At 34.6% G+C, this 144,179-nt stretch overlaps 4 protein-coding genes, 2 long non-coding RNA genes, 2 other non-coding genes and 6 pseudogenes across 10 annotated transcripts in view; 9 read left to right on the plus strand and 5 right to left on the minus strand.

Moving 5' to 3' along the window:
* The window catches only part of LOC132268518 (7-deoxyloganetic acid glucosyltransferase-like), a 1,558-nt gene extending 661 nt beyond the window's left edge, over positions 1 to 897 (plus strand). The window contains exon 2 of the mRNA XM_059769353.1: positions 1 to 897. This exon is cut by the window's left edge and continues 35 nt beyond it. Within this exon, the coding sequence (XP_059625336.1) occupies positions 1 to 894 (894 nt within the window). The 3' untranslated portion in view covers positions 895 to 897.
* A 19,568-nt stretch (positions 898 to 20,465) lies between these two features.
* On the plus strand, positions 20,466 to 21,089 carry LOC132268519 (uncharacterized). The gene is made up of 2 exons (XR_009469305.1): positions 20,466 to 20,741; positions 20,866 to 21,089. It is a non-coding gene; the product is annotated as an uncharacterized LOC132268519 (long non-coding RNA).
* Positions 21,090 to 23,196: 2,107 nt separating this feature from the next.
* Positions 23,197 to 25,104, plus strand: LOC132270869 (uncharacterized). The gene is made up of 5 exons (XM_059772076.1): positions 23,197 to 23,515; positions 23,651 to 23,747; positions 24,508 to 24,574; positions 24,683 to 24,741; positions 24,903 to 25,104. Exons 1-5 carry the CDS (start codon positions 23,396 to 23,398, stop codon positions 25,076 to 25,078), a joined length of 519 nt encoding a protein of 172 aa, XP_059628059.1. The 5' UTR covers positions 23,197 to 23,395; the 3' UTR covers positions 25,079 to 25,104.
* A 34-nt stretch (positions 25,105 to 25,138) lies between these two features.
* On the minus strand, positions 25,139 to 25,210 carry TRNAD-GUC (transfer RNA aspartic acid (anticodon GUC)). The gene has a single exon. It is a non-coding gene; the product is annotated as a tRNA-Asp (tRNA).
* A 1,591-nt stretch (positions 25,211 to 26,801) lies between these two features.
* TRNAP-AGG (transfer RNA proline (anticodon AGG)) lies at positions 26,802 to 26,873 on the plus strand. The gene has a single exon. It is a non-coding gene; the product is annotated as a tRNA-Pro (tRNA).
* An 8,778-nt stretch (positions 26,874 to 35,651) lies between these two features.
* Positions 35,652 to 38,197, plus strand: LOC132270871 (uncharacterized). Of its 2 annotated transcripts, none has more exons than XM_059772077.1 (5): positions 35,652 to 36,223; positions 36,310 to 36,609; positions 36,701 to 37,016; positions 37,426 to 37,527; positions 37,653 to 38,197. In XM_059772077.1, the coding sequence occupies exons 1-5, from the start codon at positions 35,696 to 35,698 to the stop codon at positions 37,760 to 37,762; spliced, it is 1,356 nt and encodes a 451-aa protein (XP_059628060.1). In that variant the 5' UTR covers positions 35,652 to 35,695; the 3' UTR covers positions 37,763 to 38,197. The 2 variants fall into 2 exon arrangements, with proteins under 2 accessions (XP_059628060.1, XP_059628061.1); XM_059772078.1 differs by having other exon boundaries at positions 35,654 to 36,223; positions 37,429 to 37,527.
* Positions 38,198 to 46,364: 8,167 nt separating this feature from the next.
* On the plus strand, positions 46,365 to 48,888 carry LOC132270873 (UDP-glycosyltransferase 76B1-like; annotated as a pseudogene).
* Positions 48,889 to 61,994, minus strand: LOC132270875 (cucumisin-like; annotated as a pseudogene).
* LOC132270876 (uncharacterized) lies at positions 51,892 to 53,401 on the plus strand. Its single transcript, XR_009469594.1, has 2 exons — positions 51,892 to 52,261; positions 53,225 to 53,401. It is a non-coding gene; the product is annotated as an uncharacterized LOC132270876 (long non-coding RNA).
* On the plus strand, positions 57,904 to 59,637 carry LOC132269886 (UDP-glycosyltransferase 76F1-like; annotated as a pseudogene).
* Positions 61,995 to 62,224: 230 nt separating the features above from the next.
* LOC132270874 (UDP-glycosyltransferase 76B1-like) lies at positions 62,225 to 64,738 on the plus strand (annotated as a pseudogene).
* Positions 64,739 to 64,767: 29 nt separating this feature from the next.
* LOC132269887 (cucumisin-like) lies at positions 64,768 to 70,154 on the minus strand (annotated as a pseudogene).
* Positions 70,155 to 81,149: 10,995 nt separating this feature from the next.
* LOC132270872 (cucumisin-like) lies at positions 81,150 to 84,930 on the minus strand. 2 transcript variants are annotated; one of them, XM_059772081.1, is made up of 10 exons: positions 84,802 to 84,930; positions 84,369 to 84,457; positions 83,857 to 83,948; positions 83,496 to 83,742; positions 82,852 to 83,374; positions 82,617 to 82,717; positions 82,315 to 82,539; positions 82,135 to 82,246; positions 81,850 to 82,063; positions 81,150 to 81,758 (listed from the first exon to the last, which is right to left on the minus strand). In XM_059772081.1, the coding sequence occupies exons 1-10, from the start codon at positions 84,898 to 84,900 to the stop codon at positions 81,232 to 81,234; spliced, it is 2,229 nt and encodes a 742-aa protein (XP_059628064.1). In that variant the 5' UTR covers positions 84,901 to 84,930; the 3' UTR covers positions 81,150 to 81,231. The 2 variants fall into 2 exon arrangements, with proteins under 2 accessions (XP_059628064.1, XP_059628062.1); XM_059772079.1 differs by lacking the exons at positions 83,857 to 83,948; positions 84,369 to 84,457; positions 84,802 to 84,930 and having other exon boundaries at positions 82,135 to 82,243; positions 83,496 to 83,735.
* Positions 84,931 to 140,162: 55,232 nt separating this feature from the next.
* The window catches only part of LOC132269888 (cucumisin-like), a 4,817-nt pseudogene continuing 800 nt past the window's right edge, over positions 140,163 to 144,179 (minus strand).

The following is a 144,179-nucleotide window of genomic DNA, read 5'->3' on the forward strand; positions in this document are numbered from 1 at the left end:
GGCATGGAAGGTTTTCTCCGGCGTCGTGATCTCCCGAGCTTCTGCCGTGCCGGTGACGTCTCTATCCCTGTTGTACAACTCATCTTGGCAGAGGATCGACAACTCCCAAAAGCCCACGGACTCATACTCAACACGTTCGAAGAAATAGAAGGACCCATACTCTCGCACATTCGTTCTCTGTGTCCAAACCTCTACTCTATCGGACCAGTCCATGAACTCCTCAAGATCAGACTCGCCGAAGAAATAACGTCGCTACCCGCGTCCTCCAACGGTCTGTGGGAAGAAGACGGTGGCTGCATGACATGGCTCGACGCTCAACCGTTGAGATCAGTGATCTTTGTCAGCTTTGGGAGTCTCGCCGTCACCAGTGCGGCCGACCTCATGGAGTTTTGGCACGGTCTGATGAACAGTGGAAAGCAGTTCTTGTGGGTCATACGTGATAACGGCGTCGCCGGAGAAGATGGTGATCGTCAGATTCCGGCGGAGTTCTCCGAATGTAAGAAGGAGAAAGGATATATAGCCAGGTGGGCCCCGCAGGAGGAGGTGCTGGCCCACCCGGCGGTTGGTAGTTTTCTGACCCACAGTGGATGGAACTCGACGTTGGAGAGTATAGTCGCCGGAGTGCCGATGCTTTGCTGGCCGTACTTTGTAGACCAGCAAGTCAACAGTACGTTCGTCAGCGAGGTGTGGAAGATTGTTTTGGACATGAAAGATTTGTGTGATAGGGTCGTGATTGAGAAGATGGTCAACGATCTGATGGACGTGGGGAGGGATGAGTTGGCGAGCTCCGGGGAAAATATGGCAATGTTGGCCAAGAGAAGTGTTAGTGAAGGTGGGTCATCGTTGTGTAATTTGAACCGTTTGATTGAGGACATCAGATCGATCAGTGTTTGATCATGATGATGTTGAAAATTGGAATTGAGTGTTTCGATGCGTCAATGTGTGCGCGCCATTTCCATAATGTGAGTTTTCGTCCTTTTGGACTATTTTGGCTTGAATAATTGAAATTAAACAAAAAGTCAGGTATTTGTTGACAAGAAAATAAATTTAAGAGAAAAAATCGGCTCCAAGCACCTCTCACTGGAGGCTGTCTTTGGAGGGGTAAATTGATGACATGGCCTTTTTAGTAAAAAGAGTATTTACTTTAGCAAGTGTATATACGTACAAGAATTTATACAAAATGAAATTTAAACTCCATCCAAAACATAAAAGTGATTTCTCCCCAAAATTTTATTCTATATCATTTTAATATTTCATTATTTCCCTCTAGATCTCTCTCTCTGAAATTGAAGTCTCTCTGATCCGGCCAAAGACCAAGTTTCGTAAATTACGATAACAACCTCATCAAACAAGCAAAACATTGTCCCTTTTTCAAAGAAGCTCCGATTTAAAGTAGAAGCACCATACATTTCGGCGAGAACCAGAATTCCACCATAGATTCCGGCGAGAAGCAGAGTTCCACCATACATTTCGACGCAAAGTATAAGTCCACCATATATTCCAGCAAGAAGCAAAAGGCCACCATACATTATGTCGAAGTCCACCATACGATATTTGTAATTTTATTTGTTTATCTACATTTTCCTAAATTTGGTATGTTAAATTGCAGAGTCTGTGGTTTTATTTATCTTATAAATGTTTATTTGTGATTTAGAAATATTTGTAATTTTGTTATTTTTCTTATTTATTACTATATACCTTGTTATATTTTTTGTTTCTATATGGTGATCGTGATCTGTTATTGTGTGTCTCGTATCTTTTGTGGAAATCTTTTTTATTTTTTGTTGAATGGGTAAGCTCTTTTGTGGGTATCTTTGTCAAACCAAATTAAGTATATTTTTTTTTGAATGGGTAAGCTCTTTTGTGGGTATCTTTGTCAAACCAAATTAAGTAATGAATTTGGTGTATTTGAATTGAAATCCCTTCTCTTTTACTATATATATTACAGTATTATTTTTTATCCAAAATAGATTGATTAATTAATTACATTAGCTTTCATATCTGTCTAATTTATTTTACACATTCCTTGTCCTCGTATTGTACTATTCTTTTAAGGGTTTTAGGAATTGAGAGATAATATGTTTTTCAATGGAGTTTTAGAATGATATAATAATATAAAACATGTTAAATTTATGGATTAATTTCTTTCTTTTCAATCTTTTTACCTACACAACTAAACATATTTTACAAATAGTAACAGAAATTAAACGTAATATGTTTCAAAATTAAATTATACGTAACATTTTAACTTACTTGTAACATGTATCATATATTATTTTTATGTGACTTGAATCAATAAAAACATGAAATAAATTGAAAGCAAATTATAAACAAATTTTTAAATAGTTTCAATATACGGATTAATTTTTTCTTTCTAAGTTAAACAACAGAATTCGAGTGTTCTTCATGAGTATGCGAATTAATTTCTTTCTTCCAAATATTTGCACCTACACAAATAAATATATTTTACAAATAACACCAGCAACTAAATGTAATATGTTTCAAACCTAAATTATACGTAACATCTTAACTTACTTGTAACATGTATCATATATTATTTTAATGTGACTTATATCAATAAAAACATGAATTAAATTCAATATCAAACAAATATGTTTTAGAATGACATAACAATGTTAAACATGTTAAATTTATAGATTAATTTCTTTCTTTCCAATCTTTGCACCTACACAAATAAACATATTTTACGAATAACATTAGAAATTAAACGTAATATATTTCAAACCTAAATTATGTGTAACATTTTAACTTACTTGTAACATGTATCATACATTATTTTTATGTGATTTGAATCAATAACAAACGTACATGAAATAAATTGAAAGCAAATTATAAACAATTTTTTAAAATAATTTTAATATACGGAGTAATATTTTCTTTCTGGGTTGAATAATAAAATTCGAGTGTTCTTCATGAGTGTGTGGATTAATTTCTTTCTTCCAAATATTGACACCTATACAAATAAACATATTTTACAAATAACATTATGAATTAAATGTAATATGTTTCAAACCTAAATTATATGTAACATCTTAATTTACTTATAACATGTATCATATATTATTTTTGCGTGACTTGTATCAATAAAAATATGAATTAAAGTCAACATCAAACAAATATATTTTAGAATGATATATAATTCATTAATTTAAATATGTCATTCTAAAACATATTTGTTTGATATTGAATTTAATTTAAATTTTTATTGATACAAGTCACATAAAAATAATATATGATACATGTTACAAGTAATTTAAGATGCTACATATATTTTAGGTTTGAAACATATTACGTTAAATTAATGACGTTATTTGTAAAATATGTTTATTTGTGTAGGTACAAAGATTTGGAAGAAAGAAATTAATCCATAAACTTAACATATTTTACGTTGTTATGTCATTCTAAAACATATTTGTTTGATTTTGAATTTAATTCATATTTTTACTGATACAAGTTGCATAAAAATAATATATATAATACATGTTACAAGTAAGTTAAGATGTTAAATATAATTTAGGTTTGAAACATACTATGTTTAATTTCTGATATTATTCGTAAAAATATGTTTATTTGTGTAGGTGCAAAAATTTGGAAGAAAGAAATTAAACCATAAACTTAACATGTTTTACGTTGTTATGTCATTCTAAAACATATTTGTTTGATGTTGAATTTACTTCGATTTTTTATTGATACAAGTCACATAAAAATAATATATGATACATGTTACAAGTAAGTTAAGATGTTACATATAATTTAGGTTTTAGATATGTTATGTTAAATTAATGATGTTATTTATAAAATATGTTTATTTGTGTAGGTGCAAAAATTTTGAAGAAAAAAATTAATTCATAAATTTAATATGTTTTACGCTGTTATGTTATTCTAAAACATATTAGTTTGATCTTCAATTTAATTCATGTTTTTATTGATTCAAATTACATAAAAATAATATATGATACATATTACAAGTAAGTTAAAATGTTACATATAATTTAGGTTAGAAATATGTTACGTTTAATTTCTGATGTTATTCGTAAAATATGTTTATTTATATAGGTGCAAAGATTGGGAAGAAAGAAATTAATTCATAAATTTAACATGTTTTACATTGTTATGTCATTCTAAAATATATTTGTTTAATATTGAATTTAATTCATGTTTTTATTGATACAAGTCACATAAAAACATGTATCAGTATATTTATAGATAAAAGAGAAGAAAAAAAAAACACTATTGGAAACCATTAAAAACAAATAATATATATATTTATTACCATTAAAAACAGATAATATACCATTAAAAACGTGATTAGAAATCATTAAAAACAGATAATATATTTATTACCATTAAAAACAGATAATATACCATTAAAAACGTAATATATATAGTTTTCTCTCGCTAGATTTTCTCCCTAATTATATATATTATCTATTTCATAATCTTTTTTATTTGAAAAAAAAAAAAAAAAAAAAAAAAAAAAAAAAAAAAAAAGATGAATTGAGTCGCAAAATTGGAAACAGATGATGCAAGATCGGAGTTTCCGGCACCGACGATGTTTCCGGCAAAATCAAATGAATCCCAGAAGAAGAAGAAGGTTGAGATCTGGAAGGTTGAGATCGATATTGGCCTTGGCCTTGGTGCCGCGAAACTCACGCACCACCGCATCATAAAAGAGGAAGTTGTGCTCCTTTGAATCCACGATGAACTCTATCTCTACATCCACCATGGTTGGACCTCTGTGCGTGAGAGGTTTGAGATCTCCTTTTTAGTCTTTAATTTTGAAAAGAGAAGAAGTAAAAAAGTTTATTTGGTAAGTAAATATTGATTTGGGTCCCATGTATAACTTTTGTATATCGTATTTGTATATAGTAAGTATGAATTCTGTCTGGAGTATTCATACATGGTAAAAGAAAGTAGGTTTGAAAAGTCAGTGCTGAGTTGGCACTTCATCATCAGTGACAAGGCAATGACTGGGCAAGCTAAGCTGACTTGGCTTCATCCTAGCCATTGGATCCTCCATGGACAGCCTCCAGTGAGAGGTGCCATGGAGAGGATTTTTGCCCTAAATTTAATCCATCACATTAATTGCACATATGAAAACAAGAAATGAAAATAGAGAAAAAGTTGGGAAGAGTTAATAAATTTATAAATCAAATTTTTTTTTTTTTTTTTTTTTGGTTAATTTGTTGATGACAAGTGACCCTAAGAATACCTTAATAAAATAATAATATAATTCTTGTTATGTATAAACAAATCAAAAAATTTCCAAATTCCCTTCTATCAGTGATCTATTTAAATAAGGGTTACTTGATATTTTATTTTATTTTTCAAAGTATAAAGGGCCTAATTGCAAATTTCATTATAAATAAAAAATAAAATAAAATAAAATCACATAGTACAATATTTGTACTCGTAAGTCGTAACCAAATAGATTTACAAGAAGATAAGGGTAGAAGGAGATAAGATCGTAATTCCCCTCACACTACCTCTTCCCCACTCTCTCATTCCCGAGGCGTCTCTCTGCCGGTCGTTCTTCTCTGATCTGTTCACTTTTTTTCTTCTTCTATGATGTCTCTCGCTGGTGGCGTATGTTCTTCTGATCTTGACAATAGATCTGTAAATTTAGTTGTATATCTTGAATCTTCTCTATATACTTTAAATTGAATATATTATATAGTATCTTTGTTAAACTAAAAAATAAAAATAAAAATTCTATGAGCCGTACTGGAGTGTGTCGCCAGCAAGAAATTATTGTATGAACCAAATGCACCATCTCATTTGGCTGAGTTAGTAGAATACAACAATTAATTCTAGACACGTGTAATATAAAAATTATTTTTATATTCAACTTGCCACATCAACCTTTTTTTTTTTTTTTTCAAGACAAGAAAGAAAATGTCATTGAGTCAAAGAAAAAACACATTACAACTGATGACAGTCCACAAAGGTGGCTTCTTGAATCACTCTGGGAATAGCAAGATCAAACATTATATTACTTTTCTCTTTCAAACCCATATGACTCAATACATGAGTTACTGAATTAGCTTTTCTACCAACCCACTTCAAAGAAATGCTTTGAAACTTGGAAAGCAAAAAGCTAATATCGTCCCAAATAGCAGCTACGCAACTCTGATGACTCTTTGAATCAAGAAGAACTTTGTAATCAACTTCAACAATTAAATCAGTAAACCCCCCTCTAAACTCCATTTGATAGCCTTTCGAGCCGTTGCAGCTTCGACCATTAGAGCAAAAGTCATGTGTGGCAAGGAACAGATGGCAGCTTTGACAATGCACCCATCAGAATCGTGAACAACAAATCCACCTGCAGCTTCACCGGAATGAGCCAAAAAAGAAGCATCAAAATTCAACTTATGAACACCATTGGGTGGAGGTTGCCATGCCTCTATTCGAATAACTCCCGGACTGCTACAATGCATGGATTAATCATCCATAACTTGTTTAAATTCATCCCATTGCTTCAAAGCCAGAGAAAGAACTTCTTGCTCTGTCATGACAGAGTCTGCATAAATAAAAGCATTTCTAGCCTTCCACAAATACCAAACAATGTATGCAATTAAACTTAACGTATCTATCTGCAAGGAAGAATGTTGAAGCCCGACAACGACATTTGAAAACCATGAAGACCATGTAGGACTAGATACCTATTCAACCAACATCCTCAAAGGACTTAAGCGCCACACTTTTTGAGCAAAAGGGCAAAACAACAATAGATGATTAACACTTTCAATGTCAAGCCCACATCTTTTGCAATACTCATCCTCTACTAAATGTCTGCCTTTTAGATTGGAAAAGACATGAATATGGCCATGGCAAGAAGCCCATAAAAAATGCAAAAAAATTTCCTTTGCACGAATAGTCCAAAGGCTTTTCCATACCTGATACGAAACATCTTGATCAGGAGGAGGAACAACATGGAAATGATGATTGGGAGTACCTTCCTTAAGGTGTAACTCTATATAAGAGGCTGATTTGACAGATAAAGAACCATTGCTAGCAAAAGCCCATATTTTTTTTATCCGAACTAGCAAATTCACTAATAGGAATTCTTTGAATAAACATGCAATCATCAACACCAAAAAATTGATGTAATAGAGAACAGTTCCAACTCTTGGTATGGTGATCAATAAGATCAGAAACCAGTTGAAGATCACAGCCTACAGGACAAGGAGTTTGAACTTTGAAATCCATTGAGTCTAGAATCCAAGGGTCGTTCCAAATATTAATGCTTCCACCATTACCCACATTCCACCGAAAACCTTTTAGAAGGATGTCTTTGCTTGAATAAATACTATGCCATGCCCACGAAGCCCCTCTCTTAAGACGAGACTGCATAAAGGATGAATCGGGAAAATATTTAGCTTTGAACACCTTTGAAAACAAGGAATCTTCTTCCACTTCCAACCTTCACCCCTGTTTAGCCAAAAGAGCCAAATTAAAGCTTTCTAAGTCTCGAAATCCAAGGCTACCCGCTGCTTTGTTTTTACACAAAACGTCCCATTTGGTCCAGCAAACACCTTTGTGATCATTGGATCCTGACCACCAAAATTGAATAAGTTTGCTTCATAATTTTTGACAAAAACCCAAAGGAATTTTGAAGCAACTCATAGTGAAGGTTGGAATGGCTTGGAGAACAGCCTTAAGAAGAACTGTGTTCCCCCCAGTTGAAAGAAAAGAATACCTCCAACCTTGAATCTTAGCTTCTATTTTATCTTCAAGAAACTAAAACATTTCCCGTTTAGATCGCCCTATTTCAGGTGGAAGGCCCAAATACTTATTATGGGTGTTTGCCAAGGAAATTCCCAAAATTCTACCCAATTCGTCCTTCTTAGTCCTCGTGACATTGGTACTACATGTAATTGAAGATTTATCGAAATTCACCTGTTAGCCAGTCAATTTGCCATAAAGATGAAGAATTTGCTTTATTTGTCATACCTCACAGACCCTTGCCTTGCTAAAAAGTAACGAATCATTAGCAAAAAGCATGTAGGTAAGCGCAGGGGCTATTCGACCAACTTGAACACCAGAGAGGGTGCCAGTCAATGATGCGTGGTATAATAATTTGGATAGACCCTCGGTGCAAAGAAGGAAAAGATATGGTGAGAGTGGATCACCCTATGGTGTGAATTGTCGGCTAGGGATTCCATTCAACACTACTGAATAAGAAACACTAGTAATACATTCCATAACCACTTTCACCCATTGGCCGGCAAAACCCAATTTGAGTATCACCCACTCCAAATATTCCCATTCCACCCTATCATATGCCTTAGCCATATCCAATTTGACGACGAGATATTTGTTGGTTCTCCCCCGCTGATGTTTAAGATAATGTAACACTTTATGGGCGACTAAAATATTGTCGGTAATCAATCTACCTGGAACAAAAGCACTCTGCTCTTGACTAATAATTAATGACATTAATGGTTTCAACCGATTAGCCAAGACCTTAGTAAAGATTTTAAGAATAACAATACAGAGAGAGATTGGACGAAATTGAGAGATTTTTGTTGGTACCTTTACTTTCGGAATGAGAACAATATTGGTCGCATTAAGGCTCTTAAGAAGCTGACCACTGTGAAGAAAATCATTAAATGCTTGAAGAATGTCAAGTTTGATGACGGACCAGCAGCTCTGAAAGAAAATGAGGCTGAGATCATCGGCACTTGGTGCTTTAAAAGCCCCCATCTCTATAACAGTTTGATATAATTCAACCTTTGTAGCATCCCACAACAAACACTCATTCATTTGATCTATAATTTTGTTTTGCCAAAGATCCCAAAAAGACCCATGCACAACAACTCTATCCGAAATGAAAAGATTTTAAAAATATCTCTCAGTAATAGTTTGAATTTGTGTTTCATTAGTGCACCAAGTCCCATTTTCATCTTCCAATCCCCCGATAGCATTCCGACGACGACGTTTTAAGGTAGACGATGTTTTAAGTTTCTCTCCCGTAGAAGTTTCCTATTTGTTCAGGTTTGGGGAGCAGCTGGTCTCCATTTTGTGCATTTCTGTGCTCTACCTTCTAGTTTGGCTTTGCTTGTTCTCCTGTTGGGGCTTGTGCTGTGATTGTTGATGTTCACCTTGTTTATTCAGTGCATTGATTGAGGCTAGTAGATTTTTCTCCATTTCTGGGTTGGTGTTTGGGTGACTCTTGTTATGCATTTGTTTCTCTTCGTTGATTCGTGGTTTTTGTTGGATTTGGGTGATCTGTTTTGGTTCTGGGGTCGGTCTTTGTTGTTTTCCGATTTGCTTTGGCTATTTTTGTCCTTGGATTGGTTTGATTTGAGATTAGATGGTGTCCACCGAGTGGTTTCGGCGCTGATCTTCGTCCCGGCATTGTTGGTTCGACGGCGTGGTTTCTGTGGTTTTCCGATGGGGCTATGTGGTGGCTTGTGGTTCATTTGTTTTGTTTGGTTGTGTAGTCCTTTTCGTCTTTCAAGTTTTGTGGACTGGGCCTTTCATTGGTTGGCCTATCAGGGTCTGAGCTTAGGCACTTGTAAGCCCCACTCGAGTTTAGGTTGCTTTTAGTTGGTCCAGGTTATTTTTGCTCTTTAATTTTGGTGGCCATTGTTGTTCTATTTATTTCAATATCCGCTTCTGATCTGGTGTCGTCTCTCAGCTTCTCATAAAGATATTAAGTTGGAATTGTTAGGGAGTGGGAAATCCTCTCACCACTCATCAATTAAAAAAATTGGTGATACAACATTCTCCTAATGTGTTTATTTAACTTGAGACCAAAAATTATGGTGTTCGTATAGAGCGGATATGCCGACAATTGGGGTATCAACACATGCTGTTTCAAGACCCAGTCGGTACTGCTGGTGGTATTACGGTGTATTGGGATTGAGAGACTACTCTTTAAATTTTGGATGTTAAAGACTTTCAAATCACCTGTACAGTTAAGGGGACCTCAGTTGATGAAGATTGGTGTTTTTCTGGGGTCTATGCTTCTATGGACGATAGGCAACGTATGGAGTAGTGGCGATACTTACACCAACTTCAATCACGGCTTCCGCAAGGATGGGTTCTCTTAGGTGATTTTAATGACTTATTGTACCTAGAGGAGAAATTTGGGGGGCGAAGGAAACAAGGTTGGCAACTACGAGCGTTTCGAGACTTGGTGGAGAAATGTCATCTTGTTGACTTGGGCTACTCTGGTTATCCTTTCACCTGGTGTAATCAGCAGGATGGTCATGCCAACGTTTGTGAAAGATTGGACAGAGATTTAGCGACTCATGAGTGGAGCACTCACTTTACTTATGCCTCTGTTACCCATATCAATGTTTTCGGCTCTGATCATTCGGCTATTATGTTGTCTTTAACTCAGCAAAGGGTCTCCAAAGGCAGATGTTTTCGATTTGATGCTCGGTGGTTGACATCTGAGGAGTGTGCAAAAATTGTGGCAGATTCATGGCAAACAAGTTGTCGAGGTACGCTTCAATTTCAACTAAAAAATAAGATTACTACCTGTCGACAATCACTCAAGAATTGGAGTCAACGTTCACAGTGGAATTCACAGTTCAAGATTCGAGAACTCAAGACTAGATTGAAGCAGATGAAGGAGCAATCAGGTCATTTTAATTCGGTTCAGTATCATAATATAGAGAAGGATTTAGGTGAGGCTTGGAAGGCCAAGGACTTGCCATATCAACTTTGTAACATCTTATTCACACAACTTTAGTTTCCCTCCTCTCTCTCTCTCTAAAACAATGGCTTCTTCAGAGATGGTGCTTCACAATGAGCGCAAATAGGGTGAAGAAATGGCGCCAACGAAGAATAAACCAAAGCGAAACATCCCGAAAGCCATCATCTCTGGTGACCCAAGGCAAGTCGACGGCAACAACGAAGAACGGCAGTTTCAGAGAATCGCCGGGAGCGACACGCGCCCACGCGCTCCTGTGAGTAGATCTCACTCACGCCCACGCACTTCTTCTTCAGCATCATCCAGCGTTGGCTGTCCTTGGTGGACTCGTTCTTTTTCAGCATCATCGTTCTTGTTATATTTCTCTCTTTGATTTTTTGTTATTTTTCTCTCTCCAAAATGCTTATTGGGTCTCGGAGAGTATGTTTGGAATTCATCGGGAAATGACATGAAAACAGCTTGCCACCGGTGATGGAGAGTCCCATTTGGGGATGTTGTGATCCTCAAGCTCTTCCCACAATGAAATCCCAGATTGCCCTTTTAATTTTAATTTTTTTTTGTATATATTCCTCTCTCTAAAAAAATTTTAATCTGGGTTTGATTATTATGAGTAAGAGTGAGTATGTTTTTCTTAAATTTTCACAATCATCAGTGAGAGTGATGGCAGTGTTTTGGCCTTCAATCAATTGCTGAAGTCCTCTTCTCCTTACATGATTTTAATTTTGTTTTGTAAATTGACAACCCATGTTGTAATATATATATATATATATATATATATATATATATATATATATATATCATAACTACCGCAATTAAAGGCCAGAAATTGACCTCCACCAGCCACCACATGTGCATCCCTTAATTAACACACCATGAAAACCCCAATTAATACCCCATTAAACATCAAGTTGATTTGGGTATGAAAGAGGATCTGCTTCATTTTTTTCGTGAGAATGGTAGGGTGAGATGATGATAGAGAGAGAGAGAGGATGATATTTGAGTGAATGCTACGGTAATAAAAAGTATTTTCTATGTACAGTGCAGAAAGTGGAGAAAGCAAAGAATCCTCAATTTCTCTTTCCTTCATTAAAAAACTATTATGGCTGAAGCACCATCTCTGACGAGGTAGGTTTGGTTGGTCGGTTGATGCGAAATTGTGAAGCAGAGATAAAGAAGCCATCGTTTTAGAGAGAGAAAGATGAAAGAGGCTAAAGTTGTCTGAAGGAAAAGATGTGGCAAAGCTGAAGTGGCAAATTGAATATAAAAATAATCTTTTTATTATAGATGTCTAGAATTAAGTGGTGTAGTCCACCATCTCAGCCAAATGAGATGGTGGACTTGGTTCATACAATAATTTCTCGTCGCCAGCATGTTCAACAGAAAATATATATATATCGGACACCTCTGCAAGGTGTTGGACAAGCGTTCGGGACTCGGATAAGTATGTCCAACACGAGTACAACACACTTTTGCATGCATTCCTAAATGCAACGAGCCCATCCGGAAAATAATTGGACCATGCATAGGTTGCAAAGAAAGTTTCCTTATGTTGGTGATTCTCATTAAAGTTTCCTTATGTTGGTGATTCTCATTACTAACAATTATTTCTGCATTCATTCATTGCAGCATGGACTAGTGTTAATACCCCATCAGTTCCAATTTAAGTGTTGCTTATGGGGAGTAGTAATTTTTAAGGGACATGTGGGATATGCATTATCTTCTTGAAAAGTTACCAACTTGCCCTTTTAAGTTTTAAATATTCAAATTTGAAATTTTAAACTCAAACAATATATATGAAAAAATGTGAAATATATTATTTGAAAAAAGAAAGTGAAATATTATTTTGGAACAAACAAACAAAAAAAAAAAAGAAAAAAGAATGACACTTATTTAGGAATTTTTTTGGGTGTAACTGAACCCCTATGGTTTGTCCAATCTTCAAAGAGACCCCCCCACGTTTGTAAAAAATCAGTCAAACAAAGAAATGAATGAAATGACTAAATTGTCTTTTTGTCATTTTCCTATATATACTTGACCAAACAGTCAATCTCTTAAATCAAACATGTTTTATAACTCTTGGTTAGCTTTATCTCTTGAACCAAATAGTCAATCTTTCTCATCCCTCATATCTCAATAGCAAAGTTAGGGCTACAAAAAACTGGGTTTAGCTCGCCGGAAAGCTCATTGTCGACAAGTACCTCCATCACAACTATATCTTTGCGTCACCGATACGGTTCATCTTCGCTGTTGATTTGTAATGGCCGAGACAATCTGTGATACCCCGGATTTCAGGATACGAGTTGGCCAGGCCCACGCCCGAATACCCGAGAATATCAAAAACAAATCGATAATAATCGAACACAGAATATAAAATAGATGAATAAGAATAAAAAAATTCGGAAAGAAACTAAAATAATAATCCATTAATTGAAACCTCAGAATAAAATTTAATTAAATAATAACTTTTTTTGATACAATTAATCCTCCAAAGTACAGCTCAAGAATCCAAACTATGTGGACCCCTAAAAAATCCCAACTGAACAAATGATAGCAATAACTGTCTACATCAAAAAACTGAATCATAAAGGAACTCCAATGCAGACAATCCAGAAGAGTGAAGTACACTGATCCCTGCTCAGCATGAACAATCCCTTCTCCTGAAGAACACCTGAAAAATAATGGTGGGTTAGGACCATAAACAAGTTCTACTCTACTACAATCCAAGCAGAAATCATATACACGTATACATCCTAATCAATCAAACAATAACTAGTAGTCCGTATATATATATATATAGATACACATTAAGGGACTCTCACTAGACTACAAGGCGGTCTCCACTTGACTAGTAGGTAACATGCAAAATGCACCTGAAGTGGGCATGAGTACTTAGACTTAATAGGGTACACCACTAACCATCATAGTATACGCTCCCTAACCATTGATCCTGAGACCCAAGTTCATATCATGGCATCATAATCATATATATAAATAATCCGTCCTATCCAAACATAAATAAATATCCAGTAAAAAAATAATCCTCCATAAATCATTCAACTTGTTCAGTTGACTTAACTCGAATATAAGTAGGACTTAACATTTTTAGTTAATCTATTCCCTTATATAAAATAGATAGGACTTAACTTCTTTGATTAATCCGTCCCTAGAATACCACCGTCCCATACCGGTGCATTTAAACCACACAATCCAATACATGATGCAACAGATAAAACAGTACATCAAGTAAATCCAAAGTTGATGCAATAAGCATAATAAGAATTAAGCATAATAAGGTTAGACCAAATACTTGACCATATTATTCTACCCATGCATGATTAAAATCATATAACATCCATATTAATTGCTAAGTTTTTTTTAAGCAATTAAATTCCTCCCTTCCATCCAATAATTGATGAAGGAAAAAATTAATACATCAATTAAATCCAAAAATCAGCATACCCAACATTAGATAAATACATGACTAAATTATACTGGTAATCCATGATTTAAATTATTTAACATCCATTTAAATTGCTAGAATAATTTTCAACAATTAAAACATCCACTAACAAAATGTAAATTTAATTAAAATTTCATATTATTCAAATCATTAGCACTTTAATATAGATTATGCACTGTGGGTATTTAACATGTCCATCATAGTCATTTACGACCCTTAAAGTGACCTACACAGCCCTGAAATACCCCAAAACCAAAAACAATAGCCAAAACCCACGTACAGTGAAGTCCCAGAAGTATAAGTAAAGCCGCCTCTACTTTGAGTAAAGCCGCCTCTACTCAGAGTAGAGCCGCCTCTACTCCGGTTATCCTCCGTCTTCTTCGTCTCCGGCGACTTTCTGACATCCCGATTGCCCCTGTTAAGGTCCCAACAAAGTCTCATACAGTTCCAAATAATTATTTGATTATATTATGCATCTTAAACACCAATTAAAACAAGTTCTCATGTAATAAAATTCAAGATTTAGCAAGAACACAAAATAATACATAACTCAATTTTAATCCAAGTCAAGCATGCATATAAGGTTAATTTATTATCTGATTAACCCCTGGAATTAACTAGGCATGTATAGAACACAGACCTAAGGGAAAGAGTAAGAATAAGAACTTGTCTTTAGGTTTCGGATTGAAACCTTAACCTCTTCTTCCTAGCTTTTTCGACGATTCTTGGCTGCTGTCGAAACCTTCTACTGCTCTGGTTCTAACCCCCGAACAGTCCTCAACCTTCCTCCTTGGTCCGGCCTAAATCTTTGGCCAAAACCCTCTCTCTTGTCTCTCGTCTTCTCTCATCTCTGTTACTTCTCTTTCTCTATGCATAATACAACTCACGTAATAAACCTAGCCTCCTCCTCTACAGACTTAAATATATATATATATAGGCAATATGATTTAACCCTAATCATATATGTAATACAAGTCTGTAATAAGAAAAAGAAAATAAAATAAACTAAAAGTAATAATACATGTATATTTATATGTCTGCACATAATATATATATATACAACTATCCCTATACGGGTAAATACATGTACCCATAACAAGTGTTATCCAAGTAGTCCATGCGACTCATTGGATTGGTCCATTACTACTATCCAAACAATAAAATAAAAAATAAAACACAAATAATACACACAGTACATATCAAGCAAATAACTCATTTAAGCATACAATGAATTTAAACAAATAACACAATTAATACATAAACAAATAATTTAACTAACACATAAACAAATAATGTAATTAACACATACACAAATAACCAACTAATCACTTAAACAATTAAAAAAAAATTTAATTAAAACAAATAAGTAAATATCTTGACTATCCTTTTAAAATTAGGGGTATTATATAATCCATCATTAAAGAACACATTTGAGCCCTCTTGAGCCATTGCACCGAACCTTGAAATATTTTTTTTTTCTTTTTTATTTTTTTTGACTAAAACACAAATTGTGAGGCATTTGCTGCTGCTATTGATTTATTATTATTGTTTTTTTCCCCAGAAATTAAGCAGGCTATTGGTTGTCATACAACAAGTAATTCTCTTTTCTTCCACCAAATCCCTCACTGTACATCAAAGAAGGAAAGACACACAAATGCCTTCAGGCTATGACAAACTACATCCCAGTAATGTACAATGGTAATTAGCATAAATGAGTCATTCAAGGAAAAAGTGACAATTGTAATTTGTACTCTCTTAACAGGGAAAATATCAAACCTTTGCCAATTCGTACACCATTTCAACAAGACCAAACTTGAGATGTTAAGACAATTTTTTCAATCTAAACGCATGTAAAAAAAAAAAATGAATACATCAAATATGTGTGAAAATGTTAAGACAATTTTTTCAGACACACACACAAATACGCACACAGAGCATAAGCTTTAAGTCACTAGTTCAAAGAGAATGAAAGAAAATAATATAATAATGATAATAGATATGCACATCTGCTGCTTGTATTCTTCATCGACGACGTCTTCGATCCGTCGCCAATCAAAATCCTTGAGGGGAGAAGAACTTGCCTTGGGCTGTGGTGATTACAGTCGCGAATCAATTGCGACTTGGCTTTAGAGAAAGCTACCCGGAGAGAGGCGATAAGGGTCCGAGAGAGAGTTTAGCGAGAGAAATGGGTTTGCGGAAAGACAAAGTTTAGAGAGAGAAATGGGTTTGCAGAGAGAGAAAATGAGAGTTTAGAGAGAGAAATGGTTTGAACAGAGGGAGAGTGTTTGGTTAGATAGATAGTATGTAGCCAAACATGATTATTGGAGGGTAATTTGGGCATTAAAATTTATTTTTTTGCTAATGTCGGTAAAAAGTGTCTCTGACCAGCTTTAACTGTTGTGTGTCAGAAAAAGTAAAGGGTCTGACTAAATTTTTACAAATGTAGGGAGTCTCCTTGAAGATTGGACAAATCACATGGGGTGTAACTAAAGTTAACCCTTTTTTTTTTTTCTTTTTTTTTTGTATCATTCCAATTTTATCAAATTCGTTCCAAAAAATTTACTTGTCATGTTTTTTTTTGGTTTTTCAACCGATGTTGCTTTAAGCCTTTGACTACATGATCCTGAGAAACTATTAATTTGTCTAGACTCCTGAATTATATTATTATGCCAATCACAATTTAATAAGCAATAACTTAATATGTCAATTTCATTTAATTTTTTTCTACTATATGTTAATTTGTTATTGGTTGGACCATTTAATAAGGGTAATTTACACGGACCTCTACTATGGTTTGCTATAATTACACGAACCTCTTTTGTGGTTTGGAAATTTACTCGGACCTCCCCTAAAAATAAAAATATCTTACACGGACCTCCCTACTATTAGAGTCAATATTAGTCATGGACGAAATGTGCTGACATTATGTACAAAATTTATTAAAATCCCTATAATACCCATGTCCCTACCATATATATATATATATATAAACCTTGAAGCATTGTGATTCATCTACCTAAACAGCTGAAAATCTTCAGTTAGCGATGAATCGACCAGAGAAGCATTGTTATTCATCTATCTAAATAGCCGGAGAAGCTTTATTCGTGAAAAACAAGTGAGACCCAAAAGTTGCAGCAACCAAATCATAGAAACTCGCATCTACAGAACCGGCGAAGATACAAACCTTCGGACTAACCTAACGAAAACCCATTTTGACCAAAGTTGCGTTAAAAACAATTGATTCCTCTATTGATTCTGGAGAAGCCCATACCAAATTACGGTGTGTATATCACTGTTTATCCACTCTCGTTCCTTCGTTCTTCAACGTCGTTTGCTCCACCTCGTCTCGATCTTTTATGAAATTAGCCAGTTTCGAGCAATGATGTTGAAATTCAAGAAATAGAAATTCAAGTTTCAATTTAGGGATTGGGTATGTACTGTAACTCACTGGATTAGGGTCTTCAATAACGTTCCAGTGATTAATCTGGACTAAAATTCACCGGTCGGTTGGTCATTGTTCTAAACCTTTTCCGATTTGGGTCTCTGAAATTCTCAAGTGAGGATTGTCTCTTTTAGCAGCGACCCTTATATCTTAGATTATGCCTGTCGTTACCTTGTTCTCCTTCAAGTTTCCCGCGACGACCTGGTATCTCCCATAGACGGCGACCTAATGGTCGGTGTCCTCATTAGCTTTCTGGGTTGCTACTATAGCAAATATAACGCCTCTGCTATGTTTATCGTCCACAAAACTTGTAAATCTAGCCACCCCGCCATCAACCGGACCCAAGCCCAATTAGACCACATCATCAATGCCTTTGATGACTTCAAACAACACGACGGATGCGCCTTCATTCAGCCTCTCACCGCCATCTCCACCATGGACATTTGTAATACATATTATAATTTAGGTATATATATATATATATATATATATATATATATATATTATAGATGGATACTTTAGTAATTTACTATAACAATATAAGGGCATTTAAGTAAATTAGACAGGTCCGTTAGTGCATTTAACGGCCCGTCACAAGGAAAGGAGGTCCGTGTAGGTTAGTTTCATTTTTTTGGGAAGTTCATATAAATTTTCAAATTACATGAGAGGTCCGTATAATTATTACAAAACATAGAAGAGGTTCGTATAAATTACTCCATTTAATGATTATCATTTCTTACATGACCACCAATAATTTATATGATAAAACCTTCCTTGTTTGCATTTTTGGGTTGGGCTTCTCCTTGGGTTTTGCTCTTGTGGGCTTGTTGCCAGTTTCTGACCTGGTTTGGTCCAAGGCCCTATTTGTATTCTTCTTTTATTAATATATATTTGTTTAATCCTTCGAGAGAAAAAAAAAATATATCTTAAAATAAAAGATGAAGGTAATAGTATTTTTATTTATTATTAATTTGCATCATATCAAATACTTATTTATAAAATTACTCATTTTCAAATATCACTATCATTTATTTGATTTAAACTTCATAAAATCTTATCACAATATAACTTTGAGAAGAAAAAAAAAACAAAGGTTAACTCTCGTCATCTTGTGTTTGTTGATTTGATTAAAAGAAAAAATTGAGGCTCCATTTGTTTTGATGTAATATATATTTTAAAAAATATTTTTATTTTTTATTTTTTCTGTGTTTGGTTATCATAAAATATTTACGAAATATACTCCCTCCGTCCCAAAATAAGTGTCATACTTTTCTTTTTTTATCTGTCCCAAAATAATAGTCCACTTTCCCTTTCAAACAATATATTTCACTTTTTTCTATATATGTCATTTGAGTTTCAAATTTCAAAATTTAATATTCAAAACTTAAAAGGGTAAGTTAGTTATTTTTCAGACAGACAATGCATATCCCACGTGTCCCTTTAAAAATTACTACTCTCCGTAAGTGACACTTAAATTGGGACGGAGCGAGTATTAAAATTTAACAAAAATAACTTACTCATAAATTTTTGACAAATTATTTTACACGCTCGATAGATTTAAGATCAATTACAACCACCTGCACCTTTGTCAAAAAAAATAAAATAATTAAAAAATTACCTCAAAACAAATTTGTATGAGATGCACTAGAAATGGTATGAGATCAAAACTAGAGAAAATATTTTTAATTGTCAATTGGACGTCACTATCAAATGTGCATATTTTAATACGGCTGTTGTCGTGGTCAAGACTTTCGCTGCATTGGCCTTAATAGGCGACTAATTTAAAGTGTAAACATCAACTAATTATAGCTGGCCTTCCAGAATAATGGCTAAGAAGCGTAAATAGAGAGATAGAGCACCCAAATTTCAAATACTAGATTTTTTAGCTTTTTCATCAATGGTTTACAGTCGTGTTATCATTCGTGATCGTGGTGTAACAAATTTAAACGAATATCAATATAAACCGGTAAAATTCATCAATTTATGCAAATATATAATGGTATTGAACCCTTAAAAAATAGTTACAACTAATACAGGAAACAACTATTTATTAATGAGGTGTGCTAGCGATTGTCAACCATATGTGGCATTCAATAATTGGGTAAAAATCAATTATAACATTAATTTTCAACCAATCAGACTAAGTGTGACACTGAGAATATAAATATAATTAGAGATGTTGTGATGGTTGATGTTAGTCTAGTCAAAATTTTCAAGTGAAACTAAATCCAAAACTATACTAAATTTAACATAAATTTAAAAATCCAAAGCTAATTAGCCAATAATTGCAGTTATTAGTTTTGTATATCATGATTGGGCTTACCCCGTGTTAGGCCGCTTATTGGGCTTTGTTTTCCCTTTATTTGGGTTGTTTTCGGCCAATTGGCCCACCTTATGTAATTATCTTTAAATTTATATCATTTGCTTAAAATTCTAAAAAAAAAAAACATACATATAAAAAACGAAGCCCTAGATTTGCTATGGCAATAGGCAGGGAGGTTTGAGACAGATAGCCCCTCGCCCAGCTCTAATGAAGAAAATGTCTTCTGTACCCTTTCTCAAACTAGCTAGTTACTAATATAAAATGTGAATCCATCTATGTTTATGAGTTCTAGATTCTATACTACTAATAAATAATTAAATTTCTAGTATTGAATTTTAAAATATGAATATATATTTAAAATATGAATATTTTATTACTTATAACTTCAGTTTGTCTCAATTAAATAAAGGAACAATTCTCGTTGTCCCATCCTAATATTGAGGTGGGACCTACTTCCAAGTTGATTAGTTGGTGCGTCTCGTGGACCCGAAGCAGACTTAATAGAGGTGGAGGAAACGTGGCATGTCAATCACCTATTGCTCTAGAAGCCAGAATCATTCAAATAGAAACAGCCGCACTTGTTCAATTTAAGAACCCAGTTTCATATTCTAAATCTTCTCAAACACTGATGCTAGCTTGGAAACCTTCTTGAGTTCCTTTTATTCTCTTCATATATATATATATAGATATATATTCTGAAAACGGAAAAAAGACATGTCCAAGCGTTTTGAGCTCATTGTCTTGCTCTTGGTGTTTGTTGTCACATCTCAACATGCAATCAGTGTCGAACAACCCATCAGGCCTATAATACTCCAACAATATCCACAAAGTAAGTATTCTAGATCTATCTATATTATGGAATTAAAAGTCTGATTAAACATTAGTTGATTGTGAATTTAAATCAATGATATATATATAAAGTCATTTTGTGATTTGAATTTGATTATATATAGGGTATCCGAAGATTTTTGCTACTCTCGGAATGGTTTGCAAGTGTTGCGATGGTGATAGAGGAGAATGCGAAAGCGCATGGGAAGGGCGTTGCTCTAAGCTCCAATGTCTTCCATGGAAATATGATTGATTCGTATCATACAAAATTTAGAATTTGTACTCTGGCTGTTTATATATATATATATGGATCAATTTTTAATGGTCATGTGTGATATTTTAAAGTGAAGCTGGTCACTTGATGTCTCCTCCAATGCAAATAGAATTTAGTGATTGGTATGTTGTTGCCCTCGACAATGGGATAGAGTTTGGATTACGCTATCTCATATCATATGCATATATGGTGTGCTTCTCTTAAAGCAAGGGTATCAAAATTTCTCTAATAGTGCTATGTTTAGTCGAATTCAAATTCGAATTGGAATTGGAGTTTGAGATTAAAATTTAAATTAAATTTTTTTAAATTATAAATTCAAGACATACTGTTAAACTGAGAGATTTATAGAATATTTATATTTTCTAATACATCCCTCCCAAATTCTTTGAATGGGCGTATCAATTTATGTAAATTATCAAGATAGTAGAAGAAGTTGGGGTTTGTGAGTTTATTTTTATGAAAATTATATATAAAGCAAACCGATAATATTCATATCTTTTAAAACTTTTTACATATCTATTTGTGTCCTATATAAAAATAAAAATAAAAATGGAGAGCAAACAAAAATTAAAAGAATCAATTTGTTTTTAGATTAACGATTTCACAGACACCCTTTCTTAGATTTTCATATGTAATTTCTCTAGCCTCCTCTTTGAGGATAAAAAAAGTATATTATTGAGCCAGAAGCTCTTTGGGAATCCATATTAGTTGATTTATATATATATGTATATTTTTTTCTCTTGATCAAATATTTAAGGTGTATAGTTACAGTAATTAATAAAATAGGACGTAACAAAGAAGTGAGGTTGGTCCACCAACCGAAATTCTAAAGGTATGGCACCCATTGTCAACTGAATTTAAGACCTATATTTCTAGTGCAAATCAGACTTTGTCAACTATCCTTTAGGACCTATATTTATTGAAAACACTCTTTTAATTTATGGCAGTTGCTTAAATTTTTGGAAAAAAAACCTATCCTTTAAGACCTAACAAACTTTGAAACGTGAAAACTACATGGCAAGTTGGCTTGATAAGGATTCTGATTCTAGACCCCTTACTTGAGTTGAGAAATTAATTGGTTGATAAACAAGTTATATAAAAACTTTATCATTTTGGTTATGTAATAGTGACGAGAAATTTTGATTTGGGCAAATTAATTTTGAAAATTGGATTAGTCAATTATAATATAATTTTCCTTGTAATAGCATTCTTTAGCTATGAGGAAATAAAATCCAAAATATGAGAAAAAGTACCACCAAAATAAGTAGAGATATTTATCAAAATCTATGGTGGGTTCACTTTTCAAAAAATTGTAATTTTTTGAAAATTCAGTTATAACACTTTTTTGAAAACTCAATTATATAAATGTTTATTTTCAAATAACTATAAAATACTGATGTCTGATAATAATTTTCTGTTCTCTAAATTTTTTAAAACTATTTTCAGAATTACAAATCAAACAAACATTTCAATTTTTTGAAAATTGTTTTCTAAAATCTCAATTATGAAAAAAAAAAATCTGTTTTCATATAATTGTTTTTTATAACTCTCTTAAAACAATTTTTTTTTTTCTAAATTTTTTAAAACTATTTTTAAAATTACAAACCAAGTAAATCCATACATTTTTTTAGCTAACAAATTCTTTGCAAGAGGATAAAGAGTTAAATTCTCCTTTGAGAGAACAAGAATTTTAATTTATTTATCGATCACCTGGTCTCTCTTTCTCTGTTTTCGGAATCAACCAGCGGGAAAGAACAACAGCTGGCTGTTAATATCTAGGACGTTGATTGCTTTGCAATGGCATGGTACGTATCTTCTTCTCTGATTTTCCTTTCTTTTCTTTTTGTATGAGAGGAATGTATAACTAAAGTTTTTGTCTGGCGATTCAGATAAGACCATATCCGAATAAGCTCAAGTGGGATTGAGATCGAGACAACTTTATCCATCTATCTTCATGTTCAAGTGGGACAATTAAAATATATATATATATATATCCATGTGGGCTCCAAGATACTCATGCATGAATCAAAGATTAGAAATAGGTACAACGAAAAGGATGTTAATATCCATTGTGGATACTAGTGGTATCAAATATTTTTAACATGTCCACTTGCCTTCAACTCACGATGAACCTATTATGTCTCTAGAGATAGAAAGTGAATACATAGAGTCGTAGAGAGAGAGTGTGTGTGTGTGATATGTAGGATGGATGCCAGGTTAGATTTCTTTGGGTCCTATAAATAGCAGTCACACTTCCATTTTCTTCATATCCTACCAACTTCACAGGGTCTCTGTGTTCTTTAGCCCTTACTCCGTTCTTAGTCTGTTTGGGTGGTTCGTTAATTGGCTGACAAATTAAGAAAGCAAAGTAAGTGACAGTTATGGAGAACACAAATCGAGTGGTTGGTTCATCTTCGTCCTTTACTTTGGATCTCTTTGGTCCCAAGGAGCCTTCATCGTCCTCTGAACTATTTGGCTCTGTTTTTGGACCGCCATCCATGGTATTTTCATCCTACAATATTTAATATTTGTGCTCTATGAAATTTTTGTACTTATCTGTTTTTTTCTTTTCTCAAAAAAAGTCATGGTTAGTAGTATCATAGTTCAGTTTTCTCGATTTTTTTTTTCTTTTTAAGGGGGCAGGGAAGCACTCCTCACATGCTGGAATTGTGGAACCATTGAGGAAACAGGACCTCGGAATCCAATATGGCAATGCAAAACATGGAACTCCAGGTTTGAGAACATTTCCTCTAGCAACTTGTCATCCCTATACTCTATACCTTTCGGGGGAAAAAAATGAAAAAAAAAAAAAAAAAAAAATTCATAACCAAGATTAAACTTTAACATAGAGAATGATTCGCCGAATCGTCTAATGAGCGACGTAATGACCGATACGCTACCCTTTTTCAAGTTTTATTCATGAATCATATCAGTCAGTTTATATTGGCTTTGTCCGAGTCCGTTATACCGCGACCATAACCGATACTGCAAACCATGCATAGAGTCCTGGACTATTTCTTATATCAAATTAACAATTTCCTTGTCCCTATTTTTGGAACCATTTTAAGAGGTTCCATGAATTTTAACTTTTTTTTTTTCTTAGAAGAGAATGTATAGGATGTTTTGAATTCACGAGCCAATTCTTGTGCAAAATTGTAGAATCATAACTTCTGCTTTTGCTAGTGTTATAAGACCTGTATTCGCCATTTTTAGGTAATATTACTGAAAAAAGCAAGGGTGAAAGCATTGCAAAACAAGACAGGAGGTCAATATATCATAATGATACAGTAGATTCATGCTATTTTAGTTCATCAATCTACTATGGTGGCCAAGAAACTTACTACCCAAATGGTCACAACACTGGTTCTCAACATATTGCGAGTATATATAGCCCTTGTTCATTAATTAACTTATACATATTTATTGGTTTTGATTAAATCAGAGATAATATAGGCCCTGTTTCTGATGTTGTAATGTTTGCTAACTTGATCAGTTCAGGAGAGAAGATTATCCAAATGGAAGCAATTTGAACGACGCCTCGAGAGGAGATTGGTGGCAGGGTATGATTGTTGTGGACTTGCATAAAAAAAATTAAAAATAAAAAAATAAAAAATAAAAACCCATATTTCTGATAACTTCAACCATATAATTAATTTCTGTTTTTGCAGGATCTCTCTACTACTAAGCCCTTGCCTCTGTCATGCAAATTATACATCCACTCATCATGGTAATTTAGTGTATTTTCTTTTTTTTTCTTCCTTTTTTTTTTTAAATAATAATAATAATAATAATAACTTTGGGATCTTATATTTTCACTTTAACTGTTGGGTTTGAAATGTTATAAATTCAGATAATTTCAATGTTAATTGTTGAATATATGTGGTGCAGGGATGGTAATGCTACAATCTACTTTTGGATTTTGGAGCAAAAAGATGGTTACTATATTAAAGCTGAAAACAGCCAAGATTTTGCTGTATCTTTCATTTTTAAAAAATTTTGAACTCTGCAAGTGTATCTGGGCAAAGTCTTCTGTAGTGTCATCACTCTGCAGGAAAAAGAAATAAATAAACAACCTCTATTGGAACTTCTATTTTCCACTGCAGTAAACCAAAAACATAAAAAGGCGCCGTTGCCGGGGATCGAACCCGGGTCACCCGCGTGACAGGCGGGAATACTTACCACTATACTACAACGACTTCACTGTGAGTGGCCACCAATAATAAGAATTGCTAGCATTCAATCATCAAATTTGCTTCCAATACAATTACTAAAAAGATCAGGCTCTTCCAAACCTTAAAATAATACTCTGAATTGCTCAAAAGGACATTGATATAATATTATTTACCATATTCCTTTCAGCATGAAAGCAAGAAATTGTTAGTAGAGTTTGACCTAATTAATATCTATCTTTAAGTTCTTCATCCATGACATTCTTTTAGGGTCTGTTTGGTTAGCTTCAAGTAATCAAAAAAAAAAAAAAATATTTAAATTTTTTGAAAGTTTGGTCGGAGTGAAAGTGAAAGCTTTGGGGAAAGTAGGATTCCCGCATTCTGAAAATTTTCTTCAAAATTTTTCGTCTAGGAAAATTTATTTTCTCACAAAAGTTGTACACTTTATGTATTAGTTTCCTATTATACCATGTTAGTTGCCTCTCTTCTTCTTTTTTTTTTTTTTGTTTTTTTTCCTTGATGCATAACTCTTATTCTTTACTTAATTACATAGACTTTTTTGAAAAGGAGAGTTTCTTTCTTCTGTAAATTAATTTTTTATAAAATCATGTATTACTAATTTAATTGTTTGTCTTTTTTTATTTGTGCATCCAAAATTAATTAATTTTTTCCTTTTATTACTGATTTTTTTTTTTCTTTTTTTTTGAAAGGTCTTAAATAAGTAAAATATTTTTTTCCTATAATTAATAATGACTAAGAGCTATTATTTGTTGATAACAAGAGTGTTAAGTGAAAACTAGTCTATATTATCTTAACACAATTTGTTTCATACCTAACATCAAATATTATCTTGAAATAAATAATTGATGATTATTTAATAGTCTACATAATCAATCTACGACTTTATTTTCTAGTGAGAAAGTTGTAATTAGATATATAGTATCCAGTTATATCATTTACAAATAATTAATAAATAATAAAATTAAAACTAGCATAAAGAGAAAATTAATACTTGAACTTTGATTGTCCATTTTACCAAAAACTTATTTTTCTTACCTTAAAAAATAAAAGATCGGGAATTCAAGTTTACACATAAACAAGTGAATATATAGAAGGAGATAGCAGAAAGCAAAAAAAATTGTATTATGATATCACATACTATTCTATTTCATATTTCACTATTTTCTTACTAAAATAAATAATTAAATATAAATAATATTTATCAAACATAAATTTATTTATTTTTTTACTATTTAAAATTATAAGGGTATTTTCGGGTAGAATCATTTTCTTTTCCTTTTCATGTTATCTAAACTAATAAAATAATATTTTCTTACAACTTTCCTCTTGAAATATTTTTTGTTAATGAAATGCATGATAGAAACTTGATTTTTCTTTCTCTCACTTTCACTTTTTATAAAAAAAAATTGGTCTATCCGAAAAGACCCTTAGGATTCAAAAAAAAAAAAAAAATCTTTTCGGCATGAATGCTGTCAAAAACTGTGCCCTTAAGATGAGCCCGGTTCACATCAATATTTAGAGGTTGACCAGGATCGTTTTAGATGAAACTAGAACAAATGGTAGACTTAAAGAGAAATATTTAAGATGGATCCAAGATGGGCATTTGGTCTAGTGGCATGATTCTCGCTTAGGGTGCGAGAGGTCCCGAGTTCAATTCTCGGAATGCCCCCGCTTTTTGTTATTTTTTTATTTTATAGTGTTTCAAGTTGAATTTACCCATTCTGTTGCATCGTTTACTGGTAAGATTTGTTCAGATGGTTAGGTATTAGGTTTATCTGAGCCTTCAGGTCTCAAATTCTATATTATATGTGCATGTGTGTATATATATATATGAATGTATTGTTCCTAATTGTGAATTATTATTATTTTTGTTGTTGCAGGCAATATGATCTCCTTACTAGTTTTTTCTTGTCCCATATAAGTACAAACTTTAGAATAATAAAATGATCATATTTCTTCTTTATAGTTATAATGTCGAAAGTGATGATGTTCACCACTATACTACAACGACTTCAATGATGATGTTCTTCAATTTTACAAGCTGGTAGATTCAACGACTTGTAAGAATCTATATATGACAAAGGAAGAATCTGAATTTTTCAGTAGAATGGAATTTGATGCTTGGACAAAATAAAGGATAATAATCATATTACTACCATACCTTTTTAATTAGATTGAACATGAATGAAATAGTAATTTTTTCTTTCTAATTTTTGGGGGCAATTTCAAAATTATAAAAATATTATTTAACCCACTATTCTTTCCCTCCCTAACTTTTCATTTCTTGAGGGATAGCATTTGAGGGATAAGAGGATAGTTATCCCCTCTATTCTTTATTTTCTCGCCGTTTTACCTATTCAAACACATTTTTTCTTATCATTTCTTTTCTTTTCTTTTATTTCTTTATCCCTCCAAATTTTCAAATCCAAACAAACCTAAATGTTAGGGTCATTATACTCAAATTAATTTTTTCAGTTAACTAATACTCCTGATTGTAAATATTTGTAATTTATATTGCTACAATCATTAGTTCGCAATGGCTGATTGGAACAGTTTCACCTCATAAAAAAAAACATAAAATAAAAAACATTCTAAGTGAGATCATAAGAGTTTGAGCCTATCTTAGGACTATGATTTACAAACACACATCTCAGTCATCATTTTAAAAAAATTTAACTTCCTGTTACAATTTTATATGATTAATAATTGTTGATTCATTTCAAGTATTAAAATTCTCATTATTTTGTCATGAATATATATGTTGTATAAATTTTATTTTATTTCTAGTTTCTCAAACTCTCTCAAAGAATTGTATGCATGCAAAATTTGATTACTCCCCAAGAAAGAGAAGATAAGGAAAATTAAAGACAAAGTTGTAAGGCCCTTCTCCGGTTGCAAGAACTTGGTTTTGTAAATTATGGGGGCCAAAATCACTTTAATGTAATTTATTCTTTGTAAGATGTAAAGGGTCACAAGATAGTTCAAATTTCAAAATTTTGAAAATTGAAAGGAATATCTCAAAAAGACAAAATTGTAAGTTGTGACTTTATAAAACGATTATAGAGTTGAATCATATGAATGATGCTAAACTCTCGTACAAATAGGGATATAAGTTGGACGGGTTAGTCCAGCCTAACCCGTGATCAGGGATGAATCCAGAAAGTTATGTGAATGGGGGCAATCTTTAACAAGAAGAAATTTTTTGAAATGTGGATTTGTGGGGGCAATGGTTAATTTTTATAAGTATATATTTTAAAATATTTTTTTTACAAGGTGTATAATAAATAATAAAAAAATTCCAATGGGGGCAATTGTTGCCCCCACTGGACTATGAATGCATCCGTCCCAGCCCGTGATCAACCCAAAATCAGGCTAGTCATAAATAAAAATAAAAATAAAAAATAAAAAATCATATGACTAGCCTGATTTGTATATAAAAAAAAATTGTTTAATTTATAAGTATTTTTGTTATGATATTTAACTTTTTAATATTAATTTTGATCGCTTTCTTTGATATATTAATTAGTTTTACACTTCTTACAAATGCTATACAATTTAATTTATTTTTCTTATTTATTATTGATAAAATTATCATTTAGTGTGTAATTTTCATAAATTAGAAACTCAATTTAGAGATTTACAACTTACAAGTACTCCTAAGAATTAGAAAGAAAGACATATAATTATATAAATAATAGGGCAAAGGGCAAAAAACTCTCTAAACTGTTGTTCTTTTGCAAGTAACCCTCCCTGAACTACAAATTACGCCCGAACTATTAATTTGTTACAATTAAAGACAAACTCATTCCAAAAGACTACTTTACCCTTTCTCATTAAAATTTTCATTTCTTGTTAAAAAAAAATTTATTATCTTTTTTGTCTTATCTAAATTTTAGTTATATCATTTACCTTAATTTTATTATTAGTATCAATTTATTATAAATTGGAAATATATAAATAGATTTGTAACTACCATTTTTTAAAATTATTAACTTATTATTAAAACTTTACTATTTATAATAAAACTTAATATACTTAGTTTAAACTCTTTTACTTTGAAAAAATATATTATTTTTCATACAATATATAATATATTCATGAAAATTTAATATATTACTTAAATAAAAATTACCTTATTTTTTATGCAATATATTCATGAAAAATTAATAAATTACTTTAATTATTTTAAAATTTTCTTCTTAAGATTTTTATTTAAACAGTTAATTAAAAAATTTAAAAGTAAATTTATTCAAATTTAATGGAGAATATGTCATCAAATTAATATGAATTTTTTTTTTTATAATTTATTTCAATAAGAAAATTTATATTAAGTGTAATTTAATAAGAAATGACATTATGGTCATTTAATAAAAAAATAGTTAAAGTATTAAAACGTTTGAAATTAAATATGATAGTTCACGAGATATTATGTTCAAAATATAATTTAATGGAATTATTTATAAATTTGAACATAATTTAACGGAAACTCTTGCACTTTCCCGAAATAATACCGTACTTTTTATTATTTATTTATTTATTTTTGTTAAAGTTAATAATAGTGGAAGTTGAAACATAGAAGTGATATGTTTAATTGGCTCAAATTATGGCGGGAAATGTGGGTTTGGGATCCTCGTGGGTAACAGCTGCCAAAAAGAAAATCGACAGTTGAGTTCAAATGTCCAACGATAAGGGAGGAAAAATAAAGGACATCATAAACAACAAAATATATTAATGTTGGAAAACGACAGTTGAGTTTGGTCTCCACCCTTTCGGCGGGAAAATGAAAGGTTTCCGCGGGAATGCAAATCAAAAGCATTCTCACTGCTATTCTCTGTGGATTGATAGGGAGAAGACTTTAAAATAAGGCCAATGCAAGAAATTTCTTCACACCCAAGCCGGCAAAACGTCACCACCATTATTTCTCTATCGTCATGCACCATGTCTCTCTCTCACACTTAAATTTTTTAGGATAAAGTACATTAACACCTCCTGAGATTTGAGGAAAGGATAAGTAGAGAAAAGTTAATCTGTTTTTGGACAATGACACTCCTTCAAGTTTGAAAAATGGACAAAGAGACCCTGAAGATGATGAATTGACCTTATTACCCTTTCAAATAAAATTAACATTTTAATTAACTTAAATACCCTTTGATTGAACCCAAACCCAAACCCGAACCCGCCTTATACAGTTCACCAGAGGAGAGAGAAGGGAGATCAGATGGATGGTGGTTGTGGCTGCGGTTGTAGTGGTGGGTGTAGAGAGAGGGGGAAAAGAGGGGCGGCCTTAGTTGAAGAGATGAGGTGAAGAGGAAAGAGAGGAAGAAGATAGGAGAGAGATTGTGGTGATGGCTGTGACAGTGGGGGTGGCGGCGGCGATGACTAAGACAGTGGCAGCGAAACCCAGAAGCATCGGCGAAAGAAATTACCGGCGAAACCCAAAAGCATCTATATGTGTATATACACACACTGCATATACTGCCACTGCCATCAAAATCACCCCTCCGCCGTCGCCAACATCACACCTTAAACTCCGCCACCGCCGCCACATCATCACACCTCAGCCGTCGGGGTTCACCCTTCACGCTTATCATCATCACACCTTCACGGGCTCCTTCTTCAGCGATGTTTTTTCGAAGCTTACCATCTGTCGCTGGGGTTCACCACCTCCTTCATGAAACCCTTGTAAGTTACAGACGAGGTTGTGGTGCTCACCATCTGCCGCCGGTGCTAACCACCTCAATTTCTCGGCCTTAGAAACCGACCGAAGCCACCTTGCTAACCCTTGCTCCGGCTTCACCTCCTACTAACAACGGCCACATCTACAAGCTTTCTCTCACATACAGAGCTCACAGCAACCCTTATCGGCGGCGAAACCACCGATTTCATCCTCATCTGCCCACATCATCCAGATCTAAAGATGACGGAACCAATTGTAGAGTCAAGCCAAACGCCCCTCCTTCAGCAATCACTCCATACTCAAAGCTTCGCTCTACACTCAAACATCAACTCTCTGCCGCCGTCAAGAATCAAAGACACCGGCGTAGGGAATATGTCTCTGTTAATCCTTGATTTGTCCGCTTCACGTCAAAAACTTGCGGCGGCGGCTGAGGAGTTATTTGAGGGGTTCTTGGAGGATGAAGGTGTCGGTGAAAGGAGTAACCAACATGTGAACGAAGGAGATGGTAAACCACTCGTCGGCCGGTGGTTGGAAGGTGTGGAAGTGGTGTCATGGCCGGGTCTGGGTTTGATAGGTTTACAATATACATATAGATATATAAATATATATATATATATATATATATGTATGTATTGGTGTAATAAATGTATAAGGGTAAAAGAGTCATTTAAAAGTTTTGATATTTTATAATTTAAATTAATAAAATATTAAAGGGCAATCTTGACTTTTTACAAAATTTAAGGAGCTGTTTGGATAAAGTTTTTGACCAGGGGGTGTGATTGTCCAAAAATAGGCTAACTTGTATCTACTTGTCCTTATGCCAAACCTCAGGGGGTGTTTGTGTACTTTACCCAATTTTTTAATTGACAATATTGTTATGAAAAGTTTTAATTATAGTAAAAGTTTCAACCCGTCATTTTAAAATGTTTTACTAATATTTTTAATTATTAAAAAATATAACAGACATTGATATGCTCTATCAGACTTCAAGTAAAAAAAATAAAATAAAAGAGATTTTCTCGTGATATTCATTCTAAAATATTATGAGTATGCATGTGGCATGCAATTTTTTTTTTTTTTTCCTCTTAGTTCGATTAATTAATAAGACATTTGAAGTACTTTTCTTAAATTGCTTGCATAGTTGTATCCGCATGTATTCAAAATTTGTAAATTATTCAACAATTCAAAATGAATTACGGCTGGTAATGTTGATATTTCATTATACAAAACATAAGATTATCTTTCCAAAATTCCATTACATTAAAGATGCAATTGATGGTTGGTGAGTTGATGAAGTCATGTGTTTGGCAACAAATTTTTGGATTTGCTTAGTTTGTTACTCAAAAAAAAAAAAATTAATAATAGTAGTTTTCACTTTTTAGAGGATTGAAAATTAAAAAATTATATAAGAACTTTGCTTTGGTTCACTTTTTAGAAAATTCAATTATAAAAATGTGTCTAATTTTTTTTGAAAAAATATTCTTAATTTTTTTTTTTTTTTGGTTTTGGGAGCGACAAGCCAAAGGAGGCCTTTCTTTTTTATTTTGAATGCGGACGGCGGTGCCAAAGTTCAAATTAAAGAAATTATACTATTGTAGAGAATCATGAATAAATATACTGTTTATGTTCTTTCTGTCCAGTTAAAATAGCTTTAATGGCAGTAAAACATTCAGAGTGACTTTGGAAATTTGAAATCCCATTAACTTCGAATTTCTGGATTTAATAACTAAGCTATAATACTTCTAAGTGGATAAAGAATACGTAATCTAATTTATCTAAACATGCAACAATTAATGTAAACTGTAGGAAATAAAAAAACACAAAGGGAAGTAAATGCTTGAAAATGAAATCTATTTGTGTATTTTGAGAGAACTATTTGATTCTCCAAGTCTTCTATATATATCTATATATATTTATAAAGACAATTCATTTTCTGCCACAATTTCTTCCTATCAGTTTTCTTTCATAACTCCCTTGACTCAAAAAAATTTTTATAATTTTTTTGGCAATTATTTTTTACCATAACTTGTTCTATGAAAATTAAACCAACATAGTTATCACAGGGATAAATTATTATATGATGAGAATTTTCGCCTAATTACAAAATAACTACTATCAAAAGAGAGTAATTTTGAGTATGAGAATGAAATAATCGTGACGGTGACGGTGACGGTTGAGGAATAATAAAGGTTGATAAGAAAGTGTATACATATAAAAATATATATTTATATATAAAAAATGACTAATTATAGAGGAATTAAAAAAAACTATTGTCAAATAATGAAAGGCATTATTTTATTTATTTATTTGTTGGTACGTACACGTTTTTATCAGTTTGTTTCCAATTTTTTTTTTAATTATAAAATATAAATATTCGAGGCCTTAATGATAGAAATATTAATAGATATAAACAAGGGTGAAATTTAATTCGTGTATAAAGTATGACTAGCCTTAGCAATGACTTCAATTGATTGAGAAGTGACACAACTACCATATAGCTAAACAGTTGAAGATTGCCATAAGAGAAAGGGACTAAAATAAACCCAATTGGATGTCCTTATCCATTCATATGTAAATCTATTATTATCTACTTACATTAAAAATAAAAAAAGTCATATATATAAATAATATATGTATATAAAATATCTCCAGTGTCTATAAAAGGTAAGATTTTTTTTTTTTTTTTCCTTATCTCGAGTACATATCTTTTTAATGTCGAAGTTACTTATAGACTCACTATCCGAAAGGAAGAAAAAAAAAAACAAAAAAACAAAAAAAACACCTTATACACATAGGGATAACCGTCAATATTATACTTATCTCTAAAATGATGATCATTATTAGATATTATTATTATTATTGTAGTGTGTGTATATATATATATATATATATATATATATATATATTTGTCCGTCAAACAAGAAGGTGGGAATTGGGAAACTTAAACACGGACATATTTATTTGGAAAAAACTCACATTATGCCAATTAAGTTTGGCATGCATTTGTTTTAGTTCTTTCGTACCAAAAAAGCACAATATTATCAATTCGGTGATATGGGTTTTGATTAAAAAAAAAAAATCAAATTTGTTATGTATTATTCTAAACTAATATCAATTAAGCCAAATATGATATTGGCCCAAATTTAAATACCAATATTAAAAAAATAATATCATAACATTACGCAAACACAAAGTAACTTATAATACCCACTATATATATATATATTTTTTTTTTTTGAAAAAATAGTAAATATGTCACTCTCTCTTTATTCTTCAATCTTTATTTGATTAAAAAACTATATTTGATTGATCTGACCTCGCTTTTCCTAGTGTAGACATGTACAAGGAAGAAGGACGTGGTACCAAATTTTAGAAGCTATAAATATGAGTATCAGTTACACACGAAATAAGGATGCATTGCCAAATTTTAGAAGCTATAATAAATATGACCATCAGTTGCATAAAGTCATTACCATATAAATGTATAGGTATTTAAAGCATATCATTGATGCGTTGATTTATACAACCCAAAATAAGCTGCCATAAATGCAGGAAAACAGGTAAACTCTATTATTTTCTCTTGGGATCAGTAGGACTCCGTGCGTCTCAAAGTATTCATGCTCTGCGTGTGTTCTTGTTCAAATTCTTATTGCATACTACTTAATTCTGTCGCTCGCTCTTGCTCTCGAATTCACTTTCACTTTTACTCCTACTTTACGTGAGTTAGATTTTAAATTGAAAATGTTCTTGAGAGAGTTTTTTTAATATCAATACAAAATTACTATTGTATTTAATACATCATTTTATTCATTCCCCATGGGTATTCAATTTTTTTTTTTTGGTCCCATGGGTATTCATTGAACATGTAAGACTTAATTAAGTATATTCATTAAACGAAGGAGTATTCAACTTCTTATTTAATTAAGTATATATTCATTGAACAAGGAGTAATTAAGTATATTCATTAAACGAAGGAGTATTCAACTTCTTATTTAATTAAGTATATATTCATTGAACAAGGAGTCTTGGATTTCTTATTTCGAGTGATTATTTGGTGAGGATGAGTAGATATTTAGGCAAAAGACTTGGACATAATTCATTTAATTGAACATTAATGTAAAAGAGAAGAAAATAGGGAGTCTCACTTTATATACTAACGAAAAGAATTCAATTAAGAAATTCGGTCAAAATTATTGGTTTTTAAATTATTTATCTATGAAATTTAATAGTTGGACAAATCAAATTGGTTTAATGAGAAAAAAACACATTCTTTGAATTGAGACGATGTTAATAGAGTTTTAAGTGAGTCTGTACTCCCGTCATAACACATTCTATATTTGACAGTATTAAATCACAGTCTTAAATTTGAAATTAAATAAAATTTAATACAAAATTTAAACTAAATTTCATATAATTTTAAATTATTGTATCCATTTAATACTTACAAACTTACTATGTATATATATATATTATTGCTCTTTAATTTTTGGATTCTATCAAAATAATGAGTTGTTTTTTGGTCCAAAATAATACTATCTCGGTTCTATATTAATTATCTATTTTAAAAACTCTAACCCGTAATTATATTTTATTTTTGAATTATATAATTTTTATATATTTATATCATATATTAAATGTTTATTTTGATAATTTTGACTAATTTTTTGAAGTGGGCAATTAATATAGGAAATAATGAATTGTTAAATTCTAGTATTTTGTTCAAGATTTTGTGTATTGTGCTAGTGCTTAGATGGCAAAGTGGGGCCATGTAGATGGACAAATGTTTCAAATGATGAGGACCTGTGTTCCAGTTGATGCAGGCTTCAGGTTCATTTGCTTCCTTATTTGAAGCGTCTCGAAGTGTCCTTCAAACCTCAATAAAAAGCAAGCTGTCCTCAACTCTTTCTCTCTCTCCTCCTTTTTTTTTTTTTTTTTTCTCTCTAGGGCCCTCTCCCTGCGAACACATCAAACTCACCTGGTTCCATTATTTAAAATCTTCTCCAAGCAACAACAAACACTCATTAACTCCCCCCCTCTCTTTTCAAATGGCCGATGTTTCTGACAAGAGAGAGTTTAGGCTTCCCTCAGAGTTTCTCAGCAACGAGCACATGTTCATGGAGAAAGAAAACTTCAACAAGCGTGGGCTCAGCTCTGCTTGGTCTAGCTTCTGCTTCCCCACTGAGTTTCCGTACAAATTCGGCTCATCCTCTGTACTCAGCTCTCCGGTGGAGTCGGTGGTCGGTTCAACCGACCCAGAGAGTGACGACGACTACTGGGACTTTCTCCACGGGTTGACTCGCCAGTTGTCTCATTCCACCCTGCAACAAACTCAGAACACGAAGGTATGAAGAATACCATCTATTTTGTTTTGTTTGGATCTGTTAATTTCGTCCAAATGAGTTCTGATTTCGCCTATGTATTGACTCAGAAAACATGGGTTTGCCCTGATTCGCCGCAATCGACACTAGCCGGAATCGGAAGCTGGTCCGGTCCAAGCGCAGTCTCTAGCAACGGAAGCCCAAAGTCACCGCCGACGACGCCTTTCACTGCTCCGATCGAACCTTGGGATCTGATATACGCAGTCGCTGGACAGTTCGCTAGCTTGAAGACGAACGGTGAAGGACCACCCAATGCCAGAGGACTTCTCGGCGACCCACGAGCTCTGATTCCCACAACTGGGTTCTACTCAAATCACTCTCTCACTCCAAATTTCTCAGAGGCCAGTCATGTAAGCTCTATTATTATACAATGTTTCGGTGGTTTGCTCGTTCATGTCCTGTTCTCTCAGATTAATTAGGGTTTTTCTTTGTCAATTGCAGTTTAATAGAGTGAGACAAGACCAAGTGTTGAAGCAACAGTACTCTTCCATTTGGGGAAGACAAGCCAGAGAGGGTTTTTCAAATCACCAAATTTCTGAAAGCAGGGAAGAGAGGCTGTGTGGGGGTTTTCAATCAAGGTGGTCTCCGGTCTGTTTACAACATCAACCCCGCCAAAATGAGCAGCAATTGCAGTGTGGTTCAGGCAAGAGAGGTGTGTTTGTTGGTGGTGGATCTGGTGTGAAGAGGAAGTGTGCTGGCACTGGTGTCTTTTTGCCTCGCAGATATGCTAACCCTTCAAATCCCAGCAAGAACACAGGTATTTTGCTGCTTTATTGGCTGCTAAGAAATCCGGAGAGAAAATGAAAAGCGCTTTTCAAATGAGTGAAATTTAGGCGCAATTTGAGCGATGCGATGTGAGGATTCATGGGTCCCAGATGGTGTGTGAATCCATGATTTGAAATCTTATTCTTGATCCAAAAATCTTTTCAATCAACCCAACAGGAGATTAATTTAGTGGTTTTCACCAACATATTCCACTCTGCGTATGAACTTCTTTTTAGTGATTTGACGTGAGCTTTTCTTTTCTACTTGTGCTTCTCCATTTTCTTTTACTTTTTTGACCAAAAGGGTTATGATTATTTTTTATCTTCCACCCCCAAATCCACTTGTGGTGAAGCATCTGCTTTCTTTTAACTTGCTCTGTTTCTTCCTCTTCCCTGTTTTAGCAGGTTGTTCAAGTGCTCTGCTCCCAGATAGGGTTGTACCCGCTCTGAACAATAATACTCAGCCTCATCCCCACTTCAATACTACTTTTACCTCGGGCTATGGTATGTTAATTTTTAACTACAATGTTTTCTCTGATATGCATTTCATGTATATATACACAAATATGTATGTCTGTGTATACTGTGTGCGCTGCTTATATATGTATATATGGGGTTTTGATTGGCAGATGATTTGAGGGGTCAGAGGAATGCAACATTGACACAGCAGAAGAGAAGTTTAGGGGCAGAAAGGGCAGTGAATCATGAAGTTGTCCTCCCTCAGGAGTGGACCTATTGATCCCGTCTTGTCAGTATCAAAGTTCTCCATGATAAGTGTTGTTTTGTTGGTGGTGATAGAAGCAAAAATAGGAAGGTAGAAGAAGCTGTTGGGATTGACAATTGGTATTTGTTTATTCAGGAAAAGAAATTGATAAAAGGACTGTAGGTAGAAGAAAAATAAGAGCTCCAAAAATGGTTTTTTTAATTTTTAATTTTTATTTTTAATTTAATTTTTTGGAGTTTTAGATTTGGAGGTTTGTTTGGAAGAATGGGCAGCAGTAAAAGGTTGGTGAAGGTGGTTTTTGGTTGTAATAGTAAATAAGTGGATAGTTTAGGGGTGTTTTTGGCAGGGTCATTGGCATATTGTTAGTGAAGTGAAATCCACAACCCTCTTCATGTAATGTTCCATGGCTGTTATAACACTAATAATATGACTAAAGTTATGTTTTTATTAGCACTGGGAATAAAAGCATTTTTTATTTTTATTTGCCAATTTGAATCAAAGTTTGGGGTTATGGTTAATTGAACATATATAAAGTTTTTGTCGTGTGGTGTGTTGAATAGAGATTTGAAGTATGTTGCTGTATGTTTAGTAATGTAAAATTTGTTGTGAGATTTTGGAAAATAAAAATATGAAACTTGTTTAATAAAAAAGTTTGTATTTATTTATTTAGTTAGGGTTCACGCTTTAGAGTGTTTTTGTTGCCATGTGAAAACATGTACTTCTACAGAAAAAAAAAATTATATATATATACTTCCTCTCATTAAAAAATGCTTAATTTCTTTTGGGGAGTAAAACTCTTTAATGGTACTTGCAATTAATGTATTATTTTCTTTTAAAATGATTAAAATATTTTTTTAAGTTTGAATAAATATATTTTTTGGGTTGAACTTAAAAAAAATAAAAATAAAAAGTATATATGGAAAAAAGCATTTGCCTTTTTTTGACTTTTTAAATTGAATTATTTTCTGATGTCCAAAAAAAGAAAAGAAAAAAAGTAGGATTGTTTTTATCGTTACAATACGTTACTAAAAAATAATAATAAAAAAATAAATATTTGCAAAATAAAAACGATTCATAAATAAATCCTTTGTTACTGACAAACCGGTTCACCGTGTATGATTTATAAATTTAAAAAAAAAATAAAAAATGAAGTGATAATAACACCCTTTACCTTCTACTTTCAAGATCCGAGGCACTTTTTTCCGATTGGTGGAAAGGAACATGCTTTGGTTCTCTTTTGACTCATGTTCCTTTATATCTGCCATTTTAAAGGTCAGGTTTATCCAATGGTGTTCGGATGTACATTAATAATACTCACCACAAACATTCATCCAACCATTTTCTTTATAAACTATATTAATGGGTTTCGTGTGCGTCACATGATTGAACGTTATGGACAAGTGGTTCCTTACTCGGGCTCCCGAAGAAGACAGGGCAATTCTACCGGGACTACGAAGGTATTCAATTGTATATTACTGTTCTTGAATACTGGTTAGATACTTTGAAATTCGAAAAAATCGATTGAGGTTTAATAGTTTATCATTAACTATAAATAAAATTCTCTGAAATTAATATTATTTTATTTTAAAAGGAGAAAAAATATTATTAGATTAAGTTTACAACTAAGTGATATCATAAGACAAATGTGATATCATCATTGAGCCATATAGAGGAGGAATAAATATTTGGTGCGCCTGCACAGTGTACCGTTCTGTACAACATGCACCTGCATGTGAATAAAACGAACCCACCGAATACCTTTTCTTAGAGGAAAAGTTATTATATGATTTTGGGTCAATCACCATCATACATATAAACAATTATGTCAAAAATGTATAATTTTTTTTAAAAAATGATTTATACATATAACCTGTACAGTCTCTAAGCATATTTTGGGCCGCATTCCAATCACCCATTTTAGGCCCTTATCTAGCCGCCAATTGCGTTCCTATTGGTTCTATTGTTTGGTTGTGGGCCTAATCCCAATTGATTTGGTTGAGGGTGGGTCCATATCCAACCACGAATTACGTTACTTCGATGAAAAGCGATGGAAACTAACCGCTAATACTAGCTGATGTGTAGAAAGGATCAAATGATAAGCTTATCTAAGGACGTTTCTGCTGCTAGCTGTTTCCCAATTAAAAAGTTATATTTAATTTCAAAAATATCATTATGAAGTTATGAACTATTGGGATCTTAAAGATTTCACAAAAAAGTTTCTTCTAAAAATTTTTCATATTAATCTTGAGACAAATAACACATGCACACCCAATTGCTTTTATGGAGATTTTTATTTATTTATTAATTAATTTTTAATCATTAATAAAAGGGTCAATTGTTAAAAAATAAATTTAAAGTATATTTACAGTACATATCATAATCACACCCATCACGTGTAAAAAAACACAAAGTTTCAATTTGGTGTAAATAGGTCCTCAACAAATTTAAACTATAAATTGACTAAATTACCCTTACTGATTCATTTTATAAAATATATAAAAATAAATAATTTTATAAAATGACCGAAAAAGACACTATTGGAGGACGCCTCTCACAGGCAAAAAACACTTCTAAAGTTTCAATTTGGTGCAAATTGGTCTCTTTGACAAATTTAACCTAATTTGACTAAATTACCCGAACCATTTTATAAAATATATAAAAATAATAATTTTGTAAAATGATAAAAAAAAGACACTATTGGAGGAGACAAACAATCGACAAGTAAAGATAAAATTAGAAAATAAAAATAAAAGTATAAAAGAAAAGTAAAGATAAAAATAGAAAAAAAAAAAAGTGCAAACTAAATAAAGCAAATCTGCTCCAAACTCCGTAAATCATTATACACTGATTAACAGCGTTGGTACGAAAAAAGAAAAAAAAAAATAATAAAAAATAATAAATTGAAATCTCAAAAAATTCAAATTTTTATTTTACAAATTTTCAAAGTTTCAAAAAAATGTTTAGAGATATATATAGATTAAAAAAAAAAAAAAAGAGGTAATGTGCACATAACACCTATATATTATGAAATTAGTAGTATATATACCTTCTTGGGTATTTTCAGAAAAGTAAAAGGACAAAACGAAAAATAGGTATTATAACACTAATTTATATCTCTCAACGGGCCAGTGACCTTGCGGTATTAGCCTCTTACCTTTAAAGGGAGGTCAGGACTTCAAGTATTAGAAGAGACAAGTGTACGTGAGTACCAACTAAAAAAAAAAAAAAAAAAAAAAAAAAAAAAACTAATTTATGTCAAATATCTGATTGAGAAATATTTTTGCATAATGTAAAAAGATTATGAATGTTTTTGCACACTTTTGTAAATATAAAATAAAAGTACTACACTAAATATAATTTAGTGTATTTTCTACACTTGTCCTTAATAAAAAAACCACATTCACACAATGGGACAAATAACACATACACACAATTACTTTATAAAGACTTCTTTTCAAATTGAAATTGAGTAGTGGTGTTCTCTCCCTTCCATTTATTTATTTATTTATTGAATTGATAAATAATATTTCAATAATTTGGATAATCTATGCCACACAGCCTCCACGATGGACTATAAAGTTGATATTGTTTGATTAAGGTCTAAAACTATGAAAATAAAAGACAATTATCAAAGATTAGACTCGACTTATTTAATGGTTCTTAATAATAAAAAATGGTTTTAGAGAGCTATCACCATATCAAATGAATTTTATAACCCATAAGTGTTTTAGTAATCTTAAACTTCAAAAGCCTTTTTATATAATGTTTTTATTTTTTTTATTATAATAAAACACTCACGTATTTACTCTTCTCTGCGAAGACTTAATCCTTTACTTTAAAAGATGGTTAAGTACCACCAAACATTATAATTATTGATAAAAATTCTTTGTTGTTTATTGAGTGGATTCCAACGGCATCTGTTTATAATTTATAAGTGTTATTTTTTTTCCATTGTTATACGGACTAATTCATAAGTTAGTTAACTAAACTTGGCTGCAAGGTTAAGGTCAACAAAAAAGAAATCCATACACCTGTTACAATCTCCATTTAAATTATTTCCGCATATTTTGTCAGTATCTTTATGTTGTTTTTAGCTGCATTAATTGATTAACAAATCTCCATTTAAATTATTTCCGCATATTTTGTCAGTATCTTTATGTTGTTTTTAGCTGCATTAATTGATTAACAAAAGCGTGAGATTTGTTTCTAATCAATTAGTAATCCAATCGTAAAGGCCATCTATTTAATCATTGTTTCTAACACAACCCAGAGCAAAAACACAATAAAGAAATTTAGTACAAGGTGACAACAATATCGTCAGCTAATAAAATGTTAATGCGTATAAGAATGGTATAATTGAATGGTACTTTTTTTACCTTTCAAAATAGAAAGTAATAAAAATAAATTGTGTGTGACAAAATAATAATAACAATAGTAAAATAAAAACAACACAAATGTATATACCTATCTAAGAAATTTGCATGAGAAATGGAAATAAAAATGAACCGCCAATGATTTTTTTCCGTATTTCAAAATATGGTTGACCAACATGTTAACTAATTATAAATTCACTTATTTTGACTTTTTTTACTTCATATTGTATGGTGGATCTCGAAAGATATGAAAGATCTCCCCCAAACGTACATACGACTTTAATCGAATACGGCTTTTCACAACGGAAAGAGTTAAAAGTTATTGGATGTTGTTGGAGATGATGGTTACTAAAAGCCTATCTATAAATATTTTTCTACTGTCTATAAATATTTTAGTAATGAAATTTTTGAAAACCAATTAAAGTCACAGCAAAATACACAATTATAGCTTACTGTACTCAAAGTGCTCATTCTCATAATGACACCCTCATCTAGTTTTAAGATTAGGTGCTAACTCTCAAAATTGACACTACATCTATTTATAGGCTTTATCATCTTTAATATACGGGTAGGATGTATATATTGGAATAAATAGTTGAGATCTACTTTCTAATAACTCAACTAAAATATCTACTGTGTGTAAAATTATTTACTCTTCTAGAATATTATATATGCTCTACTATATAACTTTTCCAACAGTCTATAATCTTGACTGTCAACACCCTATAAATTTTTACACAAATGCAAAAGAATCTAGAACTCAACCTTTCACATAAACCATGGGAGAAGTGGTTGAGGGACGCAACATCTCTTCAAAATAGGCTAATTTCTAAGATGCATGCTCACGGTCTTGGCACTCAGCACCAGTTAGAGCATTAAGCGACTTAAGTGGTTGTCTAAGATCCCAACCAATAAAAGGCCCAATTTTTTTTTTTTTCTTTATGTATTGTTACATCTTTAAATTTTATTTTATTTCTTTATATATTTTTAGATCCCAACTAGTAGAAGAAGCTTCAAAATATTTTTATTTCCTTATATTGTTACCTTTCTAAATTTATTTTATTATATTAGTATCTATATTTCAATTTTTTTCCTTATTAGACCCCAAGTAATAGCAGAATTGAACAGTGACCCCTAGAATAAAACTTGTATTTTCTATCCTTATCTAACCTTTTTTTTTTTTTTGGCCTCCTCTGACCTCTCATTCCAAGTTTTTTTTTCTCCGTCTATATTACATCAGTTGTATTAATTATTTGAGTATCTATTATATATTATAGATTGAGTATATATTCTATATTATAGATTAATTTTTTTTTTTTTGTTTTAATAGGAAAACTTGAATATAAGAATTTAATTAGTAACTTTGCATCTCAGAAAAAGAAGAATGATTTTTTAATAAACATAATTAATTATTATTTGATGTTAATATATTAAATATTAAAAGACCACTTATTTATTTATTTTACCCAAGACCTCAAACGAGCCACCCTGTTTAGTTATCTAACCCCATATGGGGTTTCATTCCAAACGTATGTTTGAGTTTGGTAAGTCTTGAAGAGTTGGGGCTGAGTTCAGACTTGTTTGTATAGCAAACGAGCCAAGTTTGAGCACTAATTTTAAACTCATTTAATAACTGAGCTTATCCCAAACAATGTTAGGCTTGTGAATAATCTCATTTATCAGCCATTTAGAAGTTTTTGATCCAGTCCATAACAAATTTGACCCATTTAAATAATAATACAACAACACAAAGAACATTTATAAAACACATGACGAGTTTTATCTCTGAATGAAAGGCCCAAGAATAAAATGGCCCATATTCATTTTAAAGACCCAACAAAACAAACCCTAAAGTTATTTCATTTCTCTGCAACGATGATGCATCGTGCACTGCCCCATTCTGCCTCTGATATTCCTTTTTGGGTTTTGCTGCCTTTCCACTTCTACTGGAAAAGTGTTACCTTCCAATTCAAGGTAAATTTAAATTGTTCACGTGACACTACTTATATATATATATATATATATATACAGTATTTGGGTAATCCTGTGTCTTTAGGGAGCTGGAGCTTCGTGCTATGTTAAAAGGGTTAAGCTTATGTGGTTCTTTCTGTCTGAAAAATTGAACTAATCAATAAAGCCTTGCCATGTTATTGTCTAAATTAAGGTTGTTTGGCTTTGGAAAAGAAATGAGTTCTGTTTACTAGATCAAGTTTGTTGAGTTTTGCTGAATTTGGGAATGAAACTTACAAACAAATATTTACGACCAAAGTTAGTTTAAGATTAACTTAATTACATCTATCACCACCTTCAAACCTGTCTTTTTTTGCAATATTTGTGAACAGCATTCTTCTTCAATGATTGTAAGTCAATTAATTTCAATAGTAACAAGGGAAAGGAACAAAAAAAAAAAAAAAAAGGAAAAAAGATTGTCAATCATTTTCTTAAAATTATTTGGTTAACTAACTTTAATTACCAAATTTTTATTTTTATTTTTTTATTTGGTTAATTGATAGTTTTTTTGGGAAGGTATTGGTTAACTGATAGTTGATTAGAAACTTTCATGTAGTAGTTTCTAAAGCTGTACCAACACCCTCGCTAGAGTAACATATAAAGTTTTAGGTGGTTGAACAGAAACTTGGCTCTCTGAACAACCAAATATTCTCCCCAAACTGTTATGAAAAACTTTGTGAACAATCAATTCTATACATACAAATATTTACTACTAAAATATCTTAATAACTGATGCCACTGTTGTCCTTCAATGATGAATTAAATTGATTATCATCCATTAATTTCATAACTGTGCTTATAACATCAGTTTATATATGACTTTTGATGTATGTTTTACTTGAGATAATTTACTAAACTGTAAATATATCAGATTCTGGTTTGGGACTCTCTATTTGGCTAAACACAAAGCATTACAACAAACATTATATAGATTGGTCTTAAGTATGTGTTGATGTTTCGCTTGTTACTTTCTTTATTGTTAAAAATTCTCTTCTTATTTCATTTGGCATTCAGCTTCATAGCAGAGAAATACAAGACCATGGTATAGTGGATGTGCGTGCCTAAGGGTCAAAATTAATAAATATTAGTTGTAATTTAAATGTAGGATACACATGACTGAGAATTCAACATATATGGAAAACTTGAATATTAGAAACCTATATGAAATGTAGAATTTTAAAGATTAGAGAGTAGTCAGATTGTATGGGTGTCTTAGTTTGACCCAAAGCTCGGCTGCCAATGCCAATATAAAAGTCTCCACTCTCTCACGAGTCCCGGCGACTGCTTCCATGAGCTCAATTCACTATATTGTAATGGTTGTGTTACATTCAAGAAATGGTTGGGAATGGCCCACCGTACCATTATTTATAGCACTACTTTTGACAGGACATAATTATGTGTTGCTTGTTTGTTTTTTATTTATTTTTAATTTTTTTATATTAATTGATCAGACAAATTTTGAAGCAATGTAGGAAAGGAACACAAACGTTAATTAGGACCTGATAGAAGTTAGACACCGAATGTAGATTCTAGAGTCATTAGTTATCTGATTTCTAATAAATTTCATCGAATGAGTTCTTTATCCTCCATGGATGATCAAATAGGTCACTTCACATGATTTTGCCTCTTTCTAGTGAGTCTCTATAGATTGGTCTGACTAACCATTAAGATCATAATTTAGATGGAACACTGAAACTTTTACACAACAATTGAGGTAATCAACTTAGTAATAATCATTCTGACTCATGGTTTCAATCATGATTTGAGGTGATTCAAATTGGAAAGATGAAATGACTTTTGGAAATGTTTTAACGAAATCCGCGGTGTAAGACAAGATTTAATATGTCGTTTCAGTTCAGGAAAAAATCTTCTTACTCTCCATCGAACAAACCAGGCTTGGGCTCCACAATCCACATCCTGAATCAATAACTAACGCGTTGATGTTAGTTGAATATGATTCACAATTCCACACCACCCACATCCTAAATCAGTAGATAACATTTGATGTTAGTTGAATATGATTGAATAGCTCCAGTCATATTAATTTATTGTTAGTGTTGACATGGACTTAATTGAAGGCTATAAAGTTTTGTAATGATGCGGAGGTTACGAGTTCGAAACAGCAAACCAGCTCTTTACACGTGGAAACAAGACATGCAATGTAGTAAGACTCACGTGGATCCATCTCATCCAGTAGACAGATTAGATACTCATGGACAAATTGTATTTAAAACCATAGGGGAAAACTCTCATCATAGTAGCCAAAACCAAACTTCATGGAAGTCTCAACAGAGCCCCAAATGCAGCAGATGCCTGGCCGCAGATTGCTAGTCTTCCCAGTACCCTTGCAAGGCCACATAAACCCCATGCTTCAGCTAGCAAACATCCTCCACTCCAGAGGTTTCAATATCACTGTAATTCACACCCAATTCAACTCTCCCAACCCTTCCAAATACCCTCACTTCACCTTCCAATCCATTCCTGACAGCTTGCTGGAAACCGAAGCTTTCACGGCAGATGTCATAGCTCTGTTAACACTCCTCAACGTCAACTGCATCACCCCATTTCGCGATTGTTTGGCTCGAATGTTATCTAGTGTTTCAGAAGATCCTATTGCTTGCTTAATCACAGATGCTCTCTGGCACTTCACTCAAGCAGTTGCTGATAGCGTTAAGCTCCCAAGGATTGTGTTACGGACTGGTAATATCTCTTCTTTTATTGCTTTTGCTGCCTATCCACTTCTGAGGGAAAAGGGTTACCTCCCAATTCAAGGTCCATTCTTAACTCTGCTTTTTCTCTACTGTTCCATATGAAATACTTCATTGAGGTCCCACTTGAATTCACCACAGAAAGGGAAGGAAAAAAATTTCTTGAAACTGTTGTGCTTTTTCCTTTTTTCCCTGGCGCTTCCATCTGGATCTTCAATAAAGCAAAGTGAATTTTCCTAAATTTTAACACACCATTTTCTTTTTTTAAACAGTACCATTCAATGTTGGTTTTGTTAAATACAGAAAAAAATTGGATTTTGCCTGTAAATGGTAATCAAAGGAAAAATTAGTATTAAAATTATTTTGTTCAAATGAAAATTGAGAAAAAGATAAATAGTTTTCTTGGATAACCCTTTAACAGATGCCGAAGAGGAGAAGCTAGAAGTGGTATTGCATGTGAATCTGCGTCATCTCTTTTGTCTGCATGCTTCACACTCATCTTTCATATAATAATTGAGTATAGCACCAGCTCCCTCTTCCACCTAACCACAAATTATATTACTTCAAAACAAACTCAGCTGGTCCCATTTTTTGGACAAGTGTGGACCAATTATATAAGCAATCTCTATCATTTCCATAATGAAGATTCCCATCTACCGATTTTCGAAAAAAAAAGATTCCATCTACCAATTGTCAGTTGTCACAAGTATTAAATTAAAACACTTTTTACTTCTTTTTTATTTTTTATTTTTCCATTTATATAGCAGTAAAAACAGTCTTCAAGCTCATGTCTAGTGTGTTAAAGATGAAGTGTTCTTTAATCCTTCAGTGGTGCAAAGATGAGAAGAAGAGTAAATAAAACCCTATTGGTAATATATATATATATGGTAATATATTAACAATATATATATATATATATATATATATATATATATATATATATTGTTGACATTCAAACTCCAATTGATGTTTTATCATGGTTTGTTTTGGAAGATACCGATATGCTTATGCAATATAACTCATTCATCTACTGATCTTCTTTTCAGATTCACAATCAGAAGCACCAGTTCATTTGCTTCCTCCACTCAGAATAAAAGACATTCCGATGATCGACTCACAGAACCCAGAGGATATATATCAGCTAGTGGATTGCATGGTAAAAACAACCAAAGCTTCTTCTGGACTCATTTGGAACTCCTTTGAAGAACTTGAACAACCTGTACTGGTCACACTCCGCCAAACACTTTCTCATCCCAAGCTTCCCAATAGGCCCATTTCATAAGTATTTTCCAGCCTCCTCAAGTAGCTTATTAGTACAAGACCCAAGTTCCATATCTTGGTTAGACACACAAGCGCCCAAGTCGGTTATATATGTGAGCTTTGGAAGTATTGCAATAATTGATGTAACTGAATTCTTGGAGATGGCTTGGGGGCTAGCAAACAGCAGGCAGCCATTCTTGTTGGTGGTTCGACCAGGACTAATACGTGGCTCAGAATGGCTTGAACCACTGCCAAATGGGTTCCTGGAGGCTGTTAGTGGAAGGGGACATATTGTGAAATGGGCTCCCCAACAAGATGTACTGGCTCATCCTGCCACAGGAGGCTTTTGGACTCACAACGGATGGAATTCAACATTAGAGAGCATTTGTGAAGGAGTTCCAATGATTTGTTCCCCTTGTTTGGGTGACCAGCCTGTGAATGCAAGATACGTAAGTCATGTTTGGAGAGTTGGGATACAATTGGAGAATGGGATGGAGAGAGGGGAGGTGGAAAGAGCAATCAGAAAACTAATAGTGGGGAGTGAAGGGGAAGAGATGAGAAACAGAATAATGTGTTTGAAAAAAAATGTAGATCTTTGTCTCAAGAAAGGTGGCTCTTCATACCAATCCTTAGAGAGTTTGGTCAATTACGTGTTGTCATTCTAATCGTATGTTATGACTTGGGGCTTATTCACAAATTTTTTTGATTGAACCTTTGTGCTCTACTACCATTGTATATACTTTGAAGCCAAATGGCTAGCTAGCTGTGAATAAAGGAGGCAATTTCTTCATTTTGATCCAAAACACACCATGCTTCTCTTTTATTTCATTTTGTAGCTAGGAAACATGCTCATACACAAGAGTTTATATATGGTGCAAGCATATATTATTTTCAAGAGGAAGAATGTGCCACAAAAGAAGAATGTGCCACAATGGGGCTCCTCACTTGATGCACACCATCAGACCACACCAATGACCCTGAAATTACTTTATTATCTATAAATGTGGCTGTGACAGTAACCACAAAGGACTGCCCCTGATCTAGTGAGTTAAAAGTAAGGACATTCGGCACAACTTGGATCTGAAGGTGCGTGGGGGCTACCACAGTTGCCCTGTAAGTGGACACCGGTGAACCAACATTTGTGACGGTCCTTTGGTAGACACGGGTGATGGGTTGGTTAGTCTGAGAAGTCAGAGCAAAAGTAGGATAATTTAGATCCCAAACAGTTCAGTGTTGGCCGCAGAGCAACTGCTATTGTCTCCAGTGACAATTTGCAATAACTGAGTGCTATAACCTTGGCCACACAAAAACTTCACATAGTCAAGCTCTCCGGCATCATATACTAAACGAGGTTTTACTGCTTTTAATGGATCAATATGACCTGCCCCGTATGCAAACTCGGCATCAGGATTTGTGACACTTCTCATTGGATGAGTTGCAAAGAACAAAAGAAGCCAACAGGGGCATGTTAGGCTAGTTAGCTACAAATAATATATGTATTCTAATACATAACATTAATAGTCTTCACTAATATTTCCATTCTTTTTGTTTGGGATTGCTTGACAACTTCCCTTAAGAGAAATTAATTGTTATTTAATTACCGGTTGTCATAAGAGCAGATTTAATAGCAGTAGGAGACCATCCAGGATTAAAAGATTTCACATAGGTAGCTACTGCGGTTACATGTGGGCAAGCCATGGATGTGCCGGAGATTATATTGTATGAAACTACTCTTGGGTCTTCCTGAATTCCCGTCACACTGGTGCCCTGTGGCCAAGCAGCAACAATGGACACTCCAGGAGCAGTTAAGTTAGGCTGCACAAGATTGAACAAAGTGTTGCAATTTTAAACCAGAACACACACAAATATATATATATATATATATATCTGTGTGTGTGTGTAACATACCTTGAGAATGTCCCTTGCAATTGGGTTTGGCCCCCTTGATGAAAATGAAGCAACATATGGAGCCAAATGGTCTATAGTCTCGATACTCTTCTTTATAATTGCGGTAGGATTACTGTAGAGTAAGTACGTTTATCCAAGTCATTAAATGTGTTTTGTTTAAAGAAAAAATAGTCTTCAAATCTATGTACCTTGTTGATTTTATGTAATTAAAAACCTGAGTGGCATCGTTCAAGCCCAAGTAGGAGGCAGGCAAAGGGTAAGAATGGGTAGAATCTCCAAAGTCTTCATCGGACGTTGTTATGGTACCGATTGCACCCGCGTGGAATGCTACTGCTCCGTTACTATCTTTTTCACATAGAACGGTTTTGCCACTCACTGAAAGTATGTTCAGCGAGTTTGGGATGTTGCAATACCTGCATTTCATGTCATTTTTAGTGCATTTTCCAATCCTCAAATTGAGAAAATTTGATCAACATTTTTTTTTGTTTCTTACTTGGATTGGTCTCCACTAAAACCGACTTCAGTATTCGGTACATCCCCAGCATAAACTAGAGGGTACGGATAGTCGACTTCAAAAGTGTTTATAGAGACTCCCTACATGTCAAAAGAGTTTATAAAGCACATTTAAAAGGCAAATTCATTAGATGGCATAAATCAAACAGATATCCCTATAATGGGTAGCTGATGAGTTGTGACTCATTCATTATTTCAGAGAGGGTGGTTTTAGGTCAGATTTTTAGTTAAAGGGAGTATTGTGAAATTTTTTTGGAAGTCTGAGTAGGATTGTATGTAATAAATATATTTGCTCACCATATAAACCATATTGTTGCCCAACTGAACCCCTTTCACAAAGTTTCTGTCTATGGTTGCCGCAGTAGAATTGAAATGTTGGTCAAATGAGTCTGCGGTGAAGTACCTGCATTTCATGACCAATTATTATGCGTTTTCCACAATCCACAATCCTCAATTATATATGATTAAGCTAGATTCTCATTATATCATCATTATTATAAATGTTTAATTTTTTTGATATTATATTTTCTCTATTACCGTACCTGGATTTGGATCCATCAAAACCAGTTCGAGTATTGTGTATATCCCCACCATAAACTAGAGGGCACTGATCCTTGAGCTCGAAAGTGATTATAGAGACTTCCTACATGTAAAAAGAGTTTAGAACTACATAACAAGGCGCATTTGAATCGCAGAGGCCAACATAAGGTGAACACACACACACACACACACACATATAAGTAGAGGTGAGATGACAAGCTAGCTTGCTCACCTCCTCATAAGACATGTTGTTGCCCAACTGAACCCGTGTCTCAAACTTTCTATGGTGCTTGCAGCCACTGAGAGAGACCATGGTGAGTAATTTCTGATGCTTTCAGACAAAGGACCTAAATTACCGGCAGAATTGGATGTGAGTATTCCGTTCTTCATAGCATGGAAAGCTCCAATGGCTATGGGATCTTGGAAGTAATTTAAGGGGGGTTTGTCCAGGGAAGGTACTCCAACAGAAATTGATATAATTTCAACTCCATCAGCAATTGCATTATCAACTGCTGCAAGGAGATCCGCATCTGAACACCCATCAGTCCAACATACCTTGTACACAGCAATCCAAGCTGAGGGAACCCCTCCCCTCGCTGTACCTTTGCCCAGCCCTAATAAACTTGCGTCGTTCACTAAGCGCCCAGCTGCTGTAGATGCAACGTGTGTCCCATGACCATTTCTATCTCTTGGTGAACCATAATCTACTTTAGGGATTGGTCCTTCTATAAGGAAGTATTTAGCTCCTATAATTTTACTGCAAAGTATTCAAAATTTTAGTGGCAGATAACACAAGCAATTAATTGTGTGTGTGTGTGTGTGTAATGTTTGTGCCTTTATATATATATGCCCGTGTGTGCGGTGTGTATTAAAAGAAAAAAAAAAAGAAAGAGAAAAAGAAATTAGAAAAAGAGAGGTGGGACCCACGTTCCTTTTAAATGAATTAAGAGACCAAGTTAGTCTCTGTTCTTTTTCTCTCTCTTTCTCCCGACTGTTGCTCTCGGCTCCTTCTCTTTTCCTTTTTTCTTTTTTTTTTTTCACTTCAAGCTTTAACCCTTGATTACTCTCTCAATCCTTGCCGGATTTAGGTGCCGTTTGAGGCAAAACGACGAGTGTGATGAGCTCTACGTTCTAGTACCAGCAATTCCAGTTTTGCTACCTTCCTTGGAGCTCGAATTTGAGGACCCATTTTCTAGGGGGAGGTAGGGGCATCTTAATCCACTCTCTTCTTGTTCCATTGTGAGTTATGCTCTTTTGTTGTGCTAGACATGCTAAATTTGAGAATTAATTGCTTCAATGAGGTGTAAGTGATGTTTAAAAAAAATTCATGTCTTAGGGTTATGACTTGTCTATGTGAAAATCAAGTATAGATGATGGCTTTGTGGTGTTTTTTTGTGAATTACACCTCTTTTATGTGCTAACATGCTTTACTTGGGGATTAATTGTGTTAATGATTATTTTAATGTTGTCTAGAGAAATGTATGTTTATGCACATGTGATGTATTATGTGAAAAACTTGCCTATGTGTTGAGTTTATGTCCACCATGTGTAAACTTGCTGAAAGTGATGTATGAGACCATGCTTAATTGTATTATGCCAAAATTTCACATTGTCATGATATTGAGATTATATGTACATTCTTGGACATGTCATTGGGATGCATGAAATGGGAGAATTTGTCTTGAAATGAAAATGAGAAATTTTTGGGAGATGATAGTTTTTGTGAAATGGTTTTGATAAACCAGGTCGCTGCGGGGTTACCAACGAGCCGGAGGTTAATATAGCCTAGAGGGGACTAGGGAGTCGCCCTAGTGTGGTTGAGCTAGCTAGGCCCCATAATGACGCCTCGGGGTTACCAAGGGTCAGGGACACTAGTCAATCCTCCTCTCGTGTCGCGGCGGGGTTACCAAAGGGCGGGCTGTATTAACGTTTGAAAGTGATGGTTTTGAGAATGAAAATGGGGAGTGTCATTGACATGCATTGCATTGCATTGCATTGTTTATAATTGGAATTGAATTGTATGTTGTATTTGATCCCCTACATTGTATGATCCCTATCTCCCATTGGCCTATGCTTTGCTTGAATTCACAAGGACACAAGATTTGTGTCTTAAGTGTCACCTATTGAGCATATAGCTCACCCTACTATTTATACATTTTTTTCAGGTCTTGGAAAAGAACTGGTGAACGACAACCCACCTCAAGCTTGAGCGATACCAGAAGCTCACTTTTGTGTCTTTTGTATATCTCCCATTATTTTTGCAAAGCACTAAAAGTGTGAAGGTGTATATGTATATTTTGCAAAAACTTTGTCATGTAATGTAATTAAGATATTTGATGATATTTTGGATGTGAATTTGTTAACATGTAAACCTTATTGATGAATGGGGAGAGTAATACTAGTTTGAAGTATTATTGAGATCATTTGATTGTGTATCATCATCTTCTATTGTCGTGAATTCGGAATTTGAGCCATGATAGGTTAAAAAATGAATTTAAACAGGTTACGGTAGGTCCATTTTTAGGGGAGGTTATACCGAATTTTTTGTAAAATTCTTGCCATCAGCTAGGGTCGTTACAGTGTATATATATATATATCCATGCAATCATATAATTTATTGCCGGGGTATGTATGTACTTGTTGCAAATGAAATCTGTTGGCAAGAATTGGCAAGAGCCCCTCCATTTGCTTGGAGGTGGACCAATTCCCGTGCCATCGAAACTATCAGATTTAGGCCAAATCCCAGTGTCAAGCACTCTGATAATGATGTCGCTTTCAACTGGGCTTCTTGGAACTTGTTGTGGGAAGGCCATGAAGTCCCATGACCTTGTTATGTGGAGTTCCATCTTTTCATTAGGGAACACTGACACTACTCCTTCCATGCCTGTAATTTTTTAATTTATAAGTTAAAAGCGGAGTTAATTAAGAGAGGAGGGGGCTGAGGACAAACAAACATATATGGGATATATAACGTAATTAAATGAAAATTATAAATCACCCACTCGCTATTTTCTCCTTCTCTTCCTTCGACAGCTTTGCTACAAACCCATTAAAGCTCCTGTTGTAGCTATAAAGTAAAGATTCTGATGCCCTACTGTTGAATGCCAATCATTAAAGATGTTTGTTAATATAAATTATTTGGGATGTATGTGATTATTGTGCATGTCCTATATGTAAGAAAGATCAATTTAATTAGTTGTTCGTTAGGTACATGTCAAAAACTTGAAATCGAAATGTCAATTCGTAAACGGCTATTTTAATGTAATTATAGGTAATTAACTACATATGAAGTGGATTGAATAATAATTACCCACCTTTCCAATCATCGTTAAAATTTGTTACATAATTTTAAATAAATGTCTCCTCAATTCGCATACTAGCGTATAGTAGCCATCTAGAGGTTCTTGTAAACAGGGAAACCTCTCCCTCAATTGTTTTTGACCTACAGACTTTCTTACTTATCAAAAAGAAAATTTCTAGAGGATAAGTACACCATATTTCTTCATTTTTGACTGCTTCGAAACACGTGTTGTTCAAAAGATGAAATACATAGATGTACTCTCATTGACAAAAGAAATTTGTAAGATCTAATTGACTAACAGAGTTTTTTGTTTGCTGATTGAAGAGGACGGTGATGATACATAAGAGGATTTTAAAAACAAAAAGGAAAATGGAAGAAAAAAAAATATTGACAACCACAATTTGCTTAGCCAGTGCAAGAATAAGAAATTTGCTTCTTTTTTTACTTCGTGTTTAACAATTTGTGCTAGTAGGATTCAATGCAAATGTGACAAGAAATTGCATTAAGCATGTTCAATTTTGTGATTACCACATTACGTGCACCACTCAAGATCATATTATCTACTGCCTTTTCACATGTTAAAATATGGTATATGCTATAAACACATATATACAAGTATATGTAGTGACCTGCCAACAACTTCTTGTAGCATGCTCGTATGAAGGGATGATGCAGAGACATCACCTTTGGGACGGTCACCCATGTACACAATGTATACCTGCAACCACAAATTAAATGATCAATTTTAACTAATTCTGTCAGCATTTATGTTTCTAAAACAATATCAAATAATTAATCTCCATCTGTGTGTGTGCTTATGTTAACACAATATAAGTTCAAATACATATCTATGGTATCATCTTCAAAACCTCACTGTCAGCATCTTGGCCTTATAAAAAGTAAAGCTGCAAGTTGGGCAGGCCGAACTCAACCCGGTCCCAACCCAACCTCAACCCAAAGTCAGGTTGGATTGGGCCAGTCTAATGTCAAAAAATTTGGACTTTGACAGTAACCCAAGTCCAAATGTGTTCGGATTGGACGGGCTAACCCGTTCAACCTTTTTTTTTTTTTTTTTTTTTTTTTTTTTTTTTTTTTTGTTACAAACAAATATGTAACGACCTTAACTGATGCCAAAATTTAAAAAAAATTCGGCATAACCTCCTCTAAAAATGGACCTTCAACAACGTGTCCCAATACACAAAACATATAAAATCATCCAGCATCCCATTCATCCGTTCATTATACCTCAACATAGTTCCTCTCATGGTGGAACATCTACACACCAATTAATCTAAATTATCATAATTACAGTCCCAAAATACAAGATTAATATTTAAAGTCCCTGTCCTACAATGTTACATGATACAATTGCATGGAAACATATACCATAATTCCATTAGTTTCATTTACATCAAACAAAAGATAAGTTCGTTCTTAAGTTACAAGGCCATGAATACTAACTTAGTTACATTTCCATAACTACGAATATACATAGAACGGTCAAAATACAAAATAGCATACAACCTTCTAACAACTTTCAAGCTTGAGGTGGATTGTCGTCCACCAGTTCATTTCCAAGACCTGAAAAAAATAATATAAATAGTAGAGTGAGCATAAAGCTCAGCAGGTGACACTTAAGACACACATCTTGTGTCCTTGTGAATCCAAACAAAGCATAGGCCAATGGGAAATGGAGATCATACAATGTCGGGAAATAATACAGCATAACGATTCAATCTCAAGTATATCCAATGCAATGGTATGAGATGCAATGTATCGACTCATTCCCAGTCACGTTATATTCGGAAGAAAAATCAGCAATTGAGGTTGGAAGACCTATCACTTCTCTTTAAAAAATGGTGTTGTTTTAGAAATGAAGAAAACACATCGTGTATTAACGGCGTCTCCAACTCATTCTCTCTCTACACGCGTCTGAAAACTCCCATTATAATTGTATGGAGGAGGTTTTCATATTCTTTTTGGACTGAAAACTCTATCCCCTAGATCTGCCCTATCACCTTGATTGAGTTTTGCTTTGTAATTGTCTGATTCCTTAAGGTGCTCTTTTTCTCAGGTTATGGAGTGAAAAACCATATACACTTAAATTCACCAAATAAAAAACACACAACCTTATATGCACAATTTTTTTTTTTTTTTTCGAAGCAAGAACTTTATCAACAAAATTCTTATACAAAATTTAAAATACAATTTAAAATACAGACCTTCTCAAGATTTTGCAGGAGAAAGAGAAAAAAAAAAAAAAACTTTAAAAAAGCAAATCAAAATCCTAAAATTCAAGACAAATTTGATAACTTCTAACAAAGGCTTACAAGTAAGGTTGTTGTAATCAAAATCGGGTTCTAAAATCATGCCACAAAAACAAAGAGAGGAAATCCATAAGGGAGCCTCTCTAGATAGAAGAACATTGAGAGAGAGTGTTGGTGACGACAGTGCTAGTAGATGCCATATATTCTTGTGTTCCTAAATCGACATCACTTTCGTAATTTTATTTAATAAACTTATGTGGCATGATATAAACAGTTGATTTGTATAAAACTCCACATGTCCATGTCTTAGTAATTCAACTTAGAATAATGTAGAAAGTTTTTAACTTAGAGGATCCTAATCCTTAATAGCGACCCCAAAAATAAAACTTGTATTTTCTATCCTTATCTAACTTTCTTTTTTAGCCCTCCTCTCATTCCATGTTATAGATTGATTGAAAAAAAAAAAAATCTTTAGGAAAACTTGAATACAAGAATTTAATTAGTAACTTTGATCTAAAAAAAAAAGGAAGGATGATTTTTAAATAAACACAATTAATTATTATTTGATATTAATATATTACATATTAAAAAGGCATTTATTTATTTATTTAACCTCAAACCTCAAACGAGCCAACCCTGTTTGGTTCCCTTGGAGATACTCACAAGGGCGGATCCAAGGGTGGGCGAATTTGGGCTTCAACCTACCCCAAAATAATAATAATAATAACAATAATAATGGTAGCCCAATCCAAAGTTAGCCCACCCCATTCAGAAAGGCTTGATCTGCCCTTGGATACTCATGTCACATGTCCTACATAGGCTACCTTGATTTGGAAGCGTTTTCATAGCACAAAACTCAGTTAAAACTTTTTCCATACTCTATCTAGCCCCATATGGGGCTTCATTCTAAAAACGTGTGTCTGAGCTTGAGAAGTCTTGAAGAGTTCGTGAGTTTGGACTTGTTTGTATAGCAAACGAGTCAAGTTTGAGCACTTATTTTGAGCTCATTTAATAGCCGAGTTCAGCCATTGTTTAGGCTCACAATGTTAGGCTTGTGAATAAACTCATTTATCAGCCAAGTTTTTGATCCAGCCCATAACAATTTTTTGACCCATTGAAATAATAATACAACATAAAGCTCATTTATAAAACACATGATGACTATTATCTCTGAGTGAAAAGCACAAGAAAAAAATGGCCCATATTCCCCCAACTGACAGACCCATTTATGTCAACAAAAAAACAAACCCTAAAGTTATTTCATTTCTCTGCAACGATGATGATGCACTGCCCCATTCTTCCTCTGATATTCCTTTTGGGGTTTTGCTTCCTTTCCACTTTGGAAAAGTGTTACCTCCCAATTCAAGGTAAATTTAAATTGTTCACAATCTATGTGACACTACATATATATATCGTGTGTCCTTGGGGAAGGTTTATGACTGCAATGGCTGGAGCTTCATGCTATGTTAAAGGTTAAGCTTGTGTGGTTCTTTCTGTCTGAAAATTTGAACTAATCAATAAAGCCTTGCCATGTTATTGTCTAAATTAAGGTTGTTTGGCTTTGGAAAAGAAATGAGTTCTGTTTACTGGATCAAGTTTGTTGAGTTATGCTGAACATGGGAATGAATCTTTCAAACAAATATTTACGGCCAAAGGTAGTTTAAGATTAACTTAATTACATCTATCACCACCTTCAAACCTGTCTTTTCTTGCAAAATTTGTTTGTAAAAGCTAATTGTGAACAGCATTCTTCTTCAATGATTGTAAGCCAATTAATTTCAATAGTAACAAGGGAAAGGAACAACCAAAAAAAAAAAAAAACTGATATCTTAATAACATCAGTTCATATATGACTTTTGATGGACTTATCAAAAAATATGACTTTTGATGGATGCTTTATTTGAGATAATTTATTAAACTATAATATATCAGATTCTGGTTTGGACTCTCTATTTGGCTAAACACAAAGCATTACAACATTGTTGAGTCCGTCTTGTGATCTCTCTCTGTTTGCCTTTGTGTGTGGTCAGATTCTCGGTTGGAAGAGCCAGTTCCAGAGCTGCCTCCTCTTCGGGTCAGAGATCTTCCAGTGATCAAGACATTCAACCCTGACTTGCTTTATCAACTAGTAGAAAGCATGGTCAAAGAAACCAAGGCTTCTTTGGGACTCATTTGGAACTCTTTTGAAGAACTCGAACCACCTGCATTGACCACACCACGCGAAGATTTTCCAATCCCAATCTTCCCAATAGGCCCTTTTCACAAATACTTCCAAGCCTTTTCTAGTAGCTTATTAGCACAAGACCAAAGTGCTACATCCTGGCTAGACACTCAAGCACCCAAGTCTGTCATATATGTGAGCTTTGGGAGTATAGCGGCATTGGATGAAAAGGAGTTTTTGGAGATAGCTTGGGGTCTATCAAATAGCAAGCACCCCTTCTTGTGGGTTATTCGACCTGGACTGATCCATGGCTCGGAATGGCTGGAATCATTGCCAAACGGGTTCCTAGAGATGTTGGATGGAAGGGCACATATAGTGAAATGGGCTCCTCAACAGGAAGTGCTGGCACATCCGGCTGTAGGAGCATTTTGGACTCCGTAACAGATGGAATTCAACGTCAGAGAGTATTTGTGAAGGGGTCCCTATGATTTGCCTGCCCTGTTTCAGTGATCAAATGGTGAATGCCAGATATGTAAGCCATGTTTGGAGAGTTGGGGTGCAACTAGAGAATGTGTTTGACAGAGGGAACATTGAGAGGGCCATTCAAAGACTCATGATGGAGAAAGAAGGCGAAGAGATGAGAGAGAGAATTTTAATTTTGAAGGAACAGGTACATTTCTCTCTAAAGAAGGATAGAAGGATGGCTCATCATATGATTTTCTTGAAAGCTTAATTAGTTTAATCATATCATTTTGATACTTAATCCTCTTTACTCAGCAATGTATTACTTATAACACTACTTTTGACAGGACATAATTATGTGTTGCTTGTTTGGTTTTATTATTTTTATATTAACTGATCAGACAAATTTGAAGCAATGTAGGAAAGGAACACAAACATTAATTAGGACCTGACAGGAGTTAGACACTCTGTAGATTCTAGAGTCATTAGTTTTCTGATTTCTAATAAATTTCATCGAATGAGTTTTTTATCCTCTGATCAAATAGGTCATTCACATGATTTTGCCTCTTTCTAGTGAGTCTCTATAGATTGGTCTGAGTAACCGTTAAGATCATAATTTGGATGGAACCCTGAAACTTTTACACGATGGGTGAGGTAATCAACTTAGTAATAATCATTCTGACTCTCATGGTTTCACTCACGTGATTAAAATTCAAAAGGACAAATGACTTTTCGAAATGTTTCAAAGAAATCAGCGGGTGGAAGACAAGATTTAATTTGTCATTTCAGCCCAGGAAAAAATCTTCTTATTCTCCATCGAACAAACCAGGCTTGGCCAGGATCTATACACCATCCACATCCTGAATCAATAATTAACGCCTTCATGTTAGTTGAATACGATTCACAATTCCACACACCATTCACATCTTGAAGCAATAATTAAGGCCTTGATGTTAGTTGAATATGATTCACAATTCCCCACCACCCACATCCCGGGCCGGCCCTGAGATTCCAAATATTTTGAGAGGCCCTAGGCGAACTTTCAAATGTGAGGCTCTTAAGTTTTACACGCGCAAAAAAAAAATTATAAGAGTGCGAAATTTTCATACGATGTTTTCAAATTCTATAACTAATATAATTGTGCGCCTGTGCATTGTGCATAAGACAACTAACTAATAACTATAAATTTGCCACCACCAACAAATAATTGTGTGCCTGTACAGTGCGCATAAGACAACTAACTAATAACTATAAATTTATCACCACCAATAAATAATTGTGCGCATGTGCATTATGCTTAAGACAACTAACTAATAACTATAAATTTTTATCACCACCAATAAATAATTGTGCGCCTATGCAGTTTGCATAAGACAACTAATTAATAACTATAAATCTATCATCACCAATAAATAATTGCGCGCATGTGTAATGTGCACAAGACAGCTAACTAATAACAATAAATCTATCAATTAAAGAGTGCAAAATTTTCACAGGCACAAAATAAAAAATGAAGAGAACAGTTTACTAGAGCAGAAAACTGCAGCTTCTTTTACATTCATTCTTTATATAGCTACTAAAATTTGATGATTACAGATGACAAAAATATGTGGAGATGAGGTGACTATATATATTATAGGACGCTGAACTTGTAGTACTGAAGAAGTAGTGGGACTTTTAGGTTATATGTGGCATCCACTATCATATATAGTATTGTCTTTCACTCTTTGTATTAACTACACTACACTTTGTGTGTTTTTTTTTTTTTTTTGGGAGTCAATTACCCCTTTCTTGATTTCAGGATGAGGAATCAACTTTAGTTGCAGTGATTGATTAATCATTGCTACAGAAGACCTGTGCAAATTAATAGAAAAACCATAAACTTTTGTTTTGTTAAAGCCTGCTCTTGATTTCCATGTGTTTGTACACTCTGATGGCAAGTGCTTTGACAGTATTATTAACTGAAATTCTAGCTGAGCCAACTTCAAATAACATCAATAATGGTGGTATGTATCTTCATATAAAAATAAAATATAAAAAAAACCTTAATATGGCACTTTTAAGTATGAGCATAATTTAGAGATCGAAAAAGTTAATTATTACCTCAAAGGCTCAACCCACTAGAAGGGATCCTTAATTTTCGTAGGATTGAATGTGAAAATGCAAAAAATTATGAGGAAAAGGGGTATGGTTGCTGCTGTTGTGAGATTGGAGTGGAATTAGGGAGAGGGAAAAAAAAAAGTACCTGCCATAGATTATGGACTCGATCGCCATGAAAGACACATGTAGAAAGGCACACATTTATTAACCTACTAAGAGAACCATAATATATTCATTCAGCTTTTGATAACCATCACACACAGTGACACACACACAAAAAACCCTAGTTTGGTAGCTACTTTTCACTATTGGAACAAAGGCAAAGACCCGAATCAAACGAACCAAAGCTAGAACAAATCAAATGATGAGATGAACGAAAGAAAGAAACAGTTATAAAAGGTCGATTCATGCAAAAGGAGAGAGGAGAGAGGAGAGAGAGAGGATGAACATACCTTGTCACCTGCTGCGATAGCGGAGGCTGCGCCCTGCGGAGTGTCGAAGCAGATTGTGTCGTCTGAAACTTGCCTTAACTTTAATTTTTTTTTTTTTTTTCCATCCCCTGGCCTCAAAATTTGACGCCTGTAAAATTTGAGGCCAACCCTGACGTGTCCTAACTTAATTTTTTTTTTTTTACATCCCCTGTGGGCCTCAAAATTTGAGGCCCTCTAAAATTTGAGGCCCAAGGCCTTGGTTGCCTTGGGCCAGGGCCGGCCCTGCCCACATCCTAAATCAATAAATAACATTTGATGTAATGACGCGGAGCATTTTACATGTGGAGGCATGCAAGATTGACGTAGACTGGCATGCAATGTAGTAAGACTCAACGAGGATCGATCTCATCCAGTAGACGAGGTTAGATACTCATAGCTAGACAAGTTCTATTTAAAGCCATAGGGGAAAACTCTCATCATAGTAGCCAAAACTAAACTTCATGGAAGTCTCAACAGAGCCCCAAATGCAGCAGATGGCAGGCCGCAGATTGCTAGTCTTCCCCGTACCCTTGCAAGGCCACATAAACCCCATGCTTCAGCTAGCAAACATCCTCCACTCCAGAGGTTTCAATATCACTGTAATTCACACCCAATTCAACTCTCCCAAACCTTCCAAATACCCTCACTTCACCTTCCAATCCATTCCTGACAGCTTGCTGGAAACCGAAGCTTCCACGGCAGATGTCATAGCTCTGTCAACACTCCTCAACGTCAACTGCATCACCCCATTTCGCGATTGCTTGGCTCGAATGTTATCTAGTGTTTCAGAAGAGCCTATTGCTTGCTTAATCACAGATGCTATCTGGCACTTCACTCAAGCTGTTGCTGATAGCCTTAAGCTCCCAAGGATCGTGTTACGGACTAGTAATATCTGTTCTTTTATTGCTTTTGCTGCCTTTCCACTTCTGAGGGAAAAGGGTTACCTCCCAATTCAAGGTCCATTCTTAACTCTGCTTTTTCTCTACTGTTCCATATGAAACACTTCATTGAGGTCCCACTTGAATTCACCACAGAAAGGGAAGGAAAAAAATTTCTTGAAACTGTTGTGCATTTTCCTTTTTCCCCTGGCTCTTCCATCTATCAAATGGATCTTCAATAAAGCAAAGTGAATTTTCCTAAGTTTTAACACATGATTTTTACTTTTAATTTTTTAAAAACAGTACTATTCAATTTTGGTTTTGTTAAATACAGAAAAAAATGTGTTTTGCCTGTAAATGGTAATCAAAGGAAAAATTAGTATTAAAATTATTTTGTTCAAATGTAAATTGAGAAAAAGATAGAGTTTTCTTGGATAACCCTTAGCAGAAGCCAAAGAGGAGAAGTGGTATTGCATGTGAATCTGCATCATCTCCTTTGCCTACATGCTTCACACTCATCTTTCATATAATAAATGAGTATACCACCAGCTCTCTCTTCCACCTAACGACAAATTATATTACTTCAAAACAAACTCAGCTGTTCCCAAATTTTGGACAAGTGTGAACCGATTAAATAAGCAATCTCTAGCATTTCCATAACGAAGATTCCCATCTACCAATTGTCAGTTGTCACAAATATAAAATTAAAACCCTTTTTACTTCTTTTTTATTTTTGATTTTTACATTTACATAGCAGTAAAAACAGTCTTCAAGCTCATGTCTAGTGTGTTAAAGATGAAGTGTTCTTTAATCCTTAAGTGGTGCAAAGATGAGAAGAAGAGTAAATAAAACCATATTGGTAAAATATGCATTGTTGACATTCAAACTCCTATTGATGTTTTATCATGGTTTGTTTTGGAAGAGACGATATGGTTATGCAATAGAACTCATATTCATCTACTAATCTTCTTTTCAGATTCACAATCAGAAGCACCAGTTCATTTGCTTCCTCCACTTAGAATAAAAGACATTCCGGTGATCGACTCAAAGAAGCCAGAGGATATATATCAGCTAATGGATTGCATGGTAAAAGCAACCAAAGCTTCTTCTGGAGTCATTTGGAACTCCTTTGAAGAACTTGAACAACCTGCACTGGTCACACTCCGCCAACACTTTCTCATCCCAATCTTCCCAATAGGCCCATTTCATAAGTACTTTCCAGCCTCCTCAAGTAGCTTATTAGCAAAAGACCCAAGTTCCATATCTTGGTTAGACACACAAGCACCCAAGTCAGTTATCTATGTGAGCTTTGGGAGTATTGCAATAATTGATGTAACTGAATTCTTGGAGATGGCTTGGGTGCTAGCCAACAGCAGGCAGCCGTTCTTGTGGGTGGTTCGACCAGGACTATACGTGGCTCAGAATGGCTTGAACCACTGCCAAATGGGTTCCTGGAGGCTGTGAGTGGAAGGGGACATATTGTGAAATGGGCTCCCCAACAAGATGTACTGGCTCATCCTGCCACAGGAGGCTTTTGGACTCATAACGGATGGAATTCAACATTAGAGAGCATTTGTGAAGGAGTTCCAATGATTTGTTCCCCTTGTTTTACTGACCAGCTTGTGAATGCAAGATACGTAAGTCATGTTTGGAGAGTTGGGATACAATTGGAGAATGGGATGGAGAGAGGGGAGGTGGAAAGAGCAATCAGAAAACTAATAGTGGAGAGTGAAGGGGAAGAGATGAGAAACCGAATAATGTGTTTGAAGGAAATGGTAGATCTTTGTCTCAAGAAAGGTGGCTCTTCATACCAATCCTTAGAGGGTTTGGTCAATTACATGTCATTCTAATCTTATTTTTTGATTTGGGGCTTATTCACAAATTTTTTGATTGAACCTTTGTGCTTTATTTCGATTGTATGTATATGCTTGGAAGCCAAATGGCTTGCTAGCGAATAAAGGAGGCAATTTCTTCATTTTGATCCAAAACACACCATGCTTCTCTTTTATTTCATTTTGAAGGAAACATGCTCTTACACGAGTTTATATATGGTGCAAACAAATAAATTTTTAAGAGGAAGAATGTGCCACGAAAGAAGAATGTACCACAATGGGGCTCCTCACATGATGCACACCATCTGACCACACCAACGACCCAGAAAGTACATTATTACCCATATATGTGGTTGTAACAGTAACAACAAAGGGCTGCCTTTGACCTAGTGAGTTAAAAGTAAGGACATTCGGCTCAACTTGGATCTCAAGTCCTGCAGGGGCTACCACAGTTGCCATGTAAGTGGACACCGGTGAACCAACATTTGTGACGGTCCTGTGGAAGATGCGGGTGACTGGGTTTTCAGACCGGAAAGATAGAGCAAATGAAGGATAATTTAGATCCCAAACAGTCCCATTGTTGGCTTTGGAGCAGCTGTTATTGTCTCTAGTGACAAGTTTCAATGACTTGGTGCTATAACCTTGCCCACACAAAAATTCTACACAGTCAAGCTCTCCGGCATCATATACTAAACCAGATTTTGCTGCTTTTATAGGATCAATATGACCTGCCCCGTATGCAAACTCAGCATAAGGATTAGTGACACTACTCATTAGACGAGCTGCAAAGAACAAAAGAAGCAACGCCATTAATCTTGAGTAACCTTAAGAGATATTCCAAATTATTTAATTACCTGTTGTCATCAGAGCAGACTTAATTGCCGCAGGGGACCATCCAAGGTTAAGAGATTTCACATATGCAGCTGCTCCGGTAGTATGTGGGCAAGACATGAATGTGACGGAGATTATATTGTATGAAACTACTCTTTTATCTCCCTCTATTCCTATCATAGTGGTAGCCTGTGACCATGCAGCAACAATGTTCACTCCAGGAACAGTTAAGTCAGGCTGCACAAGGAACAAGTGTTGCAATTTAAAACCAGAATATATATATATATATATATATATATATATATATATATATATATATATATATTTGTCTGTATGCATAAGATACCTTGAGAATATCCCTTGTAGTTGGGTTTGGTCCTTTGATGAAAATGAAATCACATATGGAGCCAATTCGTCTATGGTTTTCTTACTCTTTATTATAGATGCAGTTGGCTTCCTGTAGATCGAGTTAGTTTTATCCAAATTGTTAAATACATGTGCTGTGATCAATAAAGTGTCAAAAGAGAAGAAAAAAATTGTCTTGCAATCAATGTACCTAGTTGATTTTATGTACTCCCGAACACCACCGCCATCTCTCAAGTAGGAGGCAGGCAAAGGGAAAGTTCTACCATAACCATTGAAGCCTCCACGGGTCATTATTATACCTTTTGCACCCGCACGGAGTGGTTCTATTCCGTCAGTCATTGAATCATATAGAACTATTGTGCCTTCCACTAAAGTTTGGTCCAATGAGCGTAGGGCATTGCAGTACCTGCATTTCATGATCATTTTTACATGCATTTTCAAATCCTGAATAATATTCTATGACGCAACTACTAACTTTCTGATATTTTCCTTACCTGGAAACAGATCCATCATAACCAGCTCGAGTATTGGGTACGTTCCCGGCATAAACTAGAGGGTACTGATGGTTGAGCTCGAAAGTGTTTATAGAGACTCCCTACATGTAAAAAGAGTTCAGAACTATATCACAAAGCAAATTTGAAGGGCAAGAGATCGAAGAGGACATGTATGCTTGCTCACTTCATAAGATTTGTTGTTGCCCAACTGCACCATTGTGACAAACTTTCTGTCTATGGTGCTAGCAGCCCCTGAGAGTGACCATGGTGAGTAATTTGTGATGCTTTCAGGATCAGGACCCGAATTACCAGCAGAATTGGATGTGAGTATTCCGTTCTTCATAGAATGGAAAGCTCCAATGGCAATGGGATCTTCAAAGTAATCTGATGCAGATGACCCCTCAACTGAAAGTGATATTATATCAACTCCATCAGCAATTGCATCATCAAATGCTGCAAGGATATCCGCGTCTGAACAACCATAAGTCCAAAAAATCTTGTACACAGCAATGCGAGCCAAGGGAACCCCTCCCCGAGCTATACCCATGCCCAAGCCTAATAAGCTTGCACCGCTCACTAAGTGCCCTGCTGCTGTAGATGCAGTGTGTGTCCCATGACCATCTTTATCTCTTGGTGAATGAAATTCTCCTGGAGGTATTGGTCCTTCGCTGTGGTAGTATTTCGCTCCAATAATTTTACTGCAAAACATTCAAAATTTTAATATATGCATTCTTGTACTTAATTTATGGGTATGTAATTGCATTGGTATGTACTTGTTGCAAGTGAAATCTGTTGAGGATTGGCAAGACCCTCCCATTTGGTTGGAATCGGACCATATCCCGCGTCATCGAAACTCTCAGATTCAGGGCAAATCCCAATGTCAAACACTCCGACAATGATGTCGCTTTCAACGTTGACCTGCTTGTAACTCCTTGAGGGAAGCCCATGGAGTCCCATAACTTTGTTGTGTGGAGTTTCTTCTTTTCATTAGGGAACACTGACACTACTCCTTCCATGCCTGAATTATTATTTTTTTAGTTTTAAAGTTAAACAAGAGTTGAAGACATTGAGGACAAACAAATTATGGGAGAGATTAAGCAATTAACTGAAATTACAAATCACCCACCGGCTATTTTCTCCTTCTCTTCCTTTGTCAGCTTTGCTACAAACCCATTAAAGTTCCTCTTTTAGCTATGGAGTAAAGATTCTGATGCCCGCCTACTGATGAATGCATCCAGTTATATATAAATATGTTAGTTAATATAAATTTCAAACTTCTAACAACTTTGATGCATATAAAATTGGGAATACTACACCAACATGGAGTTAGTCATCCTTAATGATCGAGTAGATTATTTTAGAAATTTATTTTTCATTTGGTTGAATTAAGTGGGTGTAACTTGGACGGGCTGACCCAACTCAATCCGAACTCGTCCAAAAAATTTGGAACTTGGAATTTTAAATTAACAAATCGAGCTCAATTCAAGTTAGATTTTATCAAAACCCAAACTTTTCGAGTTATGTTGGATTGAACGCAACCCGAATTCCAAAATTAAACAATTCTACAATTCTTAGTCGTTGAATAATTATGATACAATGACTAATGTCATACACTCAAATCAATACGTTGACGAACCCTAACTTTTTCTCTCCTCATCTTTCTCCTATCTCTAGATCGCCTCCCATTCTTTTCTCTCTTTCCACACCAATTGGTACCAATCTCCGAGCTTCAGTGTAACGCACTGGCTAAAAATAATGGATCCTTTTACTTGATGGACATTTGTGGTTATCATATTTTGTTCCTCCTCCTTTCTCTATCTTTCTCTTCTTTCCATATTGATCTCTTTATCAATCCATCTCAGTTTTTAGATCACTTACCAACTTTTCTCTCCATATGGGTAAGATCTGCTTGTTCTCTATTATGTATGCAAATGTGGTAGATCTGCTTGTTCTCTTTTTTTTCTCTCTCTCTCTCAATCCAAATACGTGAACCTTTAAATTTGGTTTGGTTTCTGATTCTAACACATTCATTAACTAATTTTTGAAAGAAAATATATATATATATATATATATATATATGAATTCACACTTGCGAAGGAAAGGAAAATAAAACAAAGTTTGGTTCTTACATGCACAATCAAAATTCATATCAAAATTGAAAATTGATTAGTACTTGCTCATTCATATTTTTATTTATTAATTATTCTTCATGATTTTAAGTCGAAAATTGGAGAAGCACCCGTTGAAGTTGCAAAAACTGAAGCACCTGTTGAAGTGTCAAATTATTTATTAAAAGTGTTTCAATTTGTTTTTTTGTGTTCCTTATTATGCCTTTATAAGATTTCTATTGTAATACAAAGGAAATGATTTGCTTGATTAAGTGATGTATGGATGTTCTACCTTTGCAATGCTAAAGAAATTCAACCAAGAAAAATGGTAAGTATTAATGAATTGCAAAATAAAATTTTTATTAAAAATTTGATGTTTCCAAACATGGAAAAAAAGAAAATGTGATTTGCATATGTGAGAAAAAAGGTTGACCCATTTAAACCGCCCAACCCGTCTAAAAGAATTGGGTTCGAGTTATGGGAGAGCCCAAATCTAAGTTGACCTTAAGTTGGTCAAACCCAACCCAATTTCGGGTTGAGGTCGGATTGAGATGGGCTGGGATGGGCCTGCCCAACATACACCCTAGAATTAAGTAGGTCGAGGTCAAAAATGTCCAAATGTCCTCTAAAACTCTTATTCAAAAATACTAAATTTTCCTTCTTAAATAAAATAATCCCTTTGCCCTATCAAATTAAGATTCTTGAATTAACATGTTAAATAAAAAAAATAAATCAATCAATCTTTAAATGAAATAATTGAAATATCTAATTAAATTGGAATCAATGGACAAAGCCAACGGCTGATGATGACACAGTTTGGACTTGTATAGATCATATGGTCAGCAAAGATTATTCAACTGACATGGTTTACTCTTACAACTCCAGTAGAACAAGCTCACAGGACCAGACGTACAGATCTACAACTACCCTACACAAACATGCACCCCTAAAATTCTGATTCTTATTTAAGTGATGAAATGTGGTTGATCCTTGGGGTTCTCAACTTCTCATCAGTTGTGTGTTTTTTTTTTTTTTTTTTTTTTTTTTTTTTTTTTTTTTTTTTGTACCTAATAAAATTAGAGGAAACATGCATTACATACAAATGCATAAGTGTCCAAACTAAGCTTACTATTTCGACAACTGGTGAAAAAGACTATGGGAAAAAAAACAGAACAAAGTAGTAAATTTTAATCGATCATCAACAATCATATGTACTTTGAAATTGCAGTTTGACATGTTTTTTTTTTAAAAGGTTGCAGTTTGACATGTTAATATATGGCATATGCTCTAAAAAACATATATAGACAAGCATATGTAGTGACCTGCCAACAACTTCCTGTACCATGCTCTGATGAAGGAATGATGCAGAGATATGACCCTTGGGGCGGTCACCCATGTACACAATGTATACCTGCAACCACAAAATGATCAGTTCTAACTAATTCCATCACCACTCATGTTTCTATTATATGTGTGTGTGTGTGTTGAGCAATGCAGGCTCAAATACATATTTTTGGTACCATCCTCGAAACTAAGACGTACCATAAAACCAATAAGTTGATACGAGGTCTCACTATCAACGTCTTGGTGTTATAAAAAATAATGTTTCTCGATGACGTTTGTTGATAATGCAACTAACAACAAGCCTTGTTCATAGCATAATGATCAAGCCCTAAAAACATTAAAAGCAATATGAAACATAATATAGATATAAACATGCCTTTTGATCTCCGTCGTACGCTCTGGTGCAGCTATTAAGTAGAGCACAAGTGAGGCTGATCAGGATAAGCCATGAACGAGGAGACGTTTGAGTTTGACTAGCCATTGGAGAGGTCTCTCCAGAGCTTTAGCTCTATAGCTGATGTTTCCATGCAACAAACAATTTTTGGTTTATAACAAGAGGAGGTTAAAATAGTAAAATCATGTATAGCATTTTGGAAAAGGGTAGTTTCTCTCCGAGCACCCGGAATCACATGTATCTCAAATTCAAAAGATTTCTAATTCTTGCATATTTGGCAGAGCATTTTTTTTTTCCTGCCTAATTCCACATCAACCACAGTTCAACTTTTTCTAATTTCACACACAAAGTCATCCATACGAGTAGATATTGTATGTGTCAAGCACGCCATGTCATTTATGTACCCATCCAATGACAATGGGTTATTTAAAAAAAAGTTAGCTTACCTAGTTATAAAGTTGCTGATAATGAGATACTATGTTATATTTCATTAGTCGGTACACTAATGACATGGAGCACTTGGCGCACTCAATATCTACTACATTTCCTTGATGAACCAATCTAAATGGCCTTGATGTCAGTTAAATTCTGTATTAATAACCAGCTGGTGTTCACATGGACTCAGTTATCAACCAACCACATCCTGAACTAATAAAAACCACCTTGATATCACTTGAATACGAATAACTAACTGGTGTTATAGCCTGTGTTCACATGGAGTCAATTAATGATATAAAATTTTAAAGAGAGTTACAAATATCTAATTATATAGTTCGTGTAAGGAAAATACACTATACATCACAAATATAATTCGCTATTTAGTATCTTGAATTAGGTGATTTCTTATTTGGTATCTTATATATGACTGTTATTATTATTATTATTTTTTTAATATAGAAAAGAGAAAAAATTAGCAAAACCTATCATTATAGAATCAAACCATAACATAACTCAACAACTTGAATTCAATAATGCTAGTAGATATCTTGGTTTAGCAGAAAACTCTTTCCGTTTAATCTTCAAATAATTCAAACTAGACTGTACTACAATTTTTTAGGATCGATGAATAGCCTCTTTCTCTAGTAAATAGAAACCATAATTTACATAATCTACTTAAAATTTCTTATAATTGTATTTTAACTTGATATTTTTTAATTATGATTAAATTTAAAAGAGATATCCAACCAAAATACAAAAAAGATAAGAGAGTGCAGCACTTCTTCTAATTATGCCAAAACTAATTATTTACTTTCAAGCTTACATCCACTTTTTCTAGCTAAAATTTTCCCTGTACATCATGCTGTAGGAGCATTTTGGACTCATAACGGATGGAATTCAACGTTGGAGAGCATTTGTACGAAGGGATGCCTATGATTTGTTTCACTGATCTAATGGTGAATGCCGGATATGTATGCCATGTTTGGAAAGTTCGGGTGCAGGTTAAGAATGAGTTCGAGAGAGAAGGAGAAGAGATGAGATAAAGAATTTCACTTTTGAAGGAGTAGGTTTCTAAAGAAGGGTGGCTCATCATATGAATTTCTTGAGAGCTTAATTAGTTATATCTCATCGTTTTGATAATTAATCTTTACTGAGTACTTATAACATTACTTTTGACCTGACATAAATATGTGTTATTTGTTTAGGGTTATTATCTTTTTTAAAATGAGAAAATTTTAAGAAATGCAGGAAAGGACCTAAAAAAAAAAAAAAAATAGTCACTGTTTGTAGATACCAGAATTAGTAGGATCACAATTGGATAGAGCCCTGAAACTTTTACACGACCAGTGAGGTAATAAACTTACTAAAAAATCATTCGAGACTCTCATGGTTTAAGTCATGATTTGAGGCTATTCAAAATTGAAAGGTGAAATGACTTCTTGAATGTTTCAAAGAAATAAGTGTGTGGAAGACAAGATTTAATGTGTTATGTCAGCCAAGGAAAAAATCTTCTTATTCTCCATCAAATACACCAGACTTGGCCAGGACTCGAGAGTAATTCTATACACCATCCACGTACATCCTAATTAATAATTAACGCCTTCATGTTGGTTGTGTGAGATATATTTTTGTAAATTGGCATATTTTGGTTACAAAACGAGTCCTAATCGAGTTGTACTTTCAGTTACTTTATAAGACTTGAAATCGATTGCGGAATTCAGATGTAGAATAGAGGAAAGTACTGTTGATCATCGAAAAGGAAAGAACAACACATTAGGATATCGTTTCCCGCTTAGGACACAATTACCTATATGGTAAATGTTCAGAGTTACCAAATATACAGACAATCCAAATTGAGTTTGGATTCTGTCAAGTGTGAACCGGTTCAAGATTTGGGAACGGGTTCTAGAGACTACACTGCGAAGAATACTTGCTGTCCTTTGGGAACCAGTAGCCAAAGTGGGAACCGGTTCCACAAGTCCTGAGTGCAACAGGTTTACAAGTTACCTTGTTCAGCTGAATCCCTTTTCGATTACACTTTCCTTCTAAAAGTCTTATGCACGAGATTTCCTTTATTTTATGAAGGAATAGGATCTTGCAAACCTCTATATAAACTATGACATACACAAGGTTTATTTTACGGCTTTTGTTATACAGATTCAATATTTTTAAAAGCCTTAGGAAGTTTTTTTTTCTTAGAAAATCAAAGTTGATTTTTCTGTAGTCTTCCTAGAACATACACATGTTCACCTAGTTAGGTTAGAGTTGTGGAGTTTGAATCCTGATCGTGATCATACAGTTGTATCAACATCGATCAAACGAAGCAGATCTTCTTCTATATCATTCAGATGATTGAAGAATAGAGGTAAACGCAATCACACTTTTGAAAGGGTTGGAGCATTCGTGGAGTGTTGTCTGATCTACCTGTTACTCTTCTACAAATATCAAGTGTCAATATGAGATCAAGTTGCTGTTGGACGAGGAGTCGCAAAGCCAGAGGATCGTCAGCGATTGGTGTGGTGTAGAATGATAGGGTGTGAGCTAGAGTCAAAGTTTGGTATACTTTGTTTCAAGCATAGTGGATTGGTTTACTTTGGACTGCACAGTCCACGAGGTTTTTCCCATAACAATTGACGTATTTTATCAACTGGGGTTTCCTCGCTAAAATTCTGGTGTCATCTCTAACTTTATACTTTGCATTATTTTATCTGCATGTGATTAACTGTTTAATTGTTAAAATATAAAATAAGCAAAGTTGTTAAGGACACAGATCTGTTTTCTAGAACAAACTAAAACTTTCTAAATAATTTCCGCTGCGTATTACTCATAATTTGGTATCAGAGCAAATCTCTATACACTGAGTTGATCCTTGTTGGAAAGTTTAGTTTTGTTGTTTGTTTTCAAAAATTATTTTTGATATCATGTCTTCTGCGTTGAAAGAAGGTGGTTCTAATCAACGTGGTCTTTTATTTGAAGTAGATAATTACAATTTTTGGAAATCAAAGATGAGAGCCTATTTGCAAAATTCTGGTGGTAAAACTTGGGCTATAGTTGAAACTGGCTATACACCTCCTACACTAGATACAACTGTGGATGATAAAGTAGTCAAAGAGTTAAAGGATACTTTTGCTTTTACTGCTATTGAAATTGAGCGTAATGATGCTAATGGCAAAGCGTTATATTCAATTATTAATTCTGTTGTTCCATCTGAATTTGCTAGAATTTCTGATTGTAAAACTGTTAAAGAAGCTTGGGATATTTTGTAGGTTACTCATGAAGGAACTTCAAAAGTGAAGTTGTCCAAAATCCAGTTGCTCTCTCATAAATTTGGTAACATTGTGATGAAAGAAGATGAATCATTTTCTGACTTTTATTCTAATCTTCTTGAAATAATTTCTAAACTACGTCACTTAGGGAAAAAAGTTAGTGATACAAAAATTTGTGAGAAAATCTTAAGGTCTTTACCTAAAAGATTTTAGATTAGGGTTGAAACCATATCTGAACATTGGGATTTGGCTACTTGTCAAGTTGATGAGATGGTAGGTTCATTAAAAACTTTTGAGATGCAGAATTTTGATTTAGGTCAGAAGGAGAAAAATCTTGCATTGAAATCTACACAGGCTGAGAATTCTGTGAATGACAACTCTGATAATGATCTGGCATTCTTGTCAAGACAATTCAGTCAGATTTTGTAGAGACAACAGAGGAGAAGGAATAGCAACAAAGCTAATCCTCAAAACTTTGACAAAATATCAAAGTTTAGGTTTAATGAAAAGAAAGAAGAAGAATCCAAAGAAATTGAATTCACATGCTGGAATTATGGTGGCAAAGGCCATACATCCACTGTTTGTCCTAGTCCTAAGAAAGAACAAAAGAATAGGAATAAAGGGAAAGCAATGAAAGTTTCTATGTTGAAAATTTTACTTTAAGTGATAGTGATTCTCTTCAGGATAATTCTAATGATTATTCTTATGTCACTTTTCTTGATAGAGGTCCTCATGTCGTGTCTTTATCTGATTATGATATTTCAGATAACGAAGCAAATGAAGTTCATGATAAACAGGTACAAGAGGCTGAAAAGGATGATGAAAGATTGAAGAAAATGGTCAAAGAAACTATTGAAATCAAATAGGCAATCAATAAGCTAGCAAAGGAGCTTATCCAAGCAAAAGGAGATAATGAAGATCTAAAGAAATAGATTGATGAAGGAAAAAGAAAAGCTTTTGAACGCGATTCTGTCATCATTGAGCTTGAAAAACAGATCATTATTCTGGAGGATAAGGTAAGTGTTGCTAACTCATTGAAGGAATGTCTTACTTTGAAAAATGATTATCTTGAAATTGAATTAAAGTCTGAACAGGATAAACTGAAAGGATTCAATTTGAGTCACAACAGTTTGAATAAGATAATCAACATGGGTAAGGATGTGAATGATAAAACAGGGTTAGGGTTTGTTAAAGGTTCATCTGGTAATCAAGGTAAAACAAATTTTGTTAAACCTGCTGTTATGCCTAAACCATGTTTGTCTGATGCATCACATTCTAATATGTCTTATGTGCCTAAATTGTTGCATTGCACTTTTTGTGGAAAGAATTGACATAAGAATAACTCATGTATTCAAAGGAAAAAGAAAGACTTTTTTAAAATTTATTCTCAAAATTCTTATGCTAAGAAAAATGGGCGTTCTAGGAAGAAAAAGAATGTGTCACCTAAGTTTTCTAAAGCTGATAATTTGCGTAAGAAAGAGGTAAAGGATGTTAAAGAATTTCAAGAGTTAAGAGAGATTTGTTTGGATCAAAAAGTCTGATTTGATCAAGTATGTGCCTATTAAGTCCGTTGAACAAGTTTCCAAAAGGACTTCACCTTTGAACTAAGTCCTATTAGATTTAGTGATCATGGCTTGTGTTTTAAAAGAAAAACTTTGTTGCCATTGGATCACTAGTTAGGGTTTAGTTTAGGGTTAAGTTTCTGATCATAGTCTTCATAAAATATCTGTGAAAATTCTTTCATTGAATTTATGATCTATCTTAAATGCAAATTTGGGCACATGATTTTTGATTAAAAATAGATTCTTGGTTTGTAATCTATACAATGAAAGTTCATTTGCATTGATTAAGGGATGTTTAGATTCAAATCTCTTAAATTCATAACATTTTGTGCACTAGTCCAAATTTGAGAAATTTGATTGAAAATCTTTAATTTGTTGACTAGGGTATATTGATCATAAAAGTTATAAAGGTTATTGTTTTAAAAAAAAAAAATATAGGAGCTTAAAAAATAAAAAAAACAATGAAAAAAATTCAGCTTGAAAAAAAAAGAAAAAATGCTGAATTCTTTGTTTAGGAAAAGGTTACCTATATATTGAGATGTGTTCGAACCATTAGACTTTGAAGAGGAGCTAAATGATTAAAAAGAAAGGTGGAGACAAATTGAATTGGGGAATTGTTGTCTGTTCTTTAGAGTGAAAGCCACCTAACTTAGAAAAATTGCTCAAAGACAATTTTATCTTGATGCTTTTCGATCAATATAGTTTAGACAATGATTTATTGTTAATTGATTGGAAATTGAGGAGATGGATTGCACACACATACTTGAACTTGCTAGATTGATTTCTAACTGTTTCATTAATATTTGCAAGTGAAAATTCATGTTGTGATTACTTCCTAAGAATTGAAATTGATTGACTAATCTGTGGTGTCAAGAATTTTTGTTCATAGATATCTCTATAATTCTCTGGAAATATGGATCAGGTATCGACTTGAAAGATTTTGGTAAACAAAAATTCAAAAAAGATTTTTGTTTTTAGCTTATAGTTTTTTTTTTTTTTTTTTTTTTTTTTTTTTTTTTTTGTGGTTTGATTTGATCATTGAGTGATTCAAAAGGTCCAAGGAAAAATATCTGAAAAAAATTCAAGTTTAGAATCCATACTAACCATTATCTACCAGTCCCCAAACGTCCTACCGGTTCTCCATTAAAACCTTCGAGGTTTTAGTTTCTGGAGGCTTGCTACCGGTACCTGATTCTCCTATCGGTTCCAGATTAAAAGTTCAAGCTTTATGTTACTGGAGGTTAGCTACCAGTACCCAAATGTTGGTACCGGTTCCCTAGTGGTCGAAATCCACTTTAAAGGCACTGCCCGGTGGGAATTGGTTCCCACTTTGGCAACCGATTCCTGGCAGCGAGATTCCATATAAAAGGAACCCAATTTGGATTATTGTTGGGCATTGTTGCATAGACCTTCTCTCTCTCTCTTATATGCTCTCTCATGATTCATGAAACCATACATATATACATCATATATATTATCTTAATCTTACATTATTATCATCATAATATTGCATAAACTTCATTAAATACTCGGATTTCAAGATGGATTAGAGTTTAAAGCTTGAAGTTCAAAGTTGAAGAGAGAAGTTTGGGATTGATATGTGTGTTAGAGGATTGGTTAAGTTGGGTTGGAGATTGGTGTTGCTTGAAGATATATATCCTAAGAAGGGATCTTGATAATAGAGTGCTTGTTTGATTGTTGATTTTTGGGGGTTTTGAATATTCAAACTTGTTTATTCAAGAACAAGTCATAAAGTGCACACCAACTATTTGTGAAAATTCCTAAGTGAACTTCAAAGCTTCAAACCAAAAATCTTGGAACTTGAAATGCCTCCCAAATTGTCTCGAAAGGACAAAGGCAAAGGAATTGCATCTCCACCACTTCTGAAAAGAGCTCAAACCACAATTTCTATCCAGGAACCCCAAGATTCAACGGCACCAAGGGACAATTCAAGGGATGCTCCCGTTCATTCTAGCTCGCTATCTACTGAGATACCACCTGGGTATCCATCCGTTTCTGACATAGGGAAGATACAGTTTGCTCAAGAACACTTCTACAATGATCTTGCTTGGGAAGTGTACAACAAAGTGTACAAGGACGGTCCAATTAAGTCAGAACGGAATGTTAATTTGAAGAAGCTTCAAAACAGTCCAGGAAAGAAGTTAGTGGATTACATTGAGAAGCATAAGTGGTTATTCTTTACCACCATGGTAAATTCTTACAGTCCAGATCTAGTGCACTACTTTTACTCAAATATCCGTACCGTTCATGATTCGGGATATTTTGAGGTTTCTTTATTTGGAAAAGACTATATTGTGCATAATGAAGTGATTGGAAAAGTTCTCGGACTTCCCAAGAATTTTGCTAATACAAGATACCATCTACCATTGGCTCACTCTGAGTTGAAGTGGGAAGATGTCTGCAATGGGCTGTGTGTTCCAGACTCTCCTAGGTTTCCCGATTACATTCCTAATCGGTATTTGACAGATGAGGCGGCTTTCCTAAATTTGTTTGCCATAGCAAATTTGGGGTACTTCGGGAAGAAGGATGTGATTTCTGTAGATCATGCTAAGGTAATTTATCTTTTATCCATTGATGCTGATATCTATCTTGACTCTTCTATTTATGGCATGATGGTGGCACATTATAAGAGCAACACGAAGAAGAAGTCCTCTCCATTCCCTATGATCATTATGGGGTTATATCAGCACTTTGAGATCCCGCTACCTCCTCGTGCTCACCAGGTTGAGATTATGTCCGAGATGGATGTAAGGCCATTTAATAAGTCTAAAACTGCAAGAGCTTCGTCAAGGCAAGCTAGCAGGGGTATAACATCTTCTACATCTGCTCTTGCGGAGGTTGTTCAATTCTTTCCTACCAAGAGAGCGTTCAACACTTTGGATGCCAACCTTCTCTACTCTTTGCTTCTTCAAAATCAGAAGGCGTTAATGGATGCCGTTTTAGATCTCCAAGAAGTACGGTTGCTTAAGGAGCAGAGGACATGCACTACATCTGAGGATGTTTACAGACCGGCCCCTCTAGATCCATTACTTATAGCTGAAGATGATAGGGATGAGGAGGCTAAGACAGAGGCGGATAATGAGGATGATGAGGGTGATGATGATGCCAATGGGAGTGACACTGCTGATGGTGATGAGGATATTCCAACATCTCGAGTTCCGTTTGCTGGAGATGATCCTACTGCTTGATTTTCTATTCATCCATGCATCATTTTTGTTCAGTTTATACATTGTCATTGTTTGATATTTTTGGATATTTTACTTTGACTTATGGCATGTATTAAACTGATTTTGGTTTACTCTATTTTCGTATTATTTCTCTCTGATTATTTTGCTATTACTTTGTCAATTTTGTTCCAAAAAGGGGGAGAACAAGATTACATTAAGGGGAAGAAATAAATTTTTGGATCATTAATTCAGGGGGAGTTTTTAACTTGTTTTATTAAACTTTCACTGGTAGTTTTACTTGATCCATGTGCAGGAATTCAGGTGAACTTTTGTCCAATAGCAGAAGAGAACAGAGATAAACAAATTCCGTGTTTCCTTAAACAATTGTAATTTATTTTTTTGCTTTGGGTAGATTATAAATTGATTTTAGGGTTTTGTTATGAAATTGTCGAAGGGGGAGATTGTGAGATATATTTTTGTAAATTGGTATATTTCGGTTACAAAACGAGTCCTAGTCGAGTTGTACTTTCAGTTACTTGATAAGACTTAACATCGACTGCGGAATTTAGAGGTTGAACAGAGGAAAGTATTGTTGATCATCGAAAAGGAAAGAACAACACATTAGAACATCGTTTCCCACTTAAGACACAATTACCTATATGGTATATGTTCAGAGTTACCAAATATACAGACAATCCACATTGAGTTTGGATTATGTCAAGTGGGAACCGGTTCAAGATTTGGGAACCGGTTCCAGAGACCACACTGCGAAGAATACTTGCTGTCCTTTGGGAACTGGTAGCTAAAGTGGGAACTGGTTCCACAAGTCCTGAGTGCAACAAGTTTACAAGTTACCTTGTTTAGCTGAATCCCTTTTTGATTCCACTTTCCTTCTAAAAGTCCTATGCACGAGATTTCCTTTATTTTATGAAGGAATAGGACTTTGCAAACCTCTATATAAACCATGTCATACACAAGGTTTATTTTACGGCTTTTGTTATACAGATTCAATATTTTTAAAAGCCTTAGGAAGTTTCTTTCTCTCAGAAAATCAAAGTTGATTTTTCTGTAGTCTTCCTAGAACATACACATATTCACCTAGTTAGGTTAGAGTTGTGGAGTTTGAATCCTGATTGTGATCATACAGTTATATCAACATCGATCAGACGAAGCAGATCTTCTTTTATATCATTCAGACGATTGAAGAATAGAGGTAAACACAATCACACTTTTGAAAGGGTTGGAGCATTCGTAGAGTGTTGTCTGATCTACCTGATACTCTTCTACAAATATCAAGTGTCAGTCTGAGATCAAGTTGCTGTTGGACGAGGAGTCGTAAAGCCAGAGGATCGTCAGCGATTGGTGTGGTGTAGAATGATAGGGTGTGAGCCAGAGTCAAAGTTCGGTATACTTTGTTTCAAGTATAGTGGATTGGTTTACTTTGGACTGCACAGTCCACGAGGTTTTTCCCACAACAGTTGACGTATTTTATCAATTGGGGTTTCCTCGCTAAAATCCTGGTGTCATCTATAACTTTATACTTTACATTATTTTATCTGCATGTGATTAACTGTTTAATTGTTAAAACATAAAATAAGCAAAGTTGTTAAGGACACAGATCTGTTTTCTAGAATAAACTAAAACTTTCTAAATAATTTCCGCTGCGTATTACTCACAGGTTGAATATGATTGACGATTCCACACACCACTCACATCCTTGATCAATAAATAGCCTCTAAAGTTAGTTGAATATGATTCACTAGCTCCTGCCATATTAATTTATTGTTGGTATTATTATAGACTCAATTGCGTAAGGTTTTGTTCGTTCTATTATTCCTGGGAATTACAGGTTCAAAATAAAAACTCGTCATGTGAAGGTGAGGCTGCATGTATTATAAGAAGACTCGGATGGATCCATCTCTTCCACGTGAGGAGAAGAAGTGGAATTGCATGTGAATCTGCATTATCATCTCCTTTGTCTACATGTTTCACACTCATCTTTCAAATATTTTCACCAGCTTTCTCTTCCACCTAACAATAAGTACATTAATTACTTCAAAACAAACTCGGCTGGTCCCAATTTTAGGATAAGTGTGGACTGATTATATAAGCAATCTCTATCATTTCCATAATGAAGATTCCCAACAAGAATTGCTAGTTCATCCTGAGGCTTTTAGACTCAACGGATAGAATTCAACATTAGAGAGCATTTGTCAAGGAGTTCCAATAATTTGTTCCCGTTGTTTCAGTGAGTATCAGTTGGTGAATGCCATGTTTGGAGAGTTGGGATACAATTGGAGAATGGGATGGAGAGAGGGAAGAGGTGGAAAGAGCATTCAGAAACCTAAAGGTGGAGAGTAAAAGGGAAGAGATGTGAAAGACAATAACGTGTTTGTAGGAAAAGGCAGATTTTTGTCTCAAGAAAGGTGGCTCTTCATACCAATTCTTAGAATGTTTGGTCAATTAGAAGTTGTCATTCTAATCTTATTTTCTGACTTGGGGCTTATTCACAAATTGTATTATTGATCCTTTTGCTTTTCTACCATTAATGTGTATACTTGAAATCCAACTGGCTAGCTATCAATGAATAAAGTCGGCAATTTCTTCATTGTGATCCAAAACACACCATGTTTCTCTTTTATTTCATTTTGTAACTAGGAAACATGCTCGTACATAAGAGTTTACATATGGTGCAAGCATATATAAATTTTCAAGAGGAAGAATGTGCCGCAATGGGGCTCCTCACTTGATGCACACCATCTGACCACACCAATGACCCTGAAATTACATTATTATCTATAAATGTGGCCATGACAGTAACCACAAAAGACTTCTTCTGACCTAGTGAATGAAAAATAAGGACATTCGGCACAACTTGGATTTGAAGGCCTGTGGGGGCTACCACAATTGCCTTGTAAATGGACACATGTGAACCAACATTTGTGACGGTCCTGTAGAAGACACGGGTGATGGGTTGTCTAGTTTGAGAAGTCAGAGCAAAAGTAGGATAATTTAGATCCCAAACAGTTCCAGTGTTGACTGCAGAGCAACTGCTACTGTCTCCAGTGACATTTTGCAATAACTGGGTGCTATAACCTTGGCCACACAAAAATTTCACATAGTCAAGCTCTCCGGCATCATATACTAAACCGGGTTTTACTGCTTTTAATGGATCAATATGACCTGCCCCGTACGCAAACTCAGCATCAGGATTAGTGACACTGCTCATTGGAAGCGCTGCAAAGAACAAAAGAAGCATATTTACTTTATTTTTGTTTGGGATTGCTTGATAACACCCCTCAAGAGAAATTAGTTGTTATTTGATTACCAGTTGTCATAAGAGCAGACTTAATAGCAGCAGGAGACCATCCAGGGTTAAAAGATTTCACATAGGTAGCTATTGCAGTTACATGTGGGCAAGCCATGGATGTGCCGGAGATTATATTGTATGGAACTACTCTTGCATCTCCTTGAATTCTCGTCACACTGGTACCCTGTGACCAAGCAGCAACAATGGACACTCCAGGAGCAGTTAAGTCAGGCTGCACAAGATCGAACAAAGTGTTGCAATTTAAAACCAGAACATATATATGTGTGTGTGTGTGTAACATACCTTGAGAATGTCCCTTGTAATTGGGTTTGGCCCCCTTGATGAAAATGAAGCAACATATGGAGCCAATTGGTCTCTAGTCTCCATACTCTTCATTATAATTGCGGTTGGACTACTGTAGAGTAAGTAGGTCATTAAATGTGTTGTGTTTAGAGAAAAAATATTGTCTTAAAGTCTATGTACCTTGTTGATCTTATGTAATTAAAAACCTGAGTGGCATCGTTCAAGCCCAAGTAGGAGGCAGGCAAAGGGTAAGAATGGTAAGAATCTCCAATGCCTCCATCGGACGTCGTTATGGTACCGACTGCACCCGCGTGGAATGCTACTGATCCGTCACTATCTTTTTCACATAGAACGGTTTTGCCACTAACTGAAAGTATGTTCAATGAATTTGAGATGTTGCAATACCTGCATTTCATGATCAATTTTTAATGCATTTTCCAATCCTCAAATTGAGAAAATTTGATCAACATTTATTTTCTTACTTGGAATGGTCTCCATTAAAACCCGCTTGGGTATTCGGTACATCCCCAGCATAAACTAGAGGGTACGAATAGTTGACCGCAAAAGTGTTTATAGAGACTCCCTACATGTCGAAAGAGTTTATAAAGCACATTCAAAAGGCAAATTCATTAGATGACATAAATCAAACAGGTGTCCCTCAAAAATTGGAAGTCTCAGTAGGATTATATATATATGGTAATAAGTATAATTGCCCACCGTATAAATCATATTGTTGCCCAACTGAACCCCTGTCTCAAACTTTCTGTCTATGGTGCTAGCAGCCACTGAGAGAGACCATGGTGAGTAATTTCTGATGCTTTCAGCAAAAGGACCTGAATTACCGGCAGAATTGGATGTGAGTATTCCGTTTTTCATGGCATGGAAAGCTCCAATGGCAGTGGTATCTTGGAAGTAATTCAAGGGAAGTGAGTCCCTCTCACGTCCAACCGAAAGTGATATAATATCAACTCCATCAGCAATTGCTTCATCAAATGCTGCAAGGATATCTGCATCTGAACACCCGTCAGTCCAACATACCTTGTACACAGCAATCCGAGCTGAGGGAACCCCTCCCCTTGCTGTACCCTTGCCTAACCCTAATAAGCTTGCGTCGTTCACAACGCGCCCTGCTGCTATAGATGCAACGTGTGTCCCATGACCATTTCTATCTCTTGGTGAACTATAATCTGCTGCAGGGATCGCTCCTCCTATATGGAAGTATTTAGCTCCTATAATTTTACTGCAAAGTATTCAAAATTTTAGTGGCAGATAACACAAGCAATTAATTATGTATATATATATATATATATATATATATATATATATATATTCATGCATTCATATAATTAATTGGTATGTACTTGTTGCAAGTGAAATCTGTTGAGGAGAATTGGCAAGAGCCCCTCCATTTGCTTGGAATCGGACCAATTCCCGTGCCATCAAAACTGTCAGATTCAGGCCAAATTCCAGTGTCAAGCACTCCGATAATGATGTCGCTTTCAACTGGGCTTCTTGGAACTTGTTGTGGGAAGGCCATGAAGTCCCATGACCTTGTTGTGTGGAGTTCCATCTTTTCATTAGGGAATACTGACATTACTCCTTCCATGACTATAATTTTTTAATTTATAAGTTAAAAGCAGAGTTAATTAGGATAGGAGGGGGCTGAGGACAAACAAATATGGGATATATTACGTAATTAAATGAAAATTATAAACCACCCACTCGCTATTTTCTCCTTCTCTTCCTCTGACAGCTTTGCTACAAACCCATTAAAGCTCCTGTTGTAGCTATACAATAAAGATACTGATGCCCTACTGTTAAATGCATCCAGTTATATATAAAAAGTTAGTTAATAATATACAGTAAATTTCAAACTTTCAACATTTTTGATGTATAGATGTATAGGGATGTATGTCCAGTTTCTTCTGAGAGATCATGTTATCATCTTTTTCGACATTTTAACCATGTTATAATCACAGTTTGCTTAGCAAGTGCAGGAATAAGAATATGGGATGATATGTCGTTAGGACTGCAAATGAGCAGAGACGTTCGCGAACGGCTCGGACTGGCTCGAGAATTCGGCCTTACAAAACCCACTTAAGTTTTTTATTTTTGAAAGGTGGAGCCCACTTAGGTTGTTACTAAATTTCCACTGCCTTTTGACATAATCAGTTAATGTTATGGAATATGCTATAAACACACACACACACACACACACTAGTATATGGAGTGACCTGCCAACAACTTCCTGTAGCATGCTCATGTGAAGGAATGATGCAGAGAGACGACCCTTGGGGCGGTCACCCATGTACACAATGTAAACCTGCAACAACAAAATTATTAGTTCTAACGAATTCTATCAGCACGTACTGATCTTTCTAAACCAACATCAAACAATTAATCTCAGAATATATTCTATGTGTGTGTGTGAGCGCAATGCAGCCTCAAAAACATATCTTTGGTAGTATCCTCGGAACTGAGATATACCTTAAAACCAATAAGTTGATAACGAGGTATCACTATCAACATATTCGTCTTACAAAAAGTAACATTTCTGGATGAAGTTTGTTGACAATACAACTATTCATAGCCCAATGATCAAGCTCTAAAAACATTATAAGCAATATGAATCATAATATATATATATATACACACACACACACATGCCTTTTGATCTGCATCAGAGCATCTGATGCAGCTAATAAGCAGAGCACAAGTGAGGCTGATCAGGATAAGCCATGAAGGAGGAGACGTTTGACTAGCCATTAGAGAGGTCTTTCCAAAGCTTGAGCTCTATTGCTGATATTTCCTTGCAACCAACAAATAGCCTTTTTATAAAAAGAGGTTGTTTATGTATTTCGAATTCAAAAGTTTCTTAAAAAAAAAATTAAAACAATTTACTCGCACATTTTGTTTGAGGCTCAAAGCGTTCTCCCCTCCCTTAACTCGTTGGTAAAACCTTTCCAATTCTTACATATTTGTTTATTTTATTTTAATTTTTTTAATTTTAATTTTAATTTTATTATTATTATTTTGACAGTTCCATGTTTTTCTAATTTCACACACCAATCACACATCATGGACCAATAACTATTTTTTACAATACACACGTCAAATGAAGGTACGCCTAATCCACCAACTTACAAAACACACGTCAAATGAAGGTACGCCTAATCCACCAACCAAGTCAAAATCTCATTATCACGGCAGCCCTTAAACAATGCAACCACATTAATTATCACGTGTATATCCCGTGCTTCTCTGGACGAGAATAATACGAGGACAATTCCGGATTTCAACATCAATTATCCAGCATTCATAGGTATAAAAAAAAAATTTAATTATCTGGTCAAACAAAATTACGCCAAACAAACCCCTAATCGATCATGTTGTTTAGGGGTGCATAAGTACCAAGTTGAGTTGAATTGGTAAATCAAATATAATTTACTAATTTGATTCGATTTTTTTACGGTTCAAATCAATTTGATCTGAATCCAAAAAAATATTGAACCATTTATAAAATGCTTGGTTTTGATTTATTTGTGTGTTTGGTAAAAGAAAAGTGAAAGAAAGGTGAAAGAGTAAAAAGTGAAATGGAAGGGGAAAAAAACAAATGTGTGAAATGTGAGAGAGATATTTAAGTGTTGTCTTGTGTGTATAAAGATATATTTATAATAAATATAATATTAAAGTAGATATTAATACAAAGAAATAGATAACATGAAAAAGAGAAAGTTGTAAAGATAGAGAGAGAAAACTGCTTTGTATTTTTCACACATTCTATTGTATACAGAGAAGCCTATTTATAGGCATCATGTGCGTGGACAGCAAGCAACTTCTTGCATAAGCTGAACTGTCACCCAAGGCGTCTTGTATAAGCTGCTGCCACAACCAAAATATATACAACACTCTCTCTTGGGGTCCACTGTACAAACTTGCCAAGAAAAACCGATTGGGACAAAATCCTAGCGAAGGAAAAAGAGTACAGTATTATTATGTATCTGAAAATGATATTTCATAGATTAAAACTGTCTCATTAAAATCTTCCTAAGAAAACTCAGTGGGACAAAACCTGGATGAAGGAAAAAGAGTACAGTATGCCAATATCTCTTCGATCAATTGCTCCCCCTTATTGTTGCATTAGTTCAACCCTAAAGATCTTTCAGTTAACGCATTGCAATGTTGTGCACTAACTTCTTGAATGTTGTCGTTGGAAGCGTTTTAGTGAATAGATTTGCTAGATTTTCATATGAACGTATCTTCTGAATATCAGTATTACCCTTTTTTAGAGTTCATATGTATAAAAGAATTTTGGTGAGATGTGCTTGGTCCTGTCACTTTTAATATACCCTTCTTTCATCTGTGTAATGCATGTTGCATTATCTTCATATAATACTGTTGGGCTTTCTTTTATTGATGAGAGATCACATGTTGTTCGAATATATTGGATCATTGATATCAACCAAATGCATTCTCTGCATGCCTCATGAATTGCGAGTATCTCAGAATGATTTGAAAAAGTTGCAATCATTGTCTGTTTCATAGATCGCCATGATATAGCAGTGTCGCCACAGGTAAACATTTATCCTGTTTATGAATAAGCTTTATGTGGGTCAGAGAGATAGCCGACATCTGCATATCCAATTAATTGAGAATTTGGTGCCTTTGAATAGAACAATCACATATCAGTTGTGCCATGAAGATATCGCAATATGTGTTTGATTCCATTCCAATGTCTGCGGGTTGGTGCAAAATTGTACCTTACTAATAAATTGACTAGAAAAATTATGTCAGGTCTAGTGCAATTTGCAAGATACAAAAGAGTACCAATCGCACTAAGATAGGGTACTTCAGGACCAAGGAGTTCTTCATCATCCTTTCAAGGACGAAAAGAATATTTCTTGATGTCAAGTGATCGGATAACCATTGGAGAGCTCAATGGACGGGCTTTATCCATATGAAAACGTTTTATAATCTTTTCTATATATATTGATTGATGGATGAGAATACCACTCGAAAAATGTTCAACCTACAGCCCAAGGCAAATTTTTGTCTTTCCGAGATCTTTTATTTTGAATTCTTTCTTTAAGTAAGTGGCCGTCTTTTCGATCTCATCCAAAATTCCCACAAGATTCAGATTATCAACATATACTGCAACAATAACAAAACAAGATTCTGATTTTTTTAATAAAAATGCATGGACAAATATGATTGTTCACATACCCTTTTTTTGAGTAAGGAAGATTGTATCACATTCGTCCAGATTACTTCAATCCATATAAGGATCGTTGTAATTTTATCGAGTACATATTACGTGGTTTTGTTTCAGGTATTTTAAATCCTTCTGGGATTTTCATCTAAATCACTATCTAGTAATTCATATAAATATGTTATAACCACGTCCATTAGATGTATATACAATCTTTCTGTGACTGTCAAATGTATTATGAATCTAAATGTGGGTGCATCGATCATAGGGGAGTATGTTTCCTTATAATCAATATCAGGTCTTTGTGAGAAACCTTGAGCTACTAGTCGGGCTTTGTATCTCACAATTTCATTTTTCACATTACACTTTCGTACAAATACCCATTTGTACCCAACAGGATTAACACCCTCAGGTGTCTGGACTATAGGTCCAAATACTTCACGTTTAGCTAATGAATTTAGCTCTACTTGTATTGCTTCTTTCCATTTTGGCCAATCATTTATGCGTCGATATTTTTCGACATTTTGAGGTTCCGAAACCTCATTATTAATATCAAGAACAACGACATATGAGAATATGTTGTGAAAAACAAATTCATTTATATTCTATCTCGTTTAATAATTTAGTGAGATCTCATCATTTTCAGGTACCTTTGCCTCATCAAGGGCATGTGCTTCATCAAGGGTCATATCATCATCTATTGCCTTTGCCTTATCAATATTTATTATTTTATCATTTTTAGGTACCTAGGCCTCATCAAGAGCCTTTGCCTTATCAAAGGCTATAATCTCAGATTGATCAATAATATTTGTTGCTCCTTTTGTAGCCTCTTCAGGAGTGCCAATTTTTCTTTGTGATTTCCTCTTACGAGGAACAGTATCTTTTGCATCGACTGGTCTGCCACGCTTTAAGTGTGTTTTAGATGCATTCGCTGTATTACTGACAGATGGTCCCTTAAGGACAGCAATTCGTGCTAGAATATTTGCAGCTGGTATATGTGATTTTATTACTTTCTTTGTATCTGTAAATGCATCAGGTAATTGATTTGTAACATTTTGCAAGTGAATGATCCTCTAAACTTCTCGTTCACATTAATTCGTGCGAGGATCAAAATGAGACAATTCCAGGGCATTCCAAGTAAGATCACGTTGTTGTTGTGCCTTTTCTCCCCCTAATGGTGGGAAAACAGTCTTATCAAAATGACAGTCAGCAAATCATGCTTTAAACACATTACCTGTCAGAGGTTCAAGATATCTAATAATAGATGGAGATTTAAAACCAACATAAATTCCAAGTCTACATTGATGACCCATTTTAGTGTGTTGGGGTGGTGTAATTAAAACATATACAACACAACCAAAAACTCGTATGTGAGAGATACTTGGTTCTTGAACAAAAACAAGTTGCAATAGTGAGTACTTATGATAAGCAGTTGGTTGTATAAGAACAAATGATGCAGCATGTAATATGGCATGTCCCAAGGTAAAAACAGGTAATTTTGTTCGCATAAGCAAATGGCGACCAATTAATTAAAGTCTTTTAATAAAAGATTTGGCCATACCATTTTGAGTATGAATGTGTGCAATAGGGTGTTCAAAATTAATTCCAACTGACATGCAATAATCATCAAAAACTTGAGAAGAAATTTCAGCGGCATTATCAAGACGGATTGTCTTAATTGGGTAATTAGGAAAATGTACCCATAATTTGATGATTTGAGCAAAAAGTCTAGCAAATGCAACATCACGGGTAGAAAGTAGACAAACACGCGACCATGGTGTTGAGGCATCAATTAAGACCATAAAATAACAAAATGGTCCACAGGGTGGATGAATTAGCCCCACATATATCCCCGTGAATTCGTTGTAAAAATGGGGGAGATTCAACAATTACTTTTGAAGGGGATGGTCTAATAATCAACTTACCTTGTGAGCAGGCGGCACATAGATAGATGATTATTTGGTAAGATGATTTTTTTTTTTTTATCCTTTAGTGGGTGTCTCTGTGAATTTTCAATAATTCGACACATCATTATACTCCTTAGGTGACCAAGTCGATCATGCCAAAGTATAAAAAGTTTTGGGTCACAAGATTTTTTATGTATTACAGCATTTGACTCAATTGTCTTAATGGTTGTATAGTATAACCTATAAGAGAAAACATGGAGTTTTTTTAATATAAGCTTTTTACATGAGGTAATGGAAGTAATGTAGAGATATTTCACATTTCTTTCATTTGCGGTCTCAATATGATACCCATTATGATGCAAGTCTTTAAAACTCAGCAGATTTCTCTAAGATCTTCTAGAATATAAGACATCATTGATTTGTAATCTTGTTCCACATGGTAAAATGATGTTGGCTCGTCCGGAGCCTTCAATTAAGTCGGTGGGACTTGATATTGTACTGACACTAGTATATGACAAAATTAGGTGAGAAAAATATTTTTGATCTTGAAGGATTGTGTGTGTCGTTCTACTATCAGCAAGACATATATCTTTACCATTTATTATGGAACCAGTCAGATCCATTCCTATTCATGCAAATTTAGAAAAGAAATAGTTATAACAAAAGAAACTTTAATACAAAGAAAATAAAAATATTTTAAACATAACATAGTAGAAAGAATATGAAAAAAAATAGGATTAATTGGTGTAGACATTTCCATCACCAATCAGGTGGTTTATCATTCCATCATGGTCCTCAAAAAAATCTGATACATCCAGATTTGTGATGTTAACTGGCTCATAATGATTAATGAAATTCATTTATTTCCGTTTCACTTTTTCTTTCATTGATGCTTAGTAAAGTCAAGCCAGATGCTTAGGTGTATGACAAATGTTTCGTCAATGCCCTATAATTTCACATCGATAATAAGTATTATTATATGCCATGGAAGGTTGAGCCATATACTTCCCTTTTACTTATTTCATTTTATTATAATCTCTCATTTGGAGTTATGATGTGGATCTCTGATTTAAAAAATTTGAGGATTGATATCCTTCATAGTAATAAAAGTGATTTCTACCATGACCATATTCATTATTATGGTGGTTATTTTTACCATGACTATATTCATTATTATAGCCATTTCTACCACCATGACTATGACCACGGGATGAGGCAACATATGTTTCAGGGATCGGCGTCAATCCAATTGGACGAGACTGGTGGTTTCTTAACAAAAGCTCATTTTTTTGCTCTGCCACAAGCAAACATGATATCAACTCTGAATATTTTTCAAATCTACGCTCTCAATATTGTTATTGTAAGAGTACATTCGAGGCGTGAATGTTTTTCCAACAAAAGTTCATCAGTGATGGTATCGCTACATAATTTCAGTGTAAAGCTGATTTTAAATAAGGCAGAGTTGTATTCAACCACAGTTTTAAAATCTTACAACCGTAGTTGCTGCCAATCATCCTGAGCTTTTGGAAAGAAAACTGATGATCATATATTTCTTTCAAATTTTTCCAGAAATACAGTGGATCTCTTTCAGTGAGATATTCAGTTTTTAGTTCCTCACTAATATGGCGCTGCAGGAAAATCATGGCCTTCGCTTTATCTTATAATGATGCATCATTCTCTTTTTTAATTGTGTTTCCGAGGCCCATGGCATTTAAATGGATCTGAGCATCTAAAATCCAAGATAAATAATTTTTGCCAGAAATGTTCAAGGCCACGAATTCCAGCTTTGTCAAGTTTGACATTTTCAAAATAAGTAGATGTAACAACAACATAAAAATATAATTTGGCATATATATAAATAAATAAAATGGCATTAAGTGAAAACAATAACATAATATGAGTTATTTAAATAACAAAGGCGGTAAAATCAGTCATGGTGAATAAATTATTAATAAAGGTGGTAAAACCGGTCATAAATCATTAAATAATAAAGGTGGTAAAATCGACCATAATTAGTAGATCATTAAATAATAAAGGTAGTAGAACTGACCACAGTGTGAGCACATATATTATTTAAGTGAACAAATTTATTTTATGAACAACAATCAATAATTAAAATTTTCTTACCCTTTGAAGTCAGAAATACAATTTTCTTCGATAAAACAAACAAATCCAACAATCTATCAAAACTAATATCACAAAAGAGATATATAGTTGAGATAAAAAGAGGGAGAGAGAGCTTCTTCTTCAAATCTGAGATGGATAGAGCTTGTGCTGATAACGTATAATAAACATAATATTAAAGTAGATATTAATACAAAGAAAGAGATAAGATGAAAGAGAGAAAGTTGTAAAGATAGAGAGAGAGAGAGAAAATTGCTTTGTATTTTTCACACATTCTATGTTATACAAAGAAGCCTATTTATAGGCATCATGTGCGTGGGCAGCAAACAGCTTCTTGCATAAGCTGCACTGCCACCCAAAGCGTCTTGCATAAGCTGTTGCCACACAAAATGATAACATATATATTCATTATAATTACTTATTGCAAGTGGACCCCACACCAAAATATATATATCAATATTAATATATATGTCGTGTGTGTAGGGTCTTTTATGCATGTAATAAAAGTGAAATGATGTGAAGGTTGAAAAGTATTGAGAGTCAGTTAGAAAGTCTTCATATTTCTGTCGGGTGCATTATCCAAATGGAGAAAAATGGTAAAAGAAACAATAATTGTAGATGCCTCAAATATGAATACGTTTATACTATGTTTGGTTATGTCACCAAATTAATGCATTAGATTTAGAATTAAGGTGTATTCGGTTCATAGAATTAGAGTTTTGAAATTAAAAAAGTTAAATTTAAGAAATTTTGGTTTAATTTTATTAGTTATTTTTCTTAAATTTCACAAATTTCTATTCCAAGACTCTAATTCCATGTACCCGAACACAAAGAAATTTTAGTACAAATTTTGAACAAGACTTTTTCTAATTTCAAATTCACGGCAGCACTAATTCAGAATTCCTAACACATAAGGCTGTTTGACATGCAATATGTTCTAGGGATTATGTTTTTGATCAATACCAAAATGATCGTTTTGTTGTAGGAGTATTTTAGGTAGAAATCGGAACCATGTTTGGTGACAAAAATATGTTTTGAGAAATTCAAAAATTTTCTTACTTCTTTCGCTGCAGTACCAAAACACACAATACCACTAATTTGATGATATGGGTTTGGGCCAAAAAATCTGATATGTTATGATCTATTCTAAACGAATATTAACCGTCCTAAACATAATATGAGTCTAAATTTAAATATTAATATCAAAAAAATAATATCATAACATATTTTAAACATGCCCAGACATTAATGTTTTTGTTTTTATCTATACACTTTCCTCTCGACAAAGCAAACTCATTATCGCGTGGGGTATAATGCGCATTATCACATGTATCCCCTCTGGAAGAGAATAAGATGATACTATCTCCATCCTAAATTAGATGTCCTATTTGAGGAACCGTGACTTACAATTTGTCAGTCACGGTTCCTTGTGAGTCACAGTTACTCAAACAGTACATCTTTTTTGGGACAGAGGGAGTATTATATATGTATATAATTTGGATACATGTGTTTGGGTGCACAAATCCTTGTTTCTTCTTTGTTGTTTAATTGTATTCAATTTAATTATATTCAATAATATGAGGAAAATTTCAGATTTCAACATTACTTATTCACAATTCATGGAAAAAAAGAAAAAAAAAAAGAAGACATTAATTATCACACCAATCAACCCATAATCGATCATGCCGCCTAGGGTGCACAAAAGTTTGATTGAATTGGTAAATCAAATTTAATCATATTGAATCCGTTGGTTTAATTCAATTTTTTTACGATTCAATCTGATTCTAATTTTAGAAACTTTAAACCATTTATAAATTAGTCAGTTTTGATTTGTTTGTGTTAGGTGAAAGAAAAAGAAAAAAAGGTAAAATAAAGAGAAAAGAGTAAAATGTGAAATGTGAGAGGAGAAAAGAAAAAGAAAAAAAGGTAAAATAAAGAGAAAAGAGTAAAATGTGAAATGTGAGGAAGATATGTGGGTGTTGTCGTGTGTGTATAATTAATATATATGTCTTTTAGTCATTCAACTATAACAAAAAATACTATAACAAATTATTATATTACATATAATATATATATATATATTTAATGTAGAAATTTCATTATAAATAGAATTCATGGCTCTAATGCATAAACTTTGTTAAGAGTACGACATACCAGATATAGAAACTCAGTTTGAAGAGATTACAACGAAAACGATCTTCAACCCACTCTTATGTTTGCAAAACTGGATGATGGACTCCAATATCTTTTACGCATATATATAGTAAGGGTTGGGACCGTTTCATTTATACATGAAGAGATGTGTTGGTTCCATCAACAGACACAACTCTTTATTTGTGACTATTCATTCTAAGGGTGCAACCTTTCTTATATGCATATATAAATAATAAATTTAATTAATTATTGATAGACTACTAATTTACTTACATTCTCCTACTTAGTCTAATAATAATTAATTCCGATCACTTTAAGATTAAAATGATCATTGAGTGTACTACAAAAATTAATCCATATACTTATAAGAAATATGGGATCAAGTTTACCATTCAATTTGGAATACCTTCGAGTTTACTAATATGGGATCAAGGGCGTCATTATAGCATCAATGATATAAGACACCAGTGGTCACTTATACTAACAAACTCAACTCCAAAGTCACATATATACAGCATGTGAAAATATATTTTAATAAAATATTAATTCCATGCATCGGTCCCCCCGTGTCTCAATAAGGACACACCGTGTCTCAAAACAGGACACTTATGTAATGGTTGTAATCTATTTATATATGTATATATTTGTGGTGGAAAAGAAATTTAAAAAAAAAAAAAAAAGTTAGATTTTTTTGGTGGTGGGGACCACCACTTAGCCATTTTGTGGCCAAGAGACCATTTGGTCTCTCATTTTTCTTTCCTTCCCGGCAACTCTCTTTTCCTCTCTCTTTTTTTATTTTTTATTTTTTATTATTTTTTATCAAGCCTTCAAGCTTGATGCAAGTCCAACCGTAGGGAGTTTTTGGATGCCGTTTGCGGCAAATTGATGAACTCGGCAAGACCTTTACATTGATGTAAGCAATTCCTTGTTTGGCCACCCATGGGGATTTCAAAAATCTAGGGATTTTTGGGGCTTTTTACATCCTTAGAGGTAGGGGTGCTCTAATTCATATTTTCTTTGATCTTTTATGAGTTTTCCCCTTTAATTTGATTCTAAGCTTGTTTGATGTTAGTAATTTTACCTATGTTGTTGTAGTTGTATGTAATTAAAGTGATGGATGTATTATATGTGTTAATTAAACCAATGATTATGGCTATATATATTTGGTGGTGAAGATACATGCTTAGTATTGCCATTTTAAATGCCCCATGATTTTTAATTGTTAAGAAAAGTGATATTTAAATTATGAAAATAAATGTTAGGATTTCCCTTAATAATGTGATCACGATTTAGATGGAATGTATGGGATTTATTGTAAATTTTTCTTGAGAAATTGCTATGATGCTAGATATATGATGTGTACCTCTATGTATGTTATGTGTAAATTTGTAATTGTAGAAATTTTGTTGACTTAAAGCATGCTATAAATTCATGAGAAAATTTTTCTTTACTATGGAATGTTGTTAAGGTTTAATGATGTGAAAATTATGGTAAATTGTGAAGCATGAAGCATTCATGCATCCATTGGGAAAGAAAAAAGGGGAAAAATATTTTTTTAAAACCAATGAAATTGTTTTAGGAAAAAGTTTTTGAAAAATGTTTGTGAAAACCTGAATGCCTAGGAGGCGCCTAGTGGTCCGTAGTGTTAATATGGTCTAAAGAGGGGACTAAGGAGAGACCCTAGTGTGGTTGAGCTAATCAGGCCGGATGCGACGCCTTGGAGGTGCCTATTGGTCATGGATAGTTAGCCAATCCCACTTTCGTGACACCTGACACCTTGGAGGTGCCTTGGGTCGGATTACACTAACGATTTTGAAGTTGAAACGGTATGGTTTCGGAAACGGGAGTGACATTGCATGGCATGGCACATCATTGGCATACGTGGTGCATTTGGTAATTGGTTGAGATATGTATGTTTGTTGATGATACAGTGGTTTTACTTGACTCCCGAGATATGATCCGGTTCTCTTGCTTTCTATTCTCTATGTGGATTCACGGGGTCATAAGAGGTGTGACTTAGACACTTCCTACTGAGCGTTTAGCTCACCCCATCATTTTAACATTTTCCAGGTCATGGGAAGGAAGTGGCGGATGACGTTCTTCCACAAATTTTGATGGGTTAGTAGACCATTTTTGACATACTTTGTAGCTATGATCTCCTTTTATTACTATTATTTATTCATTTATTATTATTATTATTATTATTATTATTATTATCATCTTATAAACCTTGGGATGACACGTATATTATGTATTGACATAAGAAAGGACGGTAGTGCCCTTAGTTGACTTCGGGTTCGGGTCGTTACAACTTAAGTCACAAAATTTTCCATACACACATGCACTAATAAGAAAAAATTTAGTAAATGAGGATAATAAATTGTCTTTACTTGAGCCAAATACAACCTCCCACTAACTAAGTAAATTAATGTTGTCAAAGAGAAATATACATGCTTACTGTACAACATTAGTGGTAAACTCTTAGTCATGGGATCAACAATCTTTTGTTGTGTATTAATGTGCTCAATAAACATTAACTGGTTTTAAATCCTCTATTTCACAACAAGGTATTAACGGTCATATTTTAGACTAACTTGAACTCTTGTTGTTTCTTTAATACAAGACTGTGGCAGAATTATTGACCTCAAGTCCAAAATTGATATTTTATAATGCATGAAACATGACCTTATAACAAGGGCTGCAAATGAACTGAGCTATTCATGAACAACTCGGGCTCGGCTCATTAAGGGCTCGGCTCGGGCTTAAGCAAACGAGCCGAGCTCGAGCCTAATTTATAGGCTCATTTAGTAAACAAGTCGAGCCCAAACAACGTTGGGCTCGACTTGCATAGGCTCGCGAACATGGGCTCGTTAAGGTTCGTGAACAAAGCTCATATTAGGCTCGTTATATATATGTGTGTGTGTGGGTGTGTGTGTGTGTGTGTATGCATATTAATTAGGCCCAACTCTATCTTTTCATTAACCAGGCCCAATTTAAATCCCTTCATTAATCAGGCCCAACTTAAATCCTTTCATCCACATCTCACCATCTCAATCGTTGAGTTTAATCCTTTCATCTCACCATCTCAGCCGTTGAGTTTAGAGATCAGAATTAACCTAAAAACACTACAGCCATATAATCTACCGACAATACTTTACACAAGACACAACGCATTTACAGGCCAACTCTCTCTCTCTCTCGGAAAACACCAACCTAAATTCTTCCGACATCACTCCACAAGCCACATAGCTATCTTTCAAATAGATCTTAAAAAGGAACTACAGTATGGAAACCTGGTAATATTTGATTTTTGTCCTGAAAATTTGATCTTTATTTATTTCTTTATATTTTTTTTTTGTATTTCATTTTTTTCTTGGAGTTTTGATGTGATCTCATGTAAGAGATTAGTTACTTTCTTGAATCTGGAATTCATTCTACTACTTGAGTATATTAAAATTTTTGCAGAAAAAAAAAACAAAAAAATGTAGATGCACTGGTCTTTGGTTCTTGGCTGCCTTATATGAAAAATTCTCTAGTTGCAAATGCAGAAATATATTCTTCGAATCTCTGACACATCTCTGTTTTTTTTTTTGGTTGAATTTGATACATCTTGTTTATGCATAGAAGGCACAGTTAGGGAAGCAAATTTGGAAGGTGTATATAAACGAGCCCGAGCCGAGCCGAGCCCGAGCCTCATGAAACTCAACCGAGCCCGAGCCTAAGCCCTGCGTAGCCAAGCTCGCCTAAGCCCTAGCCGAGCCCGAACAACCCAAAACTTGGCTCATTTATAGCCTTACTTATAACATGCAAATAATATCCGCTTCTATCACTTATCATAATAGTAAAACAATAGTTGAAGTGGATTTGTATACTGTCCTGTCAACTAGCAAAGTCAGTGTGATACCCCTCGATTCTAGAGCCATGGGTGATCAAGTCCGAGCACAAATTCGAGGGATACCAAACAATTAATATATAAACAAGCAAGAGTACAAAAGAATTAAAAACAAAATAATACGTTGAAAAGAATTCTAAATATAAAAATGCTCCAAAATAATAGATTACTATAATTTAATCTTTTCAACCCGTCAACTCTGGAATCCATCCAGTGGACCCCTAATAATTCTAAATGAACATAAATTATAGAACCAACATCCAAACTATAATATGAAAGGAAGTCCTACGTAATCGGAAGAGTGAGTGACTGTATTTGCTTCATCACGATCAAGCTTTAAGCCTGGTACTGACGAACACCTGAAAAATAAGAGTGGGTCAGACCCACATGCAAGTTCTATCCTACTATAATCCATACATAAACCCGATACGCAGATACATCCTATATAGCTCGGCAATATCTAAAATAGTCCATATAGATATAGATACACACTATAGGATGCTCACTAGCCTATAGTGTAATTCAACCTGAATAGAAGGTAACATGTAAATCACACATTACGGTGTGCATGTGCCCTAGACCTATCAAAGAACATCAGCAATATCCAGTTATCCATCCTTTGCGATATACGCACCCTAACCATGACACTGAGACTCAAGCTCATATCACAGTACCATAAGTATATATATAAATCCTTCCTAATACAGAAAAGTAAAACAACCATCCATTATGTCGTTCAACTGTTTTAGTTGACATGACATGCATCCATGTAGGATTTAACTGTTTTAGTTAATCCATTCCGTATGTATGAAGAGGTAGGACTTAACTTTTTGATCTAATCCATCCCCAATATGCCACCGTCCCATACCAGTGCATATAATGCATATGATCCATAAATGATGCACACTCATTTGAACATCAAATCCATCCAGAGATAAATATAATAGAAATTAAATATAGACAAGATCCTATTATCCATCCAGTATATGATTATAATCAAAGAACCTCCATTTAAATTGCTAAAGTAATAATAAACAATTCAAATTATCCATATCCGCATAATTGACAGAACAAAAGTTAAAACAGGTCATCAATTAACATCTATAACATGGTATAATGATAAGCAAAATTATAAACTGAGCACATTATACTAGAATTCCCAAATAATACTTTCCTACTAGTTTATTTAAATTACTAAAGCAAAGACTAGTAATTAAATCCTCCTAAATCCTTGACGACATGCAAATTAAGATTTACATCTCTTGCCGTCCATTTAATCCTCAAATATAAAACCTGTGCATGATATATAGACACTCAAAAGCCTAAACTGCACATTATATGAAATCCCAATAGTGTTTTATACTAATCCATTTAAATTGGTTAAAACAAAACCAGCGACTAAAACTTCCTCAATTCCTGACAGCATGTGACTTAGTATCTAAAGCTCATGATGTCCATAACCATATCCTAAACCAACCTTTCTGGTCTTCATTAAATTATATATAGCATTTATATAACATCCCATAAATAATTTCTTACCAGTCCGTTTAAGTTGCTAAAACAAACCAGCCAATTAAACATTCCTCCTTTCTTGACAGCATGGCAATTATGTATTTATACTTCATGATGTCTCCTAAGATTAGCACACTAGCATATACTAACTATTTTAAGGGTTTAACAGGTTGATTTTAAACATTGAAAACACCATTTCACTTTCCAGAAATCACATTCAAGCCCTTGGAACCTAAAAACCTTCAGAAAACACTCGTAGGAGTGCAACAACCAAGGGAGCCGGCTCCCCCATCATGGGAGCCGGCTCTCATGCTTCCAGAGCTGGCTCTCCCTCATGGAGAGCCGGATCTCTCATCTAGGGAGCCGGCTCCCTTCCTTAGGGAGCCGGCTCTCTCCTTGAGAGCTCAGCTTCTCCGCCTCTAGTCTTCTTCTTCGCTTCCGGCGAAGTCCAGTTGTCTGTTCTAATTTTTTTTTAAAGATCCTAAGGTTTAATCCAAGTCCTAACAGTCATAGAACCTCCTCAAATTCCATTATAAATTAATTTACAAAAGCTTAAATCCTAGTCGTAACAATTTAAGCAAGAAACGCAATTTCAGTTAACAAAAACATAAAACCAGTTTTCAACCTAATCTATCATGCATAAACATCCATTTTAGAATTTAAATTAGATTCCTAGAAACTATATAGAATGCATAGGACACAAGTTTACAGGAAGGAGATAGAATGAAACTTGCCTTTAGGTTTCGATTTGAAACCTTTCAGCGTCGTCTCTAAATTCTCCGTCGACGGCCGACTTCCGATAAATGTCCTACTGCTAGGTTTGAATCCCACAAGCCATCCATCCCTTCCTCTTTGGTGATGAGCGCTAAAGAGTGCGCATTTAAACCCTTTAAGCTTAGGTATTCTAGGACATTTATCTATCTTACTTTCCTGTTTTAGACTAATTTCGTGTTATTACCCTTTTTAGGTGCTTATCCCTAAAATAAGCTAATTCAGCCAAATAAGAGCTTAAAAGAAGCTAACTCAAGCTGGATGGAAGAAATGAGCAAATTGGAAGCAGATTAAAGCAAAGTGTGGAATTGAGCATGTTCGATCAATCTTAAGAATACTTTGATTGATCAAAAGTTCATCAATCTATATATTTCAAGATGGATCCAAGCTCTTTTGTCCTTATCCAAAGATCCCACAAAGTTTGATCGATCTAACAATTCTCAAATTGATCGAAAAGATTCCATCTTCTCCTGTTGTACCACCCTACCTACCACTTTTGTCTCTTTCTTCAAAATATCTCAGATCTATGCTTATCTAAAAAGGCGCTGCCATGGGAGGATCGATTCAGCCAAAGTTTGATAGATCTCAGCCAAGTTCGATCGATCTCAGCATAGGTTCGATCGATCGAACCCTCTTAAGTGAGAATTAAATCAATTTGTAGCTCATTAAAAGTTGTCTCATGGTACAATCATTGGAGGAGCCCTTGTGTACGAGCCTAGACCATTGGGTGTGACATTTGAGCTACCTATATAAGGATTATAAGCCACTTTTATGAGGAGAGACACAAGAGTTCTTAGAGACATAATATACAACATTTGAGATTATCTTAGAGAGGAAGAAAGGAGAAAATGAGGAGCTACAGGCATATTCTTGGGAGGTTTTCCATCTACTTCACGAAGAAGAGCATTTCTACCATGGAGATAGCCCTTGAGGGTTGGAGGACACCATCTATGAGTGGCTAGACATCCTCTTGGGGCTAGAGTTAGCCCTAAGCATGCTTTCTTTACCTTGATTTATGTATTTTTGAGGGAATTTGTGTTATAATACATGTTTTGACATCTTTATATACATAGATCTTGTTTATTCAATGATTTGTGTGGTTTAATTCTTCAAAGTGATCATTTCATTCTATCCATATGTCTATGTATGCTAGAATAGATGTTCATGTGTTTATCTCTATTTCTTGTGTTGTTGATGCATGTTTATGTGTGTTGATGCTATAAATCTAGAGATTGTCAAGATATAGTGCTTAATAGAATGCTCTTGTGGTTTATTTGATGGTTCATACTCATTACTTGATAGATTATGCCTTTTCCTTAGTTTAATTAGTTTAATTTTTATGTCATTAGCTTGATATAGTGTAGTTACCTTAGTTGTTAAATGGGAGGACGATCCATGCTTGTTGTTTGATGTTCCATACTTATGAATGCAAGTAGTATATTTCTCTAGTTATGTGATGTGTTTGGATTGAGAGCTTAAAAGAAGGATTAATGGCTTAGTTTGATATATTGTGCTATTCATTGTGTTGTGTAGACAATATATACTTAATTGGTCATCCATGATTGTTGAAACAACCACACACACTCACTATTGTTGCAACATATGCTTCCCCCCTCATTAATTATGAATTGAGTGTAGAGTAAGGTGATGCTTAGTGGTGATCTCTAAGTCTCAAGACCTCTCTCTCTTATTTTCTCTATCCTTTAATTACTTATTTTATATTGAGCTTGTTTAATCTTAATTATAGTTTAATCAACCAAACAACCTACCTTTGATCACTCGACCTACTAACCCTAAGCATTGTTTCCATTACTAGTGGCCCTCTAATCCCTTAGGACGATCCCTATTCACCCTTGCTACGTTAGTAGTAGTGGTATTAGTGATTTTTATAAATTTAAACTTGACCCAAAAGGCTTTTCTTGAACTTACATTCACTACATTAGTTTGGCATATAGGAACGGCCTTAACCGTCAAATTTTGGCGCCATTGTTGGGGATTGAATTGGCAATGACGTGTTTTAGAAACAATTAGGGATTAGTACTCTTTTGATCGTGCCTTTACTTTATTTTTATTTTTGGTTACTTATTGTGTTTGTTCTTATTTAGCTAGGTGAAATTGAGCAAGGAGGTTAAACAAAGGAGAATTGAGAAGCAAGGAGCTAAGCTAAGCATAAAAAGGGCTAAAATAAAATCTAAAAAGTACAAAGCATAGCAAAGCTTGGAAATTGAAAATGAATTGAAATTGCTTAAGGACCCTTTGTGAGATCTTTCTAACTCAATCTCTAGTTAAATCGTTGGCCCGCGTGGATGCAATTTACTTTTCTTTGCATGTTGTTCAAGCATGGGAGTATGGGATCATTGTATGTGGAGATTTGTTATGGGGGCGGAGTGTTTGCGTAGATGATTTCATTGTTGTGTTTCTTAAATTTTGTGCAGTCTTAACCAACCCATCATCATAACCAATGGAAAATCTAGAGGGTCATCTTGGTTATTTAGACCCGAACTTCATGGAACATCCTCCTTTTAATCAATTTCCTCCTGGAGTTCAAGCTCTAATTCCTCCAATGATCCTTTGTGATCATTATAATCTTCATGAATACCATGCACCAACTTGCATCATGCTTTCTAATTTTGAGGCCAATCAATATGAAATTAAGCCCGAGATCATTCAAATGTGTCCACTCTTTTATGGCTTAGATGGTGAGGAGTCATATAAACATCTTGATGAATTTCTTGAAATATGCTCCACCGAGGGGTATATGAATGTCCCAGAGGAAGTTCTTAGGCTACTTCTCTTCCCTTTCACTCTTAAAAATAAGGCTAAGCATTGGTTCAACAATTTAAGGGCAAATTCAATAACTTCTTGGTTACAAATGCAAAATGAATTTTTAAAGAAATTTTACCCTGTCAGTGTGACCAATGTTATGCGAACTTCTATTTATGAATTTTCTCAAAGGGAAGGAGAACTTTTACATGAGGCTTGGGAAAGATTGAATGACTTGCTAAGAAAGTGTCCACATCATGGTATTCCAAGATGGCAAGTTGTCCAATATTTTTATGAAAGCCTATCCGACACTCACAAGGACATAGTTGATACCTTATGTGGAGGATCATATTTTGGAAAACATGAAGATGTTGTTTGGCACCTTTTTGAGAAAATGAGTGAAAATTCATTGCATAAATGCCACACTTCTTGGTTGAGTCATGATTCTAATAACAAAAAGAAAAATTTGAAAGTGTGTCAAATTGGAAGTCCAATGGAGATTGTTGCCAAGGTCAAAACTCTAACTCAAAAACTTGATCAATTTTTACTGAGTCAAAAACTGGCAAAATAATCATCTCCTCTTTTTAATCATCATCTTCATCATTCTTGTGAGCCATGCATGAATTGTTTAAGTGTATTGCATACTACTTCCAATTGTCCCCATGGACATATGCTCGATGAACACTATGAACAAATCAATGCCATATTTGCTCACCCTCTTTCGAATACTTATGTTCAGGTGTGGAGTGAGCATTCAAATCCTTTTCAAGCTAAAAATTTTCAAAACCGATTTGTTCCTCCTCATCAAAGAAATAGAGGTTCAAAAGAATTTATCTCATCTTCTTCTTTTCATTAAAGAATGAACCATTTCTCTCATCCTCAAGCCTATAATTCTCAAAGTAGCTCTAATCACCCTCATGCACTTTCTAGCAACCCCACATTTGAAGATAAGGTCTTAGTAGCTTTAGGTAGTTTGGAAATGAACACCAATTTGTTGCATTCTCATTCTCAATCGATATCAAAGCTTGAATCTCAAATCGGGATGATAGCTAATGCATTGATGCGAGAGAAATTGGTAAATTGCCTAGCCAACCCGAAAGGAACCCAAAAGCTGAACATTTTGTGGAAGCAAACTCCACATCGAGGTGTCTTTCCCAAGAGTAAGTGCAAGCAATTACTACTTTGAGAAGTGGTAGACAAGTTGACAATAGGATTGAACAACCAAGTGAAGGTAGTGAACCGGTGCAACCAAAAGTTGACACCCATCTCGTTTCCAATCCTATTCCTATTTCCTTGGATGAGCATGGCCCTAGAGGGAATTCTCAACCTTCTTCATCATCCCCTCAAGTTGTAGGTCTTATGAGCCAAAAGCTCTATTTCCTTATGCTTTACAAGAAACTTCGCCTTTTGGGAGGCAAGAGGGAAAAATCCATGACATGAAGGAAGTCTTCAAACAAGTTAATATAAATTTCCCTCTCTTGGATGTAATTAGGCAAGTTCCACCTTATACAAAATTTTTGAAAGATCTTTGCACACAAAAGAGGAAGAGCAAGGGACAAGGCCCTAAAAAAGTTCCTAACGAAGCAAGTGAGCTCCATCATCCAACATAACAGTCCACCTAAGTTCAAAGATCCCGGTGCTCCGACCATCTCATGTGTAATTGGAAACCATGAAGTTCATAGAGCTCTTCTTGACGTAGGGCTCTTCTTGACTAAGGGGCAAGTGTCAATTTGATTCCTAACTCTGTATATTGATAAGCGCCGAATGTTGCATATTCAAGCGCCCTTATTTGCATTAGTTAAGTCCATTATTTGATTATTTTATATAGATTAGCTTCATTTGCATGCTTTTGTTTATTTTCAGGTTGGTTCCTCAAAGAGAGTTAAAAGAGATGCTTTGACGAGTTCTTAAAGAATTAAAGTATGCCGTTGCCAGGGACCTTCATTTTGGCCAAGATTAATGATCCATGGGACTCATGATGCTCTATACAAAAATTTCTAGGAAGAATTGCTGCGTCTTCGGGCCGAGCCAAATCATTCAGGTTGCAAGTAGCAAATTGGTGCAAGGTTATAACAGCGCTGGCGCCGGTTCATTTTCCATCAGACTTTGGCCTCCAATTATGACCCTTTGTATATACGAATTTAGTCTTTAGTAAAACATGAAATATGAAGGGCTATGAGTCAGCTTTCCATAGACATAAAGTTTTCCTCATTTGGAGTTCGGAGCAAAGAGTTATGTCATTTTTACCAAAGGTGCGCAGAACAGCCTGGCAACAGTGAAGTTCGACTTTGCTCTCATTTTAGACCTATCAAACTTGAGAATTGGACTTTCATTAAAACATGGAGTACTTAGAGCTTTGAATTAGCTTTCCAAATCTTCAAACGGTTCATTATTTGGAGTTCGGAGCAGAAAGTTATGGCTATTTTACCAAAGCATCTCAAAGCTGAGTAAGTTGACTTCGAGCGCTCGAAGTGCTTAGTTCGAGCGCTAAAACTATGGACAGAATACTCTCCGGGAACCATCACTTCAGCCCACTTGCACCTTGTTTCCTCATTTCTGATTTCTATCTTTATGGGTTGGTTGGAGATGTCTTTTGGTGGAGAGTTGAGCCTTGTTTGGTGGGAGAGGATGTCTACAAAGGAGGGGAACCACACAAATAAGAGGATATCTCATTCTTGCAAGATTGTAGAGAGAGAAAGAGGAGGAAAAAGATAGAGTTCTTGAAGCCAAGGAAAGGGAGCTCGAAAATGGAGGTTGCAACCAAGCTTCTTCCTTCTTCTAAGGCTCCCATGGGTAACTAAACCTCCTTCTAGGGAGGTGATGAAGCCCCTCCCTTGTAAGCATGTCCTAGTATAGTTCTATTTTGGGGATTGTAATGTATAATCTTTGGTCTTTTCATGGTCTAGAGCATCTTGCCTCTTGTAATGGATCTTCATGTATTTAAATGATTAATATTGAGTCAATTATCTATCTTTGATGGTTTATTCTTTTAATCATGTTGCTTGCACTCTCATGGTGACAATGGTAGTGAGATCATGAAATGGTTTAATGGCATGTTGATAAGGACTTTGATAGATCATTGCTTAGGTGAAACCTTTAATGATTTATGCTTATTTCTTACCTTCATGTGCTTCATCATTTTATCTAGGGCTTGATAGTCTTTCATTCAAGTAAATATGGTTAAGCTACACCTTAGTTAGGTAGTCTAAACATGTTAACCTTTGATGGATTATGCTTGCTTCAGATTTAATGAACTTCTTGAGGATATTATAGCAAGCAAGTGTTGCTATGTATCATGACCATAACATATATTATTTTTCCCCCAATTTAGCTCTAATCTAGCATGTGTATAGGGATGGAGGCGGATTCACTTCCCTAGTCTTCTTTACTTGTATTTCATCTCCTTTAAATTCTTGCAAACTTTTAATTTATGCACCTTAATTTCATAGCTTAAGTGACAACCAACAAATCCTCTATGAACACCCCTATCATTCTAAAAAGACTCTAGACACTTAGGTTGCCATAGATTAGCGCAGTCCCAGTGGTTCGACTTACCCGACCAATAGCCCTATTTTACAATGATTCGTGCTATTGCGAAGGTTGATTTATAATTGTAATCGACTCAACCGACCATGTATGCCCAACTAAGTTTGAATGAATTGAAACCAACCTCAGTGGTGCTTTAATTGGCCGATAGATCCGTTAAAACACCTAGGGGCATGATTGAGGACATACTCATCAAGGTTGACAAGTTTTACTTCCCGGTTGATTTTGTAGTTCTTGATACCGATCCAGTTTCAAATCCTACCAATCACATCCCCATCATCTTAGGAAGGCCATTTTTTGTTACCGCAAATACTACCATTAATTGTAGATCTGGTGTCATGGACCTTTCTTTTGGTAATATGATGGTTAAGCTTAATGTTTTCAATGCAAGTCAACATCCCATAGATGAAGACGAGTGTTGCCTCATAGATGTCTTGGATGAGGTGGTTGAGGAATCTATTCCCACCATGGTCATGAAACAACCAACTGAGGATAATCTTTCATCTCTTCTTTCTGAGGACCCCCTTGCATCTTGTCTTCTTGAAATGTATGGTAATTGTGGGTTTGATAGTGAAGGGTCAATGAATGAAGTTAATAATCTAATGGAATCCTTTACAAGTTTGGATTTTCCACCTTAGAAAGATCTAAAGGAACCTTTTCCTCCACTCTCTAGCACTCCACCGGTTCCATCTCTAGTCTCTCCACCCACTCTTGAGCATAAAACTCTCCCTCCCGATCTTAAGTATGCCTTCTTAGGCCCGAAGGAGACTCTTCCGGTCATCATCTCTTCAAATCTTGAAAAAAATCAAGAGAATTCTCTTTTGAATGTGCTTAAGGACAATAAGGAAGCTATTGGGTGGAGTGTGGCGGATCTAAAAGGAATTGACCCTTCCATTTATATGCATCGCATTCTTATGGAAGAGGATGCAAAACCTTTTAGAGATGCCCAAAGGAGATTAAATCCAATCATGAAAGAAGTGGTTAAGAAAGCAGTAGTTAAGCTTTTAGATGCCGGTATCATTTATCCAATCTCTGATAACAAATGGGTGAGTCCAACTCAAGTAGTTCCCAAGAAATCAAGGATTATGGTGGTTGAAAATGTAAAAGGTGAGGCTATTTCTAAGCGTATCGCCAATTCATGGCAAGTATGCATTGACTACCGAAAATTGAATGCCGTCACTAGGAAAGATCACTTCCCTTTGCCATTTATTGATCAAATCCTAGAGAGATTGGCCGGGCAACAATACTATTACTTTCTTGATGGCTATTCGGGTTACAATCAAGTAGCCCTTGACCCCTTAGACCAAGAGAAAACCACCATTACTTGTCTTTTCGGCACATTTGCTTATAGACGGATGCCATTTGGCCTGTGCAATGCCCCTGCCACATTTCAAAGGTGTATGATGCTAATTTTTTTAAACATGGTGGAAGAGTATCTAGAGGTCTTTATGGATGATTTTTCTATCTTTGGGTCTTCATTTGATGCATGCCTCAAAAATCTAAATTTGGTACTTGAAAGATGTGATACCCTTCAGATTCGAGACACTAGTTGATTAGGCCCAAGCCCAAACCAGAGGGAAATATTAAACAATTAAAATATTTTAAAGAGAACACATAATATAAAGATTTAAGAATTTAAATAAAAAAGTTGAAAGAACTAAGAAATATAAAATCCTCCAAAAAATACCGAATAATAAAACTCTAGTTTTCCACAATCTCCATGAATCCATCTAGTGGAATGAATCATCTTCAATCTAGTCCAATTTAATCCCACCTTCACTACCTAAACAATTATTAGATCTATATAGGCACTAAAAAGCGTGCAACCAATCAAATAATTTGAAAAACATGCACGCATACACGTGCAATGCCACGTGGTGCAAGTAGTATGAGAATGATTGAATCATGATAAAGCTTTAAATATGGTGTATGTGAGTTTATCCCAATTTTTTGTTAAACTTCCAAGTCCTTGGGATAAATTAGCCACCAAAGGTTACCCCAACTTCTTAGATCGCATTAACTACAGTGAATCAACTAACATTAAGAGACTGATATTGTTGTAATCAATCTACATTTCACAATGGACCATGTTAAGTTATAAAAGGGGCATTAGCGGGGGCCAACTATTGGGCCGGTGGGGTGGACTAGAGACAGACTTAAACTTCAACATAATTTTGCACAAAGTGACTTGATGTATGTGTTTTACACCAAAAGAGTTCCAGCTTTACTTCCGTTGAGTCACGGGACTCCTCAGAAGGACACTCTCGTATCTTAGGGATGATGTACATCTTTATAAACTTGTTTATGTTTTGCTTCTGCATTTTGGATCCATTTTAGGTCATCATAGGACACACTGGGTTAGGGAAGAAAAATTAACAAGGCATTGAAACTTGAGCCTTGTACCTTCAGAGCTCGAGCCCTACTCAGTGGTGCTCGAGCCTAACCGTAGGGCCCTAAACAAAACTGTATTGAACTGAAAAAAACTGAAAGTAAAATAAACTAAAACATAGAGAGAAGTCCTAACTAAGCAGATGAAAAAGAGACTGTCCTTGACAAGCACGATCAAGCTCTAAGGCTGGAACCGTCCTGTACCTAAAAAGAATAAAGGAGTGGGTCAGGTCCACGAACAAGTTATAATCTAACTGCAATCCATACAATGACCTGATACATAGATACACCCTAGATATCTCACAATAACTATCTATTCTATACATATATATATATATATATGTATATATATATATATATCCACACTAAGGGACATTCATTGAACTATAATAGGGGTCTCAACCTAAATAGAAGGCAACATGCGAAAACGTAGCCAAAGGTGGGCATGAGTACATAGAACTAATAGGGTACACCTCAACCTACCATAGCCAGCTACGCATCCACTGCATATACACACCCTAACCAACGAGCCTGAGACTCAAGCTTATCTCGTGGCACCATAACCATATATCTAAAGTCGGTCCAAAACCAGAGTATGTCATTCAATTATTCATCGAGATGACATACAAATCACAATCCTGTTAGTCACTCAACTTATTCAGTTGATATGACCTAACTACAAACCACAGTTAATCCAGGTGGCCACTAAACTTACTCAGTTGATCTGACCTAAATATAAGTAGGATTTAATGTTTATAATCTATTCCCTTAGTCCAGTAAGGTAGGTCTTAGCATTTTAAGTTAAACCATCCTAGTATGCCACCGTCACATACCGATGCATACGATCCTCCATATCCATATAAATTACAGAACCTAGATAACAGTTCAGCAACTTAAATCCAAATCCATAATTCAATTACTAACCCTAATCCAGGTAATTGTAGAATAGGGCATCAAATTTCAGCCATTGAGTTTAAAAACCATACTCCAGTTAATTGCAAAATAATATTTAATATTTCAACAATTAAATTCCAAAACCTTCATCCAGTTCAAATCCGAAATCCAGTTAATTGTAACACATAACTAATAGTTTCGATCTGAAGGAAGTTGGATCGATCGAACTTTGTGGGATCTTTGGATAAGGACAAAATAGCTCAGATCCATCTTGAAGTGCTGAGATCGATGAACTTTCGATCGATCGAACATTTTCTGAGATCGATCGAACTTGCTGAATTTGCACCACTTGCTTCCTTTTGCTCCCATTTTGCTTCTTTCTTTGATTCATCTCAAGATTGCTTCAATTATGCTCTTATTTAGCTGAGTTAGCTTATTTTGGGGATAAGTACCTGAAAAGGACAATAACACGAAGTTAGTCTAAAGCGAAAAAATAAGATAGATAAAGGTCCTAGAATGATCAAGCTTAAAGGGTTTAAATGCGCACTTTTCAGCGCTCATCACACCCCCAAACTTAAATATTGCTAGTCCCTAGCAATGAACTATAAAGTAAATGAATGAAATAAATAACTATACAACTATGAATCTGGAAAGCAATAAATGGATAACGCCACTTTCGTAGGGAACACGATTGCATTTAGTATATGCAACAAGCCTTTTAAACCCCTAGGTTACCCCTAGTGGACGAGTGAAGTCTCGTGAGGGTTTGCAGAAATAATACCCATAAACATTAAGCTCATTCTCACTAAAGAGGCACCAATATTGCAAACAAGCATTGGGAGAAAACTACCTCAAGTATGCAATTTTTCAAACATTTCCAAGCAATCTCCCAAAATTTTAACACCAAGCAAGCAAGTATGGTCCTCCACACATTAAGAAAATGATCATGTAAATCAAAATAACTCAAGAATCCTTTTTGAGTAGACCGGCATCAAGTGTGTTGTTATCTAAGCCAACTAAAGAAATGACCACATCCTTACCCTCAAACTAGCTCACAAATTTGGTACCGATCATCAAGACAAAGAGTGGACCTTTTATTAAAGTTTTATTCATCTAGGTACGCTTATTCTTTTCACTCGATTTATTTTATTTTATATTTTTATAGGATCAAAGATGGAAGCATGGTGCAATGTGTTAATCTATTAAGCTTTCTAGCGATTCATGAGGTCGAGCGTTAGGTCAATGGCTCCCAAAGTAGACGGCATTAGGCGTTCAAACACCCCTACGGACTTACAAGCTCAAATCAACTAGGCTACAAATCAAGACAAGCTCCATCTAATCATTTTCCACTTCTCACCTTTTGGGAGAAGTCCTCACTTTTATTGCTTTTGCAACTTCTTTTTTTATTTTTTATTATTTATTTATTTATTTATTTTTTTTGAATAAACAAGTTTTTATTAACCTAGATTTTGGGCCCTCCACCTTTCGGCGCGAGAAATTCAGTGCTTGATGAGGCTAGAATCCCGGTTACTTAATGAAAAGGGTTTGTTATCCACCTTTATCAAGAATGAAAGCTTTCAATGCACTACTAGCCTAATTGGGATATAACCAATTCAATAATCAACAAGGCATGTACCCCACAAATAAATGCTAGTGTGCGACTGTGCTAGTGTAGAATCTTAGAGTGAATCTCAAAACAATCATAAAATCAGGATGATGTGGACCACAAATGCAAGCAAGATATCAATCTTTCAAAAAATTTACTCCTATGGCATCCACAAGGCAAACAAGGAGTATTGGACTCTCAAGTCAAGCAATTTTTAAATTCTAAGCAATATAGTCCTCAAAAGATCAAAATCATCCCAAACGTCAATCTCAAATCTCAATCATGCATTTAAAACTCAACTTTAAGTAGAATGCAACAAAGACACCTTACCCCCAAACTTAAACCACACATTGTCCTTAACATGCAATGAGAATAATGGAAAAGATGGAAAAAGTATATCGTGATAGCAAAAGCATAAAACCCGGTAGTGATCTAATTCGAAGGACGTCTCCCCCAAACTTAGAATCGACAACTTATTTGAATAACCACACTAGCAAACTCACATCAAATATCAAATGGGATAAGAATAATCAAATCATGCATTTTAAGGCAATATAACACAAGATGAAAGAGAGATATGAGATCCAGCCCTAACTAAAGCATAAAGTATGCATAACTACACATAAGGGCACAATGGTGGAGAGTGTTTATATATATATATATATATATATATATATATATTATTTTTTATTGAATAAACAAAAAGAAAATATGAACAATGATTGCTAAGTTTAACATTTCTAGCTAGACGTAATGCTGCTTTAAATAAAAAGCTTTAAACTCAAAAAGGGAAGACAAAGTCAAACCAAAGATGCTCAGAACGATCAAGTTCAGATCGATCTCAAAAACTTTTCGATCGATTGAACATGCATAAACCTGCAGACATGTTTGAACGATGAGACACAGAGGTCTTTGGATACAGGTTGGATGTAGGTTGAAATTTTTTTCTAAGTGTTAAGATTACAGATCGATCCAAGATGAAGTTGGATCGATCGAAGAACTAGAGATCGATCTAGGAACTACAGGTTTTCTTCGAACGATTGGACAGAGAGGTGATTGGATGTAGATATGGAGTTCGATCGATCGAACCTCCTTGGAGATCGATCAAACTGGCAAAAACTCTTCCATTTTGCATTACAATCCTAGATGTCTTCATAAATAGGGTCTATAAGATGTGCAGCTTCCAAATGTCTTTAGAAGACCTGTCCCTCAATGTAAGGTTTTAATCTCTGCCCATTAACCTTGAAATTGTTCCCTTTTTTCAAAATTTAAATTTCAACCGCCCCATGAGGTGCAACAGAGATAACTTCATAAGGACCTTCCCATTTGGTTCTTAATTTCCTCGGAAAGAATTTCAATCTAGAGTTAAAGAGCCAAACTTTTTGACTGGGTTCAGAAGACTTTTTCACAATGTGCTTATCATGAAAAGCTTTAGTCCTTTCTTTGTAGAGTTTGGCATTATCATAAGCATTATGTCTCAACTCTTCCAACTCACTCAATTCTAATAATCGGTTCTCTTTAGCTTTATCAAGGTCAAGATTGAGCTTTTTAACCGCTTACAAGGCTTTATATTCCAACTCAACCGGAAGATGGTAAGGCTTTCCATATACAAGTCTATAGGGAGACATACCAATGGGAGTCTTATATGCCATCCGGTAAGCCCACAAAGCATCATTTAACTTTCGTGACCAATCTTTCCGGGTGGTATTAACCGTTTTCTAAAGAATATGCTTAATTTCTCGGTTAGACACTTCTACTTGCCCACTTGTTTGAGGGTGGTAAAGAGTGGCCACTTTATGAGTAATGGAGTACTTAAGAAATAAATGCCTTTAGAATTGGTTACAAAAATGCTTTCCTCCGTCAATTATCATAGCCCTAGGCATACCAAAACGAGCAAAGATATTGGATTTGATGAATTAAATAACCACGGAATGGTCATTTGTTTTGGTAGCACAAGCTTCCACCCACTTGAAAACATAATCAACAGCAAGGAGAATATATTGAAAACCATAGGACATAGGAAATGGACCTATAAAATCAATGCCTCATATGTCAAAGATTTCTACAACAAGGATATTAATCAAGGGCATGATATCTCTTCTTGACATTGATCCCATCTTCTGACATCTCTCACATGACTTGCAAAAATTGTAAGCATCTCTATAAATAGTGGGCCAAAGGAGCCCACTTTGAAGAACCTTCAAGGCGATCTTCTTTGCACTAAAATGCCCACCACATGCACGTGTATAACAAAACACAAGAACACTTGGGATTTCGCTCTCCGGAATGCATCTCCTTACAATTTGATCTGGACAATAATGGTATAAGACAGGGTCTTCCCAATAATAATTCCGGATGTTGGCAAAGAAATGATTTTTCTCGTTCTTTGACCAAGAAGTTGGAAGCTTGCCAATTGCCAAATAATTCACAATGTCGACAAACCAAGGCATTTGTCCATTAGAAATTTGAAAGAGCTGTTCATCTGGAAAAGAGTCATGAATAGGTGGGCTAGAGGAAGGTTCTATCAATAACCTTAAAAGATGATCGACAACCACATTTTTGGTGCCTTTCTTGTCCTTGATTTCAAAATCGAATTCTTGAAAAAGCAAAATCCATCAAATCAATCTAGGTTTTGTTTCTTTCTTTGTCAAAAGATGTCTCAAGGTAGCATGATCAGAATATACAATAACCTTAGACCCTAAGAGATAGGACCGAAATTTATCAAGGGTATATACTACAGCAAGTAACTCTTTCTCAGTACTGGAGTAGTTCAATTGAGCTCCCGAGAAAGTTTTGCTTGCATAGTATATGGCACATGGAAGTTTTCCTACTCTTTGTCCCAAAACTGCCCCCATGGCATAATCTGAAGCATCACACATAATTTCAAATGGTAATGACCAATTAGGAGGTTGCATAATAGGGGAAAATAATAATAAAGCACATAATTTATGAAAGGCATCTAAGCATGCTTGATCAAAAACAAAAGAAGTTTCCTTGGCAAGAAGATTGCACAAGGGTTGAGCAATTTTGCTAAAGTCTTTGATGAAACGGCGATAGAAGTTGGCATGACCTAGAAAGGAGCGAACTTCTCTCACCGTTAAAGGTGGAGGCAGTTCAGAAATAACCTCAACTTTCGCCTTATCTACCTCAAGTCCCTTCCTCGAGATGACATGACCCAAAACAATACCTTCTTGAACCATGAAATGGCTCTTTTCCCAACTAAGAACAAGGTTTGTTTCATGACATCTTTTAAGCACCAAATCTAGATTTTTAAGGCATGTATCAAATGAAGACCCGAAGATAGAAAAATAATCTATGCATACCTCTAAATACTCTTCCACCATGTCCGAGAAGATTGACATCATACACCTTTGGAATGTGGTAGGGGTATTGCACAAACCAAAAGGCATCCGTCTATAAGCAAATGTACCAAAAGGACAAGTAAATGTGGTTTTCTCTTGGTCCAGGGGGTCAAGGGCTACTTGATTATAACCCGAATAGCCATCAAGAAAGCAATAATATTGTTGCCCGGCCAATCTCTCTAGAATTTGATCAATGAATGGCAAAGGGAAGTGATCCTTTCTAGTGGCGGCATTTAATTTGCGGTAATCAATGCATACAAGCCATGAATTGGCGGTACGCTTAGAGATTTCCTCACTTTTTGCATTCTCAACCACCGTAATCCCTGATTTCTTGGGAACCACTTGAGTTGGACTCACCCATTTGCTATTCGAGATTAGGTAAATAATTCCGGCATTTAGAAGTTTGACAACTTCTTTCTTGACTACCTCCTTCATGTTTGGATTAAGTCTCCTTTGGGCATCTCTAAAAGGTTTTGCATCCTCTTCCGTAAGTATGCAATGCATGCAAATAAAAGGATCAATTCCCTTAAGATCTGCTACATTCCATCCTATAACTTCTTTATTTTCTTTAAGCACATTCAAGAGCGCATCTTCTTGGCCTTTTTTAAGATTGGAAGAGATGATGACCAGAAGAGTGTTTTTTGGGCCTAGGAATGCATACTTGAGATTGGAAGGTAGAGTTTTAAGCTCAAGAGTTGGTGGAGAGACTATAGATGGGATTGGTAGATTGCTAGAGAGTGGAGGAAGAGGTTCTATTGGAGTTTTCCAAGGTGAAAAATCCAAGCTTGCATTAGATTCCATGAGATTGCTTACTTCATTCATTGATTTTTCATCATCAAACCCACAATTTCCATACATTTCAAGAAGACAAGAAGCAAAAGGATCATCGGATATGAGAGATGAAAAGTTATCCTCGATTGGTTGTTTCATAACCATGGTTGGAATTGACTCTTCAACAACCTCATCCAACACATCTATAAGATAACACTCGTCTTCATCTATGGGATGTCACTTGCATTGAAAACATTAAGCTTGACCATCATATTACCAAAAGAAAGGTCCATAACCCCGGATCTAGAATTGATGGTTGCAATTGCGGTGGCAAGAATGGCCTTCCCAAGATAATTGGGATATGGTTAGTAGGATTGGCAACTGGTTCGGTGTCAAGAACTACAAAATCAACCGGGAAGTAGAACTTATCAACTTTGATGAGAATGTCCTCAACCATGCCTCTACGTGTTTTGATTGATTTATCGGCCAATTGAAGCATCACCGAAGTTGGCTTCAACTCATTCAAACCTAGTTGGACATACACGGAGTAAGGAATCAAATTTACACTCGCTCCTAAGTCAAGAAGAGCTCTACGAACTTCATGATTTCCAATCACACAAGAAATGGTCGGAGCACCGGGATCTTTGAACTTAGGTGGAGTGTTATGTTGAATGATGGAGCTTACTTGCTCCGTGAGAAATACTTTTTTAGGGCCTTGTCCCTTGCTCTTCCTCTTTTATGTATAAAGATCTTTTAAAATTTTTGTATAAGGTGGAATTTGCCTAATTGCATCCAAGAGGGGAAGATTGATGTTGACTTGTTTAAAAAACTTCCATTATGTCATGAATTTTTCCTTCTTGCCTCCCAAAAGGCGAAGTCTCTTTTAAAGTATAAGGGAAGGGAGCTTTTGGCTCATAAGAACTTGCAACTAGAGGGATTGATGAAGACGATTGAGAATTCTGATTAGGGACATTTTCATCCAAGGAAGTAGGAGTAGGATTGGAAACGGGACGGGTGACAACTTTTGGTTGCACCGGTTCACTATCTTCCTTTGGTTGTTCAACCTTATTGTCAACTTGTTTACCACTTCTCAAAGTGGTGATGGCTTACACTTGTGCCTGGGAAGAACACCCCGAGGTAGGGTTTGCTTCTACACAAAATTGGGCTTTTGGATTCCTCTCGGGTTGACTAGGTAATTTACCCACTTCCCTTGCATTCAATGTATTAGCTATGGTCCCAATTTGGGATTCAAGCTTTGATATGGATTGAGAATGAGAATGCAACAAATTGGTGTTCATTTCTAAACTACCCAAAGCCACTAAAACCTTATCTTCGAATGTAGGATTGCTTGAATGTGCATGAGGATAATGAGAACAAACTTGGGAATCATACATTTGAGGATGTGAGAAGTGATTCATTCTTTAGTGATGAGAAGGAGAAACAAATCATTGGGAACCTCCATTCCTTTTATGAGGTGGAATGTATTTGCTTTGAAAATTTTTAGCTTGATAAGGACTTGAAGTGTCATTGCACATTGGAACATATGCACTTGAATAAGGATAAACAAATGTAGCATTGACTTGTTCAAAATGTTCATAAAACACATGTCTATGGGGACAATTGGAAGTAGTATGTTGAACACTTGAGCATGTCATGCAAGGCTCACAAGGATGAGAAACATGATGGAGAAGAGATGAATTGATAGCCGGTCTTTGACTTAACAAGAATTGATTACATTTTTAGAAAGAGTTTTAGCCTCGGCTACAATGTCCTTTGATTATTCAATTTGACACACTTTTGCATTTTTCTCCTTTTTATTAGAATCATGATTAAACCAAGAAATGTAATGTTTGTGCAAAGAGTTTTCACTCATTTTCTCAAAGAGGTTCCAAATATCATCTTCATGTTTTCCAAAATATGAACCTCCACATGATGTATCTACTATGTCCTTATGCATGTCGGTTAGTGGTGGGTGCCGTACCGTGTCACCAAATTTGTGTGCAAATTAATGTGGCCAAGTTTTACATTTATAGATGCCACTACTTCCGCTAACTAAAAATATAGCAAGGGTGAGTAGGGATCGTCCCAAGGGATTGGTTGGTCGTATTAGGCTGTGGAATCAAGATTAGGGTTAGTAGGTCGAGTGATCAAAAGATTGGTTGGTGGTTGAATTACACTAAGATGCAATTAGACTAAAGTAAACAATTAAATGCAATAGAGGTAAAATAAGATAGAGAGAGATCTTAAGGTTTAGAGATCACCACTAAGCATTGCTCTTCTACACCCTTAATAAATGATTAATAAGGAGGAAAGCATGTATTGTAACAAAGGTGTGTGTGTGGTTGTTTCAACAAGCATGGATGACCAATTAAGCATATATTGTCTAGACAACACAATGAATAGCATAATATATCAAACTAAGCCATTAATTCCTCTTTAAGCTCACAATCCAAACACATCACAAAATTAGAGAAATATGTCACTTGCATTCATAAGTATGGAACATCAAACAACAAGTATGGATTGTTCTCCTATTTAACATCTAAACTACCATTACATTACAATTAAGCTAATGACATGAATTTAAACTAATTAAACTAAGGGAAAGGCACAATCCATCAAGAAATGAGTATGAACCATCAAATAAACCATAAGAGCATTCTATTAAGCACTATGTCTTGACAATCTCTAGATCTATAGCATCAATACACATAGACATGTATAAAAAACACAACATCTAGAGACAAGCACATGAATATCTATTCTAGCATACATAGACATATGGATAGAATGAAATGAACAATTGGAAGTATTAAACCACACAAATCATTGAATAAACAAGATCTATGTATATAAGTATGTCAAAACATGTATCATAATACAAATCCCCTAAAAAAATACATAAATTAAGATGTAAAAAGCATGCTTAGGGCTAACTCTAGCCCCAAGAGAATGTCTAGCCACTCATGGATGGTGTTCTCCAACCCTCAAGGGCTAACTCCATGGTAAAGTTATCCCTCTTCTTGGTTAATGGAAGAACTCCAAGCTTGTGTCTTTAGCCTCATCTCTTTTTTTCTTCCTCACTAAGAATACGAAAAATTGTATCAAGAGTCAAGTATCAAGTCTCTTATGTAAAGGTGGCTCATATTCCTTATATAGGTTGGTCAAATGGCACCCCCAAATATCTAGGCTCGTGCTCCAAGATTCCTTCCCAATGATTGGATATGAGACAACTTTTAATGAGCTGGAAATTGCATTTTCTCCGATTTAAAGAAGTTCGATCGATCAAATTTGTGGTGAGATCGATCGAACATGGCTTAGATCTATCGAATTTAAGTTGGATCGATCCTCTATGGCAGCGCCTTTTTGGATAAAGACAAATTTGAGATATTTTAGAGATATTTTTGGGAAAGAGACAAAAGTGGCAGGTGGGGTGGTACAATTGGATAAGATGAAATCTTTTCGATCGATCTAAAATAAGTCGGATCGATCGAACTTTGTGGGATCTTTGGATAAAGACAAAATAGCTCAGATCCATCTTGAAGTGCTGAGATCGATGAACTTTCGATTGATCGAACATTTATTGAGATCGATCGAACTTGCTGAATTTGCACCACTTGCTTCTTTTTGCTCATACTTTGCTCTTTTCTTTAATTCACCTTAAGATTGCTTCAATTATGCTCTTATTTAGCTGAGTTAGCTTATTTTGGGAATAAGTACCTAAAAAGGACAATAACACAACATTAGTCTAAAGCAGGAAAATAAGATAGATAAAGGTCCTAGAATGTTCAAGCTTAAGGGGTTTAAATGCGCACTTTTCAGCGTTCATCAGTTAGGCTTTCATAGAAATATTGGACAACTTGCCATTTTGGAATACCATAATGTGGACATTTTCTTAGCAAGTCATTCAATCTCTCCCAAGCCTTAAGCAACAGCTCCCCTTCCTTTTAAGAAAATTCACGAATAGAAGTTCGCATAACATTGGTCAAACTCTCAGGGTAAAATTTCTTTAAAAATTCATTTTGCATTTGTAACCAAGAAGAATTTGCCCCCAAAGTGTTGAACCAATGCTTTACTTTGTCTTTGAGTGTGAAAGGGAAGAGAAGTAGTCTAAGAACTTCTTCCAGGACGTTCATGTACCTTACGGTGGAGCATATTTCAAGAAATTCATTAAGATGTTTATATGGCTCCTCACCATCTAAACCATAAAAGAGTGGACATATTTGAATGGTCTCGGGCTTAATTTCATATTAATTGGCCTCAAAATTAGGAAGCATGATGCAAGTAGGTGCATGGTATGCATGGAGATTATAATGATCATAAAGGACCATTGGAGGAATTGGAGCTTGAACTCCGGGAGGAAATTGGTGAAAATGAGGATGTTCCATGAAATTCGGGTCTAAATATTCAAGATAACCGTCTACATTTTCCATTGGTTAAGATGGGGTTGATTAAGACCGCATGAAATTCAAGAAACACAATAATGAAATCAACTAAGCAAACACTTCACCCCCGCAACAAATCAATCAACACATCTCCACATACAAAGATCCCATACTCCCATACTTGAACAACATGTAAAGAAAAGTAAATTGCCACCACGATGGCTTATGATTTATCTAAGAATTGAAATACAAGCCTCCACGCGGGCCGACAATTTAACTAGAGATTGAGTTAAGAAATAGCTCACAAAGGGTCCTTTAGCACTTCAATTCAATTTTCAATTTTAGCCTTGCAATTTTTTTTTATTTTTTTTATTTTAGCTTTTCCCTCGCTTTTGCTTTGCTCCTTGTTTAAAATGCTCCTATGCCCACCTTCTAGCTCAATACACCTAGTCAAACAAGAACCAACACAATAAGTAACTAAAATAAAAATGAAAATAAAGTAAAGACACGATCAAAAGAGTAGTAATTCCTAATTGATTCCACAAATACGACGTTGCCTTCAATCAATCCCCGGCAACGGCACAAAAACTTAGTCGTCACCATTCCTAGTGTCACCAAATTTGTGCAAAAGGAGTAGACTAAGATGAGTGTGGCCAAGTTTTACATTTATAATTTACCACTACTACCTTTCACTAAAAATATAGTTAGGGCGAGTAGGGATCGTCCCAAGGGATTGGTGGGTCATATTAGTTTGTGGAATCAAGATTAAGGTTAGTAGGTCGAGTGATCAAAAGATTGGTTGGTGATTGAATTACACTAAGATGCAATTTAGACTAAAGTAAATAATTAAGTGCAATAGAGGTAAAATAAGAGAGAGAGAGAGATCTTGGGGTTTAGCGATCACCACTAAGCATAGCTTTTCTACACCCTTAATGAATGATTAATGAGGGAAAAAACATGTATTGTAACAATGGTGTGTGTGTGGTTGTTTCAACAAGCATGGATGACCAATTAAGCATATATTGTCTAGACAACACAATGAATAGCACAATATATCAAACTAAGCCACTAATTCATCTTTAAGCTCACAATCCACACACATCACAAAATTAGAGAAATATGCCACTTGCATTAATAAGTATGGAACATCAAACAACAAGCATGGATTGTCCTTCCATTTAACATCCAAACTACCACTACACTACAATTAAGCTAATGATATGAAATTAAACTAATTAAACTAAGGGAGAGGCACAATCCATCAAGAAATGAGTATAAACCATCAAATAAACCATAAGAGCATTCTATTAAGCACTACGTCTTGACAATCTCTAGATCTATAGCATCAATACACATATACATGCATCAAAAACACAAAATCTAGAGAAAAGCACACGGACATCTATTCTAGCATACATAGACATATGGATAGAATGAAATGAACAATTGGAAGCATTAAACCACACAAATCATTGAATAAATAAGATCTATGTATATAACTATGTCAAAACATATATCACAATACAAATCCCCTCAAAAATACATAAATTAAGATGTAGAAAGCATGCTTGTGGCTAACTCTAGCCCCAAGAGGATGTCTAGCCACTCATGGATGGTGTCCTCCAACCCTCAAGGGCTAACTCTATAATAGAGATTGTTCCTCTTCTTAGTTGATGGAAGAACTCCAAGCTTGTGTCTCTAGCCTTCTCTCCTATTTTCTTCCTCACTAAAAATATGGAAATGTATCAAGAATCAAGTGTGTAGCCTATAGTTCTCTTTTTTTTTGTAAAAGTGGCTCATATTCCTTTTATAGGTAGGTCAAATGGCACCCCCAAATATCTAGGCTCGTGCTCCAAGATTCCTCCCCAATGATTGGATATGAGACAACTTTTAATGAGCTGGAAATTGTATTTTCTCGGATTTGGAGAAGTTCGATCGATTGAACTTGTGGTGAGATCGATTGAATATGGCTGAGATTTATCAAATTTAAGTTAGATCGATCCTTTATGGAGGCTCCTGTTTGGATAAAGACAAATCTGAGATATTTTGGAGTTATTTTTAGGAAAGAGACAAAAGTTGTAGGTGAGGTGGTACAATTGGATAAGATAGAATCTTTTCGATCGATCAGAAGGAAGTTGGATCGATCGACCTTTGTGGGATCTTTGGATAAGGACAAAATAGCTCAGATCCATCTTGAAGTGCTGAGATCGATGAACTTTCAATCGATCGAACATTTTCTGAGATCGATCGAACTTACTGAATTTGCACCATTTGAGGCATTATACGGCCGACCGTGTCGATCGCCTATTTGTTGGATGGAGGTTGGCGAGAGCAGATTCTTGGGTATTGAGTTCATCAATGATACTTCTGCGAAGATAACTCTTACTAGGGATCGCATGCACACTGCCCAGAGTAGACAGAAGAGTTATGCGGATCAGCGTACACGTGCTTTGGAGTTTCAGGTTGGGGATCAGGTTCTACTTAAAGTGTCTCCTATGAAGGGTGTAATGTGATTTGGGAAGAAAGGGAAGTTGTCTCCGCAGTTTGTCGGTTCATTCATGATTACATATCGAGTTGGAGCTGTCGCTTATCGGTTGGCACTTTCGGATAATTTTGATCGCGTACACAACGTGTTTCATGTTTCCATGTTGTAAAAATTTCTACGGGATGAGTATTGATATCGGCATATCGATGTTGGGGAGATTGAGTTGTAGCTGGATGCAACCTATTTGGAGCCACCGTGTCGTATTGTCGACTGTCGGGATCAAATCCTTCATAATAAGGTTATCCCTTTAGTGCGTGTTCAATGGAGTCATCACAACAAGGCTGAGTCTACTTGGGAACGGGAGGATGTCATTCGCTCACAGTTTCTTAAAATATTGGAAGAAGGTAAGAGCGAATTCTGAAGACGGAATTCCTTTTGTTAGAGGGAAAGAATGTAATATTCCTAACTTTAAAAGAATAATCTCGGCATTTTAATTTTAATTTTATTGTTTGTTTATTTGTTTAATTGCTATTTTTATTTGGTTAATTATTTATATTGTCTTTTTATTTGTTTAATTGCTAATTTTGGTTGTTTAATTATTTATTTGCGTTTATTAATTGATATTTGAATTAAATTGATATTTAATGGTTTTATGTGCATTGTTTGATTTATTTAAATTATTAATTGTTGTGTGCTATTTTTCGTAAATTGTTAATTGTATTATTGTATTTGTAATTCACTATTTTAAGATTTGGTTATTAAATTAGTGTAATTCTTGTAATGTTAAGACCAGGGTTTCTTTTAGTTTAGAATGCACGGATAGGCCGACTAAGGTTTACATTAAGGCTTTGTCTCTAATACTACAAGGATTAGGGTTTTGGTGTTAAGCCTATAAATACACCATTATGCTTTAGCCTAGGGTTTATGTAATGACCCGGTCATTTTCCTTCTTTTCTTTTTTCGGTAATTTTTTTTTTTTCATCTTTTCCCTATTTCGTCTTTTTCTCATTTTTCATTTTTCCTTGTATAACCTCTCTTTTGTGCTCGGATTTGATTCCGGCTTTGCATACATCCATGATATTTAAATTCCATGATATCTATAATTTCACTTTTGTAGAAAAGCACGTTAAATGTTTACTTTTCTTGTAAAGGTCATAGATACACAACTTCTAGTAATTATCCTTAACTTATGGAGTTTTAGTGTAATTATGAAAAGTAATTATTTTTTATCTTAAGGACCATTTTGCAATTTAATTTGGAAGATATTTTCAAAAAGGACCATTTTGTAATTTTCAAAAATGTGACAAGTGTTACTTTCCTATGGTGCCACTTGTTGGTTTTGTGGTAGAACCACTTTGAGGCTTAATCTCAAGACACATGGAGGGTGGAGATTCACCCATTTGTTGGCCTAGGATAGGAACACTTGTTGACATAATGGTTGACAAGTGTAGGTTTAATATTAAGTCTTGGGAGTTTACTTAGGATGATGACAAGTGTAGGCTCACCATTTGGTCTTGCATTAGTGTGTGTGAGAGGTAATGTAAGAACACCTAGTGAGTGGAGGATTTAGAAATCCTCCACTCACCATTTTTCACTTTATCTCTTTTATCTCTTTCCTCTCAAGAACCCTAACTTAGCCACCACTGAAGACAAAGCTTGTGGTGTCACCCGCAAGGTGTGGCCAAATTTGTGCAAAATAGTATGGCCAAGTTTTACATTTATAAATGCCACTACCACCACTAACTAAAAATATAGCAAGGGTGAGTAGGGATCATCCTAAGGGATTGAGGGTGCACTAGTAGTGGGAACAAGGCTTAGGGTTAGTAGGTCGAGTGATCAAAGGTAGGTTGGTTGGTTGATTAAACTACAATTAAGACTAAACAAGATTAATATCAAGCAAGTAATTAAAGATAGAGAAAACAAGAGAGAGAGATCTTAGGACGTTAGAGATCACCACTAAACATCACTTTACTCTATACTCAATTCATAATTAATGAGGGGAATGCATATGTTGCAACAATAGTGAGTGTGTGTGGTTGTTTCAACAATCATGGATGACCAATTAAGTATATATTGTCTAGACAACACAATGAATAACACAATATATCAAACTAAGCCATTAATCCTTTTTTAAACTCACAATCCAAACACATCACAAAATTAGAGAAATATGCTACTTGCATTCATAAGTATGGAACATCAAACAACAAGCATGGATTGTCCTCCCATTTAACAACAAAGGTAACTACACTACGTTTAAGCTAATGACATTAAACTTAAACTAATTAAACTAAGAGAGAGGCACAATCCATCAAGTAATGAGCATGAACCATCAAATAAACCACAAGACCATTCTATTAAACACTATGTCTTGACAATCTCTAGATCTATAGCATTAATACACATAGACATGCATCGACAACACAAGAAATAGAGATAAACACATGAACATCTATTCTAGCATACATAGACATATAGATAAAATGAAATAGTCACTTGGAAGAATTAAACCACACAAATCATTGAATAAACAAGATCTATGTATATAAAGATGTCAAAACATGTATTACAACACAAATCCCCTCAAAAATACATGAATCAAGATAAATAAAGCATGCTTAAGGCTAACTCTATATCCAAGAGGATGTTTAGCCACTCATGGATGGTGTCCCCCAACCCTCAAGGGCTATCACCATGGTAGAAATGCTTCTCTTCTTCAAGTAGGTGGAAGTTCTCCAAAAGTGTCCTAGCTCTTCTCTTTTCTTCCTCTCTAAAACTATCTCTAAATGCCATCTATTGTCTTTGTATCTTGTGTATTGTATATGCTTGTATATCCTCATAAAAGTGGCTTATATTCCTTATATAGGAAGCTCAATATCACACCCAATGGTCGAGGCTCGTACACAAGGTCTTTTTTAATGATTGCACAATGAGACAACTTTTAATGAGCTGGAAACATATTTTTTCGCATTTGAGAGGGTTCGATCGATCGAACTTGTACTGTGATCGATCGAACTGAGCTGAGATCTATTAAACTTTGGTTGGATCGATCCTCCCATGGCGGCGCCTTTTTGGATAAGGACAGATCTGAGATATTTTGGGGAAAGAGACAAAAGTGGTAGGTGGGGTGGTACAACATGATAAGATGGAATCTTTTCGATCGATTTGAGAATTGTTGGATCGATCGAACTTTGTGGGATCTTTGGATAAGGACAAAAGAGCTTGGATCCATCTTGAAATGTCTAAATCGATGAACTTTCAATCGATCAAATTATTTTTGTGATCGATCAAACCTGCTGAATTCCATACTTTTGCTTCAATCTGCTTTCATTTTGCTCCTTTCCTCTATCCAGCTTGAGTTAGCTTCTTTTAAGCTCTTAGTTGGCTGAATTATCTTATTTTGGGGATAAGCACCTAAAAAGGGCAATAACACGAAATTAGTCTAAAACGGGAAAGTAAGATAGATAAAGAATCTAGAATACCTAAGCTTAAGGGGTTTAAATGCACACTTTTCAACACTCATCACACCCCGAAACTTAAATGTTGCTAGTCCCTATTAATGAACTACAAAGTAAAGGAATGAAATGAACAACTATACAACTACGAATCTAGAAAGCAATAAAATGATAGCGCCACTTTCGTAGGGAACACGATTGCATTTAGCATATGCAACAAGCCTTTTTAAACCCCTAGGTTACCCCTAATGGACGAGTGAAGTCTCATGAGGGTTTCCAGAAATGATACCCATAAACTCTAAGCTCATTCTTACTAAAGAGGCATCAATATTGCGAACAAGCATTGGGAGAAAACTACCTCAAGTATGCAATTTTTCAACCATTTCCAAGCAATCTCCTAAAATTTCAACATCAAACAAGCAAGTATGGTCCTCCACACATCAAGAAAATGATCATGCAAATCAAAACAACACTAGAATCCTTTTTGAGTGGACCGGCATCAAGTGTGTTGCTATCTAAGTTAACTAAAGAAATGACCACATCCTTACCCTTAAACTAGTACACAAATCTAGTCATAATAATCAAAACAAAGAGTGGACCTTTTATTAAAGCTTTATTATTCTAGATGCGCTTATTCTTTTCACTCGATTTTTTTTTTTTTTTTTTTTTTTTTAACTACCTTAAGGATCAAAGATGGAAGCATGGTGCAATGTGTTGATCTATTAAACTTTCTAGCGATCCATGAGGTTGAGCGTTAGGTCAATGACTCCCAAACCGGACGGCTTTAGGACATTAGGCGTTCAAACACCCCTACGAACTTACAAGCTCAAATTAACTAGGTTACAAATCAAAACAACATTTATCTAATCATTTCCCACTTCTCACCTTTTGGGAGAAGTCCTCACTTTTTATTGCTTTAGCAACTTCTTCTTCTTCTTCTTCTTTTGTTTTTTTTTTTTTTTTTGTTTTTTTTAGCAAGTTCAATTATTAACCTAGAGTTTGGGCCCTCCACCTTTCGGCACGAGAAATTCAGTGCTTGATAAGGCTAGAATCTCGGCTACTCAATGAAAAAGGATTGTTATCCACTTTTGTCAAAATGAAAGCTTTCAATGCACTACTAGCCCAATTGGGATATAACCAATTCAATAATCAACAAAGCATATACCCCATAAATGAATGCTAGTGTGCGCCTGTGCTAGTATAGAATCCTAGAGTGAATCTCAAAACAATCACAAAATCAAGATAATGTGGACCACAAGTGTAAGCATGATATCAATCTTTTGAAAAATTTACTCCTAAATGATATCCACAAGGCATACAAGAAGTATTAGACTCTCAAGTCAAGTAATTTTTAAATTTTAAGCAATATAGTCCTCAAAAGATCAAAATCATAGCTAACATGAACCAATCATAGACAATCCCTTAAATACACAAGTCATGCTTAAAATTTTGAGTCGAAAGCAAATACTGCAATTAACACCATTACCCCAAACTTAAATGGCGCAATGTCCTTAATGTGTAAAGAGAACATAGGAAAGAGTATACTAGTGTAGCTATAGCAAAGTATGGCCGGGACACACGTATCCGAAGTGGGTGGTATAACCCACTTAAACTTGGGATTAACTGTGGTCCTAAAAAGATGGCACTGGATAAAAGCTCATTAGCCAACAAAGGGAATAATAATAGTGCACAGTGGATATACAAGTGTAAATGGGACAAGAATTGAAGTAAATAGAGAGAAAAAATGGGTGGTTCTGAAAATTTGGGCAGCACTCTCTCTTACTGAAGTCATTGGGATGTACTTGATGGAGTCAATCAAATACAGATATATCAATAAAAGGTATGACATCCCAAAATATAGCATGTATAAACAGAAATAATATACATCATATCGCAGTACAGGGCCAACAGACTGGCCGCAAAAATAGAGTAATAGTAATAATGTATCACCGATATATAAAATAACATGAGTAAAGAGATAGAGAGATCAGGAAGAGGAGGTAGGACGGGCAGGGCGTGCTCTGCGGATATCTCAAGATGAGTCTCGCAACGCAGCCATGGCATCGGTACGGAGAGATGAAATGTCAGATCGAATGGAGACAGCATCCTCTCAGATAGAGACTGTGTCGGCGCAGATAGATACTACAGCATCCTCCAAAGTCTAGAAACACTCTCTAAAGATGGGCATCTGAACTGGAGCCTCAGGTATGACTGGATTAGGAGAATAGTGTGCATCCTAAGCCTGCTCCGGGAAGTATAAGGGTGACCCTGCTGGAGAGTGATGTTGCAGATCCTCTGCTGGAGGTTACTCCAAGTCTATCACAATATGTATGGCAGCCAGATCGACTGCTGGATCATCCACTGCTACTTATGCATCTGGCTGTGCTGCTGCTACTACTATCTCCTCCTCCTCAGCTACTATCACTGAGTCATCCAGGAGACTCTTGATAAAAGCATTGTAGTTCTTGTTTCAGTCCTTCTTGCCAAAATGGCAAGCTCCAGTCTTTGAATGCTCATCCAGACGGAAAGGATAGCGCTGGTCTCTGAGTATCTAGGTGATCAGGTGGCCAAATGGAAGAAACTTAGCCCGCTTAGGCTTGGCCTTGCTGATGTAGTAAGCATAAAGCTTCATTATCACGGCCTAGTAGAAGGCCAGAATGGAAACCTAACACCCAGTGTAAAAGGAATACAGGGCTATCAAATAATCGCCACCCCTCTGAATCTTGTGGCTGGCCATGAAGACGTTTCGGTACAGGACCGAATCAAAGAACCACAGATCATCGGGCAGATAAGTGCGTGTAGCAAAAGTGTCACCCTCACTATAATGGCCTGTAAGTGCCTCGGTCATGAATATATAGGAAGGTTGCTTCTCTAAGATAGGATAATCAAGCTCAAGCTCGGGAGGGCAGGTATGATCGGGCCAGAGTCTCCACCGTAATACGGATAGGATGGCCATCAAGTGTAGTGCGCAGCTCCGCCACTCGAAGGTTCTGGAAGAACATCCGAACAATATCCTCGTAGGCAGCCTATATCAGGAGGTACCACGAGAAGAATGAAATGTCAAAGACCGACTCATGTGCCACTCTAAGGTGTGAGAATCTTGGCAGCGGTCTGTCTAGAGCCTGGCCCAGCTGTAGACGGGGTGGAGATAGAGAATGTGATGGTGTGTGCTCAGCCTCATCGTAGGATGATGAAGATACAGAGTCGGAAGACTGGAGTCTAGAGTCTAATGAGGACTGAGCTGGTAATTTTATAAATTTTATGGGGGTGTTTTATTAATATTTATAAATTATACGCATAAAATAAAATAAAATTTAATGGATTCAGGGGCAGAGGGGCCATTTTTTTTATTCTGGGGAGGGCATTTTATCAATTTTTACAAATTTATGTATAAAAAAAATAAAAAATTCTATTGGGGCAGCATGGGCAGGCCCCCCCCCCCCGGCGGCCACATCCTGCCTCCGCCCCTGTGCGTGCGTGCGTTTGTGTTAGCACTCAAATACGTAGCTTTGGTATCATCCTCGAATCTGAGATATACCATAAAACCCAAAGTTGATACGAGTTCTCACTATCAACATTTTGGTGTTATAATAAGTACCATTTCTTGATGAAGTTTGTTGATAATGCAGCAGCTAACAAGCCTTGTTCATGGCATAATAATCAAGCTCTAAAATCCTTTAAAGCAGTATGAATATCAATATATATATATAGACACACAAGCCTTTTGATCTCCATCAGATGCTCTGATACAGCTAATAAGCAGAGCACAAGTGAAGGAGGAGACAATATTTGACTAGCCATTAGAGAGGTCTCTCTAAAGCTTCAGCTCACTCTATTACTGATATTTCCATGCAGCAAACAATGAATGGGCTTTTATAGTTCGAGGTTGTTAAAATAAGGGTAAAACAGTAAAATCATTTGTCGTTTTAAAAAAAAGTATTCCCTCCCTCCGAGCAGAGGATCACATGTACCTTTTGTTTTAGGTAAATAGGATCACACGTATCTCGATTTTTTTTTTTTTTTTTTTTTGGTAAAAAGGATCACGCTATCATAGGAATCCCAAATTTAAAAGCTTTCAAACTCCTGCATGTTTGGCTGAGCAATTTATTTTATTTATTTGACAATTCCAAGCTATTCTAATTCTACACATGGACCAATTTTTAATTCACTCGTGCGATCCAGATTATCGAGAAATCATTAAATTGTCCAAGATCATTTAATAATTTCACCAAATATCTATAGTGCAAGATCATTTAATAATTTCTCACAACTATGGTGGAGACGGCCACGAGCCTCCAAATTTTAGTGAAATATTAATATATATGTATATGAAAAATCAATTGAGTAATACTCTTCAAACAACCCTCTCATGAGAATAATCATGAACTCTCCTTTTTTAATTTTTGAATTAAAATATGTATAAAATAATTCATTTGATTTTTCACATATTTCAAAAATAATTTCAATCCAATAATTAAATAGAGAGAACTCATGATTCTTCTTATTAGACATAAAAAGAAGTTCTTCACTTCTTCTTAATATAATTATATAATCATATATTCTTCTTAATATAATTTAAGAGCGTTATTCAAATCAATTTTAAAAATACATAAAAATAAATTCGCCTTTTCCTCCTCAAAAATTAATGAAGAAACAAATAAGAAACTTGATGAGAGATTATTTTTAAGACTAAGAAAAATTCTATCTACACCACCATTTTTGAGTCGAAGCCTGGCACTCCCAAAATCCACCGGAGGCAATAACCACTGCGCTATCGAGGCATCTGATATCTACACCACCATTCTCTCTGTAACAAATCCAAATTTCTTTTTTTTTTTTTTTTTTTTCGTCACATTTATTAGTTATCATACTATCATAATTAAGGTGTTTAATTGATTGAAAATTGAAATCTACTTATAATCCCTATAACATTTCATTGGTTTTATTTGATTGTTTTACTAAGGATTAAAAAAAAAAATCACGGTAATTGATTTCAAATATACTTCTCCCAAAATCTCCAATATCATTACATTTCAAATGTACTTAACTGATATTAATTTTCGATACCATTACATTGTTGTTATGTCGTTTGGTACCATAGTTTAAAACTATACTTATTTTATCCTTTTCTTGAATTCAAATTATTTCTACATATTTATGCCCATTCATGTTCGTTTAATATTGCATCATGCAATATCCTGCAGCGATGGGTGTATCTTTTATTAAATCTTGTTTTTGGTATTAAGAATTTATGTTAAGACTTATGTTGTAAATAAAAATAATTCTTATAAATTTATTCATTTAAAAAAAAATAATTGTTACAATTACTTTGGCCTCAAAAATCAAAACCTGTTCGCTCCTGCGGGATACACCCAATTAAACTCTCCAAACTCTTCCAAATACCCTCACTTCACCTTCCACCCCATTTCCGATGGCTTGCAGAAAAATGTAAATTACTTGTCCTTCATTGTCACAATTATAAAATTAAAATTCTTTTTATCTTCTGTTTTTAATTTATATTCAATCTGCTTATATCTCAAAAGGAACTAATATGTCTCTTTTTGGTTTTGGCAATTGATAAGTAGAGTCAATATTGGAAAATCATAGTTTTTTTTTTTTTTTTTAGGTAAATGGGTAAGCTTTGATAAATAAAATAAAGATGTACAAGAGGTCCACATATAGACAATACAACCAAGACGAGATAAATAAAATAAAGATGTACAAGAGGTCCACATATGGACAATACAGCCAAGACGAGAAAGAACAGGATTGTCTCAAGATCCACAACAAAGGTAATCACCATATACAACAATGCAGCCAAAACAGTCACACGAAGGAAGTAATTTACATTTTTCTGCAATTACAAAATTAATGGGATAATATGAATTATTTCATTTTGAAACCAAAGAATGAACAACTTATCACCCAAATTATATTATTGTCGAACAGTGTTTGTGTTGAATCGGTTTTACTTGTTCTTTTTCCCGATTTTTTCTTCTTCTTTTTTATTGAAATAAAATTAACAAAACCCAACAAAACAAAAAATAAAGTGCAAGTAAAGTAAAACCAACCAATTCATCAAAAAAAAAAAAAAAAAAACCACGGAGAGTTTCACAGTCTCAATCCAATTAATGATACAAACCATGTCTTAGGCTCACACTTATTACACTTTACCAAGAACTAGGTACTAAACATCACAGGCTGACTCTCACAACTCCTCGTCTAATTGTTGTAGACTCTAGGACTCCTCAATCCTTATGGAAGGGTTACTGGAAGAATACGGACACTCCGTGAATGCTCTGTTCCCTTTGTAGCTCGATCGAATCCTCCTTTCTTCAAATTTGAATTTGTGAAGGTAAAAAAAATCTTGTAATGATTCGAGTATTCTCAGATAGGTTAGAAGTAAGTAACTCTAACTGAGGAGGTCTCAACTAAGACTGTAGCCAGTCAAAATCAATAACGCAACGTGATCTTAAGATATGACTTAGAGGGGAGTGAATAGGTCAAGTTCCCAATTTTGGCTTAATTAAAAATTCACACAATAATTTAATCAATCAAGTGCGGAAGATAATATATCAATGATATATTAATTGGTGAATTTATTTTACTTTGTATTAAATAGTCAATTGTATGTGTTTGACCCAAATAAATAAAAAATAGATTAAACAAATTAAACAAACAAATTAAATCTATTTTAAATAAATTAAATAATTAATCAATCCCTAATTGATTTTACCAACCTATGGGTGATTAACTATATTAGGTTAAATTGCTTGAACACTTGAGCACATATGAAGATTGATTTAATCATGATATTCAACTAATTATTCATCAATCACATAGCATAATAAACAAATATATATTTGTGCAGTAAATAAAAAGAGTAAAGAGATTTGCACACCAGATATACGAGGAAAAACCCTTGAACTCAAGATCAAAATACCTCAAGATTTGGCATGGCCAAGAAATTCACTATGAAGAAAGAGAGTACAACCAGTCCACACATAATGAACACCAGCCTACCTCCAAACTTAGCAAAATAACAAATCTTCATCGTTAGATCACCAGAATTGATTTATTCCACGGTCAGTTTCAATCCAATTGCTCTATTGGACGCACTCTAAAAGATCTTCAGTTCTTCTCTAGCCAATATATCTAACAGTTATATAATCACATTGATCCACATCAATCCCATCATGCAGTACTACTTCTTCACCTTGGAATCATTCCGACAACCAATTTGTCCACCACTTCACGATTTGGTTTGGCTTGATTCTAACACTTCATAGCTTTATGTTGATGTTGAAAATTCAATTCGTACCACATTAATAATTATCAACATAATGAATACATCATAATCACCATTAGATAATGTATGATATTAGTGTATGATACAAAAACAAATAATACAAGATATATATATATTCTTTTTTGAAGGACTAAAGATTTACTATATATTATAGAGACGTTGGTGGCCCACTCTCCTTACTTATCTAAGATTCAATCTTAAAATCAATTTTGAAACATAAGTTATTGAACCATTCTTGAATACACAACCGAATACAGTTATACAAAGGTTAAAGTGTAGAAAACACCCCTAAAGTATACTCCGCATAACACTTTCACTCCATATTTTAAAAAATATGCTATTAATCGGTCTATTCTTTAAAAATTGAGCAAAAACACTCCTCAAATTACTCTTTGCAGAGATATGATATAAAGTAATATTGTAATACTCGTTTTGCCCTTCTACTCTTTCGAAAATGTCCAAGGGGTGTGTATGCTAATAATCTCATAGCAGATAGGTGTTATGTGTATATTAGCTACTTTTAACCCACTTTAAAGGATTTTCTCTCACCTTTAAAAAAAAAAAAAAAAAAAAAAATTCTCTATATGTTTCCCCCTACAGTGTATTTTCTCTCTTCGAATCATTGTTTTACATTTCCTAAAACTTAATGCAACTCATAGGTTAGTAATTTCTAATATATGCATTTAATTTACTGGTCAAATAGAGATACTATATATATATATATATCTCAAAAAAGTATTTGTTCTCATAGTTCTCAAATTAATGTACAATATATATATCTCAAAAAAGTATTTGTTCTCATAGTTCTCAGATTAATGTACAATATATCAAGTAGAATGAAAATCACAGGTCTTTCTATAATTATAAAAAAGAAAAAAAAATTCCCAATTAAAATTTAATATAGTTATCTTTTTTTTGTTAAATATATAATTAAAAAATTATATTAAAAAAACTTACTCATTATATATATATATCATATACATATATTTAAAATTTTAAACTTTAGAACTTACAAGAAATTTTGATAAATATATGTATATAGATATAATTCCTTACATAGTAACAAATGGGTATTTAATCTTAACTGGAAAAAATTGCATCATTACCATCTACTCCTTAAATTTTCATAAATAAATAAATATATATATATAGGAAGGCTCTCATGCTGTCCAAAAGAATGGATTTTTCAACAGACCAATAGTCAAATAGTTAATTACAGGTTATTACTTTATCAAATCTAACCATAGTTAATATTTGTTACCTTAATAGTCAATTTACTATAGTAAATCAATACCTTTATTCAATAATGGAGTCTTAAATAGAAAGCATATATTGCTTAATTTTGACATGGAAACCATAAAAGGTCTCCAAATTTTGGTTTTCTGAGACAGAATTAAGAAAAATCTCCAAATTCTGATTCTGGTAATTTACTCGTTTTCATTCTCATTTACGTTTTCACGCATTACAATTTCCTTCAAATTTTATCCGCAAATACAATTAAATATCGAATCTCATCATTCCAAATTTGGAAATAGTTTATGGTATCAGAAAATCGACATTCAAAATTTTAAAATATCTCAAAAACTATTTCTATTACTCAACTTCTTTTTTACTTTTTTCGGTGGTTAAAAATAATCATGCAGAAACATTTTGGCAAGGCGATGTCAAGCGCACATAACACACACACCCCCCTTTTACCACACCACAGTTTCTCAAATTTAGATCATCATTAACAAGAACTTTAATAGCACATGTCTAGCAATTCATGGTACTACTTGCACAGGTATATCAAACTAAACCTTATTTATTAATTTGTAATGTAAATTGGAAACTCCTTCTCATGCCATTAATCTATCATATGCTTCCAATATGCCAATTGGTTCCTGTACTCTAGATACATGTGGGATAATTCTTAAATTAGTTTCCGAATGATATTCAATTTCTAATCGAAAATAACTAAGATCGCATTGCTGGGTTAAAAGACCAAATTGAGAACGAAGTGTGGGATAATTACTGAATAAGCTTTTTTCATGGGTTCAAAGGACACCAATTTTTTAGGGTTTGTGAATAAGCTTTTTTAATTTTTTTTTTTCTGTTTAATTTAGGGGGATTTTTTCATAAGCAACGATTACAAATTTATGAACAAATTGACTGTTGGAGATTCAAAGGAAGATGGAAGAGATTAATGAAGAGAGAGATTAAATAAAGGTTAACTAACTATGGTAAATTGACTATTAAGGTAACAAATATTAACTATTGTTAGGTCTGATAAAGTAATAACATGTAATTGACTATTTGACTATTAATCCGCTGAAAAATTCATTCTTTTGGACCGCATAAGAGTCTTTCTATATATATATAATTCATTACATAGAAACAAATGGGTGTTGAATCTTTATTAAAAAAAAAAAAGCAAATGAGTGTTCAATCATCCCCACCTCAGGGGTTTAGTCCTTTTTCACTATTTCACAAAATGAATTTTTTAAATAATAATAATGTGTAAATTGTCTATATAAAGGTGATTTGGACAAATTCTATCTTAAATATGTCAGGTGAGACTTACTTGCACAAATTGATACTTTATGGGTGTTTTATGTACATGAGGGGTATAATACTCATTGTAATTAAGCATACTATAGGGGTGTTTTTTGCACTTTACCGTTATACAAAAATGGTTTAAAATTAAACGAAGGAACTTACAGACATCATAACTCATGATGCAGATTTGATGTGTTTGTACAATTCGATAATTTATTTTGCGTCACATTTTTACTTATCAATTAATTGTTATGGTGTGGCGGAAGTGGAAGAAATGACAACAATCAGCAAAAATCGCGTACAGGCAAGTGCAGCCAGTTCCACTTCTCATAATCATGGTCATAACCCTTCTGCCCAAATGCATCCATTTCCATTTAAAGTGTAACCAATTCCACTTTGTCAAAATGTCGTCCATGAACAATAAAAACACATGAATACCAAAGAAATAAAGTATCCACAAAACATTGCACAACATAAGATTTACATGGTTCACCCAATCACAGGGCCTGTTTCACCACATTATGCGGTGAACCTTGCAATATGCTGCACTGTAGAAAAATTTTCTTCACCACTGTACATAGAAAAATCGGAATACCGATAATTTCTAGGCAACTCATGGGCATTGACATGATCAGGATAGGGCTTTTTGTATACTGGCTGAGCTTGTTTGCGTTTCTGTGCAACTTCGGCTATATTAAAGCCAAAATCTGAGCCCTATCGATCCCCGCATTCTGACCTGGAGGATCATTTGGGTGAAGTGGAACAAACGGATTAACCTACTCTCGTTGTGGATTTGCATTTACATGCCTATCGACAACCGACGGAGGTATCACTAGATTAGCCCTACCTTAGTTTTGGTTGCCTACCACCTCTTGCTGATCTCTCACTGGAGGAATTGGCTGAACCTATGGACACTGCACATTTTGATTATGTTGATTATTCACTGGTGGCTGATACATCGACACAGTAGTTATTGTCGGTGGATCTAACAATATTGGTGGATTACCAATCGGCATACTGAAAGTAGGATTCGGTACATTGCCGATTGTAATGCCGAGTGCTGTGCTTGGCAATATGATGCTTGTTAATGTTGTTCGAGGCCCTTGAGATATATGTATCAGTGGTGCTGATATACACTGAAATATAGACTCATTGACATGAGATGCCTCGGCTTGATCATGTTGGCTTTGATTATTCGATATACTGGTTTCAAGTTTTTGACTCATCTTCTCCATTTGAGCATACATCATTTGATTTACTCCCCGGTCATCGACCTTATCTCGTGTATTTGAGAAACCAAAATCTGGCTTGATTCCACTATCTGGGACCTTACCTCATCGATATGTGATTGTTGGGCATCAATTTTTTGCATAATTGATTCCAATACCCGACCCAAAAGGACGTCGGATGGAACGGATGAATTGGCTTCATCGCCTACGCCAAGTTGTTAATTCTCTTCGTCAGTGTTGTCACCTGTAGTCACACCTTTCGAAGTTCTTAGCCTGGGAGGCATATTTACTATAATTTACTCACCTGATGGGTCCCACCGAGCGTGCTAAGAATGTTGACTCTAAAATCGGCTCCTTGGATCCGATTCGGGATTGATAGGGTGCGGGAGTGCGAGAACCAACTATATGGTTCGAGTGCCAGTTGTCAACTTACAGTCTCTTTAAGAAATTTGACTATGAGGCGATTATAGAAGAAAGAGAACAAATATACTCCTTAATGAGTTCTAATTGTCTTAGTTAAAAGGACTTTAAAATGTGTAATTTATAGTAACAGTTAAGAGAATAGAAAGGGGAGAGAAATAGATATAGAAAGAATAGAGAGAGAGAGATAGAGAAAGATTTAGAAGGAGAGAGATAGAATAATATAGAGAGAATAAAAGAGATAGAGATGAGAGAAATAGCAAGGATGCTATTTTAGGAAAGAGCACGAGAAAGCAACAATAATAATAAAATGATTCTGAGGGTGCTAGACCACTATCTCAATATGCTTTTTTGTTTATTTATAGAATAAATCATAGAAACAAACTCCTATACAAGTAATCTAATTGTATTATAACTCTATAATACAACTGAATATTTATTTGAATTAAACTATCCTAGATAAATACCGATACCTTAACTTTAAATTAACTAAAAGATAACTATAAAAATTACAATCCTTATCTACTATCTAATTCAAAATGTATCCCTGTGTGTAAACTGAATCCCAAGTAAAAAATATGTATCTCCGTAACCGAATCAAAATACATCCACATCATCGGGCCACAGTCCAAAAATACATTTATATTCTCAGCCCATATAATACCCATGTTATGTTGGATCCTTTCTTATAGCCCAAGTTCTTTGTAAAACATTGATGATTCTCGGCCCAACTTAATTGCTAAAACCACGTCATTGTTCCTTCACTTGTAGCCCATATATAAGTCCATGATCAAAACATCATCCACGGCCGAAATACCAAAATGGGTGTCAACAGTTGTATTCAGCTAAAAGGAATTGGAGTTTTGTAATTGAAATTGAAGAACATTTTAGTTCAATTTTGTGAGTTATTTTTCTCTAATTCCATTACTTCCAATTCAAAGGCTCCAATTTCATAACGCGAAACATAACCTAAGTAACATTTTAAGTAATTATATTTATATAAAGTCTTTCTACCATCTTTATTTACAAGGTGCTTTTTTTTTTTTTTTTATTGCGTGAAAAGAAAAAATCAATATATATATATATAAAGAAGATAAAGTACAATGACACCTTACGAGGTTTGCCATAAGGACAGATATATATAAGTTGGTTGTGTTTTGGACAATGACACCCGCTATTAGAATTATCTTCCAAACAAAGGATTTAAATGGTTCAAAAAGATGAAATTGCTCTTAATAATAAAATTAGTTTTATTGTAAAATATCAGATATGTTGACATGTCAAAATTACCTTTGAGTAAATATGAGTCACAAAATGGTGCCAATTTATTGTGCTGAAATTTATTATTTTATCTAAGGTATTGTAATATTCCGATTGATATGAAACTTTTATCAAAGGTTCATCTCAAGGGCGACTCGATGTAACTCAGGGCCTTAGGCGAAAAATAAAAGTTGGCCTTTTCATATCATAATATGCAATATATTAATTATTAAATAATAATTAATTAAAAATCATCTTTTTTGCTTTTTGAGATGCAGACTTACTAATTAAATTCTTATATTCAAGTGTAGTTAAAATATGTTTTTCAATAGACAATATAACCAATCTATTTAATCTTTCTTGTGACAATATTTTTTCAAACTATCATCATCTAATGATTTTAGCTTTTTGAAATTTAACAAAAAACGAAAAATATCTTCGTATATTTTAAATTGTTCAAACCTACTATGAATTGAAGAAATAGCTTGATTAACTATATATAAAAAATAATCAATTTTATCGATTTTGTTTCAATGCTGCTGCAAATTCTTCAATAAAAGAAAAGTGCGTTCAAATTGAGATTTGAGACTAATGAATAATTGAATATATATTGAGTTGAAAGAAAATTGTAAAGTTGTAATGAGAGAGGACTGAGAAGAGAGATGACTTGTAAGTAACTTGTTGAGTTTGCTGAGAGAGGAGAGAATGAATGTGAGGATTAGGAATAAGAAAAAATAAAAAAATAAAAAAATAAATTAAAATATAGAAAAGCCAATATAGAAAGTTTCTTCACTTCCCAATACCACGGCTAAATATTTATTGTGGTTCAATTTACCGAAAAAATATTAAATATATATAGTGTATAAATAAAACTTGTTTAAAAGAAAGTATATGAATAGACAAAGAAAAAAAAATATTATTTATGAATATAAATATTTGGGCTCATATTAAGCGTGTGTAATGGTTAGGGTTTGGCTTACTAAACAACTGTGAATGAGGAGGAGAGAGAAATTGACAGCAAAAATGAGATATTTTAGGAGATAAAAAAAAATGAGATATTTTAGGAGATAAATAATTTCTCTTCAGGTTAAAATTTAATGAAAAGACGTGAATAATGATAAGGAGAGAGAAAACAACAAAAGAAGAGTTGTTGTAGTAGGAGATAAATTTTTTAATGTTAATGTTCAATAAGGAAACAATTACAATATATCATATACAAGGCAACTATACTATTTTGGGACCTTTTTATTGGCTAGGGCCTTAGGCGGCCGCCTAAGTCACTTAAGGCTCGAGCCACCCTTGGTTTCTTTACACGTCTTGTTACTCTGAAAATTTTCATAATTTTTGCCCAAACATAAATTTTTATAAAAATTCGACAACAGTTGTTGTCTAAAATTTTCCACTCTTGAAATTAGATTTATAATTTATTTATTTGACAGTCTTCTGGACATCGATCATCACCAAAATATTCAATTTAATACTTCCATGAGTTTATTTTCCAAAACATTTTCATTTGCTCCATTTTTATTTCAAATGAATTTTCTATAATTTTTTTATTCAGTGTTGTGCAGATTTTTCCTTTCCACTTTTTTGCATAAATGTTAATGTTAGGTAGATTGGTCTAATTCATTAAGTTGTAAAGTTAAAAAGGTCTACTAAACAGTCAAAGGGCAAGTTGGTCAATTCTCCATGTGTCATATATGGCAGGTGGTTATAGGGGTGTCTTTGTCAATTTTTTCAAATTTCAGGGGATGTCATTATTCAAAAAGCAGCCAACTTGTATATGTGTATCATTATGACAAACCTCAGGAGGTATCGTTATACTTTATGCAAAAAAAAAAAAAAAAAAAAAAAAAAAAGGCTCGTTGTCATAGCTTATTTTCTGACTTCAGGGCTTATTCACAATTGTTTTTGATTGATCTTGGTAATAAATAAAGGAGGCAATTTCATTTGGATCCAAAAAAACACCATGCTTCTCTTTTATTTCATTTTGAAGGAAACATGCTCATACACAGGAGTTTATGTATAGTGCAAGCATATATAAGTTGTCAAGAGGAAGAATGTGCCACAACAGAATAACGTGCCACAATGGGACTCCTCACATGATGCACACCATCAAACCACACTAATGACCCGGAAATTACATTTTTATCTATATATGTGGCTGTGACAGTAACCACAAAGGACTGTGTTTGACCTAGTGAGTTAAAAGTAAGGACATTCGGCTCAACTTGGATCTCAAGCCCTATAGGGGCTACCACAGTTGCCTTGTAAGTGGACACCCGTGAACCAACATTTGTGACAATCCTGTGGAAGACACGGGTGATGGATTTTTCAGACTGGGAAGATAGAGCAAAGGAAGGATAATTTAGATCCCAAACGGTCCCATTGTTGGCTTTAGAACAACTGCTATTGTCTCCAGTGACAAGTTTCAATGACTTGTCGCTATAACCTTGCCCACACAATAATTTCACATAGTCAAGCACTCCGACATCATATACTAAACCAGGTTTTGCAGCTTTTAATGGATCAATATGACCCGCCCCATATGAAAATTCAGCTTCAGGTTAGTGACACTGCTCATTGAACGAGCTGCAAAAAACAAATTAAAGAAGCAGGGGCATGTTAATGGATGTTTTGAATTACTTGCTAACATCCCTTAAGCGAAATTACTATGTTATTGAATTACCAGTTGTCATCAGAGCAGGCTTAATAGCAACGGGAGACCATCCAGGATTAAAAGATTTCATATAGGCAGCTGCTCCGGTAGCATGTGGGCAAGCCATGGATGCGCCGGACAATATATTGTGAGGAACTACTCTTTTGTCTCCATATGTTTTCGTCAGAGTGATAGCCTATGTCCATGCAGCAACAATTTGCACCCCAGGAGCAGTTAAGTCAGGCTGCACAAAATTAAACAAAGTGTAGTAATTTAAAACCAAAACCCATATATGTATGTATATGTATGCACTATCTATATAAAAGATACCTTGAGAATGTCCCTTGTAATTGGGTTTGGTCCTCTTGATGAAAATGGAGCCACATATGGAGCCAATTCGTCTTTAATCCCCTCACTTTTCTTGATAGTTGCGGTAGGCTTACTGTAGAGTTAGTTTTATCCAAATTGTTAAATATGCTGTGATCAATAAAATGTGAAAAAAAAAAAAAAGAAAAGAAAGAAAACAAAGTCTTGAAATCTATTTACCCAGTTGATTTCATGTACTTGCGAACACCTTGTCCATCACTCAAATAGGAGGCAGGCAAAGCGTAAGTTCTGCCAGAAAGTTTGGCGCCTCTAGCGGTAAATATGATTCCTTTCACACCAGCGCGGAGTGGTTCTGATCCGTCAGACTCCGAATCACATAGAAGGATTGTGTCTTTCACTAAAGTTCGGTCCAGTGAGCCTGGTTCCTTGCAGTGCCTGCATTTCATGATCATTTTTTTTTTTTTTTAATGCATTTTCCAATCATCAATATTCTGTGATGTCAGGATATAACGTTATATTTCCTTTTATTTCTTCCTTACCTGGATACGGAATTGTTAAAACCAGCTTGAGTATTCGGTACGTCCCCAGCATAAACTAGAGGGTACTGACGATTGAGCGAAAAAGTGTTTAAAGAGACTCCCTGCATGTAAAAAAGAGTTTTAGAACTAAATAATAGTAAATCAAATAGATACACCCCTTTTATGGGTAGGTGATGAATTGTGAATATACATTAAGGCCAATTGCATAAAACCGCCCATGACTTGTATCGATTTGCATTAAACTCCACTTTAAAGAGGTACTAGTTACTTTAAAGAGCCGATTACTAAAATAGAAGTCAAATGCAATTTGCCTATTGCCTATAACTCACAGTTTTACATAATGTGTAGATATGTGAGGCAAAGCTGATGTTCATTCACAAGCGCCAAAATTAAAGGATTTTTTCATTTTTTCTTTTTTAAACAAAGAATTACCTTTAAAAAATATAGATATCCAAACCTGGAACATAAAAACTTGCTTTCTGTACATATCATTTCAACTTGCCTAAAAAGAAAGAAAAAAAAAACCATAAAACTTGCTATCCTACCCTTTGTTTAATTATTTATATTTATTTATTTTCTTTTATGTAGATTTTCTTTTGGAGGAACAGTACTATCTGTTGGTATGAACCCGAAAAAGTATAAGGATTATTTTCATTTTTTTGGGCTCCGTTTGTTTGAATGTAAAATATTTTTCAAAAAATATTTTTTTTATTTTCTGGTGTTTGGTTGTCTTAAATATTTACGAAATAAAAATATATTAAAATTTTATAAAAATAATTTATCTATCAATTATTGGTAAGTTATTTTATACACCCCGTCAATGGACTCGACCTCAATTTCAACTTAGACTTTGTCAAATACCAAAAAATATAAATAAAAAAAATATTTTGCCTAAAAAATATTTTACCTCAGAAATAAACGGAACCTAATGTTTAAGAATTTTCTTTTTCGATAATCTTACTTTTCATTAAAAAAAAAAAAAAAAAAAAAAAAAAAGTTTGAACAAACCTTCAACCAAAAGGTTACATATATTTGTATGCATGTATGATGTGTGTGTGTGTGTATATATATATATATGGTAGTACAATAAAATTAATCTAGTGTAAAATCAATAGCTATTTTATGCGTTTCAATTACTTTTACTTTTTGTAATTAAGATTTATTTTTATCAATCTCATAGACTTATATATACACACGTATTATATAAAATATTATATAAATACATATTGATACGCAAGAGAATATTGAAGAGGACATGCTTGGTCACCTCATAGGACATATTGTTGCCCAACTGCACCATTGTGACAAACTTTCTGTCTATGGTGCCAGCAGCCACTGCGAGAGACCATGGTGGGTTATTTCTGATGGTTTCAGAAGCAGGACCCGAATTACCGGCAGAAAAGGACGTGAGTATTCCGTTCTTCATAGCATGGAAAGCTCCAATGGCACTGGGATTTTGAAAGTAATCCTGCGGTGGATACCTCCCAGGAAGTCCAAGCGACATTGATATTATATCAACTCCATCTGCAATTGCATCATCAAATGCTGCAAGGATATCGGCATATGAACAACCAGCTGTAGCCCAACATGTCTTGTACACAGCAATACGAGCCGAGGGAACCCCTCCCCGAGCGGTACCCTTGCCCAAGCCTAATAAGCTTGCGCCGCTCACTAAGCGCCCTGCTGCTGTAGATGCACAGTGCTTCCCATGACCAGTTATATCTCTTGGTGATTCAACATCTTTTTCAGGTATTGATCCTCTGGCACAGTAGTATTTAGCTCCTATAAGTTTACTGCAGTCAAACTTTTAGTGGCAGCTAGCACAAGCAATTAATATATGCATTCATGTAATTTATTTATGGGTATAGTAGTACTTGTTGCAAGTGAAATTTGTGGAGGATTGGCAAGAGCCCTTCCACTTGCTTGGAGGCGGACCAAATCCTGTGTCGTTGAAACTCTCAGATTCAGGCCAAATCCCACTGTCAAACACTCCGGCAATGATATCACTTTCAACGTCGACCCTTCTTGAAACTCTTTGAGGGAAGCCCATGAAGTCCCATGACTTTGTTGTTTGGAGTTCCATGTTTTCATTAGGAAACACAGACACTACTCCTTTCATGCCTGCAAAAAAAAAAAAAAAAAATTAAAGCAGAGTTAAGAGAGGTTGGGGAAGACGAGAAACAAATCATTGGATAGATTAAGTAATTAAATGAAATTATAAATTAATCACCCACTTGCAATTTTCTCCTTCTCTTCCTCTGTCATGGTTGCTACAAACCCAATAAAGCTCCTCTTGTAACTATACAGTAGAGATTCTGATGCCCTACTGTTGAATATTGCATCCCATTGTTAGTTATAGTCCAATGGTATAACCTCTCCTCTGCTGTTAGGAGGTTGAGGGTTCAAATTGCATTAGGGACGTGCATAATGAGTTTGTATCTTCTTTAACTTCGAAAAAAAAAAATTCTTTTTGGATTTGTGCAATTATTATGCATATACTCGGCCATGTGTTAGACAATTAATTTTACATGCCAAAGTTA

Source organism: Cornus florida, unplaced genomic scaffold, assembly GCF_030987335.1.
Source record: "Cornus florida cultivar Cherokee Brave unplaced genomic scaffold, ASM3098733v1 CherokeeBrave_3.0.0_Hap2_Chr08, whole genome shotgun sequence".
Classification (NCBI taxonomy): Eukaryota; Viridiplantae; Streptophyta; class Magnoliopsida; order Cornales; family Cornaceae; genus Cornus; species Cornus florida.

Coding starts and splice junctions, on each gene's coding strand:
- LOC132270869 (XM_059772076.1), top strand. CDS start 23,396: ATGGAGAACACAAATCGAGTGGTTGGTTCATCTTCGTCCTTTACTTTG. Junction 23,516..23,650: donor TTTTTGGACCGCCATCCATG/GTATTTTCATCC, acceptor TTTCTTTTTAAG/GGGGCAGGGAAGCACTCCTC. Junction 23,748..24,507: donor TGCAAAACATGGAACTCCAG/GTTTGAGAACAT, acceptor TAACTTGATCAG/TTCAGGAGAGAAGATTATCC.
- LOC132270872 (XM_059772081.1), bottom strand. CDS start 84,900: ATGGCTAGTCAAACGTCTCCTCCTTCATGGCTTATCCTGATCAGCCTC. Junction 83,375..83,495: donor ACAGATTTCACTTGCAACAA/GTACATACCAAT, acceptor AATACTTTGCAG/TAAAATTATAGGAGCTAAAT. Junction 82,718..82,851: donor GCAACAATATGATTTATACG/GTGGGCAATTAT, acceptor TTCGACATGTAG/GGAGTCTCTATAAACACTTT.
- LOC132270871 (XM_059772077.1), top strand. CDS start 35,696: ATGCAGGCTTCAGGTTCATTTGCTTCCTTATTTGAAGCGTCTCGAAGT. Junction 36,224..36,309: donor AACAAACTCAGAACACGAAG/GTATGAAGAATA, acceptor GTATTGACTCAG/AAAACATGGGTTTGCCCTGA. Junction 37,017..37,425: donor AAATCCCAGCAAGAACACAG/GTATTTTGCTGC, acceptor TCCCTGTTTTAG/CAGGTTGTTCAAGTGCTCTG.